Genomic DNA, 144,179 nt, shown 5'->3' with positions numbered 1-144,179 from the left:
GACTAATAATTCAAAAAATCTGCATGGATGTGAATCGAAGTTTACAGATTGAAGCTTGAAACCAAGCTTGGGGCTATACAGTTAGTAAGCACACACATACACACATGCAAACCAAGATTACAGGTTTTGGGCACACTTTTCTGGATTTAAAAAAGAGTTAAAATGTCAATTACAAAGTTGTCAAGGATTGAGGCTTAATAAATCTTGACATTCACGTTAGCAATCTTCAAAAAGAAACTAGCAGAAACTGGCCAGTCATAGAAGAAATGTTGCCTGATCTCGCCTCTGATATGTCTGATCGAGTTTAAAAAAATGTTGACATAATAAAGCTGGTGTGAACTCAGAATTGACCCCTTAGACTCTTCCCTCCCCTGGTCTGCATTCATTTGAATTAATTCTAAATTCATAAGGAGCAACTCTCAAAAAGATAGGAGTCAGGCAAACAGATAAACAAAGGAGTTTATCTGAAGAGCATTCTATGAATAGAAAAACAGTCTGTGCTAAAAATACAAAATATTTAAAGTCACTGTATAGGTCATTTTAAAACCCCAAAAAGAAATCTAGGACACAAAGTAGCATCTAGTTCCCTGAACTTTCTTTAAGATGATGAATATATTAGTCCTTGGCCTCTTAAGTCTGAGAACTTTTGCTTGAATAACAGACCAAATTCAGGATTTTTACTTCACTCAGTTTCTCCCAAAGCTCAGATTGATTGTGATGTATTATTTAAAAGTATGCTTCTGTTATTTAAAGTAACAGATAAGAGTACCGGATATTGCCTGCAGAATATCATCTGTTAATTCATAGATCAGTAAGACCTAGTAACAGGCTAGACTCTAATTATGTTCACAGTCTGATAAGATCTGTTTTACACCCAACTATTTTCTATAGCTGAGCAAAAACATCCACAGGGGTCCTTGCTGATGGTTTGTTCTTCCACCTACAATCTCCACATAAAATTCCCAATAACCAAAATCATTAAGTCGGTTGTGAACCTCCTTCACACTTAAATGCCATTTTATTAGGTTTTCTATTTTACTTCCACTTGTGGTTTAATCATTTCCTGTTCTCTCCACTCCCATCCAAGGAATCATCGCAGGGTATTTACCAGGCATTCATTGGTCCTGAAGGGTTGCCATAGTCCTGACACCCAAGTCATAAAGCATCTACGCGGAAGCAAATGGTACTCCAACTGCTGCTATTTTACATACAAGCAAGAATCACCCAAGGGGCTTAGAACAAACACATCATTGTGCAACACAGGCCAGCTGGGTGGCTAAATGTGGCCCCCAGCTGTCAGCAAGACAACTGATGATAATTAATTACTAGAGATTCAGAAAGATGCTGCCTGTGTGTAAGTCTCTGGTCATACGACAGGCTCTCTAGGAAGGTCTGTTTTCATTTTTTTCAGACCATAGGGGAAGTTTGGGGCATGAAGGCAGAACAGCAGATGCATCAGCAATTCAGATTTCTCTCAAATCTTGTGGTAAAAATAAACCTGTGGAATGTGAATTATACATTTCTTTATACGTAAGAGGATTTTTTAAATGGCGACCCAACTGAACTCATTTTTTGAAGATGATGTCTAACTATATTCATTTCCCATGCATATACTTTTTTTTTTTAATAAAAGTATCTTAGTACATAAAGGTACCCATGGAATGTGGGGGAAATTTTCGTTCATTTCTAAAGTAGTTGTGGAATAATGAAAAATTTCTGGAAAGAAATTTAGAAAGTCTCCAGCAGTAGGTAAAATTTTACACCATGATCAGCAGAAACCTATAGTAGTGTGTCTCTACTTACAAATGGCTTATTTGTAAGAGAGAGCTCTGCCCTCTGTTCTTTGATACTCTCCATTCACTTTTCAACTTGCAGCCAAGGTTGCTGGTCTCTTGCGATTTGTCCAGAAACTTATTACACTTCTGGGAATGTTTATTGTTAGATAGGGCTGCATGGCCACCAAGAATGTAACTGGGATTTTGAGCCACCATTTGTAAATTCTGGATGCAAGAAAAGATTCTTTCCAGTGATTTCTATATCTGACGTTGGGGGGATTGTCCTGGGAACCTTTCATATGTGAATTACTCCTTCTCTCAGCACAGATAACGCAAGACCACTTTTAAGTTTACAGGAAAGAAGCTTGCTCCTGTTGTTTTGACGTATGATTATGTCACACTACACTGATTGTGTGTATCTTTTTATTTCAACTGTAAGAAACAAGATCTTTGCAAATAAATTAGTGTTAGTTAGAATATAACAATATTAAGAGAAAGAAAATTACTTTTTAAATGGTACAGAGTTTTATTATGTTTTGCTTTGCTTTTTATCTTAACTAGCTCAGATTTTGTTGAGTCAGAGCAAAAAAAAAGTCTTTATAGTACTCCCACATGACTGTAAACTTTAATACAAAGTTTTATTTGTCTCTCCCTTCTCATCTCTCTTGCTATGTCCTGCATAGACTTAACACTCAGTAATATTAGGGTATGAAATATCAGAGACTAAGTACAGGACAATTTTCTTATGAAGCATTCTGTAATGTCAGGAAAGGCTAATATCCTGTCTACAAAATGAATGCTCTCAATTCACCACCAGAATCATTACCATGGATATCACCACACCATCACACCAGTGTATTTAGTTCCATCCCTATTTCCCTTTCATGCTGTAGGAAAAGTAAGAAAAATTATTTATATTTGCATTGTGTTCTCAAGATTGCCTCGACTCATATTCATTTTACTCATTTTTCTTTTATTATATATCTGTCTTTACTATACCTTTGCAGAAAGACACATAAATATGGAACCATTTAGGAATAAAATGCCAATTGGGTTTTGCTGGCAACTGATGCTGGGAAGGATTGGGGGCAGGAGGAGAAGGGGACGACAGAGAATGAGATGGCTGGATGGCATCACTGACTCGATGCACATGAGTTTGAGTGAACTCCGGGAGTTGGTGATGGACAGGGAGGCCTGGCGTGCTATGATTCATGGGGTCGCAAAGAGTCAGACACGGCTGAGCGACTGAACTGAACTGAACTGAAGAAGCTACTTACAGGTAAAATAGCTTTCTCATTTCTTTTTACTGAAAAAAAAAAAAAAAAAAGGCCCACGGCTAATCAAAGAAGAGTGCTATGATGGAGACTTTACCAGATGAACAAACATTCACATGAGGCAGAAAAAACTCCTAAACCATTGTTTTATTTAGATTTGCTGTAACACCAGGGAGTTTAATTTTTCAGGCCAAGTTTATGTTGGTATTAACAAAGAATTCATACTTCTTAGTTTTCCAACAAATTACACTAAAATTCAACAATTTTGCAATTATTTGAGTTAAACTTTTGCCTGGAGTAGAGTTTTCATACAGGCAGCTTGTTTTTTTTTTTTTTTTTTTTTCACAATATACAAAATCTTACCCCTGAAAATATCCTATTGGAAGAGTTTTATTTCATATTTACTATGAGATAAAAATTATTAAGTAGGTGCTCCTGAGAATTTACCCACTAACTTGCTTGTTTTCTCTGGATTCTGTTTCTAGAAAAAGCCTTAACTATCACTCTGCTGACAAAGGTCCCTACAGTCAAGGCTATGGTCTTCCCAGTGGTCATATACAGTTGTGAGAGCTGATCCATAAAGAAGGCAGAGTGCCACAGGATTGATGCCTTCAAACTGTGGTGCTGGAGAAGACTCCTGGGAGTCCCTTGGACAGCAAGAAGATCAAACCACTCAATCTTAAAGGAAATAAACCCTGAATACTCATTGGAAGGGTTGATGCTGAAGTGCCAGTATTTTGGTCATCTGATGTGAACAGCTGACTCATTGGAAAAGTCCCTGATGCTGGGAAAGATAGCGGGCAGAATGAGAAGAGGGCATCAGAGGATGAGATGGCTGGATGGCATCACCAACTCAATGGACAAGAACTTGGGCAAACTCCAGGAGATGGTGAGGGACAGGGAGGCCTGGAGTGCTGCAGTCCATGCGGTCACAAAGAGTCGGACATGACTGAGCAACTGAACACCAACAATACTTATTTTCTACTTACTTACGTTGATCACAATATATCCTGGACAAAGAAAGGATGTAGGGATTCTAATAATTTTAACTCGGACCTATCTCCCAGGGGCTGGTTAAAATTTGTGCAGTTCACTAGGATTCAATTACTGTACTAGTTTACCTCAAGAAATGGAGAAGAAAGGCTACAAAGAGAAGAGTGATGAGGTAAGGACACAAATAAAGACACAAGAAATTAAAAAAAAAAAAAAGAATGATAATGCATTCGAGAAAGAGGAGGAAACAAAAGACAAGTTGAGAGAAGTTGGAGTCAAGTTCAAAATGTCTGGAGTTGTACTTCACCAGCCAGGGAGATGAAACATCCCAGGGAGTGTCTAGAATATATTTAGCAAAACACAGCATAAATGCGTGTATACACAGAGAGAGAGAGAGAAATAAAGATCTTAACAGAATCAGAATGGAAATACAGGGATGGGGGGGTCCTCTACAGTACCTTCCCACAGGGAACCAGTATGCACACTACAAGGTTTGAGTGTTTCAATGTAACCACAAAGAATTTTACTAAATGAATTCCCTAAATTCAGCCTTTCACTTGCATCAGACAGCCCAGTGGAAGGGTTAAAAAAAAAAAAAACTAATTTTCCAATTCAATTTTAACCCATTCTGTCCATAGATTTCTATCCTTGGGCTCCAAATCACTACATAAATGAAATAAGATAGACCCTTCACCGGAATATATAGCAAAATTTACAGTTTAAAAAACAAAAAAGGTTTACCAACATAATACTTTAGGAAAATGAGCAGATCTCTCAGTGCCTCCAGAATTCCAGGAGCACTTCTGAGAGAAAGTCTTTCAAAGGATGGAAGGATTGGTGGGATCCAATATCGAGTGAAAGGAAACAGCAGGTAGGAAAGTGCAAATGAGAAAATCACCTCATGCTCATGTCTGCATTACTGACTAGAGCGGAAGGACCAAGGAGGATAATTATGTAAAAAATGATAGTGGACATCTGTTGCTTGTGACTGCCCAAGACTCCACTTCTCTTCTTTCCTAATAGTTTCCTGTGGACAAATACTCTTCTTCCACTTGTAATGGACATGGTTTGGGTAAGACAAAGGCTCAAACATTAGCATGTGACCCAGGCCTGGCCAATGGGAATAGTACACCTCCAGCAATACAGTGATCAGTGCAGTGACGAGCATGGGAGTGAAACCAACCCATAAGGATAATGCCAGCAAGAAGTGGAAAGTTCGAGGAGACACACACTCTTTCATCTGGTTCTACATAAAGCTGGAGCTACTAGTGGTGAACTCTGTACTACAAGGGAAGCTGCCTGAGGAGAAGGCCAATACAAATTAAAACAACAACCATACATAGAAAAAGGCAATTTTCTAACAACTTTCCTTGAACACCCTGGATTCAACTATGCCTGAATCCCAATATCCTCTGAATCTTTCAATTATGTGAGCCAATAAACTACCTTTTCTATTTAAGCCAGTTTGAATTGACTTTCTGTTGCTACTAACCCAAAGAATCTTAACTGATACGGGGAAATACATGAGATGGGGGAAATCTGATACACTGGGCCATAAAATCCAGGAATGTAGGAGAGGCTTGTATGTTTGTAAAACGACAATAAGTTCAAGGGTTTGAAAGTTTGAGTTTGGGGCAAGTTCTTACTACATTTCCGGCACTTTAGTTAGCAATGTAACCACGAGCAAATAATTCAATCTTTTAAGGTCTCTATGTTCCATCTGTAAATAGAGAGAATAGTACCTACCCTAAAGGGTATTTTTGAGTATAAAATGAGGTACTATGTATATAAGCACATTGCTTAGTGCTCAGCACACACTGTTTCTCTTCCTTATCCTCTTCTGGAAATACCATGACCAATATCCTTACACAGCCTCTGGAAATTCAAGCTATATTCTGAACATCCCAGGGTAACCCATCTTTCCACAATGATACTAAAATATTACACCCTTTACCATTACAACCGTCCCTATTCCTTCTCAATATAGTTTTATTCACAAGATGTTACACATACTAAGAAAGTTTCTATTTTAAGGAAGGTCACTTAAAATAGAAGTACCTAAACCTGTAAGAATGATTTCCTAAGGTTGACATTTTAAGCATAATTGGGGCAAGTGTTTTGAGACGGGCAATGAAACTCACTGAGATGTTAAGACAGTGTATGAAGAAACATAAATAGGTCACCAATCAAGCCACAGACACATAAGAATCTTAAGTTTAGAGGAAAATGATCAGCAGGAAGTAATTCAGCTGAATTAAATAACTAAAATTACATGTCTTCGAATTATGAAGTATGTTGTACATTCAGAAATTAAAAGAATGCCAAGAAAGTGAATGTATACTAAAACATTGAGGCAAACACTGAACACAACTAATAATTTGGATATTGTCCTCCCTCATCTTTCCCTCACCCATTCAACTCAAGACAGACTTCATGAAACTGAGGTAGTTACACTGCAGTGATCCAACTTGCCTAACCAACAAGGCACTTTGATACCACTTACTACTCCCATCTTACAACTGCGTCCAACCCCAGTTCCTCTGTTTCACCGTTACCTAGTCCTATTCCTTGTTCCCAGGTCTTTATTGTTCAGTTTTCTGGAATATCTTAAGAACTAACTGAGCACTCCCTTGCTACTTAGTTGCTGGCAAGTTCCAAATCATTATGTCTAGCTTCAGATTTTTTAATGGAACCAAGGACACCTCCACCGCGATTTCCCATAGATATTTTGATTTTTCTGTTGTTTTTAACATTTTATTTTGTATTGGGGTATAGCCAATTAACAAACACTACTGTGATAGTTTCAGGTGAACAGCGAAGGGACTCAGCCATACATATACATGCATCCATTCTCCCCCAAACTCCCCTCCCATCCAGGCTGTCATGTTAACATTGAGCAGAGTTCCAAGTGCTGTTCAGTAGGCCCCTGTTGGTTATCCATTTAAAATATAGCAGAGTGTACATGTCCATCTCAAACTTTTAAACACAGACTCCCCTAATCCTGTTCCTTCTGCTTCATTCCTCTCTCAATGACTAGCACTTCCATCCACCATGTGCCCTGGCACACTTAGGTGAGATTCCCAACTTCTTTTTTTCAGCCTAACACCCACGCAGTCAGTGGGCATATCTTGTAAACTCTACCTTCTAATCCCTTTTTCATATCTCATCTCACATCTCCACTCCTGTGCATGTCTCTTATTTTTAACATAGGCCATTAGCTCTCACCAAGAAATGGACTCTAATATGATCCGCTGCTTCTAATCTCATATTTCTTCAATTCTGTTGCCACATCACAATCACAGTATTTTGTTTTTCTAAGATGCAAAGTTGTTCATGTCCCCTCTGTCCATCTGTTTCATGTCACCATGCCTCTATCTCAAATCCCCTACCACACTTTAACCAATGGATAATCACTTATTTGCAAGCCTCATCCACTGTGATCTCCACTATTAATCTAATGGTGATCATACATCCTCCTGGATTTTGTATCAAACCACCCTGAAATGACTTCTTCCCTCAGTGTGTTTTCCTACTCCACTCTGTTTGTTTGGATATCTGTTTTCCCTACTCCATTTGCTAAATTGTAAACATCCTCATGACATGAAATGCATTATATTCATATGCCCTTACCCAAAGACTAGATGCACGGTAGGTGCTTAATAAATATTTATTGTGTATACATGATGTACAAGGAGAAACTAGAGAGAAACCTGAGCATTAAACAGCATAATGACAGAGTAAGCAACGGTGCAGAGCTCATTTTGTAGCCACAGCACAACATGATGGCACGGCTAACATCTTATCAGAGTGGGGTAGAATCTTCACTCCAAGAGATAACGTATGTAACATACTATGACAGATAGCATTATCCAAAATGTTGCTAAGTATCCGCCCCCACTCCCATCTGACACAGCCTTCTACATCATTATCTTGATACTCCTCCATCAAGAACTGGAACGTCTATGTCTTTGAACCTGGGTGGGTCCCCTGACAGCCTTGACCTAAAGAATACAAACACTGTGCCAACTCTGGGTACAGCCCTTCGGTGGCCTGGAAATTTCTGTTTCCCGCTTCTTAGAAGCTAGCTATGTTGCATGAAGTACCACCACTAGACCATTACTCTTTAAGAGGAAATAGCATGAGGACTGAGGCACTTGACAAGTGAGCGTGGCACAGACAAGTCATCTGATGTGGTATATATACAATGGAATACTACCTAGCCATAAGAAGAACAAAATAATGCCATTTGTGGCAACCTGGATGAACCCAGAGATTATCCTGCTAAATGGAGTAGGTCAGACAAAGATCATATGATGCCGCTTACATGTGGAATCTACAATATGTCACAAATGAACCTACCTATGACACAGAAACAGACTTATAGACAGAGTATAGACCTGTAGTTGACAAGGAGGGTTGGGGGAGGGACAGAGTGGAAGTTTGGGGCTAGCAGATGCAAACTACTATATACAGGATGGATAAACAGGGTCCTGACGTATAGCACAGAGAACTATATTCAATATCCTGTGATAAATCATAGGCAAGAGTATATTTAGAAAGAATGTATATAGATGTATACTTGAATCACTCTGCAGTACAGCAGAAATTAACACAACACTGTAAATCAACTATATTTCAATTTGAAAAATTGAATTTGTGTCTAAGATGACACCAGCCCAGGTGAGCTTTCAGATGACTGTAGCCCCAGGTACCATCTACCCACACAACATGAAGCCTCCCAAGTGAGAATCACCCACCAGTGCCCAGGCGACTCAGAGAACCAGAAAAAGAACAACAAACTATTGTTCAAGGCTCAGAATTTGGGGGGGCGGGGCATCTATATACTACAATAGATAACTGAAACACAGAATTTCATTTTCAAACTTCTTCAGCATTTTTAGAATTTCTAAATTGGATAAATAATAACAGAGTCTACCTTTCAAGTATTAAGTCATCCAGCAAATTCATGAAAACAAAATGAGAACACAAAGACAACAGTAATAAAAGTAGAGCAATATCTAAAGGTCTTTTTAATTGAAAATATTCATTGTCTTTAAATAACAAAAACAGAGGGGAAAATCAATATCTACTTATGTTGAACTGGTCGAAATAAAATTACGATATCCCCTCAGTGGAACATTATTTACTATAAAAGGAATGCTCTAGCTTATAAAATTAAAATGGAATGATGCCAATGTAATAAATTAAGTTGCAAGACAGTATGTACAATGTGGATCTCATATTTTAAAGGAATATATATTTATAAATTCAGAGGGAAAAACTAAACACGTGCCTACAAGGACATGATTACCTCTGCACAATTGATTGGATACATTTACAATGAATATGTACCATAGCTTTTGTAAGAAAAACACAAATCTGAAAAGAAATGTTTATTAAATGTCAATTTTGTCTGTTTCCTACCCTCCCTTCAAGATGGCCTTATCTAGTTCCATCTTTAAAGTAATTTCTGTACATTTTTCATTTTCAGCTTAATAACACCATAGAATGCCAGAGTTTACATAATTCTATTATTATTCAGTTCAGTTCAGTCGCTCAGTCGTGTCCGACTCTCCGTGACCCCATGAATCACAGCACGCCAGGCCTCCCTATCCATCACCAACTCCCGGAGTTCACTCAAACTCATGTGCACAGAGTTGGTGATGCCATCCAGCCATCTCATTCTCGGTCGTCCCCTTCTCCTCCCGCCCCCAACCTTTATATTATTATTGCTGCTGCTGCTGCTAAGTCACTTCAGTCGTGTCCGACTCTGTGTGACCCCATAGACGACAGCCCACCAGGCTCCCCCGTCCCTGGGATTCTCCAGGCAAGAACACTGGAGTGGGTTGCCATTTCCTTCTCCAATGTGTGAAAGTGAAAAGTGAAAGTGAAGTCACTCGGTCATGTCTGACTCGTAGCGACCCCATGGACTGCAGTCTACCAGGCTCCTCCGTCCATGGGATTTTCTAGGCATTAGGAGTCAAATTATTTGGCAAATTCACATTCAAACTCTTTAACCTGGAGATAGAGCCATTTACAATTTTATTCCAAACTATCAACACAATTTTTCCAATTTCTTATATGCTTGATTCCAACTGAGCAAAATAACATCTGTTCCCAAAACTGTAGTCTATTTTTTTCTGGCATCTGGGCAGCTCATACTATTCTCAAAAAATGCACTTCCTCTGGCAACACCCCCACATGTCCACACACACCACTCATTCTTCAAGGCTACCCATCCAACAATACCATGACTCTAACTAGAGGAAAGCAATACCTTGTCTGCTTTTTTCTTTATGTGTGTCACTTTCTGCCCAGTGCTTTTTGGCATAATTTTAAATTTAGCTAACACTGTAAACAATGAATTCACATGGTTGAAATTCAAAATGTATTTTTCAAGATACAGTGAAGATCTTCTCCCTCCAGCCAGTCTCTAGTCCATTCCTCCATCAACCCACAATTTCTTTCCTTCTGCTCCGCCCAGGGGATGTTCATGTACACACAAGAACATCCACGTTTATTTTCCCTACCTTTCACACACCAACTGTTGTATTGTAGGTTTTGCTCTGCATTTGCATTTTTCACCTAATACATTTACATTTCAACCACATGTATGGGAAAAAACACATAATGTTTATCAGGAACTGTTCTGGGCACTGGAGAAACGGTCATAAATGAAAACTTTCACCCTCATGCAGCTAAATGAAGGAGACAGACAAGGAACGAGACACACACTGTGCAGTATGTTAGATGATAAGTGCTAAATTTAGCACATTAATATTAAAGCAAACAAGGGAAAATAAGTATTACGGGGGTGACACTTGAGATAAGGTGACGAGTAAAGGCCTCACTGAAAAGTCAGTTTTTAGATAACATCCTAAGGGAAGTTTGGATCCTAAGTATGTGTTCTCTGGGAAAACAAGCATTTCAGACAGAGGGAACACAAACAGAGGCCTTAAGTTCAACTGTACCTGGTGGGTTTGAGAAATAGAAAAGAACTTGTTGTTGTAGCAGTGTAAACAAGTGACCTACTCATATTTTAAATATCTTTCTTCATGTGTTGCTTATTTTCAAGACTAAAAGCTGATATACCTTAGAAACATTAGCACACAGCCAATGATACTTGACAGGTTCAGAGCCTTTGCACTCGCTGCTTTCTCAGCCTGGAATGCTATTGACCTACGTACCCACATGACCACTTTCCTGAGTTTTTTCAGGTCCTTATTTACATATCACTTCTCAGAGGTGCCTCACCGAAATTCTTAATTAACCAAATAATAGAAATAAGCAAAGCAAGACCAAAAGGCTGACTAATAGCTTCTACTGACGCTTCTGAACCAGAAAATCTTGGCATTGTTGCACAATTTTCTAGCAAGCTGATTCTGGAGGCAGAAGGAACACTAGAAAACAGACACAGCACAAACAACTTCCTATCCTTCCACTGAGAAGGTCATGTAAATGAATCTCATCAGTTATGAGGAACTTCAGAATATTTATTAGGTGGTGGGTTTATGTCTGTAATACACTGACAGGCATGATCCAATTTTCTCAAACACAAACCTGTCATCCCGTGACAAATCAGTGGGCTTGGGGTATTTTTCAGTGTGGCTTCAAGGGATCTAAATACAAAATTTTTCATTCGTCTCTTATATGCTATATACATATATCTTCAGCCTCTCTAATGAAACTTGTATCTGCTAACCTGAGATCAACCATGTCTCTCCCTCGATAACATTTCAGAAAGAGAAACAACTACTGGATTTAACAAAAAGGGGATAGGCAAAGAATGTAAAATTCTTAATAAAATCTCAATTGCAGTGTCCTTGTGTAAGGTCCCCACTGAAAGCATAGTTAGCTCTCTTTTGTTGAATCATTGCCACATCCGGCTCTGTTTTCATCTTATTGAAATGGAAGCCTCATGAAAGAAAGCTTTAAATTCTGAAAACTGTTTTCTTTGCAATGTGCATTAAGAAAACTTGTTCCATAAGCACATCTGGTCCCATCACAGCACGCTGTGAGAAGAATCTATACATTATCTCAATGCCCCAACGTTAAAACTTTTGAGATGCTCTTCCTTCACTAAAAATATCCAAGGACAGCTCATGTCAATATTTCCAAACCCTTTAAGCCATCATGTTATCTGGGATGCACACTGTATTGTTTTTCTTGTGGTTTATCATCAAGGCTTACAAGAGGGCTGAAAATGCTACTCCACTTTCTTCAGTATGTAGAGCAAACCATTATTCAACAGATGCTACAAAGCACTCACTGATCTCCAAGGTATTTAACACATAGGAGAAAGCCAAAATCTTGCCTGTAGTCATACATTTTAAAATCCCTAGTTTACATAGTTGTTTACAGGCTCCTCCATTTTACCACCCTGAAAAGTGTATCTCTCAATGATAAATCCACTGCAAGAAAAATCATGGGCTAGAAACTTCCATGGACTAGTTCTCTAAATACTCTAATACGACAGCATATCTCTCCCTTTCCAAGATCTATTTTGTGACTAAAAGTTATTTCCAATAAATCTGTTTTTACGTTAAGGCAAATATACCACACATGCTAAAATTATTCATCTTTATTTTTATTCATTGCAAGTACTTAGCCCCAAAAAACTGAAATAGGTGTTGTAAATTTGAAAGAAATGTTTTAAGTGACTTTATAGGTGTACGAGTTATTTAAAACTGGAAGATAATTTCATTTGGAAAGAAAAAAAAAACTGAAATGATCAGACATATAAGAAAGTGAAATCTTATGAGGAATTTATAGAGGGATAAGGTAAAATTTTTGAAAAGAGTTAAATAGATTTTTTAGATTTGATTTTAAAAAGTTACTATAGCAAGAAACATTAAGATAAATTTTAAACTTTTATCTACATTTTCATTTATCAACATATCTTTTAAAATATTTCTACATCTCTCCTTATTCTTCAAACTTTAAAAGTTTAAATAACAAAATTAATTTTATCAAATATTAATTATGTAATTACCAAATATTCATTCAGAATGAAGAAATAATCATTGAATCATGCAGAAGTCTTCATAAATTTCTAACACATCCAGTTATAGAATATGGTTTTCTGATACACTATTTTCATAAGATACCATTAAAATGTTAGTTATTAAATGAAATAGAAACTGAGGGTATTTCATGTCCAATTTCTATGAAAAAAGGAAAGTACATTTTCCCAATGCCAATATAAAGGCAAACCCTCATGAATACTCAGGTTGAAATAAATTTTACAGATATTTACAACTTAAAGCTATTTCAGGTGAGCTGCTCTGTAAGCACACTAGCCAATATCATGTAATGGACAGGTGTTTAAGCCAGGGTTTAAGGACCTTAGCAACTTCCTTCTCTTTTTATTCATTCAAAGCAATATTATTTAAGTACCTCTTAAGTACTCCTTAGTACCTCTTAGTTCTAGTCACTATGCTAACCAAGTATATTGGTAAAACAGACTAAGAAGGTCACATCTGTCAAGGAATTTACCTTCTAGTTGGAAAAGGGAGACAGTGGAAAAAACAAACAAGGCAATTGCAGGTAGTAATGAAGGCCATGAAGAAGTAAAACAGTGTACTAAAACACAGACTTACTAGGACTCACAGTACTTTAGAGCCAGTGATCATAGAAGATGACATTTGAAAGGAGAGCTCAACAATGATAATGAGCCCCACACTTCCCACAAAAAGAAAAAGGATATAGAGGCAAAGTGTTTTAGATACAATACTTAGTAGAAAGAGACTTGATACAAATTTAGCATATTTGAAAAGATTAATCAACCTCCAACATTGGCTATAAAGCTCTAATGGGTATCAGACTTAAAACTCCCATGGTAACTATAAAACTTGACAAAACTATGTAAAACAAATTTTCAAACAATGAATAATAGCACTTGTGTATGACCCTTGAGTGCTTGTGAGTTGAGCTCCATATTTGTTCTGTTTTTCAGCCAGGACACTCTCCAAACTGTAACACTCAGAAGGAGACAGCCAATAGACAGGAGTGGTCTGGCTGTGTAAAGTGCATAGAGTTCTGAATTCAGTGCTCCTGAGAGGGCTGGAGTCTGTGGACAGGAAGTTTAAGAGAAAGAAGCTGCACAGAAATCTGCCTGAGTCTCCTTGAGTCTTGGGCCTAAATACTATGCTGTATATATAAATAGGCAATACTCCACAAGGCATGTAGCTAAAACAAAATGTCTACTCTTGGGGTTGAGGCACTAAAGAGAGATTCTGGAGGTTTCACAGCACTAAGATGTGGGAGTTCTGACCAGCCACGGTGGAAAAACCTTGCTGAACATGTCAAGCCAGTAATTCAGACTGTAAAAAGCATATACCTTTTGAATAGAGTTGCTCTCATTCTAGAGTAAATGCTATTCTGCAGTTGCCATAAAATAAGCCTAAAATCAAGTCTTCAAAAGTATGAGTTAAGACTCCAATAAATTTACCACTATCCAGATTAAGATCCAACCACTGCTAAACAAAGGTCACACAAGATTCTCAATAATGTAGTGTCCACAACAAAGAGCATATGATAATAAAAAAATTAAATTATTAGACAAATGAGTTTGAAAACATGACCTAAAACTAGAGAGGAAATATCAGTCCATAGAAACAATTCTAGAGATGGCACAGATGTTTAAATTAGGAGATAAAAACAATTTTTAAAATTATTATGACCATGTTCAAAGACTTAAGGGAAAAGACGGACATGCCAAGAGAACAGTTGCTGCTGCTGTTGCTGCTGCTAAGTCACTTCAGTCGTGTCCAACTCTGTGTGACCCCAAAGACGGAAGTCCACCAGGCTCCCCCGTCCCTGGGATTCTCCAGGCAAGAACACTGGAGTGGGTTGCCATTTCCTTCTCCAATGTGTGAAAGTGAAAAGTGAAAGTGAAGTCGCTCAGTCGTGTCCAACCCTTAGCGACCCCACAGACTACAGCCAACCAGGCTCCTCCATCCATGGGATTTTCTAGGCAATAGTACCGGAGTGGCTTGCCATTGCCTTCTCCAAAGAGAACAGTTAAGGGACCTCAAAAGAAAAATAGAAATTATTTCTTAAAAAATAAACAAATGCAAATTCGACAGTTGAAAAATATCTTAAGGGAAAAAGTCACCTGAGTGCAAATGGAAAACATCAAAAGAAAAAAAGAAATCAGTGAACTTGAAGGCAAATCAATAAAAACTATCCAAACTTAAATAAAGAAAGAATCAATGAACAGAGCGTCAGTGATGTGTAAAACAAAGCAAAGTAGTTTAACGTACAAGCAGTTGGAAATCACAAGAGAGGGAAAAATGAGATTAAAAACAAAGAAGTCAAAGCAGTCTCAATATGATTTTTAAATATAAAAATGCAGAGATATAACCTGCCCAGTAAATCCACAACACACACACACAACATATGGAAATATTTAATCCGATGTGGGAAAAGTAGAAACAGTGACAGATTTTATTTTCTTGGGCTCCAAAATCACTGCAGACAGTGACTGCAGCCAGAAATTAAAAGATGCTTACTCCTTGCTATGACCAACCTAGACAGCATATTAAAAAGCAGAGACATTACTTTGCTTACAAACATCTGTCGAGGCAAAACTGTTTTCTCCAGTAGTCATGTACAGATGTGAGAATTGGACTATAAAGAAGGCTGAGAGCCGAAGAATTGTTGCTTTTGATCTGTGGTGCTGGAGAAGACTCTTGAGAGTCCCTTGGACAGCAAGGAGATCAAACCAGTCATTCCTGAAAGAAATCAACCCTAAATACTCATTGGAAGGACTGATGTTGAAACTGAAGCTCCAGTACTTTGGCCACCTGATGTGAAGAGCCCTCTCATTGGAAAAGACCCTGATGCTTGGAAATATTGAGGGAAGGAAAAGAGGGTGACAGAGGATGAGATGGTTGGATGGCATCACTGACTCAATGGACAGAAGTTTGAGCAAATTCCAGGAGACAGAGAAGGACAGGGAAACCTGGTATACTACAGTCCGTGGGGTCACAAGGAGTCAGACATGACTGAGCAACTGAACAACAACACTCAATTTTTTTTATTTTTGATTGTTGGACTTTCTTCTCATATTACTTTAAACAGTATTAGAGTTTTTCTGAGATACAGTTACTAAAAGTAAGTGGGATCCTTTCTAGACTTCCTTATCTTCTTTGTTTTGCGTGTGCCTGGGGTCCTCTTTAGTCCACAGCTAATACACTCCTATTTCTTAGAATAAGTCTCTGGTGCATGTTTAAATGATAAATGTTAACTGTTGTCATATCATTACTTATTCCTTCAAATTAAAATAGTATGTTCCTCAGCTATTTCCTAGTTCAATTCAAAAAAAGTTCATTATCTGTCTCTGAAACTCTTGAGAGATAATAGGCTATATACTTACCTATATTTTCAAGACAAGCCGAAAAAAGGCTAGAGTCCTAAAAAGGATGTGAGCAGATTTTAAAAGCACATAGTAACTTCAGCTGCAATTTTCAAACTCTGATTCAGATCAAATGTCCTTCAAGTGTGTATTTTGCTTGCATTCTTTTTGTTAATTGGTTTATAATTTAAACCCAATTCCAAAAATATATAGCTACTTATAATTTCAAAATGCCTAACAAACAAGACAGCAAAAGCAAAACAAAGTGAATAAAATCTGTCACCTTTTATAAAAAGTCCTTAAAATATATGCTTCAGTTCAGTCGCTCAGTTGTGTCTGACTCTTTGTGACCCCATGAATCACAATACGCCAGGCCTCCCTGTCCATCACCAACTCCCGGAGTTCACTCAAACTCATGTCCATCGAGTCGGTGATGCCATCCAGCCATCTCGTTCTCTGTCGTCCCCATCTCCTCCTGCCCCCAATCCTTCCCAGCATCAGAGTCTTTTCCAGTGAGTCAACTCGTCGCATGAGGTGGCCAAAGTATTGGAGTTTCAGCTTTAATATCAGTCCTTTTGTCTTGGGTTTATTTTTTGGTGGCTAGAAAATAGATTTAAATTGTTTCAAATATAAAATCAATATATGCTGATTACACTCAAAATACACGTAAGAATTTTGAAATACAGCTGACCCTTGAATAACACAGGTTTGAATTGCATAAGTCTAGTTATATGAGATTTTTTTTTTTCAATAGTAAACACAAAGGTACTATGTGATCTACAGTTGGTTGAATCCACAGATTCAGGGGAGCCATGGATACTGTTTTCCTATATTACATGTGAATCTCTGACTACTATGCAGAGGGCTGGTGACCCTAACCTCTGCCCTGCCAGCCGCCCCATATAATCAAGGCTCAACTGTGGATCTATCCAAGTGCTTTTCTTCTTTCTGTTTCTCCCTCACCTCCCCCCTTTTTCCCGTATGTGTATGTACTTTAAACAAAATTGTATTATACTGCACAGAATAATTTTTTAATTAAGTCAAACTATATGGAATTAATAAAATCTCAACAATGAAACACTGCCATTAGCAGATGAATGGATAAACAAATTGTGAGAGATATACATATATACGATGGAGTATTACGTAACCATGAAAAGAAACAAAGCACTGATACATGGAACACATGGATGAAGTTTGAAAACACAGAATGAAAGAAACCAAACACAGATGTCACACACTGTATAATTCCTTTCATAAAAAATATCAGAACAGGCAAATGCACGCAAACAGAAGGCAGATTAGTGTTGTCAGGTGCTGGGGTGGGGTGACATAGGGACTGATTACTCTAAGAGGATGGGGTGTGTTGCCCTAGGGCTATGAAAAACTTTTGAAATTAAAGAGCAGTGGTGGTTACACAAACTGTAATTGCACTAAATGCCACTGAATCATATACTTTAAAATGGCTAACTGTATGTTATTTGAATTTTACCTCAATTAAAGAAAATTAATCTATCACGGCAACAGTTCTTACTTTCCACCACTAGGACCACACACTAATGAATAAAGATGTGTTTTTAAAAATAATGAAATGGTACACAGTCACAGGATCAAGTCACACTGAGAATTAAATCCACAATACTGGTCATGTCACTGGGCAAAGGCTTTTTTGGTGACTCCGAGTTTCTTATACCACCTGCCATAGCCTCTGATGAACTATAAATCCATCAGAAAGGAATGCTGTCACTCAAGAGATTTGCACACCAGTTTGAAGTTTTCCATACGATGAAAACACAATGACCTGAAAATATTTACTAGTAATGGTGGAAATTATTTTTATTATTGAGATGTATCTGAAAATAACTTTTGACTTGAAAACTTTCCATTACTGCTATCTGACTCTTGTGAAACTAACTCAATCCAGGTGAGTGTTATCTTTTTCACCACCTTAGTGTTCCAGTGCCAGCCCTCCCAGAGCTGGCCAATACCTGTGAATCTTAACACCCCATGTCATACGTAATAGGAGGTCAGTGCGAATGCTGGCTTATTAAGCCTGAAATTTTAACACTAGGCTTGCCCATAGAAACATTTTCAGTTTTTGGTTTTCTCTTCCACTCTTTATACAAATTCTGACCAAGTCAATCATTTTCAAAGCAAAACATGAGCCTTTGTATTTCCATTACACCATGCACAGTGCTAACCATCTAACAATTTCTTAATAACTAATTAATTGTTATGACAATATTGGTTCCAGGTACAGTAAAAATCAAGTTCATATTACATCTGATTTTTAATTACCTCAAATATATGATTCAATGGGTTTTTCTCAGAGAAAACATTCAGAGAAGCACCAAAAAATGGGAGAAGAGTACAACTACAGAAATTTTGGACTTAATATCTTTGTGGTAATTTTTATCCAGATATAAAATTAGACTACACTTCTAAAAAGAATCAGATAATTTCCCAAGAGAACTCTGCATTGGGCCAAAATATGAACATAGAAAAACCTGACTGACTTTCCAGTAGATGTATACTGCAAAAGGACTCATCCCCGGAGGAATGACTAATTACTTTTAAAAAGGGAAAAATCCATAGAAATGTAGTAGAAACCACCGCTTCCTCCTTCCATTTTGGTAGGAGTATGCCCAGAATACATTTTCTCAGTCTCTCTTGCAGTGATGAGTCAAATGACATTGTGGGCTCCCAGGGAATGAAAGTGTAAATGGTGAACATCACTTCTGGGTAGGAACTTTAAAGAGGGAAGGTACTTGACAACTAGCTGCCAATTTTAATCAAGGTCCAGTAGACGGCAGTGATACAAGTTGGAAGAAACTCAGATTTCTAAATCACTGTGTGGAGAAAAGCCACTTTGTAAACATCAGCACCTGCTTTGGACATGAGCAAGAATTAAACTTCTACTGTGGTAAGCCATTATACAGCTGGGGATGTATTTGTTATAGCAGTTTAGCATATGTTGGTTTCTTTTTTTTTTAATAGCTAAGAAATAGTTAACAGCAGGGACTTAAGAAAGTCTCTGGAACAGACCTAAAACCTTGGGTCAAAAGGCAAGCCATTATAAAATACCATCCCATAATAAAAATTACAACTCTGTAGCTTCCTCAAGTACTAACAATGAACTAACAGTTTACAAAGGCGGACCCATCATTCTGTTAGCCATACCACCGAGGACCTGGTTTCTGCAGGCTTAGTCTACATATCATGCTAAAGCCCACGTGACCACAGTGTCTCATTGCAAAGAGCTGAAGAGTCCTTGACTTCGACTAAGTAAATATTGTAATAAAACACATTGCTCTGGATAACTTAAATGTAGTGTAGCAGATTTCCAAACTGCTTTGCAAAATACTTAAGTATTATTTTCTGTTACCATACTAGGAAAAGATACAAAACAAATCTGTCTCTAGCAAGTGGCCATTCAGAGGCCAAGTTATTCATTCTGATGAAATCTACATTTATCTGAAATAATCTTCGTTAGAAGAAACATTTTTAGGAAGCTCTTTCTGAGTAGCCAAGGCTTCCTCTCAAGTAGTGCCACTTTAGTTAAGTGATGTGCCATGACAATTCACTAGTCCTAATCTCCTTCTTTGCCCTTTTCCTTCTCATGTCTCTCCTTGTAACTATCAGTTCTTTCCCCTCTTGTGTCTGCTCCCTGAGCACTTAATTGGGTGCAAATGTTAAGTACTAAGAAACAGAAAAACACTCAGACCTCACATATTTTCCAGAGACTACAGATACTAAAACTATAATCTGCCAAAACATGGGAAAGGCCTGCTTCTGTAATGATCTATGGCATTTGTCAAGGCTATTGTATACAGTGTTAGTGAATTGGGGGTAGGGAGGTGGTTATTGACAGGCAGCCCATTAAGACACTCCCAATTCAAGGCCCCTGGCTCTGCAACAAACTCAGGAGAAGCAGAATATCTGTGTCTATTCAAAAAAATGATTTGCAACTATAAAGGAAGAATTTTTTTATGAACTTGAAAAAAAGAGAAGCTGGTATTAAGAAGAAAACATGAATTAAAAAAAAAAAAAAACTCCTGGGGAAAGTACTGATCTGCAGAGACACCAAAAGTACACAAAAGTACAATATACAGGACTGACAATTAATAAATACATGTGAATAGGTATAAGAAATCAAGCTACTTAGAATAAAATAAGGGCCATTGTCAACTAGAGAGGAATCTAGTTTGTGATGACAAAAAATAGCAGAAAAGAAAGAGATGGATGTTGAAGGGGAATGGGCAAGTCTAAAAGGAAAGGGTGGGGTTGGAGGAAGACATATAGGTGTTAAGCTATCTTTCGAAAAAAGCAACCCAGAGATCAGAAACTTCAGTGTTTCTGCTTCAGATCTTATAGGAACATATAAGTAGTCAATTTCAGAATAATTCACAGGCTTATACTGCAAGGAGATCCAACCAGTCCATTCTAAAAGAGATCAATCCTGGATTTTCATTGGAGGGACTGATGCTAAAGCTGAAACTGCAATACTTTGGCCACCTCATGCGACGAGTTGACTCACTGGAAAAGACTCTGATGCTGGGAAAGGTTGGGGGCGGGAGGAGAAGGGGACGACGGAGAATGAGATGGCTGGATGGCATCACCGACTCTGTGGACATGAGTTTGAGTGTACTCCGGGAGTTGGTGATGGACAGGGAGGCCTGGCATGCTGTGATTCATGGGGTCGCGGAGAGTCGGACACGACTGAGCGACTGAACTGAACTGAACTGAAGTACGTGTTTGACACCACATAGGGCAGATAATGATGCCCAGATTTGCCACTTGGAAAATTCAAAAAAATCAGAAAAATTCCAACAGAAAGCACAGGAACCAAAAATCTCGGAAATCATGACAAAAATACTTGTTGGCTACCCTTCATGATGAGAAGGTTTGAATGATCTGAACTTTGCCAGCAAGTGGCAGTTTTACCTTCCATATGCCATAATCTGACCTAAAATTGTTATTTTTTTGTTAGCTTTTTCCATTTCATCTTCTGGTAAGAGATACCAAAAAGAAAATTCCATACCTTGTGCCTTTTCCATGCATAAGTTGTACCAATATTGTTTGGGTGTAGTAGTTAGAGGGTGAGGGCTTAAAGGTTTTGAAAAGATATGCCACACCAATAATGCCTGGTGCACATCACTATTACTGTAGCTATTACATTACTGTAACCAGGTTTTGGGTGTCGGCTTACGTATTTCTTGTTCTACTAGATTCTGAGCTCCATTAGGTCTGGAAGGCATCTTACTCTTATTCCCTCTGAGAGTCTAGTATCTGGTGTGTTTGTGTGTGTGTTTGGGTTAGTCACTCAGTCATGTCTGACTCTGTGACCCCATGGACTGTAGCCTGCCAGTCTCCATTGTCCATGGGATGCTCCAGGTAGGAATACTAGCCTTACTGTGCCCCTCACCAGGGAATCTTCCCAACCCAGGGATCGAACCTGCATCTCTCAAGTCTCCTGTATTGGCAGGCAGGCTCTTTATCACTAGTGCTACCTGGGAAGCCCCTAGTACCTGGTACAGACTTGCAACACAATAAATGCTTGTTAATTGGATGAATGAAAAAAACAATCAATCTAGTTACCCAATGACCTTATAGAAGGTTGGAAAAACATTTGTGTTAAAAACATATGAGGGTTTTCACCTCCAGGGAAACAGAGATGTATTTTTCCTTACACCTCTCACTAAGTACACCTAAAATACCTTTATCTTTGTTAGAGAACAAAGACGGCAAAATTCTGAGAAGTAGGAAGAAGATAGGCAGCCTAGAGAACTCAGAAACCTAAGGAAAGTTGCAGCGGTGATTTCTGAGGCTCACCCACCCTTCATACAGCCCAGACTTGGAGCTGAAGAAGCCAGATGCTTGGTAACGCCTACAGGCACAGACAAGTGCCAACAAAAGTTTGGCCTTTCAAGTCAAAGGACCAGGAAGGGTGCACTTAACAATGTAGGATAGGAAACTTTCAGCCAATAACAGAGCTACTTCAGTTAAGCACCACAGTAAACTGTGTGAGGGTCCACACCAGGCTGGAAAAGGCTGAGTAGAGCACTGAGATGCACTCTGGCCAGGTTATCACTGAAATCGAGCTCCACAGAGTCAACAAAGTTGATGACTAACACAAACTCTTGAGTGTGTCTTATAGAGCAACAGAGAAGGGGACTAGCTTGCTAAAACCCGTCTGCTTGTAAAGTGCCTTCAGATTATGCTTGCTTTAGCTTTTTTTTTTTTTTTCCCCTCTCTTTAATTGTATAACCTGGCTCACTGCACATAGCACAGTTATTTTAAGGGCAACTTCCAGTCAGCTCTTGTTCAGAAGGAATTGGCTACAGCTGGCTGGGACCACCAGCCCTAAACCCGGGCCAGTGCTGACTGGCCTTCTGACATTGGAGGGCTGGGAAAACTCCACCCTCAGATCGTGCTAAGCGCCTGGCTATTGGTTACGCATATCCTTGGACTGCAAGGATATCCAACCAGTCCGTTCTAGAGGAGATCAATCGTGGGTGTTCATTGGAAGGACTGATGCTAAAGCTGAAACTGCAATACTTTGGCCACCTCATGCGACGAGTTGACTCACTGGAAGAGACTCTGATGCTGGGAGGGATTGGGGGCAGGAGGAGACGGGGACGACAGAGAATGAGATGGCTGGATGGTATCACCGACTCGATGGAGATGAGTTTGAGTGAACTCCGGGAGTTGGTGATGGACAGGGAGGCCTGGCGTGCTGTGATTCATGGGGTCGCGGAGAGTCGGACACAACTGAGCGACTGAACGGACTGAACTGATAATCCAGATACACTTGCACAGAACTCCAATTACCTTATCTTTTCCCCTGCTTCCAATCACCTTCCCCATGCCTACATCCACCCTAACTTCTTATCCCATAAATATTTGAATGGCCTCACCTTCAGGTAGGCAGATCTAAGACATGTTTGCTCATTTCCTCACTTGGCTGCCTTGTGAATCAACCTTCCTGGCACACAAGTCTTGGCAAGCATGTGGCTTGCTGCACATGGGGTAGAAGGACCTGGTTCAGTAATATAATGAAGCACCGCGATCTCCCTGCAAGACGTATTAAGATTGAACCGAGAGCCTGGACTTCCGTTCCCGCCCAGCATCAATGAAGCAGCCATTCCTTTCCCTGCTAGGATGGTATCAGGCTCATGTAAGGAGGACTGAAGATTCGCATCACTGGCTCAGTCAGTAGAGAATCCTCCCGTAATGCAGGAGACACAGGAGATACCAGTTCGATCCCTGGATCGGGAAGATCCCCTGGAGAGGGAAATGGCAACCTGTTCCAGTATTCTTGGAAATTCCCATGGACAGAGGAGCCTAGCATGCTACAGTCCAAAGGGGTGCAAAAAAGTCAGGCACGATTGAATGACTAAGCATGCAAGCAACCACAGGCCCCTTGTGGTCAGTGGAGACCATGAGGGGAGCAGTAACAAGGCACTTCTATCCTTAACAGAGGAGGAGTATCCTTAAGCAGGAGGAGTGTCAGTAGAGCCTCACATGCCTAAACTAACCCCACCCAGAAGAAGGAGGGGATATAAAAAGGTGCAGCCAGTATGGAAAACAGTATGACCATTTCTTTAAAAACTCAACACACAACTACCATACGATAAAGCAATGGCACTCCTGATGATCTATCTATAGAAATGAGAATTTATATGCTCAAGAAATTTTTACTTTTTCAGTATTTTAACAGCTTTATTTATCACAACTGAAAAGGTAGAAATGATCTAGGCATCCCTCAGTGAGTGCACTCAACATTCTGGTTTATGTTCATACCACAGAATACTACTCAATGATCAAAGGGAATGAACTATCAACACACAAAACAACCTGGTCAATTTCCCAAAATTTTTGCTTAGTTAAAAAAAACAAACAACTCACTCCAAAAAGTTACATACCATATGATTCCACTCACAAAGCATTCTTGAAATGACAAAATTATAGAAATAGACAAAGATTGGGGTGATTTCTAGTAGTTAAGGACGGTGTGAGGGCAGAAGGAAAAATCATTGTGTCTATAAAAGGGCAATGTAAGAGGCCTCTGTGATGATAAAAATACTTTCTATTTTAAATGTATCAGTTACACTGCATTACAAAGTTCAACTAGTCATAATACTATACTATAGGTTTTTAAGATGTCTCACTGTGGGAAACTGAGAAAAGGATACATAGGATTTCTCTGTACTGTTTCCTAGAACTTCATGTGAATCTCTAATTAGCTCAAAGTAAAAAGTTTAATGGAAAAACTGTACTTTCTTACAGAGCAGAAATAATACCTAAGGGCAAGTTAACTAGAAATGTAATGGTCAATTTTTCACGGAGCCACGTTATTCTTTTATATTCAATGTGCCCTCCACAAATCTGGTATTTCTTTTAATAACATTTTGTCCTTCACCACATGGGATATGGCATTATGATTACTTCTAAATTCTTGCTTTTCAAAAGCTTTAAGATTATTTTTAATATGTTCTCATTTTTCACAAGAAAAAACAGTGAAGATTACATGTATAAAGTCTATATTAACTGGAAATGGAACTATAATCGAGATTTACAACTGTGTCAGTACAGAAGAATGACAAACAGGATATAAAATGCCAAAAATCTTTTGCTTAGAGCATTAAAATCTACTGTAAATCAATTTTTCAATCCAAGATACAACAGCTTTCAACTATTAAAATCTCTAGTCTATACCAGTGTTGAATGGTCTTCTGAATAAGAACTAGAGTTTCTATTGAATTTTCTCATTGAGTTCATAGGGTCATGTGAATTTTTTGACAGCTCCAGTCCTGGTTTGGGAAGCAGAAGTTATTGAAATTTTTATTCCAAGATCTGACTCAAACTTGATGGCTAACTTTGAACAAGATATAGTACATTTGCTTTTCCTGAGAGGTTTATATATATATATAAGAATCACATGTGCAAAGTTTCTTTAGTATCTCTTTTAACCTTTTTATTCTCCTCTTGGCCAGGCTTAGGAAGAATAAACTGGAGAACTCCAGCCAGAATCATGGCCATGGTTGATGCAGAAACAACACAAGGATCCATTGGGGGAAAATCAAGACAGCTGTCATTCAACTGGAAGATATGAATACATGCCTCCCTTCTGTCAAGTCAATTTCAGTTTTTGCCTTCTCTTCCTCCAGCTTCCCTCATCATTGGCAACAAGCTCCTGTGGACCTTAAAGTCCCATAGAACCTGCTCACACAAAGGAATGGATGTTCGGTGCCCATTTCTTCTGGGATATTAGGAGGACACACAAGATAATCTTGGACTAATCTCTTCATTTGTTCACTACTTCTTCTACACAGGGAATGGAGAGAGGGGAAGGATGAGTCTGTAAAATATTAAATTCTAACCCATTGTCAAGTCTCTGACAAGAACGCATCTAAGATCATTAAAAGAGAAATTGCCTACTTAGTGAAGAAATGTTCCACCTTACAGATACTCTAAGAAGTCTCAGATGATTGCCTACTGGGACTGTTAGGAAACAGTTCAGCAGCTCCCTGGAATCTACAGATGTATAGTTAGGACTTCCACGTTTGCACCACACTTGGCTGAAGGAGGTGTCAGGGCATTTCTGACCATGAACTACCCAAAGCTCCCATAATCATGGTCTCTGCTCTGCTTTCCTTTTGCGATACAACTAAGTAGAACTATCAACTGTTGGGAGCTCAAGATACTATCAGATGTCTACCAAGGGTATTTGTTTTTAAAACTAGAATTATCATTTGAATTAGAAACATCATTTCAAAGAACTAGACTTGGCAAGAAATAAAGGTTGTAAAGACATATATCTTCAGAAGGTATTGTAATTATGCATCAACATCTAAGGAATGGAAGGAGATAACTCTACCTCATGTGTTCGGATCTTGAGATGGAGACCAGGGATGTATTACTGAGCCTATAAAAGGGGCTAAACTTGTTTAGTTTCTCCATGAGGTCTTCCAGTGGGTATGAAGGGTTGGGTGGGGAGCTAAAGCTGAAACTGCAATACTTTGGCCACCTCATGCGGCGAGTTGACTCACTGGAAAAGACTCTGATGCTGGGAAAGGTTGGGGGCGGGAGGAGAAGGGGACGACGGAGAATGAGATGGCTGGATGGCATCACCGACTCTGTGGACATGAGTTTGAGTGAACTCCGGGAGTTGGTGATGGACAGGGAGGCCTGGCGTGCTGTGATTCATGGGGTCGTGGAGAGTCGGACACAACTGAGCGACTGAACTGAACTGAACCACATTTAGTCTGGAAAATTATCGTGATCTTAAGAGTAGTGTTTCCAAAGAATATTCAAGGAATCATCTAATCAGAATCACCTGGGGACAAATTAGAAATACAAGTTCCTGGGCTCTGGACCAGACTCACTGAACAAGAGCTTATGAGGCCCAGAACCTGGGAATCTGCACTTTAGAGAAGCTGCTTCAGTGATTGCTATGTGCACTCAAACTTGACAAACAATGTCTTTGAGGCTGTACATTTTTACTGATTGCACTCAGGTCTCATCTGTCAATCTTTGATGATAAATATACACTTTGCATCCTAGGGAGACAGAGCTCTCAGTTGATCAATTCAATTCAGTCACTCAGTCATGTCCAACTCTTTATGACCCTATGGACTTCAGCACCCCAGGCCACACTGTCCATCACCAACTCCCAGAGTTTACTCAAACTCATATTTACTGAGTCAGTGATGCCATCCAACCATCTCATCCTCTGTTGTCCCCTTCTCCTCCTGCCTTCAATCTCGCCCAGCATCAGGGTCTTTTCCAATGAGTCAGTTGTTGGCATCAGGTGGCCAAAGTATTGCAGTTTCAGCTTCAGAATCAGTCCTTCCAATGAATATTCAGGACTCATTTCCTTTAGGATGGACTGGTTGGATCTCCTTGCAGTCCAAGGAGCTCTCAAGAGTCTTCTCCAACACCACAGTTCAAAAGCATTAATTCTTAGGCGCTCAGCTTTCTTTATAGTCCAACTCTCACATCCATACGTGACTACTGGAAAAACCATAGCTTTGACTAGATGGACCTTTATTGGCAAAGTAATGTCTCTGCTTTTTAATATGCTGTCTAGGTTAGTCATAACTTTTCTTCCAAGGAGCAAGCGTCTTTTAATTTCATGGCTGCAGTCACCATCTGCAGTGATTTTGGAGCCCAAAAAATAAAGTCTGTCACTGTTTCCATTGCTTCCCTATCAATTGGCCATGAAGTGATAGGACCAGATGCCATGATCTTAGTTTTCTGAATGTTGTGTTTTATCTTGGTTTATATCCCCCAACTAATACCAATTTCAAGAATATTTAAAATAAGAACTACATTAAAATATATTAAATTACAACATTCACACTCAAATCTTCCATAATCTTATGATTACTGAGTAAACTTCAATGAAAATCTAGCAGAAAGTGTCACCTTCTAGAGTAACATTTGTCTGCAAACATTATTTAAAGAAAACTTGGTTTTTCTTTAGCCTTTGCTTTGTGAGTTATAACAGACTTGTCTAGTCGAAGTTGCAAAGTGATATACAAATTTCTTTCCTTCAATCGCATGATTTCTCAACCTGACCATGTATATCTAGCAAAAGTCTTCATAAATGGACAAAGAAGCTTCTTTGGATCAGAACATATTTGAAGACTCAGATTTGAAGGAAAAAAAATTAGCTTTGTGAACATCACGCTGTTCCTTTCACTGCTTAGAGTAAAACAGTGTGAGTGCCCCAGAAACATGATATGCAGGTCAAATTTCTCTTTAAATAAATGGGATTTCAAATTAAAGAAAGTAATGTGGATATTACAGAACATCATGTATCCTATTCAACCTGCGATAGTTTAAGTTGCTTCTATTTATATTATAAATTGCACTGCTATTAAAAACTCAAATGGTCAAAAACTCAGTCTCAAGTCAGTTGGTTCTGAGGTCTGTTTGAGCAGAAAGGGGGGACTCATGAAAAGTTCTCACCAGTGGTAGAGACTGAAAAGGAACAATACGCCTACTAACACTTGAGATGAGAAAATCTTTCAGTATACAAATTGTCACTGAACCCTTAAGGATTTGCATCTAAAGGATTTGAATCCAAAGGTGTTCATCTCAGAAATGTTTCCCATCTAAAGTGTTAGTAGGGGCAGGACACACTTCTATAAAGTAAAACTATATAAAATTCAAAAATAAATCCACACAGTAAGTAAGCATAGGTGAGAATACAGTTTAAGCGAGTAAGATGACACTTTGGAAACATGAAACACGATCTTCTCCCTGCTCCTGGAATATAAAGCCACACAGGCATTTGTCACATTTCTGATAACAATAGAGAAGTTAAATCTTCCCCTGAACAGTCTGTCTCTTTGCTGTAAAGAGTAAATAGCTGAGATTTGAAGACAAGCTGAATTTATAGTCTAGCCAGGCTGTCTTTATGAGGGCAGCAATGTTTGAGAAATTAATGAAAGATTGAACTGTAGCTTCTGTAAACACTAAAATGCCTTTTTCATGAGTGACATCACAAATGCAGTCGCTACATATAGATGAGGTGGCTTGATTTATACATGCATTGTTCTACAAAAGAGTTATGCAGATTTTTGCTTCTCAGCTTCATTCATTAGGAACAGAGCAACTAAACCTCCAGTTAATGAGTCTTGAACACTAAAAATTATTTCAGTAATTATATCAGACAAGAAAAGACACACTTAAATGTTACAAACTGATAACCTTATTAACCATAACCAATCAAAGCTGCCAATCTTTGCATATAATGTCTCTCACTTAAAATGATGAACAAAGAATTTCATTTTTATAAACAGTGGCTTCATGAGAAGGATCCATGTCATCCCAGGGCCCTAGATAGTGGGAAAAGAAAAAATCTTCCATGGATTAGTGCTTTAAAAGTGGGTCAGAGGCTGGAGTGAAGTCTGACCCACTTATTAGGGTAGTAAAAACGTTACCAACCTGCATTAAGTGAGAAAATGAGTGTAGTTAAACTGGTCAAGTCCATTGCACACTCAAGTTTTAAATCTGAGAATTGGTTGTTTCTCAATATGCCAAAATACACTCATTGGTTTCTGATTTCACTTCTCCCCAGGGGACAGGAAGGCTTACATGAAAAGCAATATTTATGCAGAAGAATTCAGGAAGGAAGCTTCCAGGGAATGAAATATGTATGTTGGCTAGTGAAAAGGAAACTGTCTTTCCAAGACTCATGAATAATCCTTGTTTACTCCATAATAGCTATGGAAGTATCAAATGCACACATGCGCGCGCGCGCACACACTCACAAGAATTTTCAGGAATCATGATTGAGGACCCAAGTACTGCCATCTTGCTGAAAAATTAAATAATACGATTTGTGTTTCAAAACACTCTTTGATAGCCTAGAATTATCAAAATTAAGGATGGTAATAATCTGGTAATTAACAGCAATTTCTTTTATCACCACAGAAATGGCATGATACAAACAGCAGTGACCTATAATTTCCCTCACATGAGATTTGCATATATTATCACCATATTTGTAATTACCCCAGCAGTCACCCAAAATACGGCTCATCATTTGCTCATAAGATGTCAGAGATGTTAAAGTAGACTGGATCTCCTTATTTTCCAGAGCTATTGAACAAAAGGTCATTGCAAAAGGAAAAGCTAAATATGATGTGACAAGTACAGTGAAAAGGTAATTAGCACCACTATCTCTTTCTTGCCAACTCTTGGGTAACAGAAAAACATGCATGTGTATATATTTATGTATATAAATAAAAATTTTTAAAGCTAATTTATGTTGCCTTTTGTTGCTTCTAATGTAATTAAAACTAGAATTAAATAGCACAGGGTTATGAAGCTAAAATAAGCAGTGACTGAATTCTAATGGAAGGGATTCCTCTCTGGATCTATGCCTGGATTGTCAATCCCTGCGGAGGCCACTTGTGAATGAATACATTGCTCCCAGGGAACTTTTTATCTCAGCCCCCAGCAGTCAGATTTCTAAAGTTCTCTAAGGACACTATACTCCCGGGTTTCCTATTAAGTACCCATCCAATCTCTTCTCCTGTGGAATAACACAGTAGAGGACTGTCATACCCTGAAGCACAACTCATGTCCTAATATTACACATCCATGTTCTGTGTACATTTCTAGAGTATCCAACCTACTGCCAAGTAGAAGGAGATCAGTACCACGTCCTTACGTTGAAATTGAACACTGACTCCATACTAGATTTGTTACTTTCACTTTAATTTTTGTATTCTATTGCAAAACGTGTTCTCCTCAGGATTGAGGAGTATAAAAGAAAAAGGGGGATTGTAACTGAGCAGGATCCTACAGGGTCTTCCTAGTACAGGCCATCCCCCATATGCTCTGCTTTGGCTCCTCGGTAAAGTACCTAGATAACAGATGCACATTTTCTGAGTTGTTTTACAGATAAGAACCCCTATCCTCCCAAAATGGAAGATATGAACTATTTAATGACCAGGAGCATATAGCCCCAGGCCTCCTGGAGCCCAAGGACTGAAAATGTTCACTCCTGTGACTTCACCATCAGCTAATCAGAGAACTGTGCAAGAGCTAATCACATACCCTGTGACACCCCCCCCACTCCCTCACCTGACTTTTAAAAATGTTTTGCCAAAACCCTGCAGGGAATTGAGCTCATGGGTTTTTTTAGTGCATGAGCCACCCATCTATTTTCGTGGCCCTGCAATAGACCTTTCTCTGCTCTAAACTCCCATGTTGGGTTCGTTTGGCCTCACTGTGTAGTGGGCACATGAACTTAGGCTAATGACACCAGTGTCTAAGATCCCTCATGTGTATATTTGATAAATAGCACACCTGAATCCAACATGGCAGCATGGGTGTTTCATGGCCACTTCAGAGGCAAGGGAACCCGAAACTCAACATACATAATCTGCCTACTCTAACAGAGCCAGAGAGGGGTAGACCTTGAATGCAAGTAGACCCCTGGGTCTACACAAATGGCCATTTTCACCATTCAGGGGTTTAATTTGTCTACCATATTTATGTCAAACAATTTAAAGAAAAAGAAATCTGACTGGATACGATCATTTATCATGATGAAGATAATAACTTCCCACACAATAAAAACATAGATGTCACTATTTACAGAAAGTTAATGAAAGGCAAGATTTCAAGAACTAACGTGCTATTTACCCTAATTTTGTTTGCTCATATGCCTAAGGTAATAAACAGAACATAATGTGTTTCTTTGACTGCTTGATTGGTTTATATGTTTTTAAAAAGAAATAGTTTAGATGACAAAACAAACCAAACAATATAAAAATAGCAAATCAAAGGAAAATAAATCAGAGCAATGCCTCTTATAGTTAGCTTATATATTCCAGCAGAATAAGACCCCCCCTCCCAACACACACACACACACTGCCTGCATGCATGGAGGGCATCATTTCATTCCAAACAAAAGGCAGCACACTACACACTGTTTTCTTCACCTTGTCTTTCACAAAGCAATAGAGCCTAGATAGTTTTCACTTTAGTATATAAACCTGCTTCTTTCTCTTAAGCCCTACAAGGTTTCTATTGTGTGGCTGTACCATGCTTCATTGAACCTAGACCGAATCAAAGAACATTTTTGTTATTTCTGCAATTGTGCTATTACAAATGATGTATCAATAAAAATCTTTATGTAGACATCTTTGTGTAAACATGTAGATATCCTGGAATTATGGTAGTGAATTATATTTTTCTTAAATCAGTGTTTACAAGGATGCAAACCCCAAAGAAATTTGACCCTGATATACAGTTTTTATTGAGACTTCTTGAAATTGATAAGAAATGTGTAAAAGAAAAAAAGTCAAATTCATATAAACAGAGAGTAGAAGACCGGCTGCCAGGGGCTGCAGGTGAGGAAAAGGGGAGATACTGATCATTATAAAAGTGTATGTTATTCACACAATAATTCATATAATTTTCTATATCTTATGCTTCCATTTAATGAGGTACTTTGAAGATATTTACATAGCAGCACATACAGATCTACTTTGTTTTTAAAAGTATCTGGTACATCATTACATGAACATGAAGTACAATTCATTCATCCAGTTCCCTCTAAATGACACTTTAATTGTATCAGTCTTATTGATACACTAAATAATTCTTCAATGAACATTGTTCACTGGGATATTTTGCAAATATGTCCACAGGGTAAATTGTGTATCAATGGACATTTTTAATAAAACTGCTTTCTTAACAAAGACTCCTGACAATGATGCATGAATATGCACATTTCTTCAAATCCTCACTAGTACTTAGTATTATAAAATTTTGCATTTCTTTGGAAAGGAAAAAATGACATTTATTCTTATCTAGGTTTGCAATTAATCATGAATGACTTTAAGATTAACCTCCCCCGCTCCATACACACACATACCAGACTGCCAGTTCAAACCTCTCATCATTTTCTATTGGGCTGAATTTGATATCCTGCTTCTCAAGTTCTTTTTCCCTTTTTCCTTCTAGAGACACTTCTTTTCTAACTTTTTCCATTTGGAATTTACGTTGGTATAGCAGTGAGGAAGGAATGTTGCCTGATTGTCCTCTACCTACACAAGCACTTAATGCTTTCCAATCATACCACTGGGTAATACCTTTTTATCTGAAGATTTGAAGTGGCACTTGTATTGCACACTGTATTCCCAAACATATTTGGAACGACACCTGAACTCTCCATCACAGACATTCCTAGTATCTATGACATTTCTAGCCAGTGCTTCTCAACTCCTAGATGGTCTAATACTTTTCAAGATCAATTTTAACATTGTTTCAGGTTCTAAAAAAATCAAGTATTTTCATAGGGATTACATGAATGTATAATTTAGACAAAGTTGACACTCTTAAGAGTTTAAAGCAGTTTTCCACAGAGCTCTACACAATTTTTGTTAAGTTTAAATCATAATATTTTAATTTTCAGGTTGCTTTTAGAAATGAGATCTTTCAGTTCTATTTCCTAACTAATTATTGTTTGTATATTAGAAAATAATGGATTTTTACAGGTGATTTTTAGGACTGCTCATTTACTGATTTCTCTTAATCCTACAGTGTTCCACACAATTATGTGGGTGTGTTTCATGTAAATATTATCTCTGCAAATAATCATTTCTTTTTTCTTCATTTCAAACATTTTTACACCCTATTTTCTTCTCTAACAATATTAGCTACTATTTTTTAAAACAGTGGAGAAAAACTGTGTTACTAGAAACAAATTCAAAGGAAGACAGACAAAATGGAAAACACAAGGAAAGAAGAAGCAAATGAAATCCACAGATGAAACAAAATATGTGAGCATGGGAATTTGTAGAAAAGACAAGGACCAGATTTAAAACCAGAGGAAACAGCCTTCAGACTCACAAATTCTTCAGGTAATGCTTTTTCTTTTAATTGACACTGAAAAAGAGGTAAAAAGGTATCAAAAGCTAGAGTACATATAAAGCAAAAAGATATATTCAGTGCTATTAATTCTGCTAAGATTTACTGTTAAAGCATAGCCAATAAAAATTTTTAAATTCTATTTAACTCATATGATCCACATTATTTAATTATGTATGTAATGTTTTTCTCTCAGTTCCTGAATCTCTTTATCTGTGTTCCCTTCCTTCTTTGTCCAGCTCCTTCTTTAGCTTTCTCTATGAATTTTGGCGTTATTTCTGCTTGTCTCCAATTAGCAGCTGTTTCTTTAACATTATGCCTTTCTGGGGCAAAAAGAGTCCCTGCTTTTTTTTTTTTCCCTAATGCTTACATTTTGAAACTTTCAATAATGTGGTTTTAGGCAGACTGTATACTCCCAGAGTTGTCCTTGCATCATGATAGAGAGCATTTCAGCCCTAGCCAGTGGTGTGCCCATGGAAACTAGGAGTCATCGTATCCTAGGAAACTATGGCAACCAACAGAGACAAAATGAAAACAGGCCCATTGTCATCATTTTTAACAAGTTAAAGATGCTGAGTATCCTCTACAATGAATCCAACTGCCATTTGCCAAAAAGAAGATGCAATTCAAGTCAGAGTCGATAATTAGAACAAGTATTTTGAAAGCGTACATATATGATTTTATCCCTAATGCTTTATGACAATCAACACTTACTAAGTTTGTTCCTAAAACTAACCGAGATTATTAAACAGATAGGATCAGCTGTTATGAGAAACTCCTAACAGTGCTATTAAATACATTGCACTGGCCAAAGTTTTAACAATTTATCAATGTACATAGATAAGTGGTTGGTAATGTAGTACAAAGATGCCCAAAGATAATTCTGATCTCTTCTGTGGTTTTATCTATATATAAATTACTTGAAAAAAGAATTTACATTCTTACCCTTCAGTTCTGGCCTCTCCATATGCATTCAACACTTAGCCCCCAGTTTTATGTACAGTCTTCCTCAGATTCGACTCAATAGTTTAGCTGTCTAATCAAACCAAGTTAATGAGAAGCCATACAGGTCATCCACGTAGACATAGCATCTATTATTTTGACAAATGAGTTTACAGCATGAAAGGCGATCTCCCACTGTACTGCAGTTTGTTGAGTTCATTTATTTTGCATACCAGAGAAAGTGTGCCTCTAAAACTTCTCTCCCCAAGAAAATCTGGGTCATATCTTTCCTTTTTCCTTACAGAACTGTGAAAAATAAAGCTTACAAAAGGACTGTGTGTGTGTGTCTGTGTACATATCATTCTAACTTTACCTTTTCCTTTACAACATGTCATGTGACATTTATTAAGCTCTAACAGTTCCCAGAAAACAAAGAGGAAAGAAGAGTGTTGAGTATTTGTGGTGGTGCTTCGTAAATTGAAGGGTATACCTCCACAAGTAGTGTTACACAAAGGGAAAAGGCAGTCAACCCCTTAGTAGAAGCCAATGATAGTGAATGACATTTATTGTGTACAAGTATTTGAAAGCATACATATATGATTTCATCCCTACCGCTTGATAAAGTCAGATCTATTCCTTGGTAAATCAGAAAAAGCTGAATAGATGAGCATTTAACTTAACCATTAAAAAAGCAGGAATTCACAAATATTAATATGAGACCAAAGCCTCTCCTCTGATTAGTGTTCCCTATCTTCTACCTTTAGAATAATTTCATTACAAATAATCTCAAGTTTTAGTTCTTTAAGGAACACTGGAAAACTTCATATCCTTGTAAAACAATGTGAGTATAAAATCCTTATGGAGTTTTACTAGTTTCACCCTTTCACAATTTTCTTGCTAGTATCTACTTTGGCAGCATTATTAGTGATTTACTTTTCCAAGAATATATTTCATAGAAAATATTGTCTTTATTTCCAAACATACATATTGTTTTATATGGGGCTGCCCAAAAAGTTTGTTCAGGTTCTTCCATAAGATGTTACAGAAAAGCCCAAACAGACTTTGTGGCCAACCCAATATAATATTCCTTTAAATTATATAAGTTTAATCATAAACAACTAGAATAAACAGGTTTGAGAACAAGTACAATTGCTTATTAAAAGTATAATCAGAAGGAATAGAATTATGCAGACACACTAGGGTGTAGCCTACAATCCACACTCAGTAAAATGAAAAATAGTGTGCTTTAGAGTAGAAATCACAAGGTGTTGAGTTGTGCTGACACCAGTGAAAACAAACTTTCTATAGCATACATTCAATTTGGGGATGAAGGCTGTATAGGGGGTACCTCAGTGGTATCTAGGTTCCCATGGGAATGTAGGGGCTAGACCAGAGTTGTGCACATCAACCTGTCCTCCAGCTGATGCTTAATAAGCTTGGGAGACCATTATAAACATGAAGTAGGTATTTTGCATATCCTTTGTGTTCATAAACACCAAAATCTCTATTTTATTCAGGTGTAGCTCAATAAGGACAGAATAAAGAAGTGGGTCTATTCAAATAAAGTACAAGCCATGAAAGAAGAAACAATAATCTAAAGATTCACAAGGAAAAAAAAAATGGCTTTGAAAAATGGTCCATAGCATGGAGATAAAAATTTCTAAAAACTGGATGGCTCACAATGATCTAAAATAAAGCTGAGGATAAAACTTTAAGATATGTAACAGATACATAAAAAAGAATGCTCTGAGTGCATGGCAGGCGGGGCCCTGGGACTGCCTGGGAAACTGCTGGTAGGGAGGCAGAGAGTTGGACAAAGCAAGATAGTCCTGGTGTCCTATGAAGGGATGGCAAGAATAAGGCTAAAAAAAGTTTTAATATGCTTTTAATGTTTTTAAGTTTTTTTAAAGGAATGCTTTCCTAAGGAACTAATGTCTTGCAAGAAAAATATTAAAGTCCATTTGGAGTAAATAACCAGAAAAAGATCTTGTGAAAACTCAAATCTATGACATAAAAGGAAAACTCCAATTATGTTTCCCAAACACAGAAGGAAATAATGAGAAATAAAGTTTACAGAAATAAGAATAACTGGCTAATTTGGGTTCCTAGAGAACAGAAGGGAACAAGCAGAACAAAACCAACATTCATAGGTATAACTGAAGAAATTTTTGTGAGCTAAAAGATCTGTGTAGGCAAAGTGGATGGTTCACTACATCTTTGGGGAAAATTATGTCCATGCATATTGGTTTTGCCCTTTTCCATCTCATCCTATTTCCGTTTTTTAATCTAAAAAGAAGAAACAAAGCAACACTGCCTATTATTACTAGTGTTATCTCATATAATGCTAGAAGTACTAGCCAGTGAAATTAGAAACTAAGGTAAAGGAAATTATAAGTTTAATGGTAATAATACAAAATTAGTATTATTCTAAGATATGATGCATCCTTGAAGAAATCTGAAAATTAACTACCATCACAGTAAAATATTAGAACGAGTGACTAAAAATATAACACTTTTTTTATATCAGACTGCTTCTTCAAATCCAACAATTTAATCTTTTCAAACTTTCATTTCTTTATATGTAAAGTATATCTAAATTTCTACCCAACTCAAGAATACTGGCAGAATTGAATTAAATAACTGCAAAATTCCTTGTCATAGTAATTCACACCTTAAATATATTAACTCATGTTAATGTTAATATTTTCCTATATACCAACAATAGGTGGAAAATATGGCAAATATTGTTTACAAGTAACAAAAATTACACATATAAAAATAAAGTTTTATTGAAAGGCAAAAGAGAAAGTGGAAAAAATGAAGCACGCTCCTAAATAGAAAGGACATTGTTTTAAAATGTTATTTCCTCACTAAACTGCTTTAAAGTTTAACAGAATCATAATCACAATTCCAATGAGAACTTTTGAAGAGCCTGAAAGATAAGATCCATGATCATCTAGAAAAAAGAAATACAGGAATAAATTAGATTTTTTAAGTCTACAAACAATAAATGCTGGAGAGGGTGTGGAGAAAAGGGAATCCTCTTACACTGTTGGTGGGAATGCAAACTAGTGTAGCCACTATGGAGAACAGTGTGGAGATTCCTTAAAAGCCTGGAAATAGAACTGCCATTTGACCCAGCAATCCCACTGCTGGGCAAGAGGAAATCAGAATTGAAAGAGACACATGTACCCCAATGTTCATCACAACACTGTTTACAGCAGCTAGGACATGAAAGCGACCTAAATGTCCATCAGCAGATGAATGCTGTGGTACATATGCACAATGGAATACTACTCAGCTATGAAAAAAGAATGCATTTGAGTCAGTTCTAATGAGGTGGATGAAACTGGAGCCTGTTCTACAGAGTGACATAAGCCAGAAAGAGAAACACCAATACAGTATATTAACACATATATATGGAATTTGGAAGGACAGTAAAATGACCCTATATGCAAGACAGCAAAAGAGACACAGATGTAAAGAACAGATTTTGGGCTATGTGGAAGAAGGCGAAGATGGGAAGATATGAGAGAATAGCATTGAAAATATATCTTACCACATGTAAAATAGATGACCAGTGCAAATCTGAGGCATGAAGAGGGCACCCAAAGCTGGTGCTCTCGGACAACCCAGAGTGATAGGGTGGGAAGGGAGGTGGGAAGGGGCTTCAGGATTGTGGGACATATATACATCATGGTTGATTCATGTTAATGTATGGCAAAAACCAGCACAACATTGGAAAGTAATTAACCTCCAATTAAATAAATAAATTTTAAAAACACACACACAGTCCAAATCAGAATAAAAAGAATAAACTAGATTTTTTTAAAGATGAGAAAGAGTGGGAAATAATCCCATTGGTTAACACGTACAATTTAAAACTACAGTAATTAAAACTCAGTGACCCAGTTAAAAAAAAAAAAGATGACCCATAGATCAGAATGGAAAACTAATAAATAGGCTGAAAGCACTATTTCAAATAAAGAGAAAATGATGAATTATTTAATAAATTATGCTTTAAAAAACTGTCTCCAATTATTTGGGGCGGCAGGGGAGGTTATCCACTTTAAATCTTACCCTAGAGTAAACTCTAGCTGGATTAATGATCTAAATATGAAAAGAAAACTATGAAATGTTTTAAAACATACAGATAAATATTTATTTACTATTTGGTGACAAAGTTTTTTCTCTCCTAAAAATGAGACCATAGCAGAAACCCTTAAGGACAAAAAAAAAAAAAAAAGGATTGCTTTGACTATGCACAAACTAAACACACACAAAGTTCTATTTCCACTTAGAATGCATAAAGCTGTATCTGAGCATCACTCCCAATCTAACAATGAGAAAAAGATAATTTGCAAACTCATAACTTTTCTGGGTCTGAACCTGTTAAGCAAACAAATGAACAAAACTCCCAAGAGCAGCAAGCCCTTCACAGGCAAAACATATCAACTGTTTCCCCTCTGACCAAGAAAGAGGGAGCCACCATACAAGCAGGCAAGAAGAAATCAGCTGAAATTTCTAAAAATTTATAAGGGCTAACTATGACCTAGAGTTCAGGATGGAATAGCTGGCAATTTCGGAAACTCTTGAGAAGTATGCATTCCTTGGCTAGTTCCCCCGACTCGGAAGACTGGAGGCAGGGCAGGGGACACCAAAAAAACTCCCACCACCGAGGTAAGAGGTGATCCATAGCTGCCGGGGGAGAGACACACCCAGGCCCACTTCCCTGGGCCCTTCTCTCCCAAGAACTGAATGCTGGAAGAAGGTGCAAACCTCCCTCCCTCCCTCCACCTGCTCCCAGGCAGTCATCCACTGCTTTCCTACAGGTGCAGGAAGCTCTCCTTCCTACAGGATTAGGCAAGGATCTACTGCCACTGGATAAGGAATCCAAGTAAAATGTTTTGCCTTAGAGGAGGCACAGAGAACTCAACTCCCTCTGGTCTTTTATGTTCATATAACAAAAAAATAATCATTTTAATGTATCTAGTTGAGTGACATTTAGGGCATTTGCAATGTTCTTCAAAAATCACGCTTATCTTATTCCAGAATACATTTATCAACCTCCAGTGTGTGCTTAGTCACTCAGTCGTGTCCAACTCTTTGCAACACAATGGACTGTAGTCTACCAGGCTCTTCTGTCCATGGGAATATCCCAGGCAAGAATACTGAAGTGGGTAGCCATTCCCTTCTCCAGAAGATCTTCCCTACCTAGGGATCAAACCTGGGTCTCCTGCATTGCAGGCTGACTCTTTACCATCTGAGTCACCAGGGATTCGATAAATATCTTGTAAACGAGTGAATAAATAAATAAAGTAGACAATACATCTTGCCTATCAGCTTGCCAAAATTTAAAAGTGCTCTATTAATCTAAAGAACAAAGTGGACTATAAAGAAGAGAGCAGTGCCATATAACGCTGGAGAGAAGTTAAAATGACAAACTTTCTTGAGGGCAATTTGGCAATAAGTATTTAAAAGCTGAAAATTGCACATTCTTCCGCGCCAGCCATCTACTCCTGTATATTTATACTAAAGAACAAGATTTCAAAGATGTGGGCTGGAGGATATTTTTGCAGCATTTCAAAAATAGCAAGATGAAGAATGTCTATAACATCCAACCACAGGACACTAGTCCTCCTACAGGGCATCAATACAAAGAACTGTACTGCCCATTAAGAGATGATGTGTACATATGTATTGCTATGAAAATATATTCATAGATTTCTGTCAATTAAAACTGGTTACAAAAAATATACAGAGAAGAATCCAATTTTGGTAAAAGTGATATATACGGTAATGAGAAAGGGAGAGTATGAGACCAAGATCATAAAAATTATCATTGGGTGATGTGATGGTAAGCAATTTTTTTCTTCTGGCTCATAGCTATTTTTCTTAAGTCTTCTAAAAGTTATATTTGCATTACACTTGCAAAAAACAAATGTAAATAAATAATAACCTCAGGCATATATTATATTAATAGTTCTCTTGAAGACATGAAACAGAAATAAGGCATTTATCTGGACATGTATATAATTTAAGAAAACACCAAACGGCGTAGGAATTTTCTGAATTTCAAAATACTTAGAGCCTCTATACTGACTCCCAGTAGTCATGTATGGATTCGAGAGCTGGATCATAAAGAAGGTTGAACACCAAAGAATTTATGCTTTCAAACTGTGGTGCTGGAGAAGACGCTTGAGAGATCAAACCAGTTGATCAACCCTAAAGGAAGTCAACCCTGAATAGTCACTGGAGTACTAATGCTGAGGCTGAAGTTCAAATACTTTGGCCATCTGATGTGAAGAGCAGACTCATTGGAAAAGACCCCGAAGCTAGGAAAGATTGAAGGCAGGAGGAGAAGGGGACAACAGAGGATGAGATGGTTGGATGGCATCACTGACTCAATGGACATGAGTTTGAGCAAGCTCCAGGAGATTGTGAAGGACAGGGAAGCGGGGCATGCTGCAGTCCATTGAGTCACAGAGTCAGACACGACTGAGAGACTGAAAAACACGTACTGACTCACCACCTGCATGAGTTATTACTGCTAATATTCTCATTCACACTATTAGCATCACAAGTATGACCAATACTATTTTTTATTCCTAAAAGTTTCCAGTTCTAGGTGGGTGAGAGAGGGATGGACTGGGAGTTTGGGGTTAGCAGATGCAAACTATTACATATATAATAGATAAACAACAAGGTCATACTATATAGAACAGGGAACTACATTCAATACCCTATAATAAACAAGAATATAAAAAAGAATGGGTGTGTGTACGTGTGTGTAACAATCACTTTGATGACACTGTAAATCAACTATACTTCAATTGAAAAAAGAAAAAAAAAATTCCATTTCTGATAACAGCACATTATAAGTCAATCCTTTTCGATTCAGTCACTAAGTCATAGACACACAAAGCATATTCAAGGCACTATGCCTGTCCTTTCTCCTGGCCAAACTCAAAATTTCCTTCAGGAGACTACCGTCTCACTTTCTGATACACACTGCGAGCATGCTAAGTTGCTTCAGTTGTGTCCGATTCTTTTGCAACCCTATGGACTATAGCCCGCCAGACTCTTCTGTCTGTGCGATTTCCCAGGCAAGAATACTGGAGTGGGTTGCCATGCCCTCCTCCAGGGGATGTTCCCAAGCCAGGGATCAAACCCACATCTCTTGTGGCTGCTGCATTGCAGATGGATTCTTTACCAATGAGCCACCAGGAAACAGGAGCTAAGTGCATGAACACCCTTGAAAATAAAAAACTCTAGAAGCCTGAAAGAGTTCAGCAGCTTGCAAAGATACATCTTTTCATCAAGGTATAACTTCAAAGGAAGAGCATCTCAAAGCACAATGTCTAGCTGGACCAGGTCTACACAAGTCTTGATGTCTACAAGATCAAAACAAGTTGACAAGGTCAAGTGTTGGGAGGGGGAGGCAGCAAACTACAGGACCTAAGGAACATGGCAGTTCTGAGTCACCAGTGATTCATTAGGACTCTAGGAAAGAAACCAAGCCCGAGGTCTTGGACCACAGCACACATCAACATTCTGGGCCTGGGGGTTTGCGGCCTGAGGCACATCTCAGTCACACCACCTGGCTGAGGGAAGAAGGTTTCCTTCACGGCCTTGACTCAGTTAGGCTTGCAGCAGATGCCCCGCTCAAGATGAGCAAGGGCAGTGGAGGGGTTCGACTCTAGTCGGGACAGGGAGGGAGGCATCAGTGATTTCCCCCATGAGGGGGCAAAGGGAGGCAAACATTGACACTGTGAATGATGCTGCGAATGACATGAGGGTGGAGAAAAAACAGATCCCTGATAAAATAATCACGATCTAATTGGGAAAGACAGAGCAGAAATTTAAAACCTCGCACAGTGAAAATGGGGTGAGATGCATTTTGAAGAGGAAAAATAGCTGTGGCAAATCTTGGAGGCCTGAATGCAGTGATTCGATTCTATTCTATCCTACAAATTTAGGAGAAACCATTGAAGTTTCTGTGTGAGTGACTTCACAAATGTAAGGTTTTACAGGGATGGGTCTGACTGTAGTGGGTAGGGAGAGACGGGCATCTTTTCTTAAAGATGTATTTTTTAAGCACAATTTCTCTTCCGTCCTTTGGGGTTTTTCTATCTTTCCTTTGTTGTTTTCTTCGAGATTCCAGGCTCTGCTGTGTCATATGCACAGCATTCTAGCATTGTAGGACCTTGATGTTCCAGAAAGAAATACAGTAATAAAACCTGTGTGTCTGATGACAGCAGTCATAAATATTTTGTAGCCATATAGAGTCATGGTGGAAAACAAACGTGGAATTTATTTAGGGATTTGCTAGAGGTAGACAGAATCTGCTGCTCTTCACTTTTCACTGTCAAAGTTCAACAGCCCTAGCTGCTAATGAGCAAATGCCCAGAAAATGAAGTCACTCAGTCGTGTTCGACTCTCTGTGACCCCGTGGACTGTAGCCTGCCAGGCTCCTCCATCCATGGGATTTTCCAGACAAGCATGCTGGAGTGGGTTGCCATTTTCCCCTCCAGGGGATCTTCCCAACCCAGGGATCAAACCCCGGTCTCTCACATTGTAAGCAGACTCCTTACCGTCTGAGCCACTGGGGAAAATCCAAATGCCCAGAAGTTAACTTCAAAACATTTTGTCCCTTGTTGAGAGAATAAGGGGAGCCAGAAAACCACAATTCTCTGCAGTGATGCTAACCCAACTGTGAGTTAACCACCTACCTCATTAGGATACATCTCGAGAGAACCAAGCAATGGACGTCACAAAATGTAATGTCCTTAGCCACCCCCCTTTCCCACGTGAGTCTCCTGAGAATATTTAGATTAAAATAATATATGTATCATCACACCTGCATTGTAGGTTGCATGTGATGGTCATCTGTTGCAATTCCCACCCAGTCTCCAGTGTCTTTCTCTCTGGGATCAGATCCATCTTTCCTTTTTATTTTAATTATCTTTCAGACTCCTAGACTTGTTCCATCCCAGGCCTATGACACTCAAGGGTCTCAGTGTTCTAAGAAGTAACAGTACTGTCAGGATGACAACAGAAACAGTCATCCATAATGACAACATTCTGTACCCACTATCACTATATAATTACAAATTGATTGCAAAGCTCTTGGGCTTGAAGGAGGACAGAGAGGATGAGGTCATTGAGAGCATTCGTCAGTCTCTCTAATTGCTAGCATGCAGTTCCAAGGTTTCCAATAGAAACCCTATTTTCAGGATTTTATAACTTGGCACTTGTGTTTCACTGTCGACTTAAACTTAATATGAAAGGCCCCAGGCACAGGAACATAATCAGCTCGCTCCGAGTTATATTAAAATTATGGAGCACCAAACCTAAACTCCAGTCATTCACAAACAGCACTGTTTAAAAATGATGTTTCACAAGTGGCCGTTCCTCTAGTGACCAGTCTCCCATGGCTGCCATTACCATCACCATCCATCATCCACAGAGAATTCTGGAAGGCAGGAGCCACGTACACTGTCGAAAAACCTTTTGGGCTGTTAGGGAGAACAAGTGATTTCAAACCAGATCTCTATTGTTCCAGGCACGTGAAAAATTATCTCTGTATTAAGGATTTTATTACTGTTTAATTTTTCAAAATGTGTAGTTGTACCAGTAATCCAATTTCAAGTGCATTTTGCAGAGGTCTCAGCACTTCTCCTCCCTCATCAGTGCTGGTCTCCTGGTGATGACTGGAGGCCACAATTAACCAACCAGCTGCCCTCGGCTAGCCTCTGTTTGGGGCGTTCAAAGCCCATCAGATAACTCCACATGTCATTATCATCGCTAAGCAACAACTGGCTGGAACTGACCCTGCCTGAGTGAAGCAAATGGTGTGTCAGAATTTTACAGAAAAGCATTGTCATGCAGAGACCTAGTGGACCACTTTGGGAAAGAAAATAATAATAATAAAGCAATGCTCAGGAAGATGATGATGACAGTAGGGTCTATTTCAGGATATACATATGAAAAACAAAAGTCCACCATACCCCACTACCAGGTGCCACTCAAGCTGACCGGGCCAGATTTTCTTACCCTACATGCATTCATTGGTCATTTGACATGCAGGCAAAATTGTCAAAAGTCAGGACAGACTTCCCATCTAAAGGGATTCATGCAGGGACTTCCCTAGAGATTAAGACCACTGCAGGGGACACATGTTCAATCCCTGGTCAGGGAACTAAGAGTCCCACAAGCCCTGCAGTGAGGCCAAAATGAGAGGGCTATGCACTATGCCGCAAAGTACTATTTCTGCTGCTTTTGAGGAGACATCTTAGAATTCTTTGGTTAACCAGAGAGAGGCAGATGTAGAAGAAATAGTAGGGGAGATGCTAGGCAATACTTCTTATCTATATTAGGGTCCTTCCAGCCACATTTTCCACCTGGGGTTATATATCAACTTCATTACCCACTTTAGATTGACAAATGTGGATTAAACTCCAGGTGGCACAGTGGCAAAGAATCCGCCTGCCAATGCAGGGGACTCAGGAGACCCAGGTTTGATCCCTGGGTTGGAAAGAGCCCCCTAGAGGAATAAATGGCAACCCATTCCAAGGTTCTTGCCTGAAGAAACCCATGGACAGAGGAGCCTGGCAGGCTATAGTCCATGGGGTCACAAAGAATCAGACACAGCTAAGCACACACGCACACGCACGCACACACACACACACGCACGCACGCACGCACGCACACACACACACACACACACACACTACATTCATGCTCTAGAAGAGAGTCAGCCTAAGCATAAAATATAAACAAACACACATATCCAATTGTTTTAAAATATGGCTGACCTAAACAGAATGACAGGGGGGTACATTAGGAAACCCACATGTATTGGGCACATGCCAAGTATCAGGTTTGGTGCTTAATATTTTCCATGAATTGTCTCATTTAGTTTATCAGCAATTCTACAGGAAAGTACAACTATCATCATTTTAAAAGTCAGACATAAAAGAACAAGGGTCATTTTTTCCAGAATCACGCAGAGAGAAAGTGATAGAGAAGAGTCTTAGATCCCAAATCTTTCTCTGTAAGCCTTTGGCTTAGCTTCCAACTCATGCTGAGGTCAACAGACCTAACTATGAAAAGGGAAAGGTTTACAAATTTTTCTACCAATGGGGCATCATGATTGCCTCCAACAATTCTTTCTAAATCAGTGGTTCTCAAACCTAGTTGGACATAAGAACCACTTGGGGAGCCTTTGAAAATGCAGATGGCTAAGCTAAACCTCAGCCCAATTAAATGAACCTCTCTCCTTCTCTGCTAGAAGGGAACCCACATTTAGTTCTCAAAGCCCCAGGTGAAGTGATGTGGAGGCTAAAGATCTCAAAGATTTGTTTACTTTTTAACTCAGAAAACTGCTCTAGGAAAAACTTTGCCAGGGTCAATGACTATATAGATAATTACTTATGCCTTGGAGACTGGGCATACTAGGAAGACCTCACTTTTCAATCTAGTTCTTCAGATCAAAATGTCCCATTTTGAAAACATTTTCTAAGACTATTTAATTCAAGCATAAATTTCTGGTACTTTTAACTAATCAAAGGAACACATATGAATAGGTCTGGGAGCTGTTTGGCTGAACCTCACTTGAAAAGCAGGTTCAAAATGAACTGAGTCATTCCACCTGTTGCCACATCTGCCATGTCCGGTTTATTCCCTTGGTGGCTGCCAATACACATGTTCTGAGTCTGAGATCAAGAGGGTTTCACTGGATTCTGAAATGCCAAGGGGAGGTATCAGAAGATGATACCCTCTAAAATCTGAGCACCTTCAAAGCATGATCTGTGTATCCATCAATGCCAAGTGTGGCTTTAATTGGGACCAAAAACATCTCAGACTGGGATTGTGGGCAAGCCTGCAAAACAGTCATTTACACTAATGCTTTGTGTTCTGTTAGGAGCACTGGTGCCACCTCCTCCACAAGGAGGCACAGGGTTGCCAGTTCAGCCTGTGGGTTCTCCTGAATTGCTCTGATGATCACTCATTAAGCAGACTACTTTTTTTTCCAGTTCCCAGTTCTTAATTCAGGGTTACAGAATCCAGTTTGTACATCATTTTTATTACTCGTATCTACATTTTCAACAAGAGTTCTAAGGCTTCTCATTGAATTCTGTGATTAGATTTCCATTGTTTAATTCTCTAAATTTACACTGGTTTCAGTGAACCCAGCCAATCTTTTGACACTTGTGATCTTATGTTTTCCTTTTTGCTTGGTCAGCTGGATCTACTTTCAAGGACCCTTCCAAGAAAGGACACACAGTGCTACGTCCTTTAATACCCTCCTGTCTCAGAGTCTTGGCATAGGCAAACCACCCATTCAGATTTTAAGCAGTCTTATTCTTTAGATTCTTCCAGCTCCTGCTAGATTTATTCAATTATCACCAGACAGTGACTTCAACTTATCGACATGGGGAGAGGGCAGGAGAGGGTGAGGTGTGTGGAAAGAGTAACATGGAAGCTTACATTACCATATATAAAATAGATAGCCAACAGGGATTTGCTGTATGGCTCAGAAAACTCAAACAGGGGCTCTGCATCAACTTAGAAGGGTGGGACGGGGAGGGAGATGGGAGGGAGGTTCAAAAGGGAGGGGGTATATATATACCTATGGCTAATTCCTGGTGAGCCTTGACAGAAAACAACAAAATTCTGTAAAGCAACTATCCTTCAATTCAAAAAAATTAAAAAATTAAATACATGGAACAACAGACCGGTTCCAAATAGGAAAAGAAGTGCGTCAAGGTAGTATATTGTCACTCTGCTTATTTAACTTATACGCAGAGTACATCATGAGGAACTCTGGGCTGGAAGAAGCACAAACTGGAATCAAGATTGCTGAGAGAAATATCAATAACCTCAGATATGCAGATGACACCACCCTTATGGCAGAAAGTGAAGAGGAACTAAAAAGCCTTTTGATGAAAGTGAAAGAGGAGAGTGAAAACGTTGGCTTGAAGCTCAACATTCAGAAAACAAAGATCATGGCATCTGGTTCCATTATTTCATGGGAAATAGATGGGGAAACAGTGGAAGCAGTGTCAGACTTTATCTTATTTTTATTGGAGACTAATTATTTTACAATATAATATTGTTTGGTTTTGCCATACATTGACATGAATCCGCCCCGGGTGTACCTGAGTTCCCCCTCCCGAACCCCCGTCCCACCTCCCTCCTCCCCTTATCCTCCCTCTGGGTCATCCCCGCATACCAGCCCTGAGCATCCTATAACATGCATCGACCCTGAACTGGCGATTCGTTTCACATATGATAATATACATGTTTCAATGACATTCTCCCAAACCATCCCACCCTCACCCTCTCCCACAGAGTCCCAAAGACTGTTCGATACATCTGGGTCTCTTTTGCTGTCTCGTATACAGGGTTATCATTTGCATCTTTCTAAATTCCATATATATGCGTTAGTATACTGTATTGGTGTTTTTCTTTCTGGCTTACTTCACTCTGTATAATAGGCTCCAGTTTCATCCACCTCATTAGAACTGGTTCAAATGCATTGTTTTTAATGGCTGAGTAATACTCCATTGTGTATATGTACCAAAGCTTTCTTATCCATTCGTCTGCAGATGGACGTCTAGGTTGCTTCCATGTCCTGGCTATTATAAACAGTGCTGCAATGAACGTTGGACTACATGTATCTCTTTCAGTTCTGGTTTCCTCGGTGTGTATGCCCAGGAGTGCGATTGCTGCATCATATGGCAGTTCTATTTCCAGTTTTTTGAGGAATCTCCACACTGTTCTCCATAGTGGCTGTACTAGTTTGCATTCCCACCAACAGTGTAAGAGGGTTCCCTTCTCTCCACACCCTCTCCAGCATTTATTGCATGTAGACTTTTGGATAGCAGCCATTCTGACTGGTGTGAAATGGTATCTCATTGTGGTTTTGATTTGCATTTCTCTGATTATGAGGGATGTTGAGCATTTTTTCATGTGTTTGTTAGCCATCTTTATGTCTTCTTTGGAGAAATGTCTGTTTAGTTCTTTGGCCCATTTTTTGACTGGGTCGTTTATTTTTCTGGAATTGAGCTGCAGGAGCTGCTTGTATATTTTGGAAATTAATCCTTTATCTGTTGCTTCATTTGCTATTATTTTCTCCCATTCTGAAGGCTGTCTTTTCACCTTGCTTATAGTTTCCTTGGCTGTGCAGAAGCTTTTGATTTTAATTAGGTCCCATTTGTTTATTTTTGCTTTTATTTCCAATATTCTGGGAGGTGGGTCTTGGAGGATCCTGCTGTGATTTATGTCAGAGAGTGTTTTGCCTACGTTCTCCTCTAGGAGTTTTATAGACTCTGGTCTTACATTTAGCTCTCTAATCCATTCTGAGTTTATTTTGGTGTATGGTGTTAGGAAGTGTTCTAGTTTCATTCTTTTACAAGTGGCTGATCAGTTTTCCCAGCACCACTTGTTAAAGAGACTGTCTTTTCTCCATTTTATATTCTTGCCTCCTTTGTCAAAGATAAGGTGTCCATAGGTGCGTGGATTTATCTCTGGGCTTTCTATTTTGTTCCATTGATCTATATTTCTGTCTTTATGCCAGTATCATACTGTCTTGATGACTGTGGCTTTGTAGTAGAGCCTGAAGTCCGGCAGGTTGATTCCTCTAGTTCCATTTTTCTTCAAGATTGCTTTGGCTATTCAAGGTTTTTTGTATTTCCATACAAATTGTGAGATTATTTGTTCTAGCTCTGTAAAAAATATCGTTGGTAGCTTAATAGGGATTGCATTGAATGTATAAATTACTTTGGGTAGTATACTCATTCTTACAATATTTATTCTTCCAATCAATGAACACGGTATATTTCTCCATCTATTAGTGTCCTCTTTGATTACTTTCACTAGTGTTTTATAGTTTTCTATGTACAAGTCTTTTTGTTTCCTTAGGTAGATATATTCCTAAATATTTAATTCTTTTCTTTGCAACAGTGAATGGAATAGTTTCCTTAATTTCTCTATTTTCTCATTATTAGTGTATAGGAATGCAAGTGATTTCTGTGTGCTGATTTTATATCCTGCAACTTTACTGTATTCATTGATTAGCTCTAGTAGTTTTCTGGTAGAGTCTTTAGGGTTTTCTGTGTAGAGGATCATGTCATCAGTGAACAGTGAAAGTTTTACTTCTTCTTTTCCAATTTGTATTCCTTTTATGTCTTTTTCTGCTCTGATTGCTGTAGCCAAAACTTCCAGAACTATATTCAATAGTAGTGGTGAGAGTGGGCACCCTTGTCTTATTCCTGACTTTAGGGAAAATGCTTTCAGTTTTTCACCATTGAGGATAATGTTTGCTGTGGGTTTGTCATATATAGCTTTTATTATGTTGAGGTTCAGTTCAGTTGCTCAGTCGTGTCCAACTCTACGCGACCCCATGAACCACAGCACGCCAGGCCTCCCTGTCCATCACCAACACCCGGAGTTCACCCAAACTCATGTCCACAGAGTCGGTGATGCCATCCAGCCATCTCATTCTCTGTCGTCCCCTTCTCCTCCCGCCCCCAACCTTTCCCAGCATCAGAGTCTTTTCCAGTGAATCAGCTCGTCGCATGAGGTGGCCAAAGTATTGCAGCTTCAGCTTCAGCATCAGTCCCTCCAATGAACACCCAGGATTGATCTCTTCTAGAATGGACTGGTTGGATCTCCTTGTGGTACAAGGGACTCTCAAGAGTCTTCTCCAACACCACAGTTCAAAAGCATCAATTCTTCGGCGATCAGCCTTCTTCACAGTCCAAATCTCACATCCATACATGACCACGGGAAAAACCATAGCCTTGACTAGACTGACCTTGGTTGGCAAAGTAATGTCTCTGCTTTTCAATATACTATCCACGTTGGTCATAACTTTCCTTCCAAGGAGTAAGCGTCTTTTAATTTCCTGGCTGCAATCAGCATCTGCAGTGATTTTGGAGCCCAAAAAAATAATCTGACACTGTTTCCACTGTTTTTCCATCTATTTCCCATAAAGTGATGGGACCAGATGCCATGATCTTTGTTTTCTAAATGCTGAGCTTCAAGCCAACCTTTTCACTCTCCTCTTTCACTTTCCTCAAGAGGCTTTTGAGTTCCTTCCTCTTCACTTTCTGCCATAAGGGTCGTGTCATCTGCATATCTGAGGTTATGTTGAGGTATGTCCCTTCTATTCCCACTTTCTGGGGGTTTTTTATGATAAATGGATGTTGAATTTTGTAGAAGACTTCATCTATTGAGATAATCATATGATTTTTATTTTTCAGTTTGTTAATGTGTTGTATTACGTTGATTGATTTGCGGATTTTGAAGAATCCTTGCATTCCTGGGATAAAGCTCACTTGGTCATGATGTATGATCTTCTTAATGTGTTGTTGGATTCTGATTGCTAGAGTTTTGTTAAGGATTTTTGCATCTATGTTCATCAGTGATATTGGCCTGTAGTTTTCTTTTTTTGTGGGATCTTTGCCAGGTTTTGGGAATAGGGTGATGTTGGCCTCATAGAATGAGTTTGGAAGTTTCCCTTCCTCAGCAATTTTCTGGAAGAGTTTGAGTAGAATAGGTGTTAGCTCTTCTCTAAATTTTTGGTAGAATTCAGCTGTGTAGCTGTCTGGACCTGGGCTTTTGTTTGCTGGAAGATTTCTGATTACAACCTCTAGTTCTGTGCTTGTGATGGGTCTATTCAGATTTTATATTTCTTCCTGGTTCAGTTTTGGAAAGTTGTACTTTTCTAGGAATTTGTCCATTTCTTCCAGGTTATTCATTTTATTGCCATATAATTGCTAATAGTATTCTCTCATAATCCTTTGTATTTCTGTGTTGTCGGTTGTGATTTCTCCATTTTCATTTCTAATTTTATTGATTTGGTTCTTCTCCCTTTGTTTCTTGATGAGTCTGGCTAGTGGTTTGTCAATTTTATTTACCTTCTCAAAGAACCAGCTTTTGGCTTTGTTGATTTTTGCTATGATCTCTTTTGTTTGCATTTATCTCTGCCCTAATTTTTACAATTTCTTTCCTTCTACTAACCCTGGGGTTCTTCATTTCTTCCTTTTCTAGTTTCTTTAGATGTAGGGTTAGGTTATTTAGTTGACTTTTTTCTTGTTCCTTGAGGTGTGCCTGTATTGCTATGAACTTCCCCCTTAGCACTGCTTTTACAGTGTCCCAGAGGTTTTGAGTTGTTGTGTTTTCATTTTCATTCATTTCTATGCATATTTTGATTTCTCTTTTGATTTCTTCTATGATTTGTTCATTATTTAGCAGCGTGTTGTTCAGCCTCCATATGTTGGCCTTTTTTATGGTTTTTCTCCCGTAATTGAGATCTAATCTTACTGCATTGTGGTCAGAAAAGATGCTTGGAATGATTTCAATTTTTTTGAATTTACCAAGGCTAAATTTATGGCCCAGGATGTGATCTCTCCTGGAAAAGGTTCCGTGTGCACTTGAGAAAAAGGTGAAATTCATTGTTTTGGGGTGAAATGTCCTATAGAGATATATTAGGTCTAACAGGTCTATTGTATCATTTAAAGTTTGTGTTTCCTTGTTAATTTTCTGTTTAGTTGATCTATCCATAGATGTAAGTGGGGTATTAAAATCTCCCACTATTATTGCATTGTTGTTAATTTCCCCTTTCATACTTGTTAGTAATTGTCTTACATATTGCAGTGCTCCTATGTTGGGTGCATAAATGTTTATAATTGTTATATCTTCTTCTTGGATTGATCCTTTGATCATTATATAGTTTCCTTCTTTGTCTCTTTTCACAGCCTTCGTTTTAAAGTCTATTTTATCTGATATGAGTATTGCTACTCCTGCTTTCTTTTGATCTCTATTTGCATGGAATATCTTTTTCCAGCCCTTCCCTTTCAGTCTGTATGTGTCCCTCATTTTGAGGTGGGTCTCTTGTAGACAACATATATGGGATTCTTGTTTTTGTATCCATTCAGCCAGCCTTTGTCTTTTGGTTGGGGCATTCAACCCATTTACATTTAAGGTAATTATTGATAAGTTTGATCGCATTGCCATTTTCTTTATTGCTTTGTGCTCGAGTTTTTACACCCTTTCTGTGTTTTCTGTGTAGAGAAGATCCTTTAGCATTTGTTGGAGAACTGGTTTGGTGATGCTGAATTCTCTCAGCTTTTGCTTGTCTGTAAAGCTTTTGATTTCTCCTTCATATTTGAATGAGATCCTTGCTGGGTACAGTAATCTGGGCTGTAGGTTATTTTCTTTCATCACTTAAAGTATGTCTTTCCATTCCCTCCTGGCCTGAAGAGTTTCTGTTGAAAGATCAGCTGTTATCCTTATGGGAATCCCCTTGTGTGTTATTTGCTGCTTTTCCCTTGCTGCTTTTAATATTTGTTCTTTGTGTGTGATCTTTGTTAATTTGATTAATATGTGTCTTGGAGTATTTCGCCTTGGGTTTATCCTGTTGGGGACTCTCTGGGTTTCTTGGACTTGGGTGATTATTTCTTTCTCCATTTTAGGGAAGTTTTCAACTATTATCTCCTCAAGTATTCTCTCATGGTCTTTCTTTTTGTCTTCTTCTTCTGGGACTCCTATGATTCGAATGTTGGAGCGTTTAACATTGTCCCAGAGGTCTCTAATATTGTCCTCATTTCTTTTAATTCATTTTTCTTTTTTCCTCTCTGTTTCATTTATTTCTACAATTCTATCTTCTAGCTCGCTTATCCTGTCTTCTGTCTCTGTTATTCTACTGTTTGTTCCCTCCAGAGTGTTTCTGATCTCATCTATTGCATTATTCATTGTATATTGACTCTTTTTTATTTCCTTTAAGTCCTTATTAAACCTTTCTTCCATCTTTTCAATCCTTTTCTTCAGGTTATTTATCTGTAACTCCATTTTCCTTTCAAGATTTTGAATCATTTTCACCATCAAAATTCGAAATTCTTTATCAGGTAGATTCCCTATATCTTCCTCTTTTGTTTGTGTTGGTGGGCATTTATCCTGTTCCTTTACTTGCTGGGTATTTCTCTGCCTCTTCATCTTGCTTATATTGCTTTGCTTGGGGTGGCCTTTCCCTCTTCTTGCAGTTTGTGGAGTTCTCTTTATTATGTAGTTTCCTCACTGTGTGTGGTGTTGGACAGGTGATTTGTCAAGGTTCCCTAGATAGGGAAGCTTGTGTCGGTGTTCTGGTGGGTGGAGCTGGATTTCTTCTCTCTGGAGTGCAATATAGTGTCCATTAATGAGTTATGAGATGTCAGTGGGTTTGGAGTGACTTTGGGCAGCCTGTATATTGAAACTCAGTGCTATTTTCCTGTGTTGCTGGAGAATTTGCGTAGTATGTCTTGCCCTGGAACTTGTTGACCCTTGGGTGGTGCTTGTTTTAGTGTAGGTATGGAGGCATTTGACGAGCTCCTATCGATTAATGTTCCCTGGTGTCAGGAGTTCTCTGGTGTTCTCAGGATTCGGGCTTAAGTCTCTTGCCTCTGGTTTTTGGTCTTATTCTTGGAGTAGTCTCTAGACTTCTCTATCTGTCATTTCCAAGGTGGTTCCCTCTCTTTTAGCTTCTGTTTGCTGGTCTTGTTAGTGTCTAATTTCTGCCCTGATACTACAGGGCGGGTGGACACTTTCTAAGGCTCAGTTGTTCAGATCTGTTCTGGGAAGGGAGGAATGCTGCAGACAAATATCTCTGGTGTCTGTGGGGAGTGCTCGCAGCATCTCGGCCACACTGGGTTTGCCCCCGCTCACAGCGCGTGTGCTGTCCCAATCTACACTGCACAGGCTCTAGGTTGCTCTGCCGGGAACTGTCCGAGGCCGGCGCTGGGTTGTATGCATTTCCCAGGTCTGAGCAGCTAAAGTTCAATTTCTCAGGTACTCCACAAAGGCGCAGATTTGGCTAGGCCTGCATTTTGTGCCTTCCCCGGTCCAAGAAGCCCAGGTGTTTGGTTAGCATAGTCGCTGCAACTTGTCACCTCCCCAGTCCCTGCCACTCGGTTTTCTGGGTGTACAACCAGCGCACCTTCTCAGGGGGATATCGACCAGCCCGAGCCCAAGAAGTCTTGATTAGCAACAAGCCTGCCTGAAGTTTGTATCAGATGCCTTTCTGGGGCCGTGGTTGCCCCCTCCGGTTCTGGCTGACCTCCCTGCCTGTCTCGGTGGGGGATGGTGGATGGGCCGACCGCAGCTGGCTCGCTCTGCTCAGTCCTTTGTTCTGTGAGTGGGGCTGGCAGAGTCTTAGGTTAGAGCTTTCTGCCTTTTCGTGGGGAAGCTATCCCAGTCTGCTTTGCTGCTGCTGCTAGGTCGCTTCAGTCATGTCCGACTCTGTGCGACCCCATAGACGGCAGCCCACCAGGCTCCCCTGTCCCTGGGATTCTCCAGGCAAGAACAATGGAGTGGGTTGCCATTTCCTTCTAATTCTCTCAGATTGTTCTCGCGGCATTCAAGCCCCGTCCTCTCTCTAAGCAGTTCTGCCAGCTCCTCCCTGCCCAGCCCCCGCTTGCTAATGGCGTATGCAGGCATCTGTGCTGCTTCTCCACTGGGAGTTACCGTTTGGTGGGTAATCTGTGGGTTTTAATTATTTCTTTCTTTTTCCTCCCGGTTGTGTGGCTCTCTGAGGTTCCAAGGCTTGCAACAGACTAGCCAGTGAGAGTGTTTCCTAGTGTTTGGAAACTTCACTCTTTTTCAAGCCTCCCCTCCTGGGATGGAGCTCTGTCCTTACCTCTTTTGTCTCTCTTTTTATCTTTTATGTTTTTTCCTACCTCCTTTCGAAGACAATGGGTTGCTATTCTGGGTGCCTGATGTCCTCTGCCAGCATTCAGAAGTTGTTTTGTGGACTTTACTCCACGTTCAAATGTTCTTTTGATGAATTTGTGGGGGAGAGAGTGGTCTCGCTGTCCTATTCCTCCGCCATCTTGTTCCTTCTCCCAGACTTTATTTTTTTGGGCTCTAAAATCACTGCAGATGCTGACTGCAGCCAGGAAATTAAAAGACGCTTACTCCTTGGAAGGAAAGTTATGACCAACCTAGATAACATGTTAAAAAGCAGAGACATTACTTTGCCAACCAAGGTCCATCTAGTCAAGGCTATGGTTTTTCCCGTGGTCATGTATGGATGTGAGAGTTGGACTGCGAAGAAAGCTGATCGCCAAAGAATTGATGCTTTTGAACTGTGGTGCTGGAGAAGATTCTTGAGAGTCCCTTGGACTGTAAGGAGATCCAACCAGTCCATTCTAGAGGAGATCAATCCTGGGTGTTCATTGGAAGGACTGATGCTAAAGCTGAAACTCCAATACTTTGGCCACCTCATGCGACAAGTTGACTCACTGGAAAAGTCTCTGATGCTGGGAGGGATTGGGGGCAGGAGGAGAAGGGGACGACAGAGAATGAGATGGCTGGATGGCATCACCGACTCGATGGACGTGAGTTTGAGTGAATTCTGGGAGTTGGTGATGGACAGGGAGGCCTGGCGTGCTGTGATACATGGGGTCACGAAGAGTCGGACACGACTGAGCGACTGAACTGAACTGAAAATAAAAATGAAAAGGAGACTTCCTAATTTCCAATTGGAGCCTCCAGAGAGGAGAGGTAAAAATGCATCTAAGGTGAACAATAAGTAACTGCCTTATTCAGAGAGAAGGGAACCTTCCTAGCACCAAACAAGAGGAAGGGCATGATAACCTAACTCTAAAGTGTTCTTCGTCCTCAGAGTGTCACAAATTACTCCTCAGAACCCCAACAGTTCAAGACCTGGCTCCAACACAGGCCAGTTACATGGCCCTTGCAAGTTACTAACCGTCTCCCAACTCGTTTAAGATGGGGTTGTAGTCGTTCCTATCTTATCGGGTCAGTACAAGATAATGCTCAGAACAGGGCCTGGCAAATATTGTATTATCAATAAATCATAGATGATTATTTCTATTACTATGTTCCAAACAGTTCATGCCTCTGGGTCTCATCTACATACATGTGACAAGTTAAAGTCCTGGTGGTCTTCTTATTCCCAGTTGTCCTTGGAAGCTAATGAGGCAGTGATTTTAAGAGCACTAAGTTGAATGTGGCTTTATTTGAAAAAAAGTCAGAACAAAATTAAAGAACCCAGAAAGCCAGTTGCACGTAACAGCCTCTGCTATGTGTCACCAAGCAAGCAAAAGCAATCGCGATCCTTCCTCACTGGTGCCACTGGTATACGCTCTCCCTTTACCCACAGTCTTCTCACCGCAAGCTGCTTTAGAACTCTGGGCAAATTGGCCGACTTGATGGGTATGTTCAAATAAAAGCATCAAGGAAAGATTAAAACCATGGCACAGACATGCTTCCGGCCAGTGACATTCATGCATTAGAGCTTTCAGAGCTTAAGCAAAGTTTGGACTTCATGAAAAGCATCTGCTGAAAAAATGGACACGTGGCCTGGGTCAAATGACCCAAGTGATAAAACAAAGTCCTGATTTTCTTTTGCTTATCAAACTATTTGTAGCAATGAAATCAACTTGGTGCTAAATTAAGGACAAGGTAGTAATGGTATTAACGAATCAAACAGGCTCATTGATGAATATTTTAACCAAGTAATATTTTTTGTTTTTCAGGAACTTTCATAGGTAATATGCAAAGGAAGTCAAAGTATGTCCTCAAATTGTCCTAAAAAAGTAATCTTTTATAAAACATTTAGATAAATCCATTGCATCTTAATGAGAGATAGTAGTATACTGGTTAGTAATGGTAATAGGGGTTCAAACCCCAGCTCTGCCACTTAACTACTAGGTGACCTCAGACAAGGTAATGACTCTGAGATTTCTCTCCAAAACTGGAATAATTATACTAGTACTACGTGGTTATGTATGGATGTGAAAGTTGGACTGTGAAGAAAGCTGATCGCCGAAGAATTGATGCTTTTGAACTGTGGTGTTGGAGAAGACTCTTGAGAGTCCCTTGTACCACAAGGAGATCCAACCAGTCCATTCTAAGGGAGATCGATCCTGGGTGTTCATTGGAAGGACTGATGCTAAAGCTGAGACTGCAATACTTTGGCCATCTCATGCGACGAGTTGACTCACTGGAAAAGACTCTGATGCTGGGAAGGGTTGGGGGAGGGAGGAGAAGGGGATGACCAAGGATGAGATGGCTGGATGGCATCACCGACTCTGTGGACTTGAGTCTGAGTGAACTCCGGGAGTTGGTGATGGACAGGGAGGCCTGGCGTGCTGTGATTCATGGGGTCGCGGAGAGTCGGACACGACTGAGCGACTGAACTGAACTGAACCACATAGAATTACTTTGATATTAAGCAAATTATCTTTAAATCAGTTGATATATTTGAAGCACTTAGACTGGTACTTATTAATGCTATTTAAATACTGGCTTTCATTTTTATTTCATAAAATACTGAGGAAATCAGTCTTCTTTGGAAGTGATTACTGTTGCAGTATAGGCTTGGGGTGGTGGTAGTAGTCTCTTCCTAAGATATAAATGACCACAGTTCCTCTTGGGTTGGAGTTCACAATAAGGATTTCTAATCTCAAGTGCTAGATCATTCAGAAGGCTTATTTTTCCATTTATCATTTAATGCTCTGTATGTTTTTTACTTCAACGTTTAGATCTCAAAGACACTCCAGGCTTTTTCAAGGAAGCATGAATATTTGGTTTCCTAAACATCTAATATCACTTTGCACTCTAACATCAAGTGCAAAAGTAATGCAAATCTTTGGATGACTGGTTGAATGAGCCTTATTCATTGCTAACTAATATATTTGTATATAATCTGGAATGAGCCCATAGGTTCATCATCCAGTTAACTGATGACCTGAGATTATTAGCTTACTGAAGACAATTTAGATTTATAGGACAAAAGTCTTCAACATGCATGTAGGAACTTCCATGATCAACATTCTACTTTCTAGCCTCCCTTATCATTTTAGTCTGAGTAAAACTAAACTGGTTATATTCTCCTAAACATAGCAGACTGCATATACCTCTGTACTTTTGCTCCTACCAATTCCCTTGATTTTTTTTTCTTATGGATAACTCAAACTCATCTAACTCAATATAAATAAGCGACCTTCATACATAGAAGGTAATATTAAGCAATCAACTTTAAACTGTAAGAAACCTCCCCTTGAATAAATAGACCAGTTCTCTACTTTAGCACAACCACCACCCTGAAACTTTTAGTAGTTCAAAACAAGGGTTTTTTTTACTATTTCTCAGGTCTGTAAAGGTTGATGGGGCTAGCTAGATGGTTCACATGCAGCCTTGTCCTCTAAGTTTGCAGTCAGATGTCAGTAGGGCAGCAGTCATGGAAAGGTCCAACTGGGCTGGACACCAAAGATAGCTTTTCCTCATGGACAATAGCTAATTCTGACTGTCAGATGAGAGTCCAGCTGTGTCTGGTAATGGAAGTACTTGCACATGGCCCGTAGGTGGACTGAGAGACTCTCATATCATGGCAGACAGGCTACCCAGGGGGAACACTGCAAGTGTAAGCATTCCCAAAGACAGGAAATGCAATCTCCCAGTGCCTTAGTCACCAAGTCCAACCAGAACCAAAGGCAGGGAACAAAGACACCCTCCTTTCAATGAGAGAAGCATTAAAGAATTTGTAGCTGTCTTGTCAACTGCAATAGTTCTATGTGCTCCTTTAAAACCCACCTATACCTATTTTTGGGCTTCCCTGATAGCTCAGATGGTAAAGAATCCACGTGCAATGCAGGAGACCCCTGTTCAATTCCTGAGTCAGGAAGTTCCCCTGGAGAAAGGATAGACTACCCACTCCAGTATTCTTGGGCTTCCCCAGTGGCTCAGATGGTAAAGAATCTGCCTACAGTACAGGAGACCTGCATTTGATTTCTGGGTTCAGAAGATCCACTGGAGAAGGGCATGGCAACCCACTCCAGTATTTTTGTCTGGAGAATACCATGGACAGAGGAGCCTGGAGGGCTGCAGCCCATGATGTCACAAAGAATCAGACATGACTGACCAACTAAGCACCATACAGCATACCTATTTTTAACATAGATTATGTTTTAACTAAAATACTTAGAATATAACATAAAGGAATTTACAGTGAAAGAGTCTAAGTGACTAGCACTGTGCTGGAAACAAATTAGATACCAAGTACATGTAAATTAACAAACTTAGAAGAAACATTATTTTGGAAGAGAAATACAGGATTCAAAAGTCTCTAGAGATTAGTATATACCAAAACTTACTTTGAATTATAGTTCTAGAAAATTCTGTGCAGTTCCAATAACAATAAAGGATTGAAGACTTAATTATTCAGTTCAGTTCAGTTCAGTTCAGTCGCTCAGTCGTGTCCGACTCTCCGCGACCCCATGAATCACAGCACGCCAGGCCTCCCTGTCCATCACCAACTCCCGGAGTTCACTCAAACTCATGTCCACAGAGTCGGTGATGCCATCCAGCCATCTCATTCTCTGTCGTCCCCTTCTCCTCCCGCCCCCAACCTTTCCCAGCATCAGAGTCTTTTCCAGTGAGTCAGCTCGTCGCATGAGGTGGCCAAAGTATTGCAGTTTCAGCTTTAGCATCAGTCCTTCCAATGAACATCCAGGATTGATCTCCTCTAGAATGGACTGGTTGGATCTCCTTGCAGTATAAGGGACTCTTAAGAGTCTTCTCCAACACCACAGTTCAAAAGCATCGATTCTTCGGCGGTCAGCCTTCTTCACAGTCCAACTCTCACATCCATACATGACCACGGGAAAAACCATAGCCTTGACTAGACGGACCTTGGTTGGCAAAGTAATATCTCTGCTTTTTAATATACTATCAAGGTTGGTCATAACTTTCCTTCCAAGGAGCAAGCGTCTTTTAATTTCATGGCTGCAATCAGCATCTGCAGTGATTTTTGAGCCCAAAAAAACAAAGTCTGACACTGTTTCCACTGTTTTTCCATCTATTTCCCATGAAGTGATGGGACCAGATGCCATGATCTTCGTTTTCTGAATGTTGAGCTTCAAGCCAACCTTTTCACTCTCCTCTTTCACTTTCATCAAGAGGCTTTTGAGTTCCTCTTCACTTTCTGCCATAAGGGTAGTGTCATCTGCATATCTGAGGTTATTGATATTTCTCCCAGCAATCTTGATTCCAGCTTGTGCTTCTTCCAGCCCAGCGTTCCTCATGATGTACTCTGCATATAAGTTAAATAAGCAAGGTGACAATATACAACCTTGACGTACACCTTTTCCTATTTGGAACCAGTCTGTTGTTCCATGTCCAATTCTAACAGTTGCTTCCTGACCTGCATACAGGTTTCTCAAGAGGCAGGTCAGGTGGTCTGGGATTCCCATCTCTTTCAGAATGTTCCACAGTTTATTGTGATCCACACAGTCAAAGGCTTTGGCATAGTCAATGAAGCAGAAATAGATGTTTTTCTGAAACTCTCTTGCTTTCTCCATGATCCAGCGGATGTTGGCAATTTGATCTCTGGTTCCTCTGCCTTTTCTAAAACCTGCTTGAACATCTGGGAGTTCACGGTTTACATACTGCTGAAGCCTGGCTTGGAGAATTTTGAGCATGACTTTACTAGCGTGTGAGATGAGTGCAATTGTGCGGTAGTTTGAGCATTCTTTGGCATTGCCTTTCTTTGGGATTGGAATGAAGACTGACCTCTTCCAGTCCTGTGGCCACTGCTGAGTTTTCCAAATCTGCTGGCATATTGAGTGCAGCACTTTCACAGCATCATCTTTCAAGACTTGAAATAGCTCAACTGGAATTCCATCACCTCCACTAGCTTTGTTCGTAGTGATGCTTTCTAAGGCCCACTTGACTTCACATTCCAAGATGTCTGGCTCTAGGTCAGTGATCACGTTATCGTGACTATCTTGGTCGTGAAGTTAATCGGTTCTATGAAGACCTACAAGACCTTTTAGAACTAACACCCAAAAAAGATGTCCTTTTCATTATAGGGGACTGGAATGCAAAAGTAGGAAGTCAAGAAACACCTGGAGTAACTGGCAAATTTGGCCTTGGAGCACGGAATGAAGCAGGGCAAAGGCTAATAGAGTTTTGTCAAGAGAATGCACTGGTCATAGCAAACACCCTCTTCCAACAGCACAAGAGAAGACTCTACACATGGACATCACCAGATGGTCAACACCGAAATCAGATTGATTATATTCTTTGCAACCAAAGATGGAGAAGCTGTATACAGTTAGCAAAAACAAGACCAGGAGCTGACTGTGGCTCAGATCATGAACTCCTTATTGCGAAGTTCAGACTTAAATTGAAGAAAGTAGGGAAAACCATTAGACCATTCAGATATGACCTCAATCAAATCCCTTATGATTATACAGTGGAAGTGAGAAATAGATTTAAGGGACTAGATCTGATTGATAGAGTGCCTGATGAACTCTGGACGGAGGTTCGTGACATTGTACAGGAGACAGGGACCAAGACCATCCCCATGGAAAAGAAATGCAAAAGAGCGAAATGGCTGTCTGAGGAGGCCTTACAAATAGCTGTGAAAAGAAGAGAGGCGAAAAGCAAAGGAGAAAAGGAAAGATATAAGCATCTGAATGCAGAGTTCCAAAGAATAGCAAGGAGAGATAAGAAAGACTTCCTCAGTGATCAATGCAAAGAAATAGAGGAAAACAACAGAATAGGAAAAACAAGAGAGCTCTTCAAGAAAATTAGAGATTCCAAGGGAACATTTCATGCAAAGATGGGCTCGATAAAGGACAGAAATGGTATGGACCTAACAGAAGCAGAAGATATTAAGAAGAAGTGGCAGGAATACACAGAAGACTTAATTATAGGTATTATAAAAATTATTTACTTGTATCAGATCAGTTCAGTTCAGTCACTCAGTCGTGTCCAACTCTTTGCGACCCCATGAATCGCAGCATGCCAGGCCTCCCTGTCCATCACCAACTCCCAGAGTTCACTCAAACTCACGTCCATCGAGTCGGTGATGCCATCCAGCCATCTCATTCTATGTCATCCCCTTCTCCTCCTGCCCCCAATCCCTCCCAGCATCAGACTCTTTTCCAGTGAGTCAACTCTTCGCATGAGGTAGCCAAAGTATTGGAGTTTCAGCCTCAGCATCAGTCCTTCCAATGAACACCCAGAACTGATCTCCTTTAGAATGGACTGGTTGGATCTCCTTGCAGTCCAAGGGACTCTCAAGAGTCTTCTCCAGCACCACAGTTCAAAAGCATCAATTCTTCAGCGCTCAGCTTTCTTCACAGTCCAACTCTCACATCCATACATGACCACTGGAAAAACCATAGCCTTGACTAGACAGACCTTTGTTGGCAAAGTAATGTCTCTGCTTTTTAATATGCTATCTAGGTTGGTCATAACTTTCCTTCCAAGGAGTAAGTGTCTTTTAATTTCATGGCTGCAATCAGCATCTGCAGTGATTTTGGAGCCCAAAAAAAGTAAAGTCTGACACTGTTTCCCCATCTATTTCCCATGAAGTGATGGGACCAGATGCCATGATCTTAGTTTTCTGAATGTTGAGCTTTAAGCCAACTTTTTCACTCTCCTCTTTCACTTTCATCAAGAGGCTTTTGAGTTCCTCTTCACTTTCTGCCATAAGGGTGGTGTCATCTGCATGTATATATCATGGCAAATACAATTAAACTGACTCCCTCTCAAGTAACACATCCAAATGTATTTCCCCCAAATTTCCTCTGACTCATATAACATTTCTCTGCCTGCCCAACCAGCTTTCAATAGTCAGTGTCTGCATCTCTAAGGAGGGTGGTACCTGAAGGACTGCCAAGAAGTAGCCCTGACCCAGTGACTGATAGATGAGGACATATAAATACTCCAGCTCCTTTGCAGGATAATTTTAAGGCTTATGTTTTATGCTATTTTCCCAACGTTTCTCTATGCAATTAAGTCACCCCCCCATGGGAGGCCATTTAATAGTTCACTTGTATTTCCTGTCTTTCCTTCGCTATATCAGTTCCCATTTCCTGTGCCAGTGCTCCTTGACCTCCCAGTAACTTCTTGCACTCAAATTATTGGCTCAGGTCTGCTCTGGGAAAACTGAAACTGAGATAACCAGGGAACAAACTCTGGGGAAAGCAACATGTTTTATCCGTGACGAAAACTTCAGTAAGATTTAAACTTAATCTAACCCAAGTCACTCTCTGTGACAGATTTAGAAACAAGATATCCATAAATAGGCCACTACTTGTCACTTCTCAGTGTCAACATTTAGAAGTAACAAGCAGAATTGCTGAATCTTGCAGCTAGGTAGGTTGGAGTAATCACCTGAAGATCAACACAGATGAACCTAGGAAGCTAAAGTTTTGCTTGTTTTTTAATATTACAAAATCAAGCAGCAGAAAATGCCCCCCCAGGGACTCCAAGTTTTCTCCTTACTGTCTCGTCTCAGACAATATCATGTGGACCTGCACAAGACTATGTGTTTGTATGGGGTGATCAGAATACTCCAGACATGGTCAGACTGTGATGAACAGAATCAAGCTGGTTTCTTTGTATGTACCAAGTAGCCAGTTCTCAGGTCAGTAAGGGTATCAGAAAAGAACATGCAGAATAAAAAGTAAATATGTCAGACATGATCGGTTTTTCTAGCCATTTCAAGGTGACAGTCCTATTATTTTCTCCTCCCATACTTCCTGGAGAGAGGCTTGTGTTCTGATTTCCAGTACAGGAAGAGAAAGAACATGAGGGTCAGGATGGGGACTTCTATGCCTACTGGCTTCCCTGTACTAAATGTCCTTGCAGCCAGGTCACTTGGCTCTACCCCCAGCTTTACCTCCTATATCCATGACACTCCACAGGCAAGGATGAGGAGCAGGGTCAACATGGGGAGATACCACCTAAACCCAGCCCTAAAGCTCCAAGGGATCTGAGTAGCAAGGGGCTCACCCCAGCTTCCACCCACACTGGGCCTGTCACCAGTCTAAGAACTGACCCTGATAGCCTGACAGTCACATTTCTAGTCTCTGACCCTTATTCCATGAGGGCCAGGTGGGCTAGCACAGCCAGGTGATCAAGAGGGAAGTTAGTTCAAGGGCCAGAGAGCCTAATGTGGAAGCCCCCTGCCTCTCCGTTACTGACAATATCACCTGATCATGTCACTGAGGAATAAGAAGCTGAGGCTCAGAGTAAGTTTTATATTTAAATGAATTCATACTTAACTTGATTCCGGGCACTGAAGCAGCATCTGATAAATGGTAAGCATTACCTTTTCCTGCAATGCTTAATACACTTTCTCAAGACACAGTCCTGGTCATATTTATTAGCTAGCCATGTCTTCACAACTATGTGAGAACACAAGCTTTCTTCAAAAAATTGAAGAGCCCTAAAACAGCTGCTGCTTTATATGAAATGATTAATCATCTTTTGTATTGCTCTGAGATGTAGAAACTATAGGTACACAGATTTAATCTCAAGGTAAGAACTTGTAGTCATTTCCCCTTAGAGAAAGATCCTCTAAAACATAATGAGTTTCTAATCACTAGAAATGTTTAAGTCAGACCAAATGATTACCTTCAAAAAGAGCTTAGACTCAAAATCTCAAAGGTTGCTTCTAGTCTAAGGTTTTATGAATTAGGATTAAGTACTTTCAAATTATTCCATTTTGGCATAGAATTTCCCCCTTTTCCCATGGACCATAGTCAAAGAAATCATTTCAAATGAAGCAGAGGGTTTTCAAAACTCATTTGAAATAAGTGAATAAAAAACAGAACTAAAGTAAAAAGTATTTCTTGAACTTGACCTTAGTACTCAGATTCCTAAGAGTGCATACAAAACAATAAATGAGACAGTCTTTTAAAAAAGACCAACTTTATCTCTACGGCTGAGCTCTTTAGTTGTAGATATTTTGGAAATTATTAACACATAGCTACAAAAAGTCCTGTGCAACACTGTCTTTGTGAGATAATTCCCATATCACATACTTACCTGATAGAATCTTCCTATTCAGAAGCTCACATAAAGTAGACAAATGTTGGGTCAAAAACCCAAATTCACAAAAAGTTATTTAGAGGGAAGGGCTTTAGAGAGTCCCTATGAGATGTCATTCAACTCTCAGAAAAAACCTTTAGTCTGGTTTTTTCAATGGAAATACATCAGATACTTTCCATTTTTATTGTAGAGGGAAAGAATGTCAGATATGCATTATGAAAATGAAAGTGAAAATTGCTCAGTCATGTCTGACTCTTTGCGACCCCATGGACTATACAGTCCATGGAATTCTCCAGACCAGAGTTTTGGAGTGGGTAGTATTTCCCCTCTCCAGGGAATCTTCCCAACCCAGGAATCAAACCAGGGTCTCCTGCATTGCAGGCAAATTCTTTACCAACTGAGCTATCAGGGAAGCCCCAGATATGCATTATGATTCCTACCAAACCAGCTCTCCAATATGGTATGAAGAATGCCATAATGGAACATTTTTAACCAGTTTCCTGTGGAGTTCACTCAGGAGCTCAGGTGGCACTAGTGGTAAAGAACCTGCCTGCCAATGCGGGAGACATAAGAGACTCAGGTTCATTCCCCGGGTCAGGAAGATCCCCTGGAAAAAGGCATGGCAACTCACTCCAGTATTCTTGCCTGGAGAACTGCATGGACAGAGGAGCCTGGCAGGCTACAGTCCTTGGGATTACAAAGAATCGGACACAACTGAAGTGACTTAGCACAGCACACAGCACAGCCCATGTTGGTACATGTCACTATAAGAAAGAGCAGTAGTTACTTCTCATCTGTTAATCAGGATTTATTCCTCTTTGACAAGAGAAAATAAAATATTTCCAAAATAAACAACAATCACTTCAAGAGCCTGATGTTAAGAAGCAAAGCAATAATTCGTAGTTTCAAAAAAAGACTTCAAAAGCATCACAAGTAAAATGCACCCAATTCTTTTCCCATGCATTTGACTTCAAAGTTGGAGAAAAGGATAAAATGTATTTTCTCTTCTTTATGCCTAGCTTTACTTATTCATATGGATTAATTTCAATGAATGGATTAAATTTTTCTCTGAGTTGTATCTTGTCTCTTTTTCTTTGCTTAGAGCTTACTTCAAAGAATTTAGAGATTGAGATTCTGATTGTCCTCAGCACTGGAACAAATTATATTAGCTACTTATGAATAGTCAGGGAAAATACAGAAACATATCTTTCCATTTTGTTCATTTGCTACTCTCTCATCCATCCTGCTGTAAGTTTGTCAGTCTGGCTTTTGCCCTTTTTATGGCCATTTCATAAGATGCCCTACTTATTTTGATAAACCTCTATAGCAATTTATATGTATACAAACATAATCAGACTTCTATTATTAATAGAACAGACTTAAATACCATTGTAAGGAAGATAGTGGCATAAACACGCCATTTGATTGAGGTAATTGTCTGAATGTACCTAAAATAAACTGTGATTCTTGAGAAAATCATCACTTCTCCTAAATTAGAATCCAAAATCTTGTTATAGATGGCTGGTGTTCAAAAGCCTCTAGGTAAGCTGATCACAGGCCTGTCTTAGGATAAACGTTTGGTGAATGAACCATTGAATGTATTCTCCAGGGAAGTAATAGACAAACTCTGCTGCTGCTGCTAAGTCTAGATGATTCCAATATAGGAACATGTTCATTTTCAAATTTTCTTTGCAACCCTGAAGGTATCACTAATTGGTATAGAAAATAAGATTCTTAAAACATCTATGTTTAATTATGCTACGTTTAATACATACATTCTGTGATAAATGTATATTCAGTCCAAAATGGTTGTCCGTTACCACTATCAATTCCAATTTACTAATGTAACACCCAGAAAATCATTGAAAGAGATCAAACTCATAACACTGGGGGTGGGGGAAAACTAGTAAAAATTGGAAGAAAGAGCTATAAAATCTACGGAGTGATTTTGGATTAGATACTGGCAACCGACACAGGCTTCCCTAACAGAAAGCATACTGATTCACCAGCTTAAAAGCGGCCAGGGAGACTCTTTTGGTAGGGCTATCCTTTACCCGTCCCCTAACTAGGTAAACCAGCTCTGTACTAGTCAGTTTAGCCACTGCCCCACAGCTAAGGGGTGGCTGGAGGAATACCATCTAATAGAAGTCCTCCAGTTTCAACAACCCCATAATAAAATAGGAAGCCAAAAAAGGAAGGCACCATGCTCCCTTATATGTGGGCAGGTTTACACAATAGTCAAAGAATTGGATAGTCAAGATAAAAGCCTCACAGCAGCACATTCCTGAGATGATATATTTTTATGTGTTCTGCTGGATCAGATTGTCAAAGAACTGGTATTAACATGGGAAGAAAAGTTGTTCATATATCCACTGGCAAAAACTGAGTCTGTAGAGATTGTCCCTCATTCCAGGATGAGTAAGCAAGAAAACAACAAAATCAAAAAGATACTTAAGAAAACATACATTAGGACAATGAGAAATATCATTATAAAAATTTAGAAGATCATAATGGTTATTTGTTGAGCATGACTACCAAATATTTAATTCCTCTCCATAATAGCTCCCCTTAATATCTGAGGGACTAATACTTTCTGGGCATAGTATGTGTTTGAGGCCCTGCAGGTCCCTAGATTCAAATTATGACTCGTTAGATGAGATACTCTTGCCTGGTACTACTGTCTTCAAGGGTGGTTGAAATTTCCATCCCCGCCATCAGTGATGGCTCCTCCCATCAGCCTGATACTGGGGCTCTTTCCAGTCCCATTGCTTCTTTGAGCCACTTAGAGTGTTAACTCTGTTCTCTCTTCTTTAATTTACCAAGAACCTAGCTCTGATGAATTCATCAAAAGAACTAACTGACCCCAAAGAACACTGAGATTCATTTCTGAGGGCAACCAGAATAAAGTGTTATTAGTTTATTTTTAATCTACAAGCACGTAGAATAACTTCCATACATTGCTGGTGGGGGTTTTAAATTGCTGTGAAAACTTCAAAACAATCTTTGGTTGTTTCTAAGAAAGTTAACATTTTCCTGCAACTCAGAATTTTACTCCTAGGTACCGACTCAAGAGAAATGAAAACTCATGCCCATAAAAATCTTGTATAAGAATGCTCATACCATTCTTTCTATAATAGAAAAAAATTGGAAATAACCCAAATGTTTATCAATAGAAGATTGGATAAGCACTTTGTGGTATATTTTCTTTATACTCTCAGTGGGTACAAGGAGAATGTACTTCAACATAGTTAAGGACATATATTACAGGTCCATAGATAACATTATACCCAAAGGGAAAAGTTGAGCTTTTCCTCTGAGACTAGAGATGAGATAAGGATCTCCATTCCAGCCATTTTTATTTAATATGGTATTGATAGTCACAACAAGTAATTAGGCAAGAAAAAGAAAAAACATCCAAATTCAAAAGGAAAAAGATGGTGCAATCTTATATAAGAGAAAACCATATGTGAAGTGAAGGTCCCTCAGTCGTGTCTGACTCTTTGCGACCCCATGGACTATACAGTCCATGGAACTCTCCAGGCCAGAATACTGGAGTAGGTAACATTTCCCTTCTCCAGGGGATCTTCCCAACCCAGGGATTGAACCCAGGTTTCCTACATTGCAGGTGGATTCATTACCAGCTAAGCCACAAGGGAAGCCCAAGAATATTGGAGTGGGTAGCCTATCCCTTCTCCAGCGGATCTTCCCAACACAGGAATTGAACCAGGGTCTCTGCGTTGCAGGTGGATTCTTTACCAACTGAGCTATCAGGGAAGCCCCGAAAACCCTAAGGACTCCCTTAAAAAACTCTTAGAACTAATAAATTCAATAAGGTTGAAAGATAGCATCAAAATCAGATTTCCATACACTATTAATTCTACAAAACAGAAATTAAGAAAAAAATCTAAAGCATCAACAAATATTCCTTAGGAATAAATTTCACTAAAGAGGTAAGAGATATCTATACTAAAAACTCTAAATCACTGATGGGAGAAATTGAAGAAAACACAAATAAATGAAGAGATATCCCATGTTTGTGGACTGAAAGAATACTGTTAAGACATCCTTGTTACCTAAAGTTATCTTTTAGATTCAGTGCAATCCCTATTAAAATCCCAGTGCATTTTTCACCAAAATAAGGAAAAATCTAAAAACTCATGTGAAACCAAAAAACTGTAAATAACCAAAGCAACCTTGAGCAAATATGACACAGTGAGAGGCATCACACTCCCTGATTTCAAAATAGACTGCAAAGCTATAATCCAAACAGCATGTTACTGGCATAAAACAGATTTACAGATCAATGAAACAGAATAGAAAGCTGAGAAACAAACCCATACATATATGGGTAATTAATATGACAAAGGATCCAAGAACACACAATGGGGAAAGGACAGTCTCTCCAATAAACAGTGCTTCAAAAACTACACAGTCAAGTGCAAACAAATGAATAGGATCAATAGGACACTCTCTAATACCATACAGAAAAATAAACTCAAGATGGATTAAAGACTTGAATGTAAGACCCAAACCATACAACTTCTAGATGGAAACACAGGCGATACATTCCTTGATTACAGTCCTGGCAAGGATTTTTTTTTTTTTTTTTTTTGACACCAAACACAGAACTCAACAAATGGAACTAAATCAAACTAAAAAGCTCCTGAACAGCAAAGGAAGCCATAAATAAAATGAAAAGGCAACTCACTGAAATGGCAGAAAATATTTGTAAATCGTGTGTCTGATAAAGAGTTAATATCCAAAATACATAAAGAACTCATACAACTCAATAGCGAAATAAACCAAGTAATCAAACTTTAAAATGAGCAGAGGACGTGACCAGATATTTTTTCCAAAGATGATGTAAAAATGGGCAACAGGTACATGAAAAGACATTCAACATCATTAATCATCAAGAGGAAAATATCAAAATCACAATGCAATACCACCTCACACCTGTTACCTTTTTTTGGTTGTTGTTCAGTCACTCAGCTGTGTATGACTCTTTGCAACCCCATGGACTGCAGCACACCAAGCTTCTGTCCTTCACCATCTCCCAGAGCTTGCTCAAACTCATGTCTATTGAGTTGGTGATGCCATCCAACCATCTCGCCCTAGTAACAGTCATTCTGTTACTACAATTCTAACAAGTGTTGGCAAGGATGTGGAGATAAGGATACATTTATGTACTGCCGGTAGGAATGTAAATCGGTACAGCCACTATGGACAATGGTATGGAGGTTCTTCATGATAAATATAAAACTACCATAGTAGTGAAGTGGCTCAGTCATGTCCGACTCTTTGCAACCCCATGGACTGTAGCCTACCAGGCTCCTCAGTCCATGGAATTTTCCAGGCAAGAGTACTGGAGTAGGTTGCCATTCCATTTCTGGGCATTTATCCAAAGGAAAAAAAAAAAACTAACACAAAAATATATGTACACCAATGTTCATTGCAGCATTACTTACAATAACCAAAACATGAAAACAAACTATGTTTCTGGGAGGCAGGTTCAGGAGGGAGGGAGGAGACAAATACATACTTATGGCTGATTCACACTGCTATATGGCAGAAACCAATACAACATTGTAAAACATCCTCCAATTAAAAATGAAAAAAAAAAAAACTAAGCTTCTATCAATGCATGAATGGATAAAGAAGTTGTGGCATACACAATGGATAATTATTTAATCATGAGAAAGAAAATCTTGCTTTTGTGACATTAAATATAAATGTACCCTGGGGGCATTATGGTAAATGAATCAAAACGAATAAGTTAAATACCACATGCTCTCATTTATGTGTGAAATCTAAAAACATATAAAGTAGAAAGTCAGTTGTCAGGGGCTGAGGAAAATGGTAAAATATTGATCAAATAGCACAAATTTTAATTATACTTATGGAAATTTTAAATGGAAAACACACAACTGTTTAGTTAACCACTTAGCCACCCGGCATATTAAAGGTGACAAACTGGGAATCAGACCAATTGTGTCTAGAATACAAAGCAATAGTTTAGTTATAATTAGCTAGAGAAAAAGGACTTATTTCAACAGTTTTTATGACACATTGGAAAAAATGCTTTTTCGTATATTTATAAAAATTAATATGAATAAATGCTCCTATGTTCTACAGGAGTAATCATCTGCTAAAGAAATATTTCATCAGTTAAATGACCCTAACACAGTAATCAAACATTTTCAAGTAAGAGCCAGATAGTAAATATTCAAGGCTCTGCAGGTAAAAGGGAATTAGCAGCAACTTTTCAACTCTGTTGTGCAAAGACACGAACTAAAGGATGTGTCGTTCCAACAGAACTTCACATAAACAAGTTGCAGGCCAGACTGGCCCCAAGAATCATTGTTTTCCAATCCCTACTCTAAAATATTATATTCTCACTGGTTAGTATGTGTGTCTTCACACATACGTGTGTACTTCTGTACGTTCCCCAGAACCACAATCACTCACTAGGAGTTTACTTTCCTTTGAAGACTCTTAGTTGGTATCAAAAATGAGTATTCACCTCAATGGCCATACAGCACATCATGTGATAATGACCCCTCAAAATACAAATGGATGACAATGCTGGACAAGACCATGACAGCTGTGAATCAGTAAATATATCTTACACAGGTGATTACTTGTATCAGTTTTCCATAATGAAGATATTTTCCTCCTTAGAACTAGACCTTTTTCCTCCTTAGAACTAGACCTTTTTCCTCCTTAGAACAAGACCTCAAAATTTTGATTTTTTGTTTCATTTTATCTTCATTTTCTTATTTCACATGCGTCCTAGAATATGAACATCATATGCAAATCAAAGAAGCCTGGTGAAATAGATTATAATTTAGCTATGATTGTATTTAATAAGAAAAGGTTGAAGTACTACTCTGAAGATTGTTTCTCAGACTTTGACAATTCTTTTAATTACATATTTACATTATATAAAGTGAATGTTTTCCCAATTTCAAGCATCCTGAAAATTTTGTTAACTTTCTTTCTCAGCTTAAGTATAAAAGTTTCTCTCATCAAATCAAGGCTGAAAAGTGCTACCATGTACTTTTATTGTATTTGATTTTTCTTGTGAGTTTAAACAAAGTGAGCACTTGAACTAAACACAGGAGTAGGAGGAGACAGGGCTAGATTGGTTGTCAGCTCAACAGGGTCCCACATTTGGTTTAATGCCCTCCTATCACCATCTTAAAATTCTTAATTTGAACACTAGCTCCCAATATTCATTTTGCACTGGGTCCTGAAAATTGTGCAGCTGGTCCTCCAGAGCAAGCTTACAACTCAAAGGTAGAAAGGCTTTCCAAATAATGAAGTTTAAGTTCACACACTGAAATCTCAAGGATTCATTTGCTTGACTTCAAAGAAAGTTCCCTGCGAATATCAATTCTTCAAAAGGTATAAGACAGGTATCGGGACAAAGGGAAAATTCTTTTTATTTCTCAAAAACAGATAATTTAGTCATTTTGTCTCTGTTAACATGTCAGAAATAACCAGCTTGATTATTTAAGATCAACTTTTCCTCTATTCTGAGTGTATTTTTCCCAATAAGGTGAACAGAGGACAGGTAGGCAGCATGATTAATGTAATTCATAAAGTGATTAAGAGAAAAAAAGGTTGTTCTTTTCTTTTCCAAGGCTTTGGAATAATTACAATAATGCAGGTAGCAACACAAGGACAAATTATTAAATCAACTTTATGGCTGAGAATTTCTTTGTGTACCACATAGCCCAAATCCTGAACCCTTAGTGTTACCTCAATTCCAAAAGACTTCAATAGGAAACCTAAAATCAGGAGCCTGGTTCCATCCTAAAACATTAAGGGTCACAGAGGAGCAGATCAAAGGACAGAGCATGCAAGATCAGCAGAGTGGGCATGAGTCAAAGTGGTAATAACCTATCCTACAGAAAGTTCTAACCCATTTTCCTGTTCTATTGCACTTCATCTTCTACCATACATTTTTTTTAAGATTTTTTTTTTTTTTATGTAGACCCATTTTTAAAGTCTATTGAATTTTTTACAATAATGCTTCTGTTTTATGTTTTAGTTGTTTGACCATAAGGCATTGGGGATCTTAGTTCCCTGATTAGGGATCAAACCAGCCACCTCTGCATGGGAAGGGCACATCTTAACCACTGAACCACCAGGGAAGTCCCCACGATACTTTTTAAAGCAAGCTCGAAAATGGCAGGAATCTTTTTTCACTGACCCATCCTGAGCTGCTAGAACAAGGCTTGGCACAGAGTTGGTTAAATGAATAACCAAACCAGTAGGAGGATTCCTCACTGCACTTGCCTTGTTCCCACGGGGTGAACACAGCTACAAATCTAAAGTTTAGAAAGGAAAATCAGGCTGTAGTGAGAAAAGCAGTGCCCGATAATTATACTGGAAAAAACCCCCAAAGAATTTGAGCTGGATTTGAAAATGAGTATGACAAAAATTGCAGGCTTCCCAGGTGGTGCAGTGATAAAGAATCTGTCTACCAATGCAGGAGACACAAGAAACACAGGTTCAATCCCTAGGTCGGGAAGATTCCCTGGAGGAGGGCACGGCAACCCACTCCAGTATTCTTGCCTGGATAATCCCATGGACAGGGAAGACTAGTGGGATACAATCCACAGGGCCGCAAAGAGTTGGACAAAACTAGGCAGGCACACATATAGACCACATGACAGAAGTTGCAGGAGTCCTCTGATATTCATCATCTGTGCTCCCAAACTCCTTTTAAAATGTTAAAACCTAAAACATGTAACCACAAAGCCTACTTTCTGCTTAGTGTTAACTGGTTTAGGTCAACGCATGGGTTAAAACTGTCTTCTAAAGCCAAATACTAACAGGTTAGCTAATGGAACTTAATCCTTGTTGGATGCCTCCGGCTTACTTACGGCTTTGGTGGCTGATTTGTGACTGCTCCTCACATCAGGGGCCCAATTACCTCTTTAGTGCTCCCAGTCATCCTTTGAGGGGAGGGCTAGAAGGGTGGGGCTCCGATTCTTAAAAGCTCTCAGCCTGAGCCATTCTCTGTCCCTGCTCCAACCCCTTTCTTCCTACTGTCTGACCTGAATTTGTTAACAAAATGCACTGGTTCTATTATTTCTCCTGCTCAGAACCTTCTATGGTGAAGCAGCTTTCATAACCCACACCCTGCTGGGCTTGCTTAGTTGTGTTTTGGGTGTTTGTTTTATACAACAGAATCACACTGAGCAGAATCCAGAGCCAGGAATTCAGAGCTGCTACCACTCTGTCAAGTTCAGGGTCTTTATATGTCAAGTACAGGTCAAAGCTCCTTCCCCCAGTGCCTCAGAGGTCATCCTTCATGCAAGGTTGGAATGAGATAATGTGATAAAAATATGTTGCAGGCTGCAAATGCTAGCTAGCGGGGACCTGGTGTGAGCCTTGCTGTTCCTTCGGTTTGACTGCGGAGCCTATGGGTTGGGTCTGAGAAGCATGCAGGAGTCTTTCATGACAAATAATATGAAAGAAAGCTTATGTGCTGAAGCTGAAACTCCAATACTTTGGTCACCTGATGTGAAGAACTGATTCATTTGAAAAAGATCCTGATGTTGGGAATGACTGAAGGTGGGAGGAGAAGGGGACGACAGAGGATGAGATGGTTGGATGGCATCACTGATTCCATGGACATGAGTTTGAATAAGCTCCGGGAGTTGGTGATGGACGGGGAAGCCTGGCATACTTCAGTCCATGGGGTCGCAAAGAGTCAGACATAACAAAGCAACTGAACTGAACTGAAGCTTATGAAAGTAAAAATATGTGAACTTGTCACATTCATGATTGGGATCAAAGAACAAAAATTCAGGCCTCAGGAAGGATCAGAAAGTGGACAGCCGTGGGGCATGCTTCATTCGCCTATCTGTGGGTCCATTTGCTCCATGCAAATGGTCCTATCCATTTCTGCATTTATATGTGACCACTCCATCTGGGTTCTAATTACCCCATATCAGTCTGATTGGCTAAGTGAGAGCCAGATGTCCAACCCTAAACTTCTCTACTAAGGTGGGGTAAATGACCAAGGCTGCTAGAGACATACCCTCTGTAATGACACCCAGAGTCCCTCACAGGTTCTAGGGAAATTCCTGAAGGGAAATCACAAAAACCTGAAGCTAAAGAAAAAAGAAAACTGAGGCATATGTTATTTAGGCTTACGGAGTTGGCATCTGATTGAGGCCTGATTTTGAGTCTGTCATATGCAATGTCCTAAACCCAATGAAACTGTCTGAAAAGTCCATCTGTATTACTTTCCAAGGGTTGTCAGGAACAGCTTTCCACCAAGTTGGTGGCTTAAAATAAAAATTTATTCTCTCAGTTGTGAAGGCTGGAAGTCTGAGATCAAGGTGCCTAAAGGGTCACAGTCCCTCCAAAGGCTCTAAAGGAGAACGTTCTCAAAACTCATTTAGATCCCAATGGCTCCACCCCTTCTGTTGAGGCAGCAAAATTCTAACCTCTGGCTCTATCTTCATGTGACCTCTATTTTTTGTCTGGGTCTTTTCTTTTGTCTCTTATAAGGATACTTTTCATTGGATTTAGAGTCCACTTGGATAATTCAGAGTGGTCTCAAGATCGTCAAGAAAAACTCTTTTCCAAAATAAGGTCACAGGTTATGGGAGTCAGAACATGAGCTTATCTTTTGAAGGGGCCACCATTCAACTCACTACAGCATCTGCTTCACTCCATTTCAAAGCTCAGAATCTATGTAATCTATGAGAGGTAGAAAAGGACTTTTTTATTTGGGGCTTGTGATTGAAACATGTGAAAATATGTATAGAAAATCTCCAACATCAGAAGAAGATAAGGGCATTGGGCCTTCAAGGATCGTACTGACTCCAGAAACAGCATAAACAGCCCAGGCAGCAGCAGGCCTGATGACCATGAGGACAAAGATAGGAAAGACCCCCCGAGGAACCCCAAATTACTGAATACAATGCTGAGAGGGCCCAGTGCCTCAACCCTGAAAAAAATTTTTTTTAAGTTTTCTTGTGATTGTTGCTGATCTATTACTAACCACCATAGGCTGGTGTATTCTGAGCCATCTGAGTTTTAAATACATATATGAAATTAAATTTCTCAGTTGTTTTTTCTTCTAAACAGCTTAACATCATAGTTTTGTAAAGGATATAAACATTTTTTTTTCCCTAAGGAAAGCAATACAGCAGTCCTCTTAACACTTTAATGTATATTTGGTTCACTGGATGAATTTTTTCCCTAAATAGCAATAAAAACTATGCCAACAGACAAGGGATAAGCAAGCTTCAATGGGACCATCATTTATCATGAGCACCCTGCTCTTTAAAATTTCTGGGCAGACAAACTGTAGGACTACAAAGGAACCGCATCCCTTACCTTGGATCTACAGCATCCCTGTCCTACAAAACAAGAATATTTGCATCCTAGGGAAACATGAACTGATAGACACAGTTAAAAGCAAAGGAATGGAAGTATATAGAATGTTGACTGCCTCTTTCACTGTTTTGCTCAACATGATATTTTGCTTGATTAAACTAATCAAAATATAAAACATCAATATTTCTAGGTATGATGAGTACAAGAAATGTAGGAAAACTACTGCCCTCTTCATAAAGGAAAAAACACTGCTAAAAGAAAACAGTAAAAATGCAGATTTTTTCATTTTAATATTTTCATTTGCATTATCTTCACATAAACAATACGTAAGCCTACTACATATCCGCCATGGATATGCAAACACCTAGCTATAAATCTCATAATGTAAACGGTCAAAACTGTTCTTCCACTTTTATCTTTGTCAGAGGTAACCAGGCTATAGAGAGACTGGCTTCAGTTTTGCTGATGGAAACAAATCTCCTTATTTTAGTTATAACTCCATCTCTAATAGGCATACTGTTGAAAATAAAACCTCACATTTCTCTCAAAGTACATTCTCTCGTTTACAAAATCTCATCTGACATGAGAAGGCATTTTCCAACATTCCTTCTCATTGGAATGCCTGGGCCGGGTAACTTTGGGGAGTCATGGTTCATTGTCTGAGATCGCAGACTGTAATCCCAGTATAACAGTTCGAGCCCTTACAGCTGCCATATCTTGTCACACAGAGGACAGAAGAGGGACTGTGTAACTGAGTAAGGGGGGTGGGGGGGCTGGGATTTGGAGTTGACATGGGGAAGACATCAGGAAAGCAACACAGGGCATGGCAGACGGTCCAGTCTAGTAGACAGGTACCCAGATAGTGTGATTCAAACAGGCAGGAAGATCACACAGGCAATGGTCATCTAAACGCATGGGGTAGTCCAGGATGCAGGAAGGCCGTCACTTTATCTGACAAATGACATCCACTCACGTGCATCCTTCAATTTTTGTCATCATCATGTACCAGTTTCCCACTGTAAGTAATTACTGTTTTCTTGAAGTCACGTATATTTTATTTAAATTTTAAAGAACATTATGTTTGTGAATGAAAACACAGGATTACCTACCATCGATAGTAGGTAACCAAAGCAATTAAACAATGCTGTTAAATGCTGGCCACCCCCATTTTTCTGAAGATCTTTAGCTTGCTCTGTAGACCTCTAACAAAAAGACCTCTTTCTGTCAAAAAGATTAGCAAGTTTTAAAGTGTTTGAAAAAGAAGCTAGGCAGCAACTTTCTTCTGGATTTACATGGAAATGTTAAACGTCAACTGATATAGATCATGCCTAGCCATGGACCATCAATAGTTATGCCCAACCCACACTTGGGAAAATCCAGATTTTGCATTAACAAGTGTAAGGAAGTAGCAAGTTGCAGGCACTCCAACTCAGTAACAGGACTCCAGGCCTATGGATAAGGAGGGCTCTAGAACAAGGGAGGGGCCAGGTTTGCAACAGAACCGAAGCAAAGGAGCAGAAGAGGAAATGGAGAAAAGTCCAGTGATAAGTTAGAATGTATACCAAATCTCTAGTATAATTCACTATGCGTTATATTATAATATACTCACTATGAAGTATATATTGGGCTTCCCTGGTGGCTCAGCTGGTAAAGACTCCACCTGCAAAGCAGGAGACCTGGATTTGATCCCTGGGTTAGGAAGACACCCAGGAAAAGGGTAACAGCTACCCACTCCAGGATTATGGCCTGGACAATTCAGTCCACTATACAATATGAACTGTATAATCCATGCAGTCACAAAAAGTCAGACACGACTGAGCAACTTTCACTATGAGTATATATTATATACTACACGTCACCAGACCACCTGACCTGCCTCCTAAGTAATCTGTATGCAGGTCAAGAAGCAACAGTTAGAACTGGACATGGAACAACAGACTGGTTTCAAATCGGGAAAGGAGTACATCAAGGCTGTATATTGTCACCCTGCTTATTTAACTTATATGCAGAGTACATCATGAGAAATGCTGGACTGGATGAACCACAAGCTGGAATCAAGATTGCCAGGAGAAATATCAATAACCTCAGATATGGAGATGTCAACACCCTTATGGCAGAAAATGAAGAACTAAAAAGCCTCTTGATGAAAGTGAAAGAGGAGAGTGAAAAAGCTGGCTTGAAACTCAATATTCAGAAAACTAAGATCATGGCATCCAGTCCCGTCACTTCATGCCAAATAGAGGAGAAACAGTGAAAACAGTGACAGACTTTATTTTGGGGGGCTCCAAAATCACTGCAGATGGCAACTGCAGCCATGAAATTAAAAGATGCTTGCTCCTTGGAAGAAAAGCTATGACCAATCCAGACAGCATATTAAAAAGTAGAGACATTTGCCAACAGGGTCCATCTAGTCCAAGCTATGGTTTTTCCAGTAGTCATGTATGCATGTGAAAGTTGGACTATAAAGAAAGCTGAGCACCGAAGAATTGATGCTTTTGAACTGTGGTGGTGGAGAAAATTCTTGAGAGTTTCTTGGACTGCAAGGAAAGCCAACCAGGCAATCCTAAAGGAAATCAGTCCTGATTATTCATTGGAAGGACTGATGCTGAAGCTGAAACTCCAATATTTTTGCCACCTGATTCAAAGAACTGACTCATTGGAAAAGACCCTGAGGCTGGGAAAGATTGAAGGCAGGAGGAGAAGGGGATGACAGAGGATGAGATGGTTGGATGGCATCACCGACTCAAGGGACATGAGTTTGAGCAAGCTCTGGGAGTTGGTGATGGACAGGGAAGCCTAGTGTGCTGCAACCCATGGTGGCACAGAGTCTGACAGGACTGAGCGACTGGACTGAACTGATACATAACTAGGTTACAGTATACAGGTCGTATAAGGTCATAAGTAAGTGCTTGGATTCTCAAGTCTGCTATGTAGGATTGAATCCAATCTCTACTACTTCCTAGCTTTATGAACCTGGATGAGCTAATCTCTTTGAACCATAGTTTACTCATCTAAAAATCCACCTGAAATTGGGCATGTAACTAGGATCTATCTCTGAGAATTGTTATGAGGTTTAAATGAGACAAGTATAGATAGGGAACATTAAGAATCTGCAAGATAATAACCACAATGTAAGTGTTTGCTGTGTGAGGTAGGCAGAATGAGGCTCTCCCCACAAAGATCTCCACAGCCTACTTCCTGGAATTTGTGAATATGTTACTTTATATGGAAAAAGTGACTTCAGTGATATTATTAAGGTTAAGGACCTTGATAGGGAAAGATTGCCTGAGACTACCTAATTATTTGGGTCCTCAGAAGAACCCTTTTTAGCTGAGGTCAGGGTGGGAGGGAGACATGACTGTGGAAGAAAGGTCAAAGAGATACAACACTGCTGAAAATGAACACAGAAGGGGTGACAGACCAAAGAATGTAAGTGGCCTCCAGAAGTTGGAAAAAGGAAAATAGTTCTACTCTGAAAAGTCAAAGTGAAAGGGTTATCACTCAGTCATACCCGATTCTTTGTGACCCCATGGACTGAGGCCCACCAGGCTCCTCTGTCCAGGGGATTTTCTAGACAAGAATACTGGAGTGGGTTGCCACTTCCTTCTCCAGGGAATCTTCCTGACCAGGGATCAAATCTGGGTCTCCTCCACTGCAGGTAGATTCTTTACTGTCAGCAGCACCAGGGAAGCCCCCCAAAAGAACAACCCTGTCAACATCTTGTAGTGTCCAGTGAGATTTGGGTTAAGACTTCTAACCTAGAGAACTATAAAGAAATAAATTTGTGTTATTTTAAGCCACTAAAAGAGGTAATTCATTGTAGCAGCAATAGAAAATATATTGTGATTACTACAAGGTGAGGACTTGGACTTACCTGTATGGCATGTACCTAACAGGAAGAACTGAGACACAGATTAGAATTGAGCCCATACCATGAGCATAGACTATACCTTCTCTGTCCTCCCCTGACTTGAAAAGGAGTCAGTTTCAAACCCAGAGGCAAAGCTATATTTCTTTACATGGAGGTTGTGGGGTAGAAGCGATGTTATTTAAACTTTTCTTTTCCTCCTGAGCACAGGAGAAAACTATATACATTTTTTTACCTATATTACATCTTGGGAAACTATTCTGAACAATGAATTATATAGAGAAGTCAAGTCTGCCACTTCCAAGCCTGGTCCCTAAGGTACCCTGCAAATGATCTTCTATGACTTCTTGGTCCAAACATGTTCTAACCATATGGTCAAAAATGCAGCAGCACTGAGATCCCCAGGTGAGCATTTAGAGAACAGATGCCTCAGACCACCTTCAACAACCATTTCTTACTGTGTCTTAAGCACACACACACAAAAAAAATCCTTTTTAATTGTATGGTTGGTTGTGTTTCTCTTATGGTAGCTCACATTACTTATACCATTATAGACCAGAGACAGGGCAACAGTATTAAGCTCCTTGCATCAACCATATCACAGGAACAGGTGAGGAACCTAGAAACAAGTTAAGGATTGCAGTAGCATCTGTGGATCTGTGAGCTGTCCACCCCTCCCATGACTTAGTAATCAGCAGCACCTCCCTGTGTCAGGGTCCCATTCTGTTAGGGATGAATCGGTGAGAGAAAGAATAGTTCCTTGAATAGCTGCTCTTTAGCCACTCTAAGAAGGTAACAGACCCCTGATTTAAATACTGCATAGTAACCAAGAGAAGGATGAATCTTAGCAAACCTAACTAGCTTCCTTTTATGACATCATGATAGCCTCCATAAACAATACGTACAGTCTGATTTTATGTCTCATGTGATCTTTTCAATCACAGAACAAGGAAGGATGGTCCAACTATGATCTTGGTGGCATGACAAACCAACCTGAAAAGTAAAGTATTAGTCACTCAGTCGTGTCCGACTCTTTGGGATCCCATGGACTGTAGCCCATCAGGCTCCTCTGTCCATGGTATTCTGGATTGCATCGCCACGCCTTTCTCCAGGGGGTCTTCCCAACCCAGGGATCAAACCTAGGTCTCCCATGTTTCAGGCAGATTCTTCACTGTCTGAGCCACCAGTGAAGTTCAAGCAACCTAAGGTTTGTGCTAAAAAAACAAATATCAAGACAACGAGATCTGTGTGGGTCTCTCCCATGTGCATGGGTCACATAAGCACTCTGCCCACTCGGGGACACCTCACTTTAAATATATTAAGTAACCGTACAGGAGGTGTGTGTGTATAGCAAAAAGTTTTGAAGATGTTGCATATGAATGAGTGAAATTGACAATGTTTTCCATAAAATTTTCTCATCGTGTGTCTCATAACATTTACACTTGTTTGATAAATTGCTGCAGTTAGAACTCTGGAACAGAAAACATTTTAAAGTCCACAACTATCATTGATGCAAAGCAGAACTAGGGACACAGACAGAGAGCAAACACATGGTATGGGGCCACTCAATGCTCTGTGGTGTCCTTCCTTCCTTGGAAGGAAATCCAAGAAAAAGGGGATGTATGTCTATGATATATGTATATATACATAGCTGACTCACTACACTTTACAGCAGAAACTCACATAACAATGTAAAGCAACTGTACTCAAATAAAAATCAATTTTTTTAATTTATAAAATAACTGAGGTAAGATACTGCTATACATGCTATAAATTGATTTTGTATTTAATTAACTAGCAAATGATTTCAACATGATTTATTATCATTATTTATTTTTCTTTTTACATTTATAAAATCCAAATTTGCTTTTATTTCTCTTAATTTATACTTAACTTTTGCAATATTCCTTCCTAAAGACAAAACAAATGTGAAGAACAGCTTCACAACATCTCACTTTTTAAAAATGCTTGATTCCAAGGTCTTTCACTTTGATACCAGCAGTTTTTTACTTGCTGTTTCTATAAGCAGGTTTCATGAATATAGTTTTCATCTTTATCACAGATCTTCTATCATTTATAATTCATGTTTTCTTTCTCTTGGATCTGTCTAATGGCACTGTGATCAAATACCATTCCAGCATTACTTTTTGAAAGATACCCTTTCCTCACTGAATACCATGGCATCTGTGTCAAAAATCAATTCCTATATATGATCAATCTAATTCTGTTCCATTGATCTATTCATTTATCTTTATGTAAATATCATACTGCATTTATTACTGTTGCATTATAGTAAATTATACATTCTGAAGTGTAAGTCCTTTGACTGAGTTATTTTCTAAATAAAATTCTGACTTGTAGGTCATTCGTATCTCCAGATATATTTAGAATTAACTTCTCAATTTTTATTTAAAAACCCACTGTGATTTTGTAACGAGATAGCACTGAACTATAAATTTGAGAATAATTTATATTATAACAATATTGAACATTTCAATCCATTTATATGGTATAACTCTGCATTTATTTAGTTTTGATTTGCTTCCTATGTGTTCCATAACTTTCTGGGTACAAGGTCTTTCCCATATTTTGTCAAATGTATTCCTATACTTTGTGATGCTATTGTAAATGAAATTCTTTAAATTTTATTTTCTAATTATTTATGTCCCTGGTAGCTCAGACAGTAAAGAATCTGCCTGCAAAGCAGGATACCTGGGTTTGATCCCTGGGTCAGGAAGATCCCCTGGAGAAGGGCATGGCAACCCACTCCAGTATTCTTGCCTGGAGAATGCTATGGACAGGGGAGCCTAGTGGGCTGGAGTCCAGGTGGTTGCAAAGAGTCGGACATGACTGAGTGATTAAGCACAGCACGGAGTCTAGAAATAACTGATTTTTGTATTTTGGAAAAAAAAAAATACAACGGAAGGATTTCTGTCAGGGCAAGTGTAAAATAATACCTAAAGACAGACATCAGCAGTGCAAATAGTAGACTAGGAAATAAAAGACCATACAGAAGTACAGGTGGAAAATATCTAAGCAGCATAGTAGACTTGAATAACAGCAAGAATGGGTACTCAAAAGGTCCCTTTATGTGGAATGTTAGCAAGCTCGTTTCAGATCCGTTTCCTTGTGAGAGGTACTATTAATGCACACAACCAAGGATACAAAGTTGGACACACAATTTTAGGCCAAGTGCCATTGAAGGGAAAGAACTGGGAAGTCCATGAGTGGGTCTAGGCATATTTTTTCTCACCTTTCTCAAACTAGGTTGAGAGTGGGGAAGAAAAGGTAGCCAGCAACGTGGTTGAGAAACACCAGAAAGGACACTGGAAGAAGCAGCATGAAGATGGTGGAAAACCAATTCGTGTGGGAAACCAGCAAGTGACAAAGATCAGCAAGATGGGAGCTGCTGGTCTACCTGAATGCTAAGCCTCTCCTCCCAAGAATAATGCTGGCAAGTGAACAAAGATGTGACTAAAAATTTGCCTTAGGGGAGGGGGCAGACTGATGTGGTCATGGTGGGAGCAGAGAAGGGCCTGAATTGGGAATGGCACTTTCCCTGGTGGTACATAAAAATGGAGTAAGGCTATAAAATGATTGTAGCCCTTGTTCATGAGGAACCTAATGATCCCACTAAATGAAAAAGTTACCGCTGAGATAGTCATCCTCATGAGACATAAATGTTTAATAAAAGGGGGCCTTCCTTTATAATATCCTAACAATGTTTTCCCCATATAATTTGTGTACTTCATTATGAAGTATTAATGGGATTTTTCACTCAATTAAATACTGTATGCAAATGCCATCAAAATGTAATTAGCGGTAGATTAAAAGTGGCCATGAAATGGAAATTGGTGTGAGAATAACCTATCCCCTATGGATTAATAAGAGCCACCATTTGTTGAGTGTTGACTGTGTACAAGGCAGTATGGCAAGGACTTAAGAGGCATCGTTTTCATGGCATTTAGTCCTCTCATCATGCACGCAAAGGTAGATACTAGCTTTCCCCAATTTAGGAAAGAAGTTGATGCACAGAGAAATCTAAGTAACCTGTCCCAAAAGATTTGGCCAGTGATAGAGTAGATCCAGTCCGGGTTCCTCTGACTTAAAGTCAGGCACTGAACCACTGCACTGCTTGATTCCCCGCAGCCCTGTCGTGTTAGGCAGGCAGAAAGACTGCTTCTTTCTCCGCAGTGCTCCACTGCTCTTTGATGGGCTCTGGAGTACTCCCAGGAAAACAAGTTCTGCCTCCTATGAATGAACTCTCGGCTAACTTCCAATAGATAAGTCGAGCAGAGAAGAGAGTTGAGGTCTACCAGCTTTATGACCTAGGGAGAAGAAACTTTCTGGTCATCCCCCTCTACACCTGTAAAATATGAATGATGATAAAAGTACTTACATCCTAGGTAATGAGATGATCAAAAGCTTTAATGGATATAAAGCTCAAAACAGTAACTGCACACAGGAAGCACTCACTAAGTTCAGTCACCACAAACTAATACTGCACTCAAGCAAATAGATTTTTTTCCACTGTCTTGGAATTCCTGGGGCCCCAACCTAAAGACTCTTTCAAAACGTGTTCCTCAGATGCTAGTACCTCATCTCTTGGATACGAGAAGGCAAATTACTACATAATCCTGGAGCTTTGTGTTCATGGATAACCCTTCTCAAATATAACCTTACTCTTCTCTAATACTTCCTGGGGTTTCTCCCTGCACCCAAACTCTGATCAGGCTTTGCAGATCACATAGAGAGTGCAGCACAGTTTAAAAGAAGCACTTATCACAGCCCTCCTTGTTAAATTTTAAATTCCAAGGTACCTTCCAAGATGTGTGCATGCATGCGTTGCTATGTCACTTCAGTCATGTCTGACTCTGCAACCGCATGAACTATAACCCACCAGGTTCCTCTGTCCATGGGATTCTCCAGGCAAGAATACTGGAGTGGATTGCCATGCCCTCCTCCAGGGGATCTTCCTGACCCAGGTATCAAACCCACGTCTCTTATGTATCCTACATTGGCAGGCAGGTTCTTTACCAGTAGTGCCACCTTAGGAAGCCCAGCTTCCAAGATACTCAGTCCACAACCAGCTCCCTCCCATACCCTCTTATCTGCCCTACCCACCCATCGTTCCCACTGTATTTGTTCCCTTAAATATGTCCATCTAAACCACTGATCTAGGACATGTGTACGTATTATTCACCTTTGTTCATCTCACACTACTGTCTTCCCATCCCAAAATATATTCCATATTCCATTATTTGTTCAAGAAATTATCTTTTTAAAGAAATCATTAAATGGTATTGTGTCCGGGGTCCCCAAGACTACCCTAGGCTCAGCTGACTTACATGACTCAGCACAAATACATCAGTGAAAGAACACAGAGCAAAACCAGCAAAGGGAAAAGGCACAAGGGTAAAGTCCAGAGGACTTCTAAGAATTCTCCACCAGCAAGGTCACAGAAGACATGCTTAATTCCACCAGCAACTAATTGTGACAACAGCTGCTAAGTGTTGTCTACCAAGGAAGCTCAGAGACTCAGCATGCAAGCTTTGTTGGAGGCTAGACATATAGGTACCACCTCTGCCTAGCACAGAATGCAATTCCAGACTCCCAGAAAACAGGTGTTCTGCATAAACCATTTTATCTGCACAGTCTAGACTCACTGACCACCCTTACCATTTAGGAATATCTTATCAATCAATGTAGGAACTCTTTAATCAGTCAAGCTCCCAGATGCCAGCCAAGGACCAACCTTAAAAACAGACCTTTCAGTAACAACAGTCTTGGGCCCAGCTATGTTAACATTTTTCTGCACAGGCAAAATAAAATGTGACATCTAGAATGTTCCTTTCAGCTTCTTGGAGTTCTTTTCAGGAGTGGTCTGTAATAATGTCAGAAGGTCCCAAGTAACTTAGTGTTAATAATCATTAAAATCCCCAAATTCTCTTACATAAATTAATGAGAATTCAAGGCCATCCTAGACTAATGGTACTTTATTGCTTTCTACTAAGATTTTTTTTTATAAAAGAGAAAGAGCTTCAGACACAATTAATGCTCTGAGATTTGCACTGGGCAGGTCATCACACTTTTCATTTGCTGCAGAAAAGATAAGCTGAAAGTCTGATCTAGTTAAACTCCAATTAAGAGATTTAGAAACTGAGACTCAAGAAGTATATCCCTCATTCTCCGGTGGCAGCCAGCTAATAAGGGGTAGATACATAGCAACAGGGATGCTGCCTTTAAACTTAAAGTAGTCCCTTATCTCTAAACCTTTCCTTCTTTCCATTACAGAGAATAGTGGTTTTGCTTGTTTCCTTCTCAGTCTCTTGATGGTGGCTTGCAAGAATTTTTTCAGGTCAATGAACATTTAACAAGGCAGCCAAGATTATCCAGAGGAGGGAAGGATAGTCTCCAATAAACGGTGTTGAGAAGACTTGATAGCCACATGCAGAAGAATGAAATTGAACTCCTACTTATACCACTCATAAAAATGAACTCAAAATGGATTAAAGATGTATATTTAAGACCTGGAATCATATAATTTCTAGAACAAAGGGGGAAATGCTTCTGGACATTGATCTCTGCAATGAATTCCTGGTTATGACACAAGTACAAACAAAGGCAAAAAAAACCAAATTGAACTACATCCAACTTAAAAGCTTCTGCACAGCAGAACAAGCAGTCAACAAAATGAAAAGGCAGCCTACGAAACTGGAGAAAACATCTATAAGTCACAGGTCTGACAAAAGGTTAATGGGTGGTGGTGGTTTACTCGCTCAGCCATGTCCAATGCTTTGTCACCCCATGGACTGTAGCCCACCAGGCTCCTCTGTCCATGGAAATTTCCAGGCAAGCATACTGGAGTGGGTTGCCATTTCCTTCTCCAGGGGATCTTCCCAACCTAACAATCAAACCCAGGTCTCCTGCATTGGCAGGCAGATTCTTCACCACTCAGTTCAGTTCAGTCGCTCAGTCGTGTCCAACTCTTTGCGACCCCATGAACCACAGCACGCCAGGCCTCCCTGTCCATCACCAACTCCTGGAGGTCACTCAAACTCATGTCCATCGAGTCGGTGATGCCATCCAGCCATCTCATTCTCTGCCATCCCCTTCTCCTCCCACCGCCAATCCCTCCTAGCATCAGACTCTTTTCCAGTGAGTCAACTCATCCCATGAGGTGGCCAAAGTATTGGAGTTTCAGCTTTAGCATCAGTCCTTCCAATGAACACCCAGGACTGATCTCTTTTAGAATGGACTGGTTGGATTTCCTTGCAGTCCAAGGGACTCTCAAGAGTCTTCTCCAACACCACAGTTCAAAAGCATCAATTCTTCGGCGCTCAGCTTTCTTCACAGTCCAACTCTCACATCCATACATGACCATGGGAAAAACCATAGCCTCGACTAGACGAACCTTGGTTGGCAAAGTAATGTCTCTGCTTTTTAATATGCTATCAAGGTTGGTCATAACTTTCCTTCCAAGGAGTAAGCATCTTTTAATTTCATGGCTGCAATCAGCATCCGAAGTGATTTTGGAGGCCAAAAGAATAAAGTCTGACACTGTTTCCACTGTTTCCCCATCTATTTCCCATGAAGTGATGGGACCAGATGCCATGATCTTCGTTTTCTGAATGTTGAGCTTCAAGCCAACCTTTTCACTCTCCTCTTTCACTTTCATCAAAAGGCCTTTGAGTTCCTCTTCACTTTCTGCCATAAGGGTGGTGTCATCTGCATATCTGAGGTTATTGATATTTCTCCCGGCAATCTTGATTCCAGCTTGTGCTTCTTCCAGCCCAGTGTTCCTCATGATGTATTCCGCATATAAGTTAAATAATAAGCAGGGTGACAATATACAACCTTGACACACTCCTTTTCCTATTTGGAACCAGTCTGTTGTTCCATGTCCAGTTCTGATTGTTGCTTCCTGACCTGCATACAGGTTTCTCAAGAGGCAGGTCAGGTGGTCTGGGATTCCCATCTCTTTCTTCACCACTGCATACTGTTAAAAACAAGACACCAGGGGCTTTCCTGGTGGCTCAGTGGTAAGCAATCTGCCTGCCAATGCAGGAGACACGGTTCAATTCCCGGTCTGGGAAGATACCACGTGCCACTGAGCAGCTAAGTCCGTGTGCCACAACTATTGAGTCTGTGCTCTAGAACCCGGGAACCACGACTACTGACACCACGTGCTACAACCACGAAAGCCGAGCTGCCCTGGAGTGCTCAGCAGCAAGAGAAGCCACTGCAGTGAGAAGTCCGCGCGCCGCAACGAGAGAGCAGCGCCCGCTCACCACAACTGGAGAAAAGCCCACGCAACAACAAAGACCCAGAACAGCCAATAAATAAATTAAAAATTAAAAAAAGACACCAGGCCCCAAATTGAGTCACTTAAGCTAAGCTCCACATCACCAAACCAAGACTTAATTACAGTTTCGGCTCTCCCAGAAACTGCATCTTAGGTGAGTCCAGCAGGAACCCCCCTGAAGAGCACTAGTAGGTAATCTGCTTCACACCTCCCTGCCGTTCACTAGAGGAAGTCACCTTACACTGGACAGAAGCAGATTTACTATGACCACTGCTTTGTTCCCACTTCCTTCTGCCAACGCAAGTCTTCCACTTCAAGCTGCTCCTCAGGCAGTGCTCCTTTCTACCTGCTAGATGAGACGTGTCCTGATTGAATCAATGTTGTTCAAATAAACTCCCAACCTTTTTAATATACCGCCAGACATCTTGGAATGTGAAGTCAAGTGGGCCTTAGAGAGCATCACTACGAACAAAGTGGAAGTGATGGAATTCCAGTTGAGCTATTTCAAATCCTGAAAGATGATGCTGTGAAAGTGCTGCACTCAATATGCCAGCAGATTTGGAAAACTCAGCAGTGGCCACAGGACTGGAAAAGGTCAGTCTTCATTCCAATCCCAAAGAAAGGCAACGCCAAAGAATGCTCAAACTACCACACAATTGCACTCATCTCACACACTAGTAAAGTCATGCTCAAAATTCTTCAAGCCAGGCTTCAGCAGTATGTGAACCGTGAACTTCCAGATGTTCAAGCAGGTTTTAGAAAAGGCAGAGGAACCAGAGATCAAATTGCCAACATCCACTGGATCATGGAGAAAGCAAGAGAGTTCCAGAAAAACATCTATTTCTGTTTCATTGACTATGCCAAAGCCTTTGACTGTGTGGATCACAATAAACTGTGGAAAATTCTGAAAGAAATGGGAATACCAGACCACCTGACCTGCCTCTTGAGAAACCTGTATGCAGGTCAGGAAGCAACAGTTAGAACTGGACATGGAACAACAGACTGGTTCCAAATAGGAAAAGGAGTACGTCAAGGCTGTATATTGTCACCCTGCTTATTTAACTTTTATGCAGAGTACATCATGAGGAATGCTGGGCTGGAAGAAGCATAAGTTGGAATCAAGATTGCTGGGAGAAATATCAATAACGTCAGATATGCAGATGACACCACCCTTATGGTAGAAAGTGAAGAGGAACTAAGAAGCCTCTTGATGAAAGTGAAAAAGGAGAGTGAAAAGGTTGGCTTGAAGCTCAACATTCAGAAAATGAAGATCATGGCATCTGGTCCCATCACTTCGTGGGAAATAGATGGGGAAACAGTGGAAACAGTGTCAGACTTTATTCTTTTGGCCTCCAAAATCACTTCGGATGCTGATTGCAGCCATGAAATTAAAAGACGCTTGCTCCTTGGAAGGAAAGTTATGACCAGCCTAGATAGCATATTAAAAAGCAGAGACATTACTTTGCCAACCAAGGTCTGTATAGTCAAGGCTATGGTTTTTCCCATGGTCAGGTATGGATGTGAGAGTTGGACTGTGAAGAAAGCTGATCACCGAAGAATTGATGCTTTTGAACTGTTGTGCTGGAGAAGACTCTTGAGAGTCCCTTGGACTACAAGGAAATCCAACCAGTCCATTCTAAAGGAGATCAATCCTGGGTGTTCATTGGAAGGACTGATGCTAAAGCTGAAACTCCAATACTTTGGCCACCTCATGCGAAGAGTTGACTCACTGGAAAAGAGTCTGATGCTGGGAAGGATTGGGGGTGGGAGGAGACGGGGATGACAGAGAATGAGATGGCTGGATGGCACCACCGACTTGATGGACATGGGTTTGTGTGACCTCCAGGAGTTGGTGATGGACAGGGAGGCCTGGCGTGCTGTGATTCATGGGGTCGCAAAGAGTCGGACACGAATGAGCAACTGAACTGACTGACTGACTAGTTCCTTCGGATAGTTCTAGTTTTATAGGCAGGCTTCCCCAGTGGCTCAGTGGGTAAAGAACCCACCTGCAATGCAGGAGACGTGAGTTTGACCCCTGGGTTGGGAAGATGCCCTGTAGAAGGAAATGGCAACCTGTGCAGTATTCTTGCCTGGGAAATCCCATGGACAGATGAGCCTGGCAGGCTACAGTCCAAAGGGTTGTAAAGAGCCCTCAGATCTCCCCAGGAGCAGCGAGCAACCAGGTGAAGGCTCATGTGCATTCCTCTGAGCACCACTTGCTTACCACCTCTGGAAGTGGCCAATCCTCTCATGGACCCTAACTTCTTCGTTTGTGTTATAAGCTTTCAAACTTCTAGCATTTCTTGCCAATACAGGAGAGCCTGATACAAGAGGACCCAACACAAAGGGGCCTTAATTGTTCGGGTCAACAAGCAGGTTAACCTTACCAAGGATGATCTTGGACTAAGGTGGCCACAGTGACCTAGTTTTGACCTAGGGACTGGGTTGGCCAAAAAGTTTGTTTGGACTTTTCCATATGCTGTCATAGAAAAACCCAAACAAATTTTTGGCCAACCCAGTAATTCATGCATTTATGAGACGACCTGGAGGACAAGGAGTCTCAGCAAAGCCCTCACCATCAAGAGCAGAAGGAAATTATTTTTCCTCCTCTACAGTTTCTGGAGACGAGGAAGAATTCCACTGAGACAGGATCCTGACAAAGTTAGCAAACGGTAAAAAGTTTTACAAAAGTCAGCTCTCTCCAGATATTTACATGTGGAGCTTGGTGACAGAAGGGAAAATTTCACTTCGCCCCGACCTTCCCAAATTCAGGTTGGCAGGCAAAAACATATTAAGAATTATATCTCTGAATTGTGATTTGTGAATCTGCTTTTGGGTAACCATTGGTTATCAATCATTTCTCTCCCAGGGACAATACTGCTTTCTTCTCTCACCTTTAGTCCTGAGAGCTGGACTTGGCACATCAGGTTGGAGGCCCCACAAACAAGGACAGAATGTGGGTTGCCCCGCATTTGTGCTTCAAGCCCTCCTGACTGTTGCTGGCTCCCAGTGAAACTGTCTTTCTTTTGGGTATCTCTGGGAGTCGCCCTGTATCTTGGGAAGGTAGTATCTCTAGTAACTTTTTAAGAATCCCTCTGATGTCCATGAGTCTGTTCAATACTCTGCCAGGGATATTTACTGCTTGTCCTGGCTGAAACCTGACAAGATATCGGAAAGACTATAATGAAGGAAGAAGGAAAATGAGTGGATGTAGAACAGAAAAGACTCGCTTGGTGTTTAGGATTCACTGGAAAGAGGACCTAAGGTTGCATGAAAAACCGAATTCTCAGGGAAATTCAGTGAAAAAAACCATACCAACTACTCTCTTTCATAAAACGAGTGGTCACTCTTTCTCCTGTGCTCCCATAAAACTTTGTTTATTCTCCTATTCACAAGCAGTCATCACAAAAACAATGTACTGTTCGTCTGCCTTTCATATACTCACACAACGCAGGTCTCAGTCCTAATAAATCTGGGTCATTCAGGCACTAGTACAGAGGCTGCAGGAAAAGAAGGAACACCTAAGGCTCTCATCAGAATGGCCTGTTAAGGTAGAATAAGTACACACAAAAAATCGTAAGAAACTGAATGATTTTTTAAAAGTTGCCTGAATGGAGTTCAATGCGACACTGAAATTTTCTATTGTGAAGGACATAATAATTGTAGAAACTGTTGTCAGACCACTGCTAAGAGAAAGGCTTCTGGAGCATTTTCTTGCCTCTATTAGACATCCATCTTTTGGCTCAACTGTCCCTTTCATTTAGCTCTATTAGTAATGTTTCCACTTACTTCTCTTTAACCAAGTTCTGAATCCATGCAACGCTGTAACTGTGTTTGAGTGTGCGTGTGAAAAAGTGCAAAGGCAGAGGTGAATGTGTGCAGGCGTAAATGTCTGCACATGTGTTTTAAAGTCTCATTTTATTTCTGAATTACTATGCTGGTCATGCTAATCAGAAAAAAAATACAGTTGTTTTTTAAGCTTAAGTCCCAAGAGAAAGCACCTCCTCCAGCTAAAAATGCATTCCAAACAGCATCCAGGGGTCTCCTCTAAATAACCATGCATCTGTCTGCCGATGGCTTTAAATCATAAGAGAAACTTGTACCTTCTGCTCCTTGGCTGATGGAAAGTCATATTTAATATTATTTCTCTCTGAGCTTCAATTACAAATGATCTTTTTTTTTTTATTTCATGTACTGAAAAAATAAGCAAAGCAGCTGGGCTTGCAATAAATCACCAGATATATGTGCAGAAACTGTTCAGACCAAACCAGGAGACAAGCACAGCTGCTATCACTGGGACATGCCCGTCCATGCCAACAAGGCCGATTGGAGACACCGCCTCACAATCAGCAGCACTTCTCAGATCACTGGACCTGAAAGACCTACCTACATAGGCGAAAATGACCACAAGTCATAAGGAAAGTGCTATCCTGGAGAAAATAAGTCAGCTAATGTTTGAAACTTCTCTGGCTTACTTAATCTATATTTCTATCTTTCGTTAATATACAAGAGAACACAATCTTCTTTGCCCTTTAAAAGTCATTAGCATGGTGGAGGCAACAAATCTGAAAAGACAGAATGGTCTAAAGCAGGTTCACCAAAGATGCTTTCTACAACCAGCACCCACAAGGATGTTCTCAGATAAAGAATAAGACTTTGTCAGGACTTTCCTGGCAGCCCAGTGGTTAAGATTTCGTGCTCCAATGTTGAGGGTGCGGGTTTGACCCCTGGAAAGGGAACTAAGATCCCATATGCCCCGGGACCAAAAAACCAAAATATAAAACAGAAGTGATATTGTAACAAATTCAATAAAGACTTTTAAAACAGCCCACAAAAAAAAAAAAAAAAGACTTCATAAACCTGAGTCCATTCCACATTTGCCCCTCTAAGCTGGGTTCACACCTGGAGATTGCAGCCAGCACCTTTACGGTAGACAGAGAAGACTTTGTTTCTTACGCTAAGTGAAATTTGATCTATTCATTTTAACTGGAGGATAATTACAATATGTGATGGCCCCTCCACACGTCAACATGAATTGGCCATAGGCATACATGTTTCCCATCCCTCCTGAACCCCCTCCCACCCCCTCTCCACCCTACCCCTCCAGGTTGTCACAGAACACCGGCTTTGGGTTCCCTGCACCAAACATCTAATTCTCACTGACTGTTTTACAAATGGTAATATATATGTTTCAAAGCTATTATTTCAAATCATCCTACCTTCTCCTTCTCCCACTGTGTCCAAAAGTGAACACGGAAGACTTCTGCCAGACGCTAATGGGAGATATAGGACATTAGCAAAGGGAGAAAGTGGACAGACATGGCTAACAGTTTACACTCATCCTATTTCAACCCACTTTAAGGCAACTGTAAAACTGGCATTTCCTACCTTGTATTCCCATCAGTCTGCTTAAGGCAACACTGCTTTTCTATAGCCACAAAGGGTTATGAACAATTAGAACATGTAAGATAGAAGGGAATAGGTTTTTCATTTCAAAGTTTATTAAGAAACTACATATTCCACATGTTAAAGATCTTCAAGCCATATTCTAACTAATCCAACCTGAGTTCTGATCGTAAAAATAAAGCCAGTTTGCAGATAAGGTTGTCAAAACCTACATGTGCTCAGCACATAGAGACTATCAGTTCCATGAAATAATTGGTTTTAAATAGTTTTAAATTCTCAAGATATTTTATACTTGATAAGATGTGAACCTTTTATAAATAGGATGTAAGAGCAGGTTAGGTCTGTGCTGTCAAGTGGAAATTAGACAGTATTATATTAGATTAATACAGTCAATTGGTAGAATTAAAACACACTTGAGCACACTCAGGCCTGCTTTTCCTCAAAAACTTTTTAACTCTTTCTGGCTAGGAAACCACAAACTGAGAACCATGCTCCCGATCGCAGCTCTGAGTGCTGACAGATCAACACTGCTTCACAACTCACTCCAGGGAGTGTTTTTGGCGCGGAAGGAAACTGGCTCTTGAAGTAGCTTTTTGTAAGTTACTGGTATGCTGCTTTTGAAATAATCTCTTTTCTCCCACATTAATGTACCTCCTTCATTTCCCTTCCTGCTCATGTTAGTGGCTCCAAGCCCTGAGTGAGATGCCAGAGCATCTTAAAGACTGCAGAGCGCTGTCAACCACAGCTGGGACTCACTTTCCCTGGGCAGAGAGCAACTGTCCAATGGTAACAAGTGGGGCAGAAGTTGGGGAGATGAGAAATTTCAAACAAACAGATATTCTTTTAAGAGTGCTTTTAGCCAGAAATATGTCAAACTCAAAATAGCATTAAAGAATTACCAAGTAGACCATCTCTGAAGCACAGCTCCTCAGCCAGAGGGGAGCTGTCTTTTCAGTTTGGAGGGGTTCTTTGTTTTAGCAGTAACTTGATTCTTTTAAAGTAACTTCGTATTCATACTTAGTCTGAAAACTAACCTCTTCAACACTGTCAACTATCCATCAAACTGTTTGTTGTGATGTAGTTTAGAACCATTGCTCTCAGGACCTCCCCATTTCTTGAGCTGATCTGATTTTTTCTACTGCACAGTCTGGGCCCCAAAACTCCCCTCATTCAAACCTGATACCCACAGTAGCAACTGAAAGACTCATATGACTTATTTTTATTTGTTCCTGGATGAGTTCCTTTTAAGGCATAAGTTTCTCAGGAGTTGTGTTCAACTTCCTGTGTGTTCAGTAATGAGGAAGTTCTGACACTGTTAGGAGACATCATCTCAACAAGATTCTAAGAAGATTGAGACATCCAGTGATATATTCACAATGTGAATTGCATCAGGCGGGTGCAGGAGAAATACCTAACTCAAAAGCATATGTATTTGTGCTCCCCTTTTAAGTGAGTATATAAAGATATGCCTCCGTGTAAGTTCTAGCAGAAAGACGGCGGGAATCTATATGTGTGAACTCTTATTTCTATCCTGGAAAAAGATGACCTCAGAGTTTCACTTTATCCCACTGTACATAATGTGATGACAAGAAGTATGGATATCAAACATCCTGTCTTTCCCCCATATGGTATTTACTTTCCCCCATATGGTATTTATACATTAACAATGGGGGCTATTCTGGATTCCTGCAAAGCAATCTCAAAATCTGATGATCACGAGAAAGTCACATCAAGACCAAAAACTGTCACTTACCATCCACCATGCTGCATATTTTGACTTGTTTTAAGGAGGTCTTAAAGCCTTTAGAGTAATAATAAGCAAAAGAGTTTAGATAATCTATGTATTATATTCCATTTAATTACAGCCTTTGCAAGAATCATGTTGGAAACAGACTCTACTTTGGAGGAATGCTTTTTAACACTCAGAAGGACAAGTTTATTAGAAATCTTGAGTATGTAATCTCAGTTATGATGATATCTCATTTTATGGACACTCATGCTTAGAAGCTAACACTGGAAGGTTTATCAAGCCCTTGAAATCAACACAAAAAAGAAAGGAAAACCTACTATAAATATACTGTATATTTATATATGTAGATGTATATTTTAAACACACATACATGTATGCAAAAAAACACATGTAGTTCCATATGGAAAGGTCTTCAACATCAATTTTCAAGTAACTTTCATCAATGAACTAAATCTCCTTTGAAAAAGCAAAGTAGAATCAGAAGACAAAGAAGATATTCAGATTTTGAAGTGTTCTTGAAACACCAATAAATCTGACTTTAAGAAAAAAATGAATAATTTTATGGTTAACTTTAAAAATAATATTCTTTAAGTTAACACTCAGGGACTGAATAAAATAGACAATGGTAAGCTTTCATAAAAATTAATTGAAAGAGAAATTACAAGGAGCTCACATCTGTGCCATACACAGTTTGTTTTCATTTCATTCAAATCATTTAAATTTGGGGGGAATTTACTCTATATATATGATTCATTTCCACACAAATCATAAAAAGACACTGAGTGATGTATTTTCAAGAGTGTCTAACAATGTTTTATATTTTTTCCTTCAATCGCAGAAAGAGGCATGTTGCCAAGAAGACAAGAACTTATACATGGCGTCCGTAACTCCTGCTCACCTGCTCAGCAGGTAGGAAGTTTGTGGGCTACTGGCGAACAATGGTTTGAAGAGTAATAATGTACCTATGGGTACACATTGAAGTTTGCAACATTTTCTGCTCAGGGGACTGGTGGTGTGGTGAAAATCTAAGAGCATTAAGCAAAATTCTTCTGGTTGGTTCCTGTATATACATACCTAAGTGACCAAGTATATAAAAGGAAATGCGTTACCCATGAGAAGTAACTGTGCTTTGCAGATTATTTCCTCTACTTGAAATTAATATATTCGTTATTGGTCAGTTTCCATTCCACTTTTAGGTGAGATTTTTATTTCTGGAGGCATTGTGCTCACCTTCCCTATAAAGAGGTCTTCCCGAATTCATCAGGGTACATTGAGAGTGAGAGAACCCTCTGATCCACAATGCTCGAAGCTTATCAAGAAAAATGGTGGCAGAGAATCCTTCTAAGAGTCTCACTAATTCACCGTAGTGTCATCAAAACTAAACTAACCAATTGCACACTTTTCTCCATAGAGTATAGTACCTATTCCAAGCCACTAAGTAATCCGCAGGTGGAGGTAAGAAGCAGCGGTCTCTAACTCCTGATGCTTACACAGATTGGCCTGACTTAATGGCCATGAGTCTGATTCTCATATTTTGTGTCCTAATATTCTCCAATATTACTATCTAGAGTAGAGGAAGAGAGAATGAAAGACAGCTTTGCAATCAATGACAGGATAAGGTGAGGTTGAAATAGATACCAAATAAAATTATATAAATGATAATCATCACAATTTGGTATTTGAATTATACCCCAAAACTGAACCCATGTATTCAGAAAAGATCCAAAATTTAATTAACAGAAAGCCTAAGAAAGTCCTGAGCTCCAGATTTTATACTTAAAGGCCTTTTAAACACTTAGGAAGCCAAGAAATGGACCTCCTTGACTTACTGAGATGGCAGTAGGAGTGAATGCAGTCTGAAGGGAGGTCCATGTGACATGGAGGAGAAACTCAGGGCCTCACAGAGTTTCTTATCAGGCAGCATAACTCTGTCCTAGGGCAGGGAGGAGGGAACCTTATTTGAGACTGAATCATGGAGTCAGAGCTCAGAGAGACATAGCTGGGAGGAAAGATTTCTAACTGAGAACTGCCAGCAAGTGCCAATCACCCAAACTCCTTTATCTCAACACTTCTTTTTAAAAATTATCAAGGTTCCTCAAAGAGAAATTTTACATGGGTTCTTTCTTAGCATTTACCATGTGCTTAGCTGCTCACTCATGTCCAGCTCTTTGTGAACCCATGGATTGCAGCACGTCAGGTTTCTCTGTCCGTCACCAACTCCCAGAGCTTGCTCAAACTCCTGTCCATCGAGTCGATGATGCCATCCAACCAACTCATCCTGCCTTCAGCTTTCACAGCATCAGGGTCTTTTCTAAGGAGTCAGTTCTTTGTATCAGGTGGCCAAAGTATTGGAGCTTCAGCATCAGTCCTTCCAATGAATATTCAGAACTGATCTCCTCTAGGATTGACTGGTTTGATCTCCTTGCAGTCCAAGGGACTCTCAAGAGTCTTCTCCATCACCACAGTTCAAAAGCATCAATTCTTCAACTCTCAGCTTTCCAAGTCCAAGTCTCACATCCATACACGACTACTGAAGAAAACCATAAGCTTTGACTAGACAGACATTTGTCGGCAAAGTAATGTCTCTATTTTTTAATATGCTGTCTAGGCTGGTCACAGCTATTCATTCTTCCAAGGAGCAAGTGCCTTTTAATTTCATGGCTGCAATCACCGACTGCAGTGATTTTGGAGCCTAAAAAGATAAAGTCTGTCACTGTTTCCCCATCTATTTGCCATGAAGTGACAGAAGCTGATACCATGATTTTAGTTTTCTGAATGTTGAGGTTTAAGCCAGCTTTTTCACTCTCCTCTTTCACTTTCATCAAGAGGCTTTTGAGTTCCTCTTCACTTTCTGCCATAAGGGTGGTGTCATCTGCACATCTGAGGTTATTGATAATTCTCCTAGCAATCTTGATTCCAGCTTGTGTTTCATCCAGCCTGGCATTTCACATGATATGCTCTGCATATAAGTTAAATAAGCAGGGTGACAATATACAGCCTTGACATACTCCTTTCCCAATTTGGAACCAGTCTTTTTGCCATGTCCAGTTCTAACTGTTGCTTCCTGACCCACATACAGATTTCTCAGGTGGCAGGTCAGGCAGTCTGGTATTCCCATCTCTTGTAGAATTTTCCAGTTTGTTGTGATCCACCAGTCAAAGGCTTTGGCATAGTCAATGAAGCAGAAGTAGATGTTTTTCTGGTATTCTCTTGCTTTTTCGAGATTCAACAGATGTTGGCAATACGATCTCTGGTTCCTCTGCCTTTTCTAAATCCAACTTGAACATCTGGAAGTTCATGGTTCATGTACTGCTGAAGCCCAACTTGGATTTTGAGCATAACTTTGCTAGCATATGCTGCTGCTGCTGCTAAGTCACTTCAGTCATGTCTGACTCTGTGCGACCCCAGAGACGGCAGCCCACCAGGCTTCCCCATCTCTGGGATTCTCCAGGCAAGAAAACTGGAGTGGGTTGCCATTTCCTTCTCCAAAGTATGAAAGTGAAAATTGAAAGTGAAGTCGCTCAGTCGTGTCTGACTCTTAGCGACCCCATGGACTGCAGCCTATCAGGCTCCTCCGTCCATGGGATTTTTCTAGGCAAGAGTACTGGAGTGGGTTGCCAGTGCCTTCTCCTGCTAGCATGTGAGATGAGTGCAATTGTGCAGTAGTTTGAACATTCTTTGGCATTGCCTTTCTTTGGGACTGGAATGAAAACTGATTTCTTCCAGTCCTGTGGTCACTGCTGAGTTTTCCAAATTTGCTGGCACATTGAGTGCAGCACTTTAACAGCATCAACTTATAGGATTAATCTCTATAGCACCTGTGAGTTTGAAATGCCTACTTTTTAAATAAAATGGTAATTGAAAAATTCATTAAAATTACTTTGAGGATGGATATTCAATTATATTAATGGCATTTTTGGCATTTAAATAGATGATCTAATGTTCTCACTGGAGAACAAATGCAGTAAATATAGTAAATAATACAGTAAAATCATAAGAAACATTGTATAATATCCAACTAGACATGCATTCCAAGAACAAACCCTTGGTAATGGATGTATGGTATTAACACAGCAGCATCCCTTTTTTGGAGGACTACCTCTTCCCCATTCCACGCTATTTTAACTGTTGCCAATAGAGAACAACACAGAGACAAAGCCTAGAAAACATTTAAGTGGGCCTCTGACTGTGTGGATCACAATAAATAGTGGAAAACTCTGAAAGAAATGGAATACCAGAGCACCTGACCGGCCTCCTAAGAAACCTGTATGCAGGTCAGGAAGCAACAGTTAGAACTGGACATGGAACAACAGACTGGTTCCAAATAGGAAAAGGAGTACATCAAGGCTGTATATTGTTACCCTGTTTATTTAACTTATATGCAGAGTACATCATGAGAAACACTGGGCTGGAAGAAGCACAAGCTAGAATCAAGATTGCCTGGAGACATTTCAATAACCTCAGATATGCAGATGGCACCACCCTTATGGCAGAAAGTGAAGAAGAACTAAAGTGCCTTTTTATGAAAGTTAAACAGGAGAGTGAAAAAGCTGGCTTAAAGCTCAACATTCAGAAAACTAAGATCATGGCATCTGGTCCCATCACTTCGTGGCAAATAGATGGAGAAACAGTGGAAACAGTGTCAGACTTTATTTTGGGGGGCTCCAAAATCACTGCAGATGGTGACTGCAGCCATGAAATTAAAAGACGCTTACTCCTTGGAAGGAAAGTTATAACGAACCTGGACAGCATATTAAAAAGCAGAGACAATACTTTGCCAGCAAAGGTCTGTATAGTCAAGGCTATGGTTTTTCCAACAGTCATGTATGGGTGTGATACTTGGAATGTAAAGAAAGCTGAGAGCCGAAGAATTGATGCTTTTGGACTGTGGTGTTGGAGAAGACTCTTGAGAGTGACCTTGGACAGGAAGGAGATCTAATCAGTCCATCCTACAGGAGATCAGTCCTGAATATTCATTGGAAGGACTGATGTTGGAGCTGAAACTCCCAATACTTTGGCCACCTGATGCGAAGACCTGACTCAGTGGAAAAGACCCTGATGCTGGGGAAAATTGAAGGTGGGAGAAGGGGACGACCGAGAATGAGATGGTTGGATGGCATCACCGACTCAATGGGGATGAGTTTAAGTAAACTCCGGGAGTTGGTGATGAACAGGGAGGCCTGGTGAGCTGCAGTCCAGGGGGTCACAAAGAGTTGGACACAATTGAGGGACTGAACTGAACTGAAATGAGACAGAGCTGAGCATGCAGCACTAAGGTCAGAGTTCTCCCCTGGGTTAGCTGCAGAAGTGCTGGAAAAAAGAAGGTCTCATGCCACTGACATCACCGAGTTTGGAAAACGTCAATATCAAGTTGTTTTCAGCTATCTTCCCTCTCCAGCAAAGGAAGGTGTCATCAACTGTTAATAGATAACTGTGCCACATCAAAATTTCACTGTTATTTAAGTAAGGGTTGCTGTGCTTAGTCATCAGTCATGCCCAACTCTTTACAACCCCATGGACTGTAATCTGCCAGGCTCCTCTGTCCATGGGGATTCTCCAGGCAAGAATACTGGAGTGGGTTGTCATGCCCTCCTCCAAGGGATCTTCCAAACCCAGGGATCAAACCCAGGTCTCTCTCATTGCAGGCAGATTCTTCACGGTTTAAGCCACCAGGGAAGCCCCCTTCCCTTATGCCAATTCAAATTGGACTACATGAAACTAAAAGTGGTTAGGAACCTTTCAGCAACAGGAGCTGGGACAAAGATTTTTATAGAGAACATAGAGAAACAAAGCAAGGAACTTAACTGTCTATCACTTAGGCAGTTGCCTTGTCTGGGAAAGCCTAGTTGGTTCTTTGCGGTTAGTTGTTCTTAAGCTTCATTCTCCCAGACTTGAGTGCAACCACTTTGACTTACATAGGTTACCAAGGCATTAGAACCACCTAAGGCTAATAGCATCCCTGTTTAATTACTTTAATATAACACACAGGGAGGAGAAGAACTGAAAAACAAAAGGACACATTGTTCCAGCCCATGAATACTTTTCTGTCTAAAGCCACATTCAAGCCTGCACTGATTCCATTAACCAATATTAAGTCTAGAAGGATTTCAGTAGACTTCTTCAATTCTGAAATTTTTCTATTTAGAGAGGTTTTATCAACATTCATGAGTAAGAGTAATCTGTTTTATGTAGAAGCAGGTAGGTGAGTACTGATTTTGTCAAGGTAGATTTCCTGGTGGAGTAGGGTGGGGAGGGAACCACATAAAACAAAACCAGAATAGCAGAAATAATAAAGGGATTATTTGTTGCATAAAGATTTAAAAGAATTCCTCTGTGAAAGCACATAGTTCAAATCTTTTCAAGGCTTTTTTAAAAAATATTCTCATCATTTTCAGGAGTATTTGTCTCTTCAGTTTAAACTTTCTAGGAAAATACAAATAAAACTAAAGTTTTTAATCTAAGTTTTATATAAAGTCCCCAATTTTTGTATAGATTCTTGAAATCTTCTCTAATTGTAGGTGTTTTACATTTCTTTCCTAATTAGGTACTTGGACATTCTTTTCCTTGATGAGTTAATGACTTAGTGATACTAAGATCCAATTGTTTCATTGTAAAAATGATTATGTACAATACTATTTTTCCTCTAATTTATCCTAAGCTTAATTTGTTCTTAATCACTTTCTTTGACCTGCATGGTTAATTCTTTGATTGATATTTAATTTCCTCTCCTGAGAATCATCTTGACAACTCCGCCCCCATAAAACCTAGTTCCACCCATATTCCACTAGCTTTTTTCTAACTTTTTCTTTAGAAAATTGATCCTTTCAGCTGGCATAGTTAATGCTCTCCTCACTATTTTTTTTCCTGTGGTTAGTCAGAAAGAACATTTCTTAATTCTTTCAGAAAATCATTCAGCCAGGCACCAATCTTAACAGAAACACAGATGGATCAAATAGGCCACCTTGGATTCAAACCCTGCACGATCCAGAAAATAGCTCCAAGAAATATACAAATAATTCTGTCAAAGTAGAAGCCAATTTGGGACTTGGGAAGGAAAGCTAAGGCCCTTGCTAAAATATCTTACATCACTTTGGGTCCTGGGTTTTATCCTATGAGTTTATTGAATTAAATGTCCATTAATCTGTCTTTAATACTGAAATTGCCAAAATGCCTAAATTTGTTAATGGAAAAAATTACACCAACACATCGAACAAAAACCAAGGATCTGTTCAAGGGAAAATTGTTTTTGTAAGAATTAAATATGAAGCATTCGACCATTTCTAAGAGTCATTACAAAATCAAGGGGAAAAAAACCTTAAACAGTTTTAGCTTCTATGAAAGAGTATTTATAATAGCTATGGTTTTCCCAATAAAATTCTGCAGGAGACAGGTCTCTAATGTAAACGTATGGCTCCCTACAAGTTCCAAGGGAAAAAACAAAATGCTTCAAGGTTTTGTACTATTGTCTGTACCCTGATATAATTATCAAAACCAGAAGAGTTTTCAGTCAATTGAGTTGGGATTGCTAAACCACAGGGTTTTGTAATATATTCAGATGATTTCCAAAGCAGCATTTCCAGGATATTGCGTCATTAATACAAGGGGTAAAGTGTCCCCAGAAGGCCTCTGACAAGACAGATCATAACTTCTTTCAGAGAGCCATTCTAGTCTAATCTGCTGGTGATCCTGAGATTGTGTGCCTGCACCTAAGGATGGGCAGCCCGAGAGAAGCGCCATGACTGAACTGGATTTCTTTTGTCATGACACCAGGAGAAGTTCATCCATTCTTGCTTTCTGTTTTAAATAAAGGAGAGGAAATTATTCGGCTCTGGACAAACTTCTACCCACTCCTAAACTCCTCTGTGATTACAACTGAACAAAAAATTTCATCCTCCCTTTCACAGAACGAGACTGCTGTCTCCTGTTCCTGGGTATTCAACAGCTGCTGTCTGCTGTGCCAGGGGAGAGGGCTGCCATTCAGAGATTAATTGAAGTAATTTCCCTAGAAACAGGAGAACTGGTGTGGCTAAGTCGGACTGCAAGGGCCAGATGAACTTGGTAAAATCATACCCAGCCTTCATTTACTTACAATAGAATCTTAGAAATCTTCCAACTCAGGGTGCATCTTGGTAATGTTTTCAAGGTGCATTTTCCATAGTATATGTGATTTGAGGTTACTATTCCCATTTTAGAAATCATACTAATCCCATAAGAAATCATAACTCCAAAAATAAATGACTCAAAGTCACTGTTAGTTTCAAGACCAGGAGTAGGCCGGCAAGTATCAAAGCACATGCCTTTTCAATAGCATCTAAATGACAGAGCTCACAGATGAGGAGCAACTAGAAAAGGAATCAACTAGTACAATCTTTTCTGAGTTAGCTCAGAGATCACAGGTCTTACGTTCATTTCCTTTCCTCTCCATCCTTCAAATTCAAAAATCTTTCTCCCAGCTCCAGGTTCTTCTGTACAAAAGGACATCATTACAAAACATTTTCTTTTTCTAGTTTCTTATTTAAATATGAGTCTATTTGAGGAATAACAAACGATAACATTTACTGAATGCTTAGCATGTTAGGCATTGTTTAATCACTTTGTATTTATCATCTACTAGGTTGGCCCAAAAGTTCATTCAGGTTTTTTCCATAAGATGGTATAGAAAAAAGCTGCCTCAAGAAGCTCACAAAGATGGCAGGTGCTCATGTTGAGATTTGAACTTAGATGAGATTTGGACTCAGATTCAATGGTGGTTCCATATTTTTTTTCAGCTCTGGGGTTTATGGGGGGGGGTACATTTAGGAATAAAAAAAGGACAGGAAGGGAGGGAGAGATTAGAGACAGTTAAAGAAGAAGGACAAAGCCAAGTGCAGACCAGAGGAGCAGCGCTACCTAATCTAACAATTTATAAGAGACTTGGACAGTTTGGAAGATTATATTTATAAAGCTAATTTTGTTGTTTTTACTTCAACACAATTTTATTTTTTATTTCTCTGTGTTACTCTGGTATTCAAATATTGGAACCAGGACTCAGAGTCTATCAAAAATACAATCAACTAGCCATGACTGAGTGACTTCACTTTCACACATTGGAGAAGGAAATGGCAACCCACTCCAGTGTTCTTGACTGGAGAATCCCAGGGATGGGGGAGCCTGGTGGGCTTCCGTCTATGGGGTCACAAAGAGTTGGACACGACTGAAGTGACTTAGCAGCAGCAGCCATTATCTAAAAGATAGTAGGGGCTTGTCAAAACCTTTTAGAAAGAACAAGTGTTGCCTCAAATATGGAGTTAGTTTGTATAAGTGATAAGAAGAATTAATTACCACCATTTTACCAAAAAAAAAACAAAAACAAAAAAACAAGAAACCAGAAGCAACAGAAAAACTATGTTTTGAAAACTTGGCAGCTGAAACCATAAAGACACATTCTTCCTTGCTTCGGAGAAGGCAACCTCCTTATTCAATGTAGTTGTTTGTACTTAGATGCATGAAATACCCATCAGTCTCACTTGACCTGTTTCAGAAGTAAAGGGCAAGGCCAGAGGGAGGCTGACAGCACAATGAACTTGTCCAACAGCAGCCAGGACTGAGTCCAGGCGATTATGAAAATCAGCATGAATACTAAAAGTTAAGGTGCAAGAGGTCCTAGACCAAAGTGGTTAATATGATGGGACAATCAAGCAGCTACTTGGTCACATAAGTGTAACCTAGATGCCAGCTCCATTTCTGACCAGAAGGTTTCTGCAATCCCTGACTTCCCTGCCCTTCTCAATTCTAGCTTCAAGATTCTACTCTATAGATATTTACATCAATACTCCTCTCTTTAAACTTGTGGCTTCTTTCACCCCTCCCCCTCTACTCTGCATCAGATGTAGACAACTTAGTTCTCACACACATCAACATACTGCTGCTGCTGCTAAGTCACTTCAGTAGTGTCTGACTCTGTGCGACCCCATAGACGGCAGCCCACCAGGCTCCCCCGTCCCTGGGATTCTCCAGGCAAGAACACTGGAGTGGGTTGCCATTTCCTTCTCCGATGCATGAAAGTGAAAAGTGAAAGTGAAGTCGCTCAGTCCTGTCTGACTCTTAGCGACCCCATGGACTGCAGCCTACCAGGCTCCTCCGTCCATGGGATTTTCCAGGCAAGAGTACTGGAGTGGCGTGCCATTGCCTTCTCCACATCAACACACACAGATGCCAAAAGCATTTCTATGTAGTACACATTGCTAAAGGCTTGGGCAAACAGGTGGATTTATTTTCTAGCAACTAAAATAAAATCTACATGTTCTCCAGCCACCCTCACCATGTTGTCATCTACTTTCCCCTTTATTCCCAGTCCCTTCACCAAAATTCTCCCCCTGCACCCCCATCCTTCCAAATCCCTGCTTAATTTGCATGAACAGATCAGCAATCATACTACCTGCAATTTACATGCCAAGGGACTCAAAGTTATTTTGGAATTTGTATTTTCTAAACAAAGACCCCCACCTAGTGTTGGGACCACCCTTATTACCTTCACCATCAGTTTTACTTACCCAGGGTCAGGAAGATCCCCTGGAGTAGGAAATGGCAACCCACTCCAGTGTTCTTACCTGGACAGTTCCATGGGCAGAGGAGCCTGGTGGGCTACAGTCCATAGGGTTGCAAAGAGTCGGACACAACTGAGCACGCACGCACACAAGGTCAAGTTGTCTCCTGATTTTTCCTCTCATTTGCTGAATCTTCTTCTTTCTGACCCCTAAATGTCAGCAGGACACCAGGGCTCCATATTTTGACTTCATTTTCTATTTATACTCTATTCCAATGTTTCTTATGAAGTCTTAGGACTTTAAATGACAAATATAACATTTGGGAGTCAATAGTTCATCTCCAGATTTCATCTCTTCATGACCACTGATTTCTATACCCAGTGACGTCCCCTGCATCTCTCCTGGATGTCAACTGTATTCTTTTTTAACTGGAATGCAATTGCTTTATAATATTGTATTAGTTTCTGCTGTTAAAATCAACCATATGTATACATATATCCCCTCCCTTTTGAGCCTCCCTCCCAATCCCGGAACCCACCCCTCTAAGTCATCAGAGCACCGAGCTGAGCTCCCTGTGCTATATAGCGGCTTTCTGCTAGCTAGCTATTATACACATGGCAGTGTATATATATCAACGCTACTCTCTCAATTTGTCCCACTCTCTCCTTCCCCTGCTGTGTCCACAAGTCCATTCTCAATGTCTGCATCTCTATTCCTGTCCTGCAAATTGGTTTATCAGTCCCAAAAACAGTGGTTAGATGCTACAAAATAGCTGAAAATGCCTTAACCACATGTGTGTTGTCAGGCCAAGGGCTTCATGCGTCTCTGTCAAGGGAGTACTCACCTTTTCTCCTTTCATATAACACCAACATAGTATTCTGGATTATATTTCCCCAACCTAATTTTGGTCTTCCCTGGTGGCTCAGTGTTTACCACCTGCCAGTGCAGGAGCCTTAAGAGACATGGGTTCCATCCTTGAGTGGGGAAGATCCCCTGGAGGAGGAAGTGGTAACCCATTCCAGTATTCTTGCCTCGGAAATATCATGAAGAGAGAGCGTGGCAGGCTACAGTCCATGGGGTCGCAAGAGTTGGACACGGCTTGGTGACTAAACAACCACCACCTTAATTCTACCCCAAGGTTATCCATTCCAGTAAATAGAACCATCATGCATTCAGTGGATCAGACAAAAGCCTAAAAGTCCTATTTAACTGCTCTTTTCTTCCCAAATTTGATCCCACCTGCCAGAAAAATCTAGTGGATTCTGCCATCAAAACTGTCAATCTGATCACTTATCCCTACCTCCACCACCAAATTAATCATCATTATCACTGACCTGCATATTTTAATAGCCTCCTAACTGCTCTTTTCTCCATACAGTTTTTCCCCCCCTCCATACAGTTTAATCTCTACACAGAAGCAGAGCGATTCTTTCAAAATATAAATGAACATGGGCCACTTTTCCTCAAAACCCTACAATAGCATCCCTCTGTGCGTGTGTGTGCTCAGTCACTTCAGTCGTGTCCGACTCTTTGAGATCCCATGGACTGTAGCCCACGAGGCTCCTCCGTCTATGGAATTCTCCAGGCAAGAATACTGGAGTGGGTTGCTATTCCCTTTTCCAGGGGACCTTCCTGACCCAAGGATGGAACCTAGGTCTCCTGTGTCTCCTGCATTGGCAGGTAGATTCTTTACCACTGAGCCAGCAGGGAAGCCTGGCATCCCTCTACACGGACTGAAATCCCAAGTCCTTGCTGTCTCTCATGCCCTACTTTCTGTGTGTTCCTCTGACTTTGAAGATCATTCTCCAGAGCTTATCTTATTTCTGCATGTCTTTGCAGGTAAGGCACAAACTGCACTTTGTTCCAGACTATATTTAAGGTGCTTGTATAGTAAAGAGCCTGAAAAGTTAGAGTGCCTCCCTGTGGAGCAAAGGGTAGGCATACTTACTTCCCATTATAAAAGATTTGGGTTCCATGAACTCAGGCTTCTTCACCTATAACACAACCCATTGAATGAGCATCACCTTTTTCACATTACTATATATAAATAGCACCCAAAAATGTTGCTGTCCTGGCTAATGGTAACTGTCCTTTGTTTCTGCTTCAGGAGTGTTATATCTTCAACTATCATCCACCCAACTGTGGCAGACTAACTTAATATCTTGCAACGTAAAGAAAACGTGACTCATTAATTTTAAATCCATAACCTAACCACCCAGTCCATAACCTAGCCACTCTACTCAAAGGCTTAAATTAAAGTAAGTAAGATAACTTAATGTAGCTTTTTACAACTGTGTATTCTATAGTATTTTTTCATTTGGTGAAATTTTAACTGTTAATGTTTTTGGCATTGTGCTTTGTACCATTTATTAAATAAAAATTAAAAAAATAAAAATAAAAAAAATAAAGTAAGTAATAAAAGTGGATATACTACTATCAACTCTTCAGGGGTAAAAACAGAATACAATAAATACTTGTATGCCAATAAGTTAGAACCTATATAAAACAGACAAATTCCTAGAAACACACCAATTGCTAAAGCCAATTCAAGAAGAGAGGAAATCTGAATATACCCAAGCAAGTAGAGGGACTGAATCAAGTCACAAACTTCCAACAAGAACAACAAAAATGTCAGACTCTTAAAGGAAATTCAGTGTAAATCTTCAAAGCTGAAGTAGGCAACAGATTCTTAAACATGACACCTAAAGCAAAAGAAACGAGTGGATTAAAAACAAAAAAAAGACATCAAAATTAAAATTTTTATACAAAGAACATTATCAAAAAAGTATTATTTACAAATGTTATTTAACTGAAGTCTAGAATTCATGGGCAAAGGATTTGAATAAAATACATAATAGCCAATAAGGTGTGAAAAATACTCAGAACCATTAGGCAACAGGAGGATTAAAAAAAAAAAAGCAACACTGAGATACCACTCCATATACCCACCAGATGACTATAATTTTTAAAAGTTGCAGAGTAAAACTTGTTGAAAGGATACACTGAAATTGTAATCTTAATGTAGGCAAAAATGTGTACTAGAACAGACACTTGAAAACAATTTCACATTTCTTCAAAAAATTAAACATAAAGTTATAATCCCAGAAGTGCTATTCCCATGTATATACCTATATACCCAAAAGATTTAAAAACACAATGAGGTATCACCTGATACCCATCAGAACAGCCATCACCAAAAAGTCTACAAACAATAAATACTGGAGAGGGAATCCTCCTACACTGTTGGTGGGAATATAAGTCGGTGCAGCCACTATGCAAAACACTATGGAGGTTTCTTAAAACACAGAAAATAGAGCTACCCTATGATCCTGCAATCCTACTCTTGGGGATATACCTGGACCAAAATCATAATTCAAAAAGATATATGCACTTCTAAGTTCATATCAGCACTATTTACCCTAGCCAAGACCTGAAAAAGACCTAAATGTCTATCAACAGAGGAATGGGTACAGAAGATGTGATACATAATACACAATGGAATACTATTCAGCCATAAAAAGAACAAAATAATGACATCTGCAGCAACATGGATGGACCTAGAGATTATCATATTAAGTCAGCTAGAGAAAGACAAATACCATATGATATCACTTACATGTGGAATCCAAAAAGATACTGATGAACTTAGTTACGAAACAGAAGTGGACTCACAAACATTAAGAAAACAAACTTATGGTTACCAAAGGGGAAACACTGGGCTAGGGTGGGATAAGTTAAAAGGTTGGTATTAACACACAAACACTGCTATATATAAAATAGATAACCAGCAAGAACCTACCTTATAGCACCTTCTGTAACCTACCTTATAGACCTCTACTCAATATTTTGTAATAATCTATATGGGAAAAGAATCTAAGAAAGAATGGATATATGTATAACTGACTGATTTTGCTGTTCACCTGAAACTAACCACATTATAAATCAACTATATCACAATAAAAAATAAAAATTCAATTAAAAAATAGATGTTCATACAAGAAATTATATATGAATGTTCATAGTAGCATTATTGATAATAGTCAAACATTGGAAATAGTCTATTTAGTAAAATAGACAATAGTAAAATAAACAATATGTTCTACATTTAGTGGAATGCTATACAGCCATAAAGAGGAATTAAGTAATGACACATGTTACAACATGGAGCACCCTAAAAGAACATTATGCTAAGTGACAGCAGACACAAAATCCATCTGTAGTTTATTTCATTAATATGGAGTGTCCAGTAGAAGAGGCAAATCCAAAGAGATTAGTGGTTGACAGGAGATGAGATCTGTGATTTCTTTTGAGGGTGATGAGATATTCTAGAGTTAAAAAGTGGTGTTTGTGCAATATTATAAATATAATAAAAAGCCAGCTTAATATTATAATTTATTATATGTATTAAATAATTATTTAAATAAAACAAGATAAAACTAATAAAATTGTCACTTTTTAAAAGGATAAGAATTGGAACTCGTAAAACCTTTTTCTTGAGTTCCAATTCTTGCATCTTCTCATACCTAGAAAAACACTGTTGTCATTAATGGTGAAATCTGCTTTGGCTATTAAAAAAAAAAATTTTTTTTTTTTAACAATTAAAAGTCAAAATAGAGTAGCTATGGTTCAGACATCCTAGGAAATAACTATTTCCCAGATATCCTGAAAAATGATATTACTGGTGTGATTTCAGATTAGACACTGTGACCTAATGTAGAAATTAATGCTCCTGTAATGCATTTTTGCTTCTGTACTTTGCTTGCTGCTCGTAAAACCAAAGTTACTCCATTTTAAGATAAGTTTGTTTTTAAGTAAAGATTCCTAAAATTGTTTTTGAAAAAAAAATAAAATAAAATAGACGGAAAACCTTGAAAAAAAAAAATAAACACTACAGAAGCACAAAAAAATAAAATAAAAGGATAAGACTTTCAATTTATTATAAATTAAATATAAATAATTATAAATATATTTTACCCACAGAACCTAGTACAGTGCCCAGCATCTAGTATGTACACAAATATAAATTGATAAATAAATCAAAGATATCAAATCCAAAGAAACAGATTAATTTAGATCAAACTGTACACATACTGAAGTTCTACATGGCAAAAAATCAATCCCAGGAGACTAGATTAGACGGGAAGAATCCAGTGGTGTGCTAGTAAATGTCTGACAGTCAGTCTTCTCTAAGGGGAAAGCCCGGTTTGTAAATACTCTCAACTTGGCTGGTCTCAAGCTACCTACCATCACTGAACATGGTGATATGAGATCTGCACAACATCAGCTTTTGTGGGCTAGGACAAGCCAGCTCCAACACACCACAGGGAAAACGCCAAGTCAGGGAGTAGAGAGAGAAACACTGGTGAGCAGTGTCTAGAGAGCTTATTTCCTGAGACTGAGACACGTCACTGTCTGCACAGTTATGAATTATGATGAAAAAAATATTAGACTCCTACAAGCAAGTACTATTCTTGATTAAGATGCGAGCACTTCCTCACAAAGAGGGGGTGGGAGAAAAAAGAACAGCCACTACCTTTGGTCACTGCATCTGCTGGCCGACACCTACAATCACATCACAGACAGTCAACACAGATTAGAGCTCTGCTTTCAGAAACACAGACTCACTTGCAGGAGCACTGTAGAAGCAACTCAGGTCTCAGGGCACAAGCGAAATTTCTCTGTTGTGTTTCAAATTAATTTTATACTGTCTGTACTGAGCCAGAGGATTCAGCCTGCCTTTTCCACACCTGCCTGCTTATGGCTGCAAGTGGTTAGGCTTCCAGATGACCATCTGAACTGACTTGGAGAAAGCAGTCTAAATGCCCATGTAACATCTTCTGAATGTGTTAAATGTATCAGAATGTGTTAGTTTTAGAGCCTTCCCTGGTGGCTCAGTCTCGCCAGAATCTATCAAACCTGAGCAGGGAACTCCTTGGCTCAGTGTGGAAGGGTAACCAATGTATCCCACACTTAACGTATGAATCAATGGTCTGGGCAAAGGTCTGGGCAGTGGAAGCACAGTTCTAAACACAGTATATGACATGCAACTTATAAAGTGGTTAAGATATCAATAATAAACGCCCTCATAGCCTCCAACACACACACACAGAACCTTGCTCAAGCATATTTATCATGAATTCAGCCCACTGGTGAGCATCAAGATAAAAGTTCCTAATACAGCGCCCCCCCGCCAAAAAAAAAAAACCACTATACAGGAAACAAGTGTCTTCTCCTCATATGCATCTCACCACCTCCTCCACCTCCACACACGAGGAAAGGTGGAAACCAAAACAAAGCTTTTCATTAATAATTCACATTCTTAGAAGACCTCAAGCACTGCAGCAAAACTCTCTCCTCTGGTCATTAATGGACTAAACAAACTTGACAACGGGATAAGAAGGGAAGGACAATGACAAGCCAGAAGACAGGTTAATTAATGGCATACCTTTCTAAGGATGTATTGCTTTTCTGCACCAACATCTTAAATAATTGAGCAACCTCTGGAGGCAGTCTTTGGAGCCTCTTTTTTAACAGCAACAATGTTTAAAACAATTAGGATGAGCATCTCTAGTCAGTGGAATGGTGTGAATATAGACTTTGAAGCCACAAATTAACAATGTTTCAACCCCAGAGCTGCAACTAAGTGGATGGAATTTCCTGACCCAACTGTGCAGAAAGACAAATCTTGCTTATCTATAAGTATTCAGAACCACAATGTAGCAGAAAAGCAGGGGCTTTACTTCGGGCAGCATGTCCCAATTTATGCTTCCACCAAAAAAAAGAAAAAGATTAGTATTCCTCAAAGATGACTTGGGTTAAAAAAAAGTTTGGAAAATACTCCATGCTGAATTTTCTTTTTAGAGATGGAGGGTATTAAGTCTGAGAGACTGTACAGAATTAAGAGTCTAACTCTGTTTATTCCATCATTAACCAAACTCATTTTTCTAAGCATATGGCTATATCTAAAGGTAGACTAGCTCTTCTCAGAATACAGTTTGAAGGCATTCACAGTAGCAGGTTTTTCTAACCCATCCAAAATGTACTTTAAATGTAGCTTCCCCACGTTTATGCCCAAGGGAACCCAGTAAAATACTCAACCAATGAGTAATCCCAATTCTCTAAAAAAGCTCATAGGAAATAAAATGGCCACAAGGACAAATTTTAGTTCTGCTTGTGTGTGTACCACGTGTGCAGTTACCACGGAAATGGCCCATCATAAAATGAAGAACCAGTGTAGGAATGTAAACTATTAACTGCTGTCATGGACTGAAATCAAACTTGCCAAACAAACTGCATTTTCATTTTTATTATATAATATATATTTTGATGAAAGTGAAAGAGGAGAGTGAAAAGGTTGGCTTGAAGCTCAACATTCAGAAAACAAAGATCATGGCATCTGGTCCCATCACTTCATGGGAAATAGATGGAAAAACAGTGGAAACAATGTCAGACTTTATTTTTTTGGGCTCCAAAATCACTGCAGATGCTGATTGCAGCCATGAAATTAAAAGACGCTTGCTCCTTGGAAGGAAAGTTATGACCAACCTTGATAGTATATTAAAAAGCAGAGACATTACTTTGCCAACCAAGGTCCGTCTAGTCAAGGCAATGGTTTTTCCCGTGGTCATGTATGGATGTGAGAGTTGGACTGTGAAGAAAGCTGATCGCCGAAGAATCTATGCTTTTGAACTGTGGTGTTGGAGAAGACTCTTGAGAGTCCCTTATACTGCAAGGAGATCCAACCAGTCCATTCTAAGGGAGATCAATCCTGGATGTTCATTGGAGGGACTGATGCTAAAGCTGAAGCTGCAATACTTTGGCCACCTCATGCGACGAGTTGACTCACTGGAAAAGACTCTGATGCTGGGAAAGGTTGGGGGCGGGAGGAGAAGGGGACGACGGAGAATGAGATGGCTGGATGGCATCACCGACTCTGTGGTCATGAGTTTGAGTGAACTCCGGGAGTTGGTGATAGACAGGGAGGCCTGGCGTGCTGTGGTTCATGGGGTCGCGGAGAGTCGGACACGACTGAGCGACTGAACTGAACTGAACTGATATTTTTATGTATGTATATACACATAGGCACAGAAACATCTTTTTAATTGACCAATAATAATCATTTCCTAAGAACTGGGCCACCCAAAAGCATACCATTCTAGTTAAACAAAAACTTATTGCACCTAAGGGGTGCTAAACAATATTAAGACGATGTGGTGTGCTGTGCTTAACAGTATTAAGACAATGTGTAACAGGGAGATTTGTAAATTATAACCAAAAGTTAAGCTCCTTGAAGAACACTCATCTTTTTCTTTTACCTTTGTGTACTAAAATGAACACATGAGGATGAAGAGGTCACAGCCAGGAGAGGACAGCAGGTAAGGGGAGAGGCTTTGAGATCAGATAAGTAGCTAAAGGTATTCTTGTAGCTCAACCAACAAAGTAAGCAACCACCACTTTACAAGAGGAAAACTCTGGCAAAGGCTATACTCAAAATAAACAAATGCAAAAATAAAGCCACTCACGTTTCTCCAAGTGTGGTCCATGAACCACATGCATTTAAACGATCTAGGCATATCTGTTAAAAGCACAGCTATTTGGACCCCCTCCCAGACTTATTAAATCTGCATCTCTGCAGGTGGGTCCAGGAAGTTGGAATTGTTTTCATTTTTTTAAAAATATCAAGATCTCTAGATAATTCCAAGAAACATTATCACTTGAGACTCACCAAACTACCAGGGAGGCAGTAATAAAAATCTACATCATCTTATGGAGTAGCAAAGAGCAACAATGACTTCAGGCACAGAAATGGAACCCAAAGCTCAGACTAGAAGGAAAGAGTTATGGATTATATACAGGACAGCAGCAACTATGTTTTTTGCCACCTTAAGACATCTGAAGGTTTTTCATAAGGAAAATTGAAGTTGATCAATGTCCATCACTACACATGTGGGGGTGTTTATACATGTATATATGAAATGTTAATTGTGTACTAATGTCATAAAGAAAGAAAAAAATAAAGCTGAGTGCCAAAGAACTGATGGTTTTGATCTGTGGTATTGGAGAAGACTCTTGAGAGTCCCTTGGACTGCAAGGAGACCAAACCAGTCAATCCTGTAGGAAATCAGTGCTGAATATTCATTGGAAGGACTGATGCTGAAGCTCCAATTCTTTGGCCACCTGATGTGAAGTACTGACTCCTTAGAAAAGACCCTGATGCTGGGAAAGATTGAAGGCAGGAGAAGAAGGGGATGACAGAGGATGAGATGGTTGGATGGCATCACTGACTCAACAGACATGAGTTTGAGCAAGCGCCAGGAGTTGGTGATGGACAGGGGAGCCTGGTGTGCTGCAGTCCATGGGGTTGCAAAGAGTCGGACACAACTGAGAGACTAAACTGAACTGTGTGATGTAGATGCCCGGACTGAAGGCCCAAATGAGAATCAAGAACTCTACCTCCTAGAATGGGCTTGCTGTGCAAAGGATTGAGGCAAACAGTAGCATCACCTGGTGCAAGCTGGAACTCAAAGAAGAGAGGTCAGAAGAGGCATAGGTCTCCCTGCAGAGAGGGGGATCCGGACTAGTAGGCCTGGGCTCACATGGGGCCAAACTAGAGGAATGCTCTCCCTTCCTCTAAGACAAGTTTGAGAGCAGCCTTGCAAGTGGCAGTCAGTCAGCCTGTGCTGCGCACCTGTATTTCAGGGAAGGCCAGGTGCTGGCACGTGGTGTGAAGCTGAGGTTAGCTGCACCCCTTTCTTGCATGGAGGAGAAGCTATCTGTCCAATGGAAAGCCAAGTTGAGGTGTAGGACCCTCTCCCTGGGGTAAGCCTCTGTTCCCAGCTAACCCATGACTTGACATGCAAAAAGGTGACCATGCCTACTCCATTGGTCACTCTCTCCAAAGGCAGAGTCCAATAAACTCACAGAATGCCAGCTAAACAAGAAAGAATACTATCTCAAGGTTAGAGACCTGTTCAGAAGCATACACACCTGGGCTCATACACCCGCAACTCCTTTCATGATTTATCTTCATAATATGTAATAACTTATCTTTCCCAGGGCTTCCCTGATAGCTCAGCTGGTAAAGAACCCACCTGCAATGCAGGAGACCCCGATTCGATGCTTGGGTCTGGAAGACCCGCTGAAGAAAATAGGCTACCTACATCGGTATTCTTGGGCTTCCCTGGTGACTCAGCTGATAAAGAATCCGCCTGCAATGCGGGTGCCTCTGGGTTCAATCCCTGGGTTGGAAGATACCCTGGAGAAGGGAACAGCTACCCACTCCAGTATTCTGGCCTGGAGAATTCCATGGACTAGAGTTGGGTTGCAAAGAGTCAGACACAACTCAGTGACTTTTTTATCTTTCCAAAATTCACCACTTTTTTCTTGGGCTTTCAATAAGTTAGGTTAACTGCAAGGGCTAGACTTGGTTGTCCAAGTTTAAGAGGTGGTGGCAGCATTCCATCAACAGGAAAAAGAATGACCCCAAGGTCAGAAGACCAAAATGAGTCTTGTACACTACACTTCACTGCACCCACCCTCAAGGCTGCAGGCAAATGACTGTGCCAGATCCTATCACTCAGTTTTCTCATCTGGAAATGTGGAGGATGGGGTGTGTGATAAGCATTAATTAATGTCTGTGAAGCTTTTTGAGATCCACTAATGAAAGGGACAGAGTATTATTTTTCTCAGCATGGGCAAACAAACACTTGGTACAAATCCAGCTAAATCATGCTGAGTTAATTACCTGTAAGACTTGATACTGTTGCCTCAAATCTATGTTGCACTTTCCAGCCCTAGGCAGATTAGCACCTGTTGGGTCTTACTGTGAATCACCAAGAAAAGCAAGCAGACATATTGGGTCAAAGGGACTGAGTGTAGTTCATGTAGACTCCTGTTTGCCAGAGAGAATTCTTTTAGTAGCAACAATAACAAAACAAAACTTTAACGTGAGATTCATTTGGAGTTATAAAGGCAACCTTCAGCAACCATTAGTAAGCCTACTAGTTCAAATAATGAGTGAAACTGAAGATGTCAAAATACAAAAAGTACTCATTTTACTTATCCCCTTTGGGGGATAAGTTAATAATTTCAAAATAGTATTATTAGGCTGTTAACTTAAAAACATTCCTTAGAAGTCCCAGACCAGCTAGCCATTCAACAAACACAACATCCCAAGACAAGCTGACTTGTATTTCACTTTCTAAGAGAAACCAAAGTGACATATTGCAGCCTCTGAGTAAGGCTGTTTAAATATCATTTTGTGAGCCAGTGGACAAGAAATACTTGAATTCAGGCAGTGCAAAGAAAACTCAAAAAGAAAAACAAGTCAGGGTAAAAGGACTAGAACGGTAGCAGTTACCCTTCAGAACTTAAAGCAAGTAGCAAGCAGTTAACCTTCCAGCTAAATTTGGTTGAAAGCACAATTCAAGACTAAAATATTCAACCAAAAACACTTACCAGCTCAAGAACTTCATTTTTGTTTTACAAAAGGTGAGCAGGTAGCTCTTCAAGTCCTTTTAGGGTCAGAGAAAGCTGGTTTTGATCTAAGATGGTGGGAGAGAATGCTAGCAGAGAAAAGCCCAAGCGTTTTAGCAAAGGGCAGAGCACGGTTTGAAAGCCTGAAGATCTGGATACAAAATCAGCATTACCTGAAACTTGTTAGAAGTGCAAATTAACAATCCTCACTGGAAACTCTGGGCCTGGCAATGTGTGCATTGACAAGCCCTCCAGGTGATTCTAATCTGAAGTTTAAAAAAAAAAAAATTTGTATTTTAACCTGCTGAAGTTTGAGAATCAGTAGTTAATTATTTCAAAATGGTATCACCCTGAATATAATGAGCCCTAGAATTCAATTGGTATAAATCGTGAGAAATGTAAGTCAAGCGAGCTGTCACCCATGAGACTTGGCTACATTTTTTTCCCCAGGATTTATTTATTTGGCTCAGAGGCGTCTTAGTTGAGACGTTCATTGCGTCACATGGGATCGGGGCAGCCCAACTGACTCTAGCTGCGGTGGGCGGGGCTCCAGAGCTCAGTGATTCAGCGGTTGCCGTGCTCCTGCTTAGTTGCCCTGCAGCATGTGGGATTTTAGTTTACCAACCAGGAATCGAATCTGCACTGCCTGTATTGCCAGGTGAATTCTTAACCACTGGACCATAAGGGAAGTCCTGAGACTTTGCTTTCTTGACTAGGAGTGTTTAGTGCACAGAATCTGTAGCAAATAAAGGCAGGGTTCTTTTTGCTACCAGAATCATTCTCCCATCAGCATGTAAAAATAAATCAAAAGCTGTAAGCAGTTAAGGCAGAGCCCTCCAGCTGGCCACCAGAATACACTCTCCCCACCTAGAGGGGTAGGATAGGGTGGTGGGGTAGGAGGAAGGCTCAAGAGGGAGGCAATACATGAATACTTACAGCTGATTCCCACTGTTGTACAGCAGAAGCTAACACAACGTTGTAAAGCAGTTATACTCCAATTTAAAAACATAAATGTAAGAAATGTCTTTTAAAATAAAAATGTTTATAATAATAATTGCCCCCAAAATACACTCTCCCCTTTCTGGGCCCATGACTGCATTTCCCAGCCTCCCTTGCAATTAGGTGTGGCATGCAGCTGAACTCTCCCTGGGCATATTAGCAGAAGTGATGTGTGCCACTTTCAGACCAGACCCATTAACAACACCCAAGTGTGCTTTGCTCCGCTCTTTCCGCATTTAGAGAGACTTCAACGGCAACATTCAGGACCCCCTGGAAGACTTGCATTCAAGATGTCAGAGCAGCCAGCAGCCTTGCTTTCTGAATCAAAGCATGGAGGAGAGCTTCCCTAGACATAAATTCTCAGCCTGAAACAGATCAACTTTTCATTCTGTAAGTGACTGAATTTCAGAGACCTATTTTTTTTTAAAACCTCAGTTTACCTACCGTAAATAATATATTGGTTTTTAGGTCCATTATCTGTCTTCTCACAACTAATATTGTGCATGAGCCTCTTCTTAAAATTTACATGTATATTCTGGAAATTTGATACTTCTATAAATCTTTCCCTAGAACTTACAAAGATACAAACATATGTACACATACACACTCACACACTAGCAGGAAGGATATAAACTCTGTAGGCCTTACTGTCAATATATGTTTCAGTTCAGTTCAGTTCAGTCGCTCAGTCGTGTCCGACTCTCTGCGACCCCATGAATCACAGCACGCCAGGCCTCCCTGTCCATCGCCAACTCCCGGAGTTCACTCAAACTCATGTCCATCGAGTTGGTGATGCCATCCAGCCATCTCATTCTCTGTCGTCCCTGTCTCCTCCCACCCCCAATCACTCCTAGCATCAGAGTCTTTTCCAGTAAGTCAACTCGTCGCATGAGGTGGCCAAAGTATTGGAGTTTTAAAAAAACAAGACATTAAGGCTAACACATGACTTTCCTTTAACCGTCATCATATAAAACATCCCTGTAAAGAACAGTGTGATATATCAGTAGCTTCTATGTTTACCTTTTCAGAAAAGAGAGAGAAAACCAACTATAATGATCATGCACAATTGATGTAACATTTACTCATCTAATTTTAATGCTCCTCCAATTTAAAACATCAAACTTAAGTTTGTTCAACATAACTGTTTCTACAAGTTGTTCTAACTCCTAAAAATAGGGCCTATTCCTCTCGACTGAATACATTCATGGTCTATTTGTTTTGAGGTAGTTTAGTCTTGTTCTCACGCAGGTGTGGGTGAGATTCAGTGAAGTCAGTATACCTATGACACCACATATTCAACTACTAAAGGGAAAATATATTATTGGCCCCTCCCGTCTGTGATGTAAATATGTGTAAAATGCCCAGTGACATAAGTTTTGGGTTCCTTGGAAAAGGAGTGTGCTAGGCAGAGTGGATTCTGTACGCCTGACAAAGCAGGTAACCCCCTGGCCAGTCTCTCCTAACCAGAACAGCACCCACTTCACAAAGTTAACTGTTCTACAGCAACTAACATCACCCACTCCAGTGTTCTTGCCGGGAGAATCCCAGGGACGGGGGAGCCTGGTGGGCTGCCGTCTATGGGGTCGCACAGAGTCAGACACGACTGAAGCGACTTAGCAGCAGCAGCAGTAACTAACATCACACCTTTCCACATATGTAGGGGGAATTCTGGTGTCTTCATGGTTCAGAAGTCAGACAAGCTTGGGCTTAAAAAATCTTGGCCCACCACTTAGTAGTTTTGTGGCCCTGAGGTTTCTTAACTTCTTGGGAGTCTCAACTTTCTTATCAATAAAACATGCCCACTTTAAGTCCTTCAGGGCCCCCACATCATGTGTAAGAAGTGAAATGTTCTCAATAATCTAACTCCAGTTCACCTTCCTAACCCATCACCTCTTCTGTCCCCTTCAGGCACCAGGCAGAGACCTTGTCTATTCCTGAATGTGAGCTCCTCTGCCAGCTGTCAGGCCTCCCCCTCACCCCGAGACTTCCTGTGTTTAAGGAATGAAAACATCACCTCCTCAGCAAGACACTTCCAAATGCCCCTGGGCATTCAGTTTCTATGCTTTTGTGATCTCATCACATGGGCACACCTGGGCACACCTTCGTTTAAGGCTTATTATCCTTACAATGATTTATAATTACTTTGTTTGTTTAGCTTTTTCACAAGAGTGTGAACTCCTGGAAGGCATTACCCATACTCCACCTTAAAGCCTTTAACCAGGTGTTCATTCACTTCCTCCTGTCTTTGCTCGAATATTAACTTCTTGCTGAGACCTCACCAGCAAGCCCTGTTTAAATGTGCAACCTGGGCTTCCTCCTTCCTTGAGCCCTTAGCCAAGCCCCTAATCCTTTGTTTTTCCATTCTAACACCTTTTAGAATGCAACATAATTTACTTATTAGTTATTTTTTTTATTAATGAGGATTTGTCTATCTAATATATAAATTTCATGAGAGTAGGACTCTTTAACTTAACTTATTGACAAATTATAAGCACCTAGAATTATACCTAGCACATAATGGGGTGTGCAGGAACAAGGTGACTAGGTGAATGAGTGAATTTTTTGTATCTTAAAGGGGCTGGTGGTGGTGATGGTTAGTCACTAAGTCATTCCAACTCTTGTAACCCCATGGACACCTCTGAAAATGGGATTTCCCAGGCAAGGATACTGGAATGGGTTGCCATTTCCTTCTCCAGGGAATCTTTGCAACCCAGGAATCGAACCTGAGTCTCCTGCATGGCAGGCAGAGTCTTTACAGACCAAGCCATCAGGGAAGCCCCTTAAAGGGCCTAGAAGTTCAATAACCATCGATGCACTGAATGAATGTACAAAGGCCTGTACCAAAATTGTTTTTACGCACGTGAGAGAAGGAATCAAATGAAACTGATCGGAAGAAGGACTAGGCCCTAAGCCGATTTTCTCTTTTCCTTGAGAGAGGCATGGCTGAGAGCACGAACTCCGAGAGAGAGGGCCGAGTTCTACCCCCAGCTGAGACGCTTTGGTCCTGTTTAGCCTCTCCTGATCCTTAGTCACCTCAGTGTTTGGTAATATTATCTACCTCTCGGGGCTGCAGCTCAGAGATTACACTCTATAAACACTTAACCACAGATTGCTGCACACTGCAAGTACTTTGTAGATAGCAGCTGCTATTATGATTGCATGGTCAGTAATGAGATGCTCTTAATATGACACACTTGGCTCCCAAACACCTATCTTTGAGAACCAGAAGCCTGAGACTAGGTTGGCCACAGCCTCATGCTCTGCTCCTCAAAGTGCTGACTCATATCTCTAGGGTAGCAGAGGAGGGTGGTCATACGCATTTCTTTCACATTCACTGTCCCTTTTCTTCTAACACACTACCTCCTAAACAAGAACAAAATGAAATTATGTGCCTTCCAAATATTCACCAAACCAAACTAAAATCCTCTAATTTTACTCAAGTAGTGATAATTATTTATTTATTTTTATTGCACTCACTCACTTAGCCATCCACTCCACAGTATTTATGGACGCTCACCCTTGTGCTAAGCACCAGGTGTAATGTAAGTGGATCAGGGAAGCCAGGCACCTGCTGTCAGAGCTTCCAATCTAATGGGGGCCACAGGCAATAAGCAAGCATCCAAATATTGAATCACAAGCTAGACCAGATGTTCTGAAGAGAATAAGCAAAGTGTGCTGAGAGATAATGACAGAAGGTGAGGATAGATCTAATTAAAATGGTGCGGAGAAGAGGAGATTACCTTTGAAAGTGAGTAATGTAGCACATAATAATAGTGCCAGATTTGCAGTTGGCTATTTCTTACCAGTCTCTCTGCTTCTCAACTAGACTGCAAACTCTTCAGCGGCAGTGAAAGGTCTGAAACTAGGTCTACAAGTTCTACACTTTTTTGCACAGGATTGCACATACCTTAGGGGCATTAAATAGCGTCTATCAAGTCGGTTTTTACTGACCTTTAGTGTATTCAGGAGAGAATGGAGAAATGAGATTCCTAAAATCTGTAATGTTATAAATGCTACAAAATTTTAAATGTAGTGTCACATCTGATTAATCTTTTTAAACCTCTGAATTGTTTAGTTTAATTGTTATAGACCATTTTGCTTCTCATACTGAAAATAGAACCATTTTTTAATGTTTATAATTGTGGTTAGTTATTAAGAGTGTTAAATAGATTGAACAGGGAAGAATATGCTTCCAAAGAAATACAAAACTCCTAAGTTTTGAGGGCACTGACCTTAAATGCAGTTGACATAATAAAATAAAATACTTTCCTGAGACTATTATTTTACGTACCAGATAGACTTGCATTTATAGTTGATGTTTTATGAAATAAGACAGGGATCTTGGCAAGGTTTGACAATGTTTCTAAGATGAGCTTACACAAAAAGAGAAGAAAAGAACAAAGCCCAAGAAATAGCACAATATGACCACTGGCATCTTCTTTTTTTTTTTTTTTTTCCTCTTCTGAGAATAAAGACAAAGACAATTGGGATCCACTGGAAAGAAAAACTGCCTCATACTGTTCATTCATGAGTTTTCAGCTGTAATTAAACATCTAATGTTCCAGATGGCTAAGTATTCAAAATTAGTACATTTCAGCTCCACTGAAAGTTTATTTTGAAATGTTCAAAATACTATCCAGCGGTGCTTAACAACTGAGCAAAGGAATCTTTCAAAACTCTGAAAGGTATATTAGAATTTCTCATGGGAAAATTAATGATAAAATAATACTTTTTTATCATTTTCTTCTTTTTTTTTCTATTGATCTATATAATGAGAACTATTCAAAATTAGATGTGAATATAGTTGTGCTGCATATAACTCCCATCGGACTTTAAGACAGAATCCGTTATCTTTGTCATGTAGAAGTACAGTCTCTTGGTCTCAAGGAGTAGAGTGTATTTCCTTGCCTCTTGACTTTGGATATGGTTATGCAATTTGTTTTGGCCAGTGGCCTCTGGGCAGAAGGAACAACATGCCAATGCTGGTCTAGGCTTTCACAGAATTATGTATTTCTGCTTACACTTTCATGCCTCTGCAAGCGCAATGAAAAAGGTCCCTCAAAGATCTGATGTCTCTGCATTCTTTGCCCCAAAATGAATATGCAGGCAGCAAAAATGAGTGCAACCCATATCAAAAACTCATGCCCAGCTGGACCCAGCTTGAAGCAGGGTTGCCTAGCTGAGCTCAGCCTCTATTAACAGAACCCCAGTTGGAGAGAAGACACATTAGTGACAAGAAATAATTACTGTAATCAGTCACAGTTTGGGGTAGTCTGTTAGGCAGCACTACCTTACTGATACACTCTCACAGCCCCAGTTCCAGAGGTGGTGGGGGAAAAGAACCTGGAAAGAAAAACATGCAGGCTACATAAAAGAAATATCAAAAATTATTATTTTAAGATTATTTGTCTTATAGCCCCTCCATCCAATTTTAGACTTCTTTGGTCTGAAAAAGCTTGTTACTGCTGTTTGACACACAAACAATAGCCATTTAAAATTTTGTTGACTTGGTTTTACTAAAAAATCTTTGGTACAAGTATCAGTATAAATATTTTCTTTTTTTTTTTTCATGTTTCTAATATTTTATTAGAACCTGCAATTATTTAAAAATATTTTTTTTTATTTTTTTTTTATTTCTAAAAAAGAATTTTATTAAAAAAGCACAAATGCAAAGAAATGAACAGAGGAAAATTTATGCGTCGAACGAATATTTTCTTAAAGATCCATGGTTTAACATTTTTCTCTTCCTTGCAAATCCATTTCAGGCCCAAAATTTTAGAAAGGGTCACTTTTAAATGTTTTTGCTAAATGAAAAATGTGGTCATGTGATTAAAGTACTGTGATTATCTTGTCAAATATTCATGTATTATATTACCACCACTTTTCTACTGGATAATTTTCAAAAATGATTTAAATATTTAGAACAATATTTGAGGTCAATTGTCATCAATTTCAAATTAATGAATAGATTCAGAAAGGTTACATAACATGCTCAAGACAACATAGCTATGTAGAGTTAGGTTCATGCCAAGGCCATTTAATTCCAATAATTCACACCAAATACTACTGTATCTTCCAAGAAACAATAAACAAACCTAGTACAATAATTATATGATATATATACATATATTTGTATATCAACTGAGCACTTTTATTTTGACATCTTAATGTTAACCTTGAGACTAACAGACACCTTTTCATGACTTTCGGAGAAAGATCATTTTCTTTACATGTATATTGTCTTTCAAATGATCAGAATCACATTGTATGTGCAGAGTGAATAACTCTGCAATTACATACTTTATTTGTAGCCATTTGATATCTGTCGTCTTATCAAAGAGTAAGATTCATAGGACAGGGCTACGTCTATCATATGCACTGTGATTTTGTTCAGTACAGTACTGACAAAGATAAAAACTAAGTGCAGTGCTCTCCTGGTGGCTCAGTGGTAAAGAAGCTGCCTGTCAATGCGGGAGACATGGGTTCAATCCCTGGCCCAGGAGGATCCCACATGCCAAGGAGCAACTAAGCCCTAAGCAACTAAGCCCTAAGTCGTGTGCCACTACTATTGAGCCTGTGTCCTAGAACCCGTGCTCCACAACAAGAGAAGCCACCACAATGAGAAGCCTGCACACAACTAGAGAGTAACCTCCCTCTCGCCGCAACTAGAGAAAAGCCCATGTAGCAGTGAAGATCCAGCACAGCCAAAAGTAAATAAAATAAATTTTTAAAAAACCCTCAGGGCATATTTGTTGACTAAAAACTAAATGAGTAGGTTCTCATATAGTTCACCTAAATTTCTCCTTCTCTGCCTCCCTAACAGCCATGCATACAAGAACACTGCCCTAGAAACTTACTCCACCATCACACTAATCCCAAAGCCTGGTAAAGAGCCCACAAAAAAAGAAAACTACCAATATTGCTGATGAACATAGAAGCAAAAATCCTTAACAAAATTCTAGCAATCAGAATACAACAACACATTAAGAAGATCATACATCATGACCAAGTGGGCTTTATCCCAGGAATGCAAGGATTCTTCAATATCCGCAAATCAATCAACATAATACACCACATTAACAAACTGAAAAATAAAAATCATATGATTATCTCAATAGATGCAGAGAAAGCCTTCGACAAAATTCAACATCCATTTATGATAAAAACCCTCCAGAAAGTGGGAATAGAAGGGACATATCTCAACATAATAAAAGCTATATATGACAAACCCACAGCAAACATTATCCTCAACAGTGAAAAACTGAAAGCATTTCCCCTAAAGTCAGGAACAAGACAAGGGTGCCCACTCTCCCCACTACTATTCAACATAGTTCTGGAAGTTTTGGCCACAGCAATCAGAGCATAAAAAGACATAAAAGGAATACAAATTGGAAAAGAAGTAAAACTTTCACTGTTCGCTGATGACATGATCCTCTACACAGAAAACCCTAAAGACTCTACCAGAAAACTACTAGAGCTAATCAATGAATACAGTAAAGTTGCAGGATATAACATCAACACACAGAAATCCCTTGCATTCCTATACACTAATAATGAGAAAACAGAAAGAGAAATTAAGGAAACTATTCCATTCACTGTTGCAACGAAAAGAATTAAATACTTAGGAATATATCTATCTAAGGAAACAAGCCTGGTAGGCTACAGTCCACGGGGTCGCAAAGAGTCGGACACAACTGAGCAACTGAACGGATGGAACAGAACGGAAGGAAACAAAAGACTTGTACATAGAAAACTATAAAACACTAGTGAAAGTAATAGAAATATACCGTGTTTGTGGATTGGAAGAATAAATGTTGTAAAAATGAGTATACTACCCAAAGTAATTTATACATTCAATGCAATCCCTATCAAGCTACCAATGATATTTTTCACAGAACTAGAACAAATAATCTCACAATTTGTATGGAAATACAAAAAACCTCGAATAGCCAAAGCAATCCTGAGGAAGAAAAATGGAACTGGGGGAATCAACCTGCCGGACTTCAGGCTCTACTACAAAGCCACAGTCATCAAGACAGTATGGTACTGGCATAAAGACAGAAATATAGATCAATGGAACAAAATAGAAAGCCCAGAGATAAATCCACGCACCTATGGACACCTTATCTTTGACAAAGGAGGCAAGAGTATAAAATGGAGAAAAGACAGTCTCTTTAACAAGTGGTGCTGGGAAAACTGGTCAGCCACTTGTAAAAGAATGAAACTAGAACACTTCCTAACACCATACACCAAAATAAACTCAGAATGGATTAGAGAGCTAAATGTAAGACCAGAGTCTATAAAACTCCTAGAGGAGAACATAGGCAAAACACTCTCCGACATAAATCACAGCAGGATCCTCCAAGACCCACCTCCCAGAATATTGGAAATAAAAGTAAAAATAAACAAATGGGACCTAATTAAAATCAAAAGCTTCTGCACAGCAAAGGAAACTATAAGCGAGGTGAAAAGACAGCCTTCAGAATGGGAGAAAATAATAGCAAATGAAGCAACTGATAAAGGATTAATCTCCAAAATATACAAGCAGCTCCTGCAGCTCAATTCCAGAAAAATAAATGACCCAATCAAAAAATGGGCCCAAGAACTAAACAGACATTTCTCCAAAGAAGACATAAAGATGGCTAACAAACACATGAAAAAATGCTCAACATCCCTCATAATCAGAGAAATGCAAATCAAAACCACAATGAGATACCATTTCACACCAGTCAGAATGGCTGCTATCCAAAAGTCTACATGCAGTAAATGCTGGAGAGGGTGTGGAGAGAAGGGAACCTTCTTACACTGTTGGTGGGAATGCAAACTAGTACAGCCACTATGGAGAACAGTGTGGAGATTCCTCAAAAAACTGGAAATAGAACTGCCATATGATCCAGCAATCGCACTCCTGGGCATACACACCGAGGAAACAAGAATTGAAAGAGATACATGTACTCCAACGTTCATTGCAGCACTGTTTATAATAGCCAGGACATGGAAGCAACCTAGATGTCCATCTGCAGACGAATGGATAAGAAAGCTTTGGTACATACACACAATGGAGTATTACTCAGCCATTAAAAAGAATACATTTGAATCAGTTCTAATGAGGTGGATGAAACTGGAGCCTGTTATACAGAGTGAAGTAAGCCAGAAAGAAAAACATCAATACAATATACTAACGCATAAATATGGAATTTAGAAAGATGCAAACGATAATCCTGTATATGAGACAGCAAAAGAGACACAGATGTATAAAACAGTCTTTGGGACTCTGTGGGAGAGGGTGAGGGTGGGATGGTTTGGGAGAATGGCATTGAAACATGTATATTATCATATTTGAAACGAATCGCCAGTTCAGGGTCGATGCATGTTACAGGATGCTCAGGGCTGGTATGCGGGATGACCCAGAGGGAGGATAAGGGGAGGAGGGAAGTGGGAGGGGGGTTCGGGAGGGAGAACTCATGTACACCCGGGGCGGATTCATGTCAATGTATGGCAAAACCAACCAATATAATATTGTAAAATAATTAGCCTCCGATAAAAATTAAAAAAAAAGAAAGAAACTTACTCCAATGTACCCCAATCTAATTTAAGATCTGTTTTTGCTATTGATTATATCTCACCTGGTCTGCACATTATTTCTTTCTCTACTCAATTAATTCATTCTGATTTGACCATTTTCAAACTCTGAGTCTACATGAAGAAAACACATCTCACTGAGCTCTCGGGACCTGCCCTCAAACTTATCAACCTGCATGATAGCCTAAAAAATTGATAAATTTGCATGAGAATCCAAAAAAGAAACCACTATGGAGTTATAATTAGCAAAGGGTCGTGTGCCATCAAAGTAAGTAGAAAAAAAGCAAAATGAAAAATCTGAATAGGGGAAACACCGATTTTATTCTTAACCCACCTGCCTCTTTGGCTTAAGAATAAAACACTGAAATACAACATGACGACAGTAAAGGACATTTAAGGTTTTCAGAAATGTAGAGCAAAGGCAGAAATTCTTGAATGGCAAAAAGTCTTGGTTAAGTAGCAGTTAAACTTGGTTAAGTTAGTAGCAGTTTTATGAGGGTAAAGAGCAAAAGAAGGAATGAGGATGTTGGGAAGAATCAGGTGGGTTCCAAAGCTCACCAGAAGAGAATTCTTAGCCAGACATTCAGTGCTCTCTGTAGAAACTGCCCACTGGAACAATCTGGGGAAAAGCAGACAGTAACCGAGCTTTTTACTGTCAGTTTTAACCACTCATTGGCTCTGTTATTCATCTCTCCTTCTGGGGACTCAACCACTCTGTGGCTGAGCCATGTCTTTTCTCTGTGTGTGTCTGCAGTTTCTATCTTGGCTGTAGAGATGAGTAAACTACATGTATGTAGTGGTCACTACAAAGAATGGTCAGGGGGACCATTACAGATTATAGGTGAAGGCTGAAGGGTAGCATGGGGTGGGAAAGCACAGCAAGACTTCCCTAGGATAGGAGATAAGGTAGATCTTTTGTGAGAGAGACAAGGTTAGAAAAAATATTGAAAATTATTAATTACAAACAGCACTGCATCAGAGGTTATCTAGCCCAACATTCTCATTTTATTGATTACATAAAGATAAAAGGGGAGTGAATTCTAAATGTAAAACACCACTTTGAAATGTTATTTTTAAAATACTAGCTCAAGACCCTTAGAGTAAATCAATGAATTAAATACATCTAACATTAATCACATGGTGGCAGTAAACAATTTTAATTATTTGGGGTCGGATTTGATGTGGTTTTCTAATAAAGCAAGTTCTTGCTTAAGAGTGGCTCTGCATTAAATCCACTAAATATGTGAAAACACTGTGCATTTGGGAGAAATTAATTTGAAATTTGTCAAGTTGTTTTCCTCTGTTTTGACTTTGGCTATTTGTTTATATTTAGAAACAGAGCTTCAAGGATGGGTGAGTTCTTCCAGTGTTCAGATAATTTAATCTGCAACTATGTTTTAAAAGTAAGATCATCTCATTCTTGTCATTAAGAGACTGTTAATTTAAATTTAAACACCACTGGCTCAAGTCACCAATCAATCTTATTAAAAAAGACACAGGGGAGCTGGATGCTTCTCTTTGGACATCGGGACTATTGTAACCTAATACACTCCTTTGTTAGGCCCTGTTTTCTAAAGTGCCTAAGTAAGTGGTTTTTACTGCGAGCTACTTCAATCCTCCCTGAGAGTAAGAAGAAAGTAAGTCCATAAACAGAGGCAAAGTGAGTCATGTATGTGTCAGTAGAGAAACTGTCAAAGGATTGGGCTTATTTATATGGCCAGAACAGTTCTGCTGGTGAGGATTTGGGAGGAAATACAAAAGTACCACCCACTTCTCAGACTGAAAAAGAAGAATACAGATAAGTTGTAACACCTGGTGGCTTCCTAATTTAAGAGAGGAAAAAAGGCCATTTATGCCTCTCTGATTCTGAGTCACAAAATCTAAAGATTGGAGCAAACTTTCTGGCTCATCCAAACCTATTTTTTCACTGGATGCTGGAATGCCCCAGATTCTGTACTCAGTCTCTAGCTGAACGTGTCCAGTGAGAGACCCTGGACCCAGGTGAGGCCATGCACACCTTCACTGACTGGCACTCTTCTTTACAAGGTCCTCCTGAAAAGTAGGTCCAAATCTTTTTCCCTTTCGTCGTCATCCATCCACAGAGCAAGTCATATTTCTCTTTTACAACCTAAAATCCTAAGATGTGTATCTGCTATCTTGCTTTAGGATGAGTTCTGGCACAAAGACAAGGAAATTTACCTCCCATGAGCTATCAGCTATGAAGGACCATTCAGAGCTTTACGGATAGCTGCTTCTCAACTCTTTTGTCTTTTTCTGTCTTTCTCTTACTTTTTTCCCTTGTTACCAAACTACACAAAAGTTATTGAGGCAGAAAGCTTCTATAAATTATCTCTAGTCATTTTTTCAGCTCTAGTTAAGAGATTAGGGGCTTTCTTCTCTTTAAACCTTGACCTTGGAGTAAAAATCAGACCATTTAGACTGTAGCTTTCAGAGCTACTCTGTCAATATGGTAGTTACCAGGCACAGGCGGCAATTGAACCTATAGTAAGTGTGACTGAAGAACTGAATTTTTATTTTCATTTAATATTTAATTAATTAAAAATAAAAAATTAAAGCAGTATAAACTGTTTCCATTAAACACTATTACTTTAGCAGATTACATTTTACTTTAACCACGGCATTTTGTAAGATAAAATTATTGTATGATAGTGCATGTTTCTGGCTCATGCATCATTTTGACCATACAAGTTAATGACCAATGTCAATGTCATGAACAGTCTCCTAGGTTTCAATGGTGTGATTTGGTTTGAATGATTTTTTTCCTATGCACTGATGTAGCACTATCATATGTTTATTTAAATATTTTCTATAGATAACAAGTTATAGTGATGGAAGTCCATTTGATAAGTAAATTAAAGCAATTTTTTAAAAAACATAATAAAATTAAACCACATTTCTAGTACAGAAAATAAGTATGGAAATTTTTTCAGTTTTAAAATGAAGACATACTACTCATACAAAATCAACTCTAAGTTAGGAACTAGTATTGTGGCCATAAGAGTAGGAAGGAAAAAGAGAAACTAGAAGAATGTGTCAGAGTATTCACAAAGAATGACAATTACAATTTGCTACAGCAGAGCAAGGAGATCCAACCAGTCCATTCTAAGGGAGATCGATCCTGGGTGTTCATTGGAAGGACTGATGCTAAAGCTGAAACTGCAATACTTTGGCCACCTCATGCGACGAGTTGACTCACTGGAAAAGACTCTGATGCTGGGAAAGGTTGGGGGCGGGAGGAGAAGGGGACGACAGAGAATGAGATGGCTGGATAGCATCACCGACTCTGTGGACATGAGTTTGAATGAACTCCGGGAGTTGGTGATGGACAGGGAGGCCTGGCGTGCTGTGATTCATGGGGTCGCAGAGAGTTGGACACGACTGAGCAACTGAACTGAACTGAACAGCAGAGCAAAATGAAAAACCTGCTTCTTTGTTGTATTATAAAATTGTACACAATTAAGTAAACAAAATTAAGAGCCATTTTCAGTAAACTTTTCATTATGAATTTGATTTAAAAAAATTTAAAACTGTCAAAAAGTATATGCAAAATTAGTTTACTGACATCAGATTCAAAGTCAAACAAAGTTTTAAATGATTTTTCAATGGCATCTGAGTTTATAAATGTGACTAGCTATATACATCAGTTTGGGTCCTCATACAAAATAGAACACCATTTGTAAATGAAGATATAGTAAAATAAATTATTTATTATTAAAATTCTATTAGAAAATCATGAGGAAAAAAAATTCAGCATTAGCAAATGCAAACTATTAAATGGGCTTCCCTCATAGCTCAGTTTGTAAAGAATCTACCAGCAATGCAGGAAACCCCAGTTAGATTTCTGGGTAGGGAAAATCCACTGGAGAAGGGATTCTTGGGCTTCCCTTATAGCTCATCTGGTAAAGAATCCATCTGCAATGCAGGACACCTGGGTTGGGAAGATCCCCTGGAGAAGGGAAAAGCTACCCACTCCAGTATTCTGGCCTGGAGAATTCCACAGGCTGTATAGTTCATGGTGTTGCATGAAAAAGTTAGCTTTAAACTCAACATTCAGAAAACCAAAATCATGACATCTGGACCCATCACTTCATTGGAAATAGATACGGAAACAATGGAAACAGTGACAGACTTTATTTTGGGGGGCGCCAAAATCACTGCAGGTGGTGACTGCAGCCATGAAATTAAAAGACACTTGCTCCATGGAAGAAAAGTTATGACCAACCTAGAGAGCATATTAAAAAGCAGAGACATTACTTTGCTGACAAAGGTCAATCTAGTCAAAGCTATTGTTTTTCCAGTAGTCGTGTATGGATGTGAGAGTTGGACTACAAAAAAGCTGAAAAAGTGAAAGTGAAGTTGCTCAGTCATGTCCCACTCTTTACAACCCCATGGACTATAGCCTACCAGGCTTCTCTGTCCATAGGATTTTCCAGGCAAGAGTACTGGAATGGGTTACTATTTTCTTCTTTAGGGGATCTTTCCAACCCAGGCATCAAACCCAGGTCTCCTGCATTGCAGGCAGATGCTTTACCCTCTGAGCCACTATGAGCCTCAGTAAAAGAAAAGCTGAGCACCGAAGAATTGATGCTTTTCAACTATGGTGTTGGAGAAGACTCTTGAGGGTCCCTTGGGCTGCAAGGAGATCAAACCAGTCAATCCTAAAGGAAATCAGTCCTGAATATTCATTGGAAGGACTGATGCTGAAGCTGAAACTCCAATACTTTGGCCACCTGATGCGAACAACTGACTCATTGGAAAAGACACTGATGCTGGGAAAGAATGAAGGCAGGAGGAGAAGGGGATGACAGAGGATGAGATTTGGTGATGGACAGGGAAGCCTCGCATGCTACAGTCCATGGGGTCGCAAAGAGTCAGATATAACTGAGCAACTGAACTAAACTGAAAGTATACAGGATGGATAAACAACAATGTCCTACTGTACAGCACAAGGAACTACATTCAATATCCTGTAATAAATCATAATGGGGAAAATTGAAAAAGGAATATATATATGTATATATGCATAATTGAATCACTCTACTATACAGCAGAAATTAACACAACATTGTAAATCAACTATACTTCAATAAACATAAAAAATCTATGATGAAAAGTTTAAAAAAATGTTTTTCAGAAAATAAAAGATCTTCAATTAAACCAAATGACTCCACATAGAATCCAAGATCTTACTAACAATATTAAAGATTAATTGATTCAAATTTTTTATTGCAAGTTTTTATTATTTATTATGATATGTCACTGCCTGATTAATATTTTGGTTGTATTTTATCTCCAAGGACTTCCAAAATTACCAAAAAATGTTGTTAATTCCCAGCCTAAAAAAATCCAATTCATGGCATAGGTTTTTTAATTTTTTAAAAATTATCAAATAATTTTAGGTGGACATGAATGAAACATAGCTCCTACTATGACGCCTTTCTAGCTATACTAGGCCAAATGATCTGGATTTACTGTAATTTTAAAATAAGAAACTAGTGTCTTATTTTTGTTTTATATTAATATACAATATATATTGAAAGTACCCATGATCAGCTTTCTGAGGCAGACTACATTTGAAGTGTGATGGATAGAGTTCTGAAAATCATTCCATGCATAGCAAATGAAAATCACCCCTTTCTGAAACTGTTAAAAGAAACAGAAAACAATTTAATGATCTTTATCCTTTGCAAATACTCATTGGTTAACTTATGGGAGAGTTTTACAAAGATTTACTACAATGTTAATTGTAGTTCAAGATTCTCTTGAAACAAAAGAAATATGAAACAAAACAAAAGCATATATGCTTGCCAAATATTCAATAATCAAAGACAAAAAATTACAGTATGCTGCATGCCACAAAAAATAACAGTGTAATTTATGTTTTCTCACTGATACGACACTGCATATCAATGAGCTAAATTTGATGCTCCAAAGAAAGTAAAATTACTTCATGACCTAGCAGTACAGTATGGGGATTTATGGTGGAATAGAAGCTTTTCATAATAAAATTCAATAATACTTACTTGCAATTATTTCTAATATGAATCAGTTTAGCAAAGATTTTGACTATAACCAACAGTGTGAGGTTAATTGCTGCCACAGCTAAAAGAAAAATTGAATAATGCTTTGTTAATTGTAATAAATTTTAAGATGCTTTTTATTTTATGCAAACTATAGAATTTGATGGTGATAATACTGAGTTGACAGAAGAGGTAGTAAATTTAATTAACTTGGACATAGTTTTAAAACTATGTCAAATTAATTCTTCTTTAAAAAATGGGTGAATTTTGTCAAGCAGATGCAATTATTAAAGGAAAAAGATTTTTGGCACCTGCTTTAATTACTGGAAAACTTTTAGGTATGTTTAGATACTTGGGTGTGTAAATCTACTTTTTCAACTGAAGATTTTATGAAATCTAAATCTAGATCAAGTATTTCTGATGAAAATTTAACACCCAAATTTGATGTAATATAAGTGTAAATTACATGCCAGATTTTGAAGACTTATGAAAACAAAATGAAAAATATCTCATAAATGTTTCATATTGATTATCAATGAAATGATAATTTTTATCTATGGGGTTAAACAAAATATATATCTAATTTTTTAAGTAGTCATGAATTTATACTGCTATAAATAAATGATACTTTTATTTATTTTCAATAAATAAAGAAATGAAGGAGAATTGATAAATCTCTCACATGGAATTCCAAATGGTTTATGTAAATACTCTAGCTTCAAAGAAACAGAATGTAACTTCCCCACCACTTAAGCCTTCCTTCCAAAGAGTATACAGTATGGAGAGCTGGGGGAGTAACTTCACAGTGAATAAACCTGACTGGTTTCCCAAGTTAGGGCTTCCCAAGTGGTATAGCAGTGAAGAATCTACCTGCCAATGCAGGAGACACAAGAGAGGCAGGTTCAGTTCCTGGGCTGGTAAGATTTTCTGGAGGAGGAAATGCAACTCACTCCAGTAACCTTGCCGGGGAAATCCCATAGACAGAGGAGCCTGGCAGGCTATAGCCCATGGGTCACAAAGAGTCAAGAGTCGGACACAACTGAGCAACTGAGAGTGCACACACAAGCCAGTTTAACAATATCATGGTAAGTCATGCAGATTTCAATCCTATCTGCCTGGAGACAGCATTACACCCCACAGGTGAAGGGCACCATTTAATCAGGCTGAGCCCTCCCCACCCCACTTCAGACACCAATCACAAGTCCCCATCGTTACTTGCACTTCTGACAAACCTGCTATAGATCTGAGATTCCAAGTACCCTCTTGGAATAAAAATAAAAAATAAACAATTTTACTTATTAGATTAGTAATTTATTACAAAATATACTGAAGGACAGGACTGAACAGCCAGATTTTTCAGTCCTCATGGAATCTGGGTCAAGTGGATGAGTGCGGCTGCACCAGCCTCAAAGCTCTTTGAACCACTCCCTTTGGGTTTTATGAAGGCTCATTATAAGGCATGAGTAAATCATTGACCATTGCACATCAACCTCCAGCTCCTCCCCTCCTTAGAGGTCAGGGGGTGGGGCTGAAATTCCAACGTACCAATCACATGGTTGGTTCCCCTGGCAAACAGTCCCCAAACTTAGGTGCTTTCCCAAAGTCACCTCATAAACATAAACTCAGGTGAGGTACAAAGGGGTTTGTTATGAATAAACAATATACCTCTATCACTCTTATCACTTGGGAAATTCCAAGAGTTTTAGGAGCTCTGTCTGAAATGGGACAAAGATCAAATATATATATATATATATATATTTATGGATCATTATGTCACAATTCCTATATAATCATGAGAGAAAATCAAACAAACTCCAATTCAGGAACTTTCTGCCAATATCCTCAAAAGTGTTAAAATCATCAAAGAAAAATAAGTCTAAGAAACTGTCATGTCCAAGGAAGTTAAGAAGATGTGATGAATATACTGGATAGGATGCTGGAACAGAAAAAGGATGCTAGGTAAAAAAGGAAATCTGAATAACACATTGTTGTTGTTCAATTACTCAGATGTGTCTGACTCTTGGCGACTCCATGGACTAGAGCACGCGAGGCTTCCCTGTCCTTCACCATCTCCCAGACCTTGCTCAAATTCATGTCCATTGAGTCAGTGATGCCATCCAACCATCTTGTCCTCTGTTGTCCCCTTCCCCTCCTGTCTCCAATCTTTATCAGCATCAGGGTCTTTTCTAATGAGTCAGTATGGAATAAAGCATAGGTATTCCTTAATAATAAAACATCAGTATGGATTTATTAGTTGTCATGAATATATCACCTTCATGCAAGACGCTAGTGCTGGGGAAACTGAGTATAGGGTATACAGGGATCTCTATCTATATTCACAACTTTTTTCTAAATCTAAAACTACTCTAAAATGAAAATATTATTACAGAAGTCTAATTTCCCCTGTTTGATTTTTTTAATGAGGCTACCAAAAATGTTTAAATTTCACATGTGGCTAAAATTCTAATTCTATTATAAAGCACTGCTCGAGAGAATAGAGTTGCTATGGAGAAAATAGCAGTGAACCTGTTGTCTGGAGATCTCTGGTTTGAAGCCTTCCCTCTTACCACACATATCACATTTAGCCCAAGGTCCTCATATGTGTGATGAGAATAAATTGGCTGCTTCAAGGACTGCATAAGATGCTTTATTTGAAAGAAACTAACACAGTTCCTGGCCTATGGTGAACAAGCATTGATTGACTACTAACATATGCTAGCTTCTTGCTCTTGCAAAAGGAGAAAAATAATTGCAAGGCAGTACAAAGACCTGGGGATTGCAGAGAAAGGAATGACTACAGAGTCAGGAAAGTTTCCCAGAGGAAACAACATCTGAGCTGGGTCTTCAAAGATTGCATAGTGGCTCCCACACACAGACCCAGAACACTGTGGACTCCCATAAGTGGGATCTCCGGTCTAAATATTAAACATGTCATGAGACTTACTTTTTCCTCCCATCTTTATGGCTTAGTTCCCATCCTCTTGGTCACTGCTTTCTCTATTGCCAACCTACCTTGTTCTCCTTAAACTTTTAGAAAACTGGCACTCTAAATTCCACAATTGATAATTTAATTTCTGTATCACATGCTAAATTTCTGCCTAGAGCCTACAAAATGATAACTTTAATGCATAGGAATAAAGGGGATTAGTCATCATATACTGCCTAATCTAGTCACATAATACTTGCATTTGTTCAAAATTAGGCATACCACTAAGAAATATGGTCCATGGTTTTCTTGCCGGCAGCAGATGGACAATGAATTTCATTCCAACAGAATACTTCCGTGATAATGGTCTCGTATCCTGAAGCACCTGGCTTTCTAGCCTTCCATCCATCTTTGATTCTATCCATTCATTCTGGTGCTTCAAGAATGTTGTTTGAGTGCCTGACTTGAATCAAGTCTTTAGGACACATTCTTCTGCATGAATGTGGTTTCATGTCTTTTCATGTTTGTCCTATTTTTCAAGGACACTATAAACAATTTAAAGATCTGATTGATGGCTCCTCTCTCTTCTGCAGTCACCTTGATCTCAGGTGGCCCCAGCCTGAAGCAGCCTGAAGCAGGGCTTCGGTTCCCAGGCAGAGATTGGGGTTGGGTAGTGGCAGGAAGAGTGTTGAATCGGAGCCATTAGAAGACTTGGCTCTTTGATGTTGCAGAAAAGAATTCCCACAAAGACAAAAAGTCGTGAAACAAAGTGTTTGTTAGGAGGAAAAGAGTTAAGTACCCGTGGATAGACATACGGATGGGCTCAGAGAGAGTCCCACAGGCATGGTAGTTTAAATCACTTTCATGGGGCAATTCTTCTGGGTTTCTTTTAACCAATCATCTTGCTTTGCCTGGTTCTGAGTCAGTATTTGATTTCTCTCAGAGTCTTCCCATGCGTGCATGTGCACCTTTTAGCCCAGATGGATTCCAGCACAGAGGACTTGCTGTGGGTAGGTTGGCATCACTTACTGTGAGATGACACCCTCTCCCTCTTCGACCTCCAAGGAACCTTTCTGTGCACATGGAGTCAGGGAGTTCTCCTTAACTTCGAGAATGAGGAATGTAGTAGCCTTTTATCTCTTATCTGGACAGGGCCCAGCCTCCCTCCTCATCCTACTTTTATAGTTTCTGCTCTTATGGATTTTCTGTCCACGGGGGAGAAACTGTTCAGCCTGCAACCCATCTATCTCCCACTTCAGTCTTACCTGCTGGCCCTCCTTCCTGCCCTAGTCGCTCCCAACACTTACAGTCATGGCCATCACTACCAATATCCATAGCTCACATGCTTTCTGATCTAGAAAAGGGAGAATGATGTGTTTTAAACCAAACTGCAGATAAAGGAGAAAGGAGTGAAGTATAAGAGCAACTCACTCTTTTTCTATCAGGCCTTCTACTCTCCCCTTCCCCAGATTCTAGACTGTAACTCTTGTTGTTGCACTTTGACCATGAAATCCAGTTTTCAGAAGTTACGACGAAATTCCAGCTTGTCTCTTGGCAAGGTACTCTCTTTTATTTCATAAATCACAACAAAACAAAAACAAAATGTGAGCCAAACCAAGCTGACCAATCTTAGAAAAGTGAGACACATTCTCCATCAAAGGAAATGAGTTTTGTATGACATTTCAGGACCTCCCCATCCAACACATGTTCTTGTTGTTCAGTTGCTAAGTCGTGTCTGACTCTTTGTGACCCCATGGACTGCGGCACACCAGGCTTCCCTGCCTATCTGCTCTCCACTGTCTCCCAGAGTTTGCTCAAATTCACGTCCTTTGAGTCCGTGATGCTACCTAATCATCTCATCCTCTACCACCACCATCCAGGACTTGCTGTAGTGCTAAATCCCACCATGGTTTCATACCCATGAGAGCCAGGGGTAAGTTCAAGGCACTAATCAACAAACGTGAACTAGCAGTTGATTTGAGTTTGACACAAACCAGATCACAGGCGCTAAGTGTTCTTTAACTTAATTACTCTTCCAGTACAGAGCAAAATCGGAGAAGGCAATGGCAAGCCACTCCAGTACTCTTGCCTAGAAAATCCCATGGATGGAGGAGCCTGGTAGGCTGCAGTCCGTGGGGTCGCTAAAAGTCGGACATGACTGAGCGACTTCACTTTCACTTTTCACTTTCACACATTGGAGAAGGAAATGGCAACCCACTCTGGTGTTCTTGCCTGGAGAATCCCAGGGACAGGGGAGGCTGGTGGGCTTTCGTCTATGGGGTCGCACAGAGTCGGACACGACTGAAGTGACTTAGCAGCAGCAGCAGCAACAGAGCAAAATGGGAAACTGGGTGCTGCCGTCAGGGCCAGCCTTCTTGACTGATCAGATTGCTAAACTGTAGAGGAAATCAGTCACTGAGGGGGCCGGGGTGTCACTTGGTTTCCTTCCTACTCCTGGGTTGCTATTCTGAGGAATGCATTTAATTACAGAGAGAACTTGGTTATTTGCTCTCTAGTCTCTGGCTCTTTTTTGGACATTCCTACCAGAGGCGCCTTTCCTTTGCTGAAAAACAAAGGCCTGTTTACAGGGAGACCACATCTTCTGGCTTCCATTTCAGAGCTCTCGCCCACACCAAAGGGAAGCAAGGTAGTGTGATGCAAATAGCTCCACAGTAGGCCATCTCTGCCAACCGGGATGCATTTTCAACTGCATGCAAACTAGAACTCTCCGAAGACCTGTGAACTGTAAATAACTCTGGGCTGTGAAAGGGGTCAACTTGGTTTAATTTAGAGTTTCACAGAGCTTTTCTATAGAAATTCAAACGCCAGGGAACAAACTCCTCTGGGGCCTTTAAAAAAATTTCCAGGGCCAGCACCTCTATTTACTCTTTAGTCTCCTGCCTGTCTGGTGGAGGTCTGCTCTTAAAAGCTAATCAGCTTTTCTACGCTGGCAGCCAGGGCTCTCTCTGAGGCAGGCCACCTCCTCCACATAGCCCCTGAATTCAGCTCTCCCAGCACAGGGCCAACTGGGGAATGGGGTGGAGGAGGCAATCACAGGAAAAGCAGTGATGAGGCCTAGGATCCTTGCCTGGTGGCCCAGCTGAGCCAATCTCGTGTGTCCCTCAGCAGAGTTCCTCCTTGTGCGATGGAGAAAGAGGCCCAATCCTACCCCATCACTCAGCAGATCCACTCAGTAATCCCAGATCCCTGTGAATTACCCTCACTGCTTCCTTAACGCATATATATGGAATTTAGGAAGATGGTACTGATGATCCTACAGGCAGGGCAGCAAAGTAGACACAGATGTAAAGAACAGACTTTTGGACTCAGTGGGGGAAGGTGAGGGTGGGATGATTTGAGAGAATAGCACTGAAACATGTACATTACCATTCGTAAAATAGATGACCAGTGCAAGTTCGATGCATGAAGCAGGGCACCCCAAGCTGGTGCTCTGGGACAACCAGAGGGATAGGGTGAGGAGGGAGGTTGGTGGGGGTGGGGAGTTCAGGATGAGGGAGGCACATGTATACCTGTGGACAATTCATGTTGATCTATGGCAAAACCATCACAATATTGTAAAGTAACTATCCTCCAATTAAAATAAATAATTTTTTTTAAAGTAAGTAAATTGTGCTTTGTCACTCAGCCCTGTCCAATTCTTTGCGACCCCATGGACTGTAGCCCACCAGGCTCCTCTGTCCGTGGAATTCTCCAGGCAAGAATACTGGAGTGTGTAGCCATTCCCTTCTCCCTTTACCATCTGAGCCACCAGTGAAGTCGCTCAGCCATGTCCAGCTCTTTGCGACCCCATGGACTGTTGAAGGAGGAAACAGAACAGGCTCCGTGTAGAAAGCAGGACTCCATCTTGGGCTGGGTTGTAGACTCTGAGCTATAAGCCCAGTTTACTCTTACTTTAGCCATGCTTAGAAAATGGCTGAAACTGTAGCCAAAAAAAAAGAGTTGAGTTAGCTCTTAGGAGGGACATTTTCACCACAAGAATATGAGGCGTGGGATACTAAATACAATTTTTAACATGTCTCCCTCTAAGAATATTTGAGAGCAGAGGTTTTGACTATTTTTACTGAGGTTATAAGAACAGTTCTGCTTCGAACCAGACAATTCCTGAAAAATGGCAAACTCTGCAAGATTTATTGGTAAAGACAGCTGCCTACTCTGGCAAGGAGAATGAAAAATATCCCAGCATACACCATAAAGCAAGTTAATACCCCATTATGATCACAACCTAGAATGGCTTTCCCATGAAAGAAAGTTGAACTTTTTGGCATACATGGCTTCATTCTGTGATCTTTCTGTATTGATTTATCCTGAAAGGAGATACCCCGACAGGTTTCTGAGCATCACTACTGATTCATCTGATGAGGGCAGCAGGTCCTGTATTATTCAAAAGCAGCATAATCTTCTACTTGATCAGGCAAGTAAATATCTGCTGGATTGATTTCAATGGGCCATGGAGCCTTTATGCTGGGAGAGCAGAGGCTGTGGAAAGTCTGTGTGTCTCAAACGTCTATTCTCTCCAACCCCAATACATGAAACAAATGTTAGCACCAGATTTTTTTACAAGGTCCATCTTTGAATCAGCCTTTCATTAAGGCTGATAACTGCATCTCTAGTTATGCAGACACTAACCCAGAAAGGGAAATGTTAAATCAGTTAGTATCCTCACGGTGCAGAGGTGGTGAATACCAACCCTACAGAGCTACCCAGGACTACCTAGCAGAGATCAGAGCAGGACAGCACTGAACTAGGAAGGGGTGCATGCTGAGTTGGGGGAGAGAGTGGAGATGGAGAGAGAGGGAAGATGAAAAGGAATGAGAATACCGGTGAAAAGCATGAAGGTCCAGTGAGGAGTGTTAATGGACGGGTGCAACACAGAAAACAAAACTTATTCCATGTCGCAGCTCTGTTTTGTTTGGGACAGTCTCACCCTGCTCTGCCAGGAGCTTGCTTTGACTTTCGCACTAGATGACAAGGACCTAGACACCGAGGGGTGAGAAGGCGAACCTGGACGGACAACAAGAACTATAGCACTTTACAGACCCCAGTGGAGCAGGGAGGCAGGGCCAAACGTTTCCCTAAAGGAGAATCACAGAAATCCATCACCAGCGTGACCGGACCAAAAAGGAAGCTCTGAAAAGCAGCTGTTCTTCACTATGACATGCACAGCCCAGCAGATATGATGTTTCCGCCTGCCCACACAAAAATGAGCACACTCACAAGAATGCACGCATATGTGTACATGTATTTACAGTAATATACTGAACAAGGAAAGCTATGTGTGCCAACAGTTGGCTCTTTTTCCTATAAAGAACAAAAGGATACACACACACACACACACACACAGTGATAAAGACCAAAAAAGCTGAGTTCTAAAGTTCAGTGCTAACTTCTAGAAACATCTAATCTCAGTATTTCCTTGATTCCTTTCTCCTGCTAAGTCTGACTTCCCTCATTGGTTTCACAGAATCTAGGTTTGATTTCTTGATGGTAAAGGGCTTCCCAGGTGGCTCAGTATGGTAATGAATCTGCCCACAGTGCAGGAGACCCGGGTTCAATTCCTGAATAGGAAAGATCTCCTAGAGAAGGAAATGGCAACCCACTCCAGTAATCTTGCCTGGGAAATCTCATGGACAGAGGAGCCTGGTGGGCACCCCATGGACAGAGGAGTCCATGGGGTCCCAAAGAATCAGATATGACTTAGCAACTAAACAACAACAAAGGCTGCCAAATACCCACCTTTAAGCTCTGTTTTCTTTGGTCTCACTGTGTTGGCCTCCCACCACCCATCAGAGTTTGAGCCATGGAAGGGAAACCAGAGACTCTGAGACCTGGGCCCATTGGCTCCACAGATCCCTAGTGAGATTGTAGATCCTGCCTCCAGAAGCAGGTGAGCCATTCTTACCACGTAATTAGTTGCACGCCTGAACTAAGCTTCCCCTGTGGCTTCCCTTGTGGCTCATAGGCTTCCCTTGTGGCTCAGCTGGTAAAGAATCCGCCTGCAATGCCAAAGACCTGAGTTTGATCCCTAGGTTGGGAAGATCCCCTGGAGAAGGGAAAGACTATCCACTCCAGTAATCTGGCCTGGAGAATTCCATGGACTGTATAGTCCATGCGGTCGCAAAGTGTGGGACACGACTGAACTACTGAAAACCCAAAGTGACTGAAAGCCGGATTGTCATGACTGCACTTTGCCCATGAGATTACCTTAGCTTCCAAGTCTAACCTCCCTAGTAGCTGATGTGAACCAGGTTTTTTCTTAATATTCATTCCTGTTGATTGTGCATCCTATTCCAGGCCCTTTCTTTCAATCTCAACT

At 39.8% G+C, this 144,179-nt stretch overlaps 1 non-coding gene across 1 annotated transcript; it reads right to left on the bottom strand.

Moving 5' to 3' along the window:
- Positions 1 to 107,564: 107,564 nt before the first annotated feature.
- On the bottom strand, positions 107,565 to 107,688 carry LOC129559675 (U6atac minor spliceosomal RNA). Its single transcript, XR_008686616.1, has one exon. It is a non-coding gene; the product is annotated as a U6atac minor spliceosomal RNA (small nuclear RNA).
- Between the last annotated feature and the right edge of the window lie 36,491 nt (positions 107,689 to 144,179).

The sequence above is a fragment of the Moschus berezovskii genome, chromosome 8 (assembly GCF_049115385.1).
Source record: "Moschus berezovskii isolate FMDL1 chromosome 8, NW_MosBer_1.0, whole genome shotgun sequence".
Lineage (NCBI taxonomy): Eukaryota > Metazoa > Chordata > Mammalia > Artiodactyla > Moschidae > Moschus > Moschus berezovskii.
Note: the sequence above shows the minus strand (reverse complement) of the source record. Positions and strands in the feature narration are given on the sequence as shown.